Raw genomic sequence first — 122500 nt, 5'->3', positions numbered from 1 at the left:
TGTTTTGTTTTGCTGTTGTGTGTTTGTTTTTTATGTTGTGTGTTTGTTTTTGCTGTTGTGTGTTTGTTTTTTATGTTGTGTGTTTGTTTTTGCTGTTGTGTGTTTGTTTTTTATGTTGTGTGTTTGTTTTTGCTGTTGTGTGTTTGTTTTTTATGTTGTGTGTTTGTTTTTGCTGTTGTGTGTTTTGTTTTGCTGTTGTGTGTTTGTTTTTGCTGTTGTGTGTTTGTTTTTTATGTTGTGTGTTTGTTTTTTATGTTGTGTGTTTGTTTTTGCTGTTGTGTGTTTGCTTTTGCTGTTGTGTGTTTGTTTTTGCTGTTGTGTTTTTACTTTTGCTGTAATTGTTTTTTGTTTTGCTGTTGTGTGTTTGCTTTTGTTGTTGCATTGTCAGTTTGTTCATGTATTTTGCACTGAGGCCACTGTGTTACAGAAGAAAGACGTTGTGATCAGGGTTGAAAGCCTGGACAAAACCCCGCAGCAGCACATATCAGTTAGACAGGGACAATGTTTAGTGTTTCCATTGGGGGAAAATGACAGGACTGAAGTGAGGAAAAAAGGTGGGAATGCTCGTGAGCTCCTGCAGGAGAGGTGAAGCAGCCAAGCCTGACCAAATTAGATGGAGCAGCCCTCGGCTCAGTGGAAATTCATTTCCGCATCTGAACTGACGCTGAGGAAACCTGGAGAGCCTGAAGGTCAACCTCACACCCCCTCAGCAAACCGGACAGCTGCCTGAGAGCGAGAAAGAAAGAGAGAGGAAAAGGGAGATCTGATGAAGAAGAGAGGAAGGTAAAAGAGGGTTGGAGGGATCAGTGGGTCCACTTGACCCCCTCATTAGCCCAGCCTACTCTAATTAGCACTAAGCTAAGTGCCAGTAATTAGCCTTATTGTGTCACCTGCAAGAGGCTGTGCACAATCTTTGCAAGTTGCTATGGCTACCAAGAGAGAAGAATGGAGGGGAGGAGGAGTGAAAGAGAGAGTGATGAGAAACGACAAACAAAGCATCAAGGGATTGGACATGATGCTAAAAACAAGGTTGAATAATGTCTTAATTTTTAAACAAAAGTTTTAACAGTACAGAGAGACATTTGTTTTGACTGTTTATACTGTAGCTCTGTGAAATGTTCTAATACAACACTGTGACATAAACCTGCCATAAGCTCACACTATGACATGAACAGATGATGTGAAACAATAGCTGGGAGATTTTCATGATTATCAAAATTAATGTTGGCAATCAGAGCAAAACAGACTGAAATCTTTGTCGAGATCAAGCAAAAAAAATCTACAGAATCCTTCTACAATACTCATAACCTTGTAAAAACTCACAGTGTTTAAACAGTATCTTTACTGACAGAGCAGTGTCAGAGAACCTGGACATAAATTAAAGATTTCTACAAGTGTCCAAAAAACTATAGCACGTCAGTTCAGTCGACAAGTTTTCTTGAACTCATTTTTAATGACCACCGTCAGCTGATCCATTCATTCATTCATTCATTTCCGAACATCTTCATTTATTTATTCATTTATTTATCTCCGATTCATCTTATCCGAAATTCTCGGGCCACGGGGAGCCTGTGCCTATCTCAGGTGTCATCGGACATCGAGGCAGGATACACCCTGGATGGAGTGCCAACCCATCGCAGGGCACACACACTCTCATTCACTCACACTCACACACTCACACACGGACAATTTTCCAGAGATGCCAATCAACCTACCATGCATGTCTTTGGACCGGGGGAGGAAACTGGAGTACCCGGAGGAAACCCCCGAGGCACGTGGAAAACATGCAAACTCCACACACACAAGGCAGAGGCAGGAATCGAACTCCCAACCATGGGGGTGTGAGGAGAACGTGCTAACCACTAAGCCACCTTGCCCCCTACCACCGTCAGTTATATTACTGATATACCTTAACTCTTTTTTCCAGAGACCAAAAAATAGAATTTGTGCCTTTTTTGTTGTGTCAGATGTTCAGTATTAAATGCCTTTATTGTGTCCCACTCTACAGTTGTGTTTAATATGAAGCAGTTAGAATGAAACCTCCTTTATTTACTATTGTAGCTCCTTTATTTATTAGTCTCACAGCACCAGGGGCAAATTAAAAGGAGACGAACATTTCCAGACTGTGTAGCGAATTTGCGACCGTCTTCCAAGCTATAGAGCTGTACAAACTTTCACACTTCTGTAACACTTCTTAAGATTTAAAATAGCCTTTCAGATTCACAGTAAGAGCCGCAGGAGACTCTTTAACCTACACACTCCTTGTCAGACCACTTCAACATGGCTGGAAAACGTACACGTTGGTACATGCACAAACACACTCAACTACAGGTGTGACTGCTCCTCAGTTCCCCATCGGGCTGCTTTACTGCTTTTCCCTGCATAGTGAACACAGAAAGTGTGTCTGAGTTGTCAGGGATGCAGAATGTATGTGTGTGTGTGTGTGTGTGTGTGTGTGTGTGTGTGTGTGTGTGTGTGTGTGTGTGTGTGTGTGTGTGTGTGTGTGTGAGACGAGAAGCGACGAGGACTCCTCGTTGACACAGTGACACCCACTAGTCCCTGCTGAGGTTCTTTGAAACCCTTGTGTGTGTGTGTGTGTGTGTGTGTGTGTGTGTGTGTGTGTGTGTGTGTGTGTGTGTGTGTGTGTGTGTGTGTGTGTGTGTGTGTGTTTTTCTATGACAGAAAAAAAATAGCATGAAGGTACGAAGGTGCAAAGAAGTAAACATCTCTCTCGCTTCCCTCCACACTTCAACCCAACTCTTAACATCTAGTCTACTCGCTATTCCCTAATTTCTATCTAAATGAGTTTCACTTGTTTACGGAATGACACACACACATGCTGATACACACATCACACACTACACTGGTCTAGAAATGTTCACATGTAATAAAACAGAAATGTTAAAGAACATCGTAAACTAGATCGCTTTGAATTCTCAAATCCAATTGGCTGGCAGCTCAGGAAGCAGAGTTTCTGCTGTAATTCAAATACAGGTTTATTTATGCACTCGTTCTAACACTTTATAGTTTCTATGGTAACAACAAACACAGATTGTATGACAGAGCAGGTGCTCCAGATAAAGAGAGACTCTTTTTTAACTAATATTTTTAGAAGGGGTCTCCAGTATCAGTGCTTTGTGACAGCAGGTTTTCCAACATGGGAGAAAAAACAAATGTTTTTGGTTTTGTTTTGAGAGAAAAATGCGAGTCTTTTAAGTGATAAAAAGTATAAAGAGTTGTCATTTGTTCATTAAAAACAGTGTAATAGCTGGCATAATGTCCGTGGTGTAAGAGAAAAAAAAAAGATTTCAGGGCAGGCTGGTTTTCTGAAATAATCTAACAGGTGGTTGTTGATTATTTTTCTAGAACTGCAGACAACACAAGTGCTTTATTCTTATTCTTCTCATCGTATATCCTGCAGTGAGTATATAGGGTATATATCATGTACATACATGTACATACGCATGTGTAAAGTCATGGTTAAAATGATTAAGAGATTATTCTCAATATTTTTTGCAGTTAAATATTTCTTTGTATTTATTTTCCTATATAAATATTCTCTCTCTCTCTCTCTCTCTCTCTCTCTCTCTCTCTCTCTCTCTCTCTCTCTCTCTCTCTCTCTCGTTCACCCATCTATGAATGTAGACAGAGACAATACAAACACTAGTATTACATTTCATTATTTTCTTTCATTGCATGAATTTTTCTTCTCAGTTATTAAAAAAATTGTCATCAAGGATATTCCTTTGAATAAATAAACAGGAGCTGAGGGTTTAGCAGAAAAATATTCCCTGATCTTTAAACTTGTTTTTTTTTCTTCGAATCAGAAAAACAAATGGCTAATAATAATAATAATAATAATAATAATAATAATAATAATAACAATAATAATAATAATAATAATAATAATAATAATGCTGATGATGATGATGATGATGATGATGATGATGATGATGATGATGACAACAACAACAACAACAACAACAACAACAATAATAATAATAATAATAATAATAATAATAATAATAATAATAATAATAAAGAATTTATAATCTAAATGAACCATGTGGTGAGTTGAAGGTTAATTAATTACAGTGATTAAAGTTTTCTGCTGTAGTTCCTGATCTAACAAGGGCCCCTGGTGGTCACTCACAGCATGACGTGTAGGAAAAACCTGCCCCTTCAAACACAAACCTGAGGTCAACCGTTTCTGGCAAATTTCAGACATATGATGTGTTGCAGTAGTTGAAGTGCAACAGTCAAAAGAAAGAAAGACTTTTGTGATTATTAGTTCCCTGATAGCTTTCTCTTGAACTGTCATTCAGCCGTTTTCCCTGCAAGAATGACGCATGTATGACCAAGTAAAACAGGATGTTCAGGATTTTCTCGAACACTGTGGCATAACTGAATGATAACAGTTTGAGGTGTGGTGCCAGTTGGAAAAATGCCCAATATCCCTGTTTTATAGTGGGGATGAAAAAATATCTGAAAGCAAATCTGGGAAGTTTTTCTGGAAGTAAACAGAAAGCTTGAACGTGCAAAAAAGGACAGATTTATTTGTATCTTACAATAAATCGTTGATTAAACACTGTAATAGAAAGATTTGATAGATGTGATCTAACAAGAATAATCAGGTTTAAACAGATTTTTCAGGTCTATATAGTGGACATTCAAAACAGTGACTCCTAACCCTAAGGTTGTGGGTTCAAGTCTCAGGCCGGCAATACCACGACTGAGGTGCCCTTAAGCAAGGAAGGCACACTGTGTTCACTGCAGTGTGTGTGAATTTTGAGTGGGTTAAATGCAGAGAACGAATTCTGAGTATGGGTCACCATATTTAGCTGTATGTCACGTCAGGTCACGTCAAACAACTGTAACTGGAATTCATAAGTTATTGCTAATTATATCATTCGTAATAAGAAAAGTGTTAAATTCGAAAAGACAAAACTGACCTCTGGACCTTACTGTACAGATGATCGTATGTTTTTCACGTGATTAAGTGAATGATGGTGAAATCATTCTGTCTTTAGTGACTGAAACTAATAAATCATGTACAATATGTCAATAGACACGAGCTGACAACATTCTGTTGGCAGTTTTGACTCATTGGTGGTGTTTAAAACTGCTTGTTTTAATTAGTTGTTGTTGCCTGATGTACATAAAGAGACTTTATGAGAATAACAAACACTTTTTTTGCTGTTCACAAAGCTGTGGTGGAGGAAAGATGATAAAGTATCTTATGTTGCACCAGGGGCATGGTGATGAACACTATAATAAGCATGATGCGTCTTGTGGTGACTCACCTCTATAAAAAAAAGAATGAGAAAGCTGAGGAAACCCACACACACACACACACACACACACACACACATATACACACACACACACACACACACACACACACACACACACCTTGCTGAAATGGCCTGGCCTGTCTATGTTGTGTAACAGGGTCCATCCCCTGACGTCAGCCAGAAAGCCCTGCAGTCTGGGGGAGAGAGAGAGAGAGAGAGAGAGAGAGAGAGAGAGAGAGAGAGAGAGAGAGAGAGAGAGAGAGAGAGAGTGTAGGTGGAGCTGATGCAAGTCTTAGGCAAACCCTGGGATTCCCCAATCATCAGTGTTATTTGGGGTTCAGAAACTGAGCCATAAACACACACACACACACACACACACACACACACACACACACACACACACACACACACACACCTCTTCACTGCATACTGGGACTGCAACCTTAATGAGATTCAGCCACTGCAGAGCCTTATGCAACCAACCTGGACCACACACACACACACACACACACACACACACACACACACACACACACACACTCAGATGTGCACCTGACAAAATCATACACTCCATAAACTTCCAGACCCAACACACACATACAAACGGAAAACAATAAAACCATAACACCACAAACATTTTTTTACATCCTAAAATATTTATTCTCTTTGTTTTTAATGCAAATGATGAGCTCGATGAAAAGCGTCTCACGAGGAGCCTGCTTACTGAGTTTAGCTGATCAAAGCAACCAAAACAAAGTGGAAATAAAAAGTCAGCGGTTATTAGGCTTACTTTTCTGAACATCAAAATTGCTTTAAAGTTAATTACCATCCATGATGCCGGTCTATACGATACATAGATAGAGAAATATAGATTAGAAGCATCCATTGATAAATGAAGTTACTTTAATTACGTCCTGCATATATAATTAACTTCAAACCGATTAGCATCACTGCAACTTTTATATCGAACGCGGATGCGCTAGCACGCATATATAAATAATGAAGCTAGGAGTTCATTAGAGGTGATATTATACAGTATTATTATATAACGTGTTGCTAAAACTGTTTCGGGTTTAAAACCACTATTAGAAAACGCAATGTCATATAAAACTCTCCGAATATTACTTCATATTCAGCGACGCGAGAGCAAAACATGCACGTCAATATTGATTCATTTGATTCAACATAATTATCAGCGCTGATATAATGAGCGTCTCGTTGTTTGTTTGTCCATTAGACTGTTTTAATTGCTCCGGATAATGAAGGAACTCATTAAAGGGATATAATATGCACACTACAGAATTAGTTCAGGATTAGTCATCGCTCATAAACTTGGATAGCTGCACGCATGGGCGCTTTATGTTGGTGAAGAGCAGCACTCAGTGGTACAGCAGAGCATTGCGCTGGAGGAGTCGACAATGGAAACGCGCAGAAAGTCTTTAAGCATCGTCCCTGTAAGCTTTACTGTGTATACATTTATGGCATTTAGCAGACTCCTTTGTCCAGAGTGACTTACATTAATATTTCAATTTATACAATTAACAATTGAGCAATAAGGGCCTTGCTCAGGGGCTCAGCTGTGGCATCTTGGTGGACCTGGGATTTGAACTCATTACCTAACACTTTAACCACTAGGCTACCACAGTTTCAATACAGTTTGTTGTTGTTGTTGTTGTTGTTGTTGTTGTTCAGCAGACACACTTAGACATCATATGGTTTTGTTTGAATCAACTTTATTCAATTCAATTCATTTTTTTTTTCAAGTTTATTTGTATAGCGCTTTTTACAATTGACATTGTCTCAAAGCAGCTTTACAGAACATAAACATAGGACAAAAGGTTAATATAAAGAATACTATAAAGATTAACAGAATACAAAATTCAAGATTAATATTAGATAGATTTAGTTCACAATGTGTATGTATTTGTCCACAATGAGCAAGTCTGAGGTGACTCAGGCAGCAGTGGCAAGGAAAAACTCCCTTAGATGGTAAAGGAAGAAACCTTGAGAGGAACCAGACTCTAAGGGGAACCTCATCCTCACTGGAGGGTGTGATTCTAAATATACAGTCAAAAAAATGTTGTATAGATGCAAAAGATCACATGGAGTTCACGTCTCCTTTTTAGTATCGCAGAGTCTGACTGGAGCTGGTAGATCTCTAGATGCCTCAGGATTCACTGAGTCGGCCTCATCTCAGTGGAGGTCCACAATCTTCATCTCCCTTAGATGGAAGAGGAACCAGACTCAATAGGGAACCTCATCCTCCACAATGCCATGCAGCTCCTTACCATACATTCCTGTGTGACATCAATTAGGGTGTCTATTTTATTATATCAAAATGAAGGCAAATAGACAAAAAAAGTCAGTAAAAAATATACACCCACTTTGTTACTATTCGGTGGTACTGCCTTTAGAAATGCTTGAATATGAATAGAACGCTTGGGAAAAGTTTTTGTTATCTGATGCCTTCAGCTCCTTCACTGTGCTCTGTTGTTGGCTTGGGGTCTAGTTGAACCTTTTAGACTAAAGTTCCTGCATCCATTTGAGTTGGAATGCTGTGTCTGTGTGGTTTCAAGATTTTGTGTACTGGTTTTGGACTGGATTGTAATGATGTTTTTGATTTTTCAGCTATTTAAAAATTGTGGACATTTTTCTTGGCAGAGTTTTTTTCTGGCTTTTCCCATCATATCAAGAGCAATATGATCGTGTCAAAGATAAGCATTTACATCCATTTTTGGAAACTTGATTTACTGTAATTCAGATCTAATAAATTAAACCTGAAATAAATCTCTTTCGCTAAATCAGTTTTAAAATGTTCTCCAATATGAATAAAGTAGATGTCCTAAAAGTAGCATCCTCAGATGGATGCAAACATGCGGGCTTGACTGGGTCATTTGTCATTAAAAAATAAATCTTGGACATCATTGGAGGTTACTTTAATTAACATGCAGTTCACTCAGTCTGGACTTTTTCCTTTAAGTATAAATACAAAAGTATGTACTGTAAGTGAAACAATAAAATTATCTACATACAAGTTATCGCCGTTCTTTTAGTTTATATAATAAACTAAAACAAATAAAATATCTAATAATAATAATAATAATAATAATAATAATAATAATAATAAACTCAAAAGCTGTTAAGAAAAAAGCAACACAAGTGATTTAATTCTTTAAATCTTTTTATTTCAGTACAGAAAGCAGCAATTCTTTCACATGACCAATTCTGCCTCGTTCTTATTACAGTGGAGTATTTGACAATTGGCACAAACAATATATTAGTGCTGAATATTGTCTCACTATATAAAGTCCTATGCACAAGAATACTGATAGTGAACATTATGCAGGAAATATTCCCTTTAATAAAAACAAATTTGATTTGAATGTGAAATTAACTGGCATCACTCTCCCAATACCCGTAAAGACTAGGTTCAAATTTTACTCTCTAAAAGCAGAAAAGTTTAGTTTAAAATGAGAGAAGAAAGAATGTCAGAATACAAAGCTAATGCTTCGCTAATGCAGGGCTTCTCTGAACTGCATGGGAATTAAATAGCTGAATTTAAGTAAAAAGTAAAAAAAAAAAAATCCCAAGAAGCCACGAGTTACATATTGAGGATATACAGTACTTATTCTCAGAATAACGGATGCAAATTAAAAACCGTAACTCAATATTTACAGTACACACAAAGTCCTTTTTCTTTTTTAAACTTTTAATACGTTGAAAGCGAGAAATAATCAGAAATGATGAAAACAGGAAAAAGGGAAAAAAAGAACAGATTTAAAGAGCATATGGTGAGCAAGCTCGTTATATAAAGTCAAAGGTTTTCTAATATTTACATTTAAAAGGTTTCAGTAGACTGTCCAGCTGAGGCCCTAAATATGTAACTGCCCTCAGATGCATACAATACAGAATTGGAGCAAAGCTTTTGCAGTCCCTTTTAACTTTAAAATAAATTCCAGTGCAGATTTAAATAATATGCAAACTATCAAATATGTTCAGTAATACCCTGGCTATTGATTAAAGCATGAATATTTTTTATTTATTCCTAGAGATCAGTTTAGATTGAAAAGTGTTGACATTAAGTATAGTTTTAGCTTATGAGCCCAAACAAGTCAAAGCAGCTAATAATAAATGATTATAAATTATATTTCAGTGGAACGTTGGCGCCTGCTGTTGGCTCTCTGTCGAATCTGCACGCTCCGTTTAACTCAACTCAAAACCTAACCGATCCTGACATCACAGCTGGAGGCTGATCTAACAACTGATCTGAAATCAGTATCTACACCATCTGCTAAGAGGCAAAACAGATCCTCATCTACATTTAGGCATCAACTCTCAAGCCGAGTTGACAGAATCCTGCCTGTGGCGAATTTAGGTGCCATTTAAAATAGAGGAAATAAAACTCACTGTCAAAGGCTGTAGTGCACAAAACATATCAGTAGACAGACCTGGTTTCTTTTCTTTACTTCTAAGAATTAAGGGGGACTGTAGAAAGATACTCGAATATTAAAAGGAGACAACAAATTCGTTCCAATTCTTTAAACAGAGCCATAGATAACAGGAGAGACTGAGCTAGACTCCAGACTGAAATTTTTAGTTAGTCATCAGCAATGCTGTTTCCATTCCTAGCATTTAATCACCAAAATAATAATAATAATAAATCCCATCACACCCAAACACACAAATTATGGCATGCTGTAAACTGTCCTATATCTGATTAAAAACTGAACTCAATCGGGCTCAGGATTGAGTCACATACTGTCAAGATCACAGTTCTATTAAAATAAATAAACCAACTAAAAGTTCATAGATTAATATGCAAACACAAGCCTTTAACAGCAACTCAAATGTGCCAGTCTTTACCGATATGAAGATGAACCACACATCTTTAATCTCAGAAAAGTGTAGTACTGATCAATTACATCGTTTGATGAGTAGCTACGTGGATGTGGGAATGTTAAGTCTTGTTCCTTTGTCTGTATGTATGTGTCTTTGTCTGTGTACATCTGTCTGTAGGAGTATTTATGCATCTCTGTGTGTCTTCCCGAGTGTCTGGTCTGTGGTCTGTGTCTCCATCTTGGTCATGTGTCTCTCTCTGTGTCAGAGTTTCTGTAACCTCTATCTCTCTCTCCCACTCACTCACCCACAGTCTCTCTGTGTGTCTGTTTGTCCTTGTTTCTTTTATCAGTGTGACTCCGTCCCGGTGTCTCCATCTACGTGATAGTCATACTGCTGTGTTACCGTTCTTCTAACTTTTAACTCCAAGACTGAGACACAAAATGAGAACTATTGTCATTAGGTTGGAGAGAGAGAGAGAGAGAGAGAGAGAGAGAGAGAGAGAGGATGAGAGTTCAGAGCTCAGCATCAGATAAGTGAAGTGTTAATACTGAATTTCAAAAATCATATCGAAAATAAACATGGAACTGGGACATTCTCTGTCATGACATACTGTCATATTGCCTGTCCTAGTTCTGCATGTGTATTAGAATCCTTCATAAATTCTTATTATTATAACAGTAATATAAATCCAATGAGGTGGCTATTGTGTTAGCTATAATGAATTGGTGTGCGGTGAGAAGACAGACATGAAGTGAAGCCTGACTGTTTCCAGTAACAGTTCCAATAAAGCACTCATTAAGAGCAGGAGCTTTTTGGAGAAACAGACCCTCTCCCTAAGCATAAACCTTTCAGAGCCGATGGTGATTAATGTTCTGTGGTGAGGAGTGAAGACAGAGCTGTGCTTGCAGCCCTGAAATCCACCACTTTCAATCGACTCATTATGCTTGCATGCGAGTCTCCAAAAGCTAAGCCAAAAGGCTGTGAGTCCATCCTTCCATGTCTCACACTATTGTTTTTTTTTCCTGACTGCAAGTCCCACATGGTATGTCCTACATGCTTTAAAAAGGAACAGGAGACAGGAAGGCACAACGTCCTCAAAAATAAAGGAGCTGTGCGGAAGTGGATGAAGTTTGTAAGGATACTAGGAGGGACAGCGATAAGATTTAGGTCTACAGAGGATGTTATGAGTAGTGAGGAATCTGCACACATGCTTGCAGGCACATTTTACAGCATTTTAACCAATACAGAAGCTGGAAATCTATTAATAATAAGCAACAATGACTTTGCTGAGAGCAAGTGAGACTGTGTGTGTGGGGGGTCGGGTCATTTACCATATCCAAATGTATTAGTGTTTATGGTGTGTGTATGGGTGTGTGTACATGTGGCCTTGGCTGAGATCTCAAGGTGGCGTCTCAGCATTATTACTGGTTGCGGTGGTGCTCTTCTTCTTTGGCTGCTTCTTTATGGTCTTTATTGTCTGGAGGATAAACGTTATGGGAGGAAAGAGAACAAAAAGAAAAAAATTAGACATTAAAAAAAGGGTTAATAGCAACATAGACACAGACAACTTTTAAATGTTTAAATAGAGAGAGAGAGAGAGAGAGAGAGAGAGAGAGAGAGAGAGAGAGGGGTGACTCCACAGTTTTTTCCACTACAAAAGCCAAAAACCAGCCACAGCTTTCCATCATTTGTGTGTGTGTGTGTGCGCGCATGTTCAAGTCTGTCTATCTCCATATGTGTGTGTTCACTGATACCTCTGTCTTAGCAGTGGCTGGTTTCTTAGCTGCTCTCATGCTGGGTGTTCTCCTGGGCACTTTGTCAGCAGCGTCCTCATCCGAGTGCTCCATCCTGCTATCTGATTGGTCGACGTCAGCCCGGGTACTGATCTGTGGTTCACTATCTGTCGGTATGGATGTGGGCCGTACTGAACAGAACACACAACCACATAGATGCTCATTAGAACATTTCACTCCAATACTGGCACTTTCACTTGTCTAAATCTCAATGCAACATATCCTAATTACATTATACAGCTTTGTGTACTTTATAAATACATTAGCAATATTAACTGTGCAGTGCTACAGGTTAAGAACGACTCAATGTGATGACGATTACTTTAGCTTGTGAGTCATTTAAATTAACCCATTCAAACATGATGGCAAAATGAAATTTCCAAACATATTATCTGGTCTTAATGTGATGCATCAAAGACATAGAGCCCTGCAGTCTTCACTAGGACTGATAGAAACTAAGAATTTATGTCCTTTGGTAAGCATGACAAGGAATAGGGCAATGCTTCAATGCTTCTAACCCCAAACCCTAACCCTGGCAGGCACTGAGGCCACATTTCCTTTACTAGGCCCTAAGGTGACATCTTCACTACAAGTGACGGGCAATGAGGCCACACCTCCTTTACAACCCGACAGGCACTGAGCCCACACCTCCTTTACTACCCGACAGGCAATGAGGCCACACCTCCTTTACTACCCGACAGGCAATGAGGCCACACCTCCTTTACTACCCGACAGGCAATGTGGCCACACCTCCTTTACTACCCGACAGGCAATGTGGCCACACCTCCTTTACAACCCGACAGGCACTGAGCCCACACCTCCTTTACTACCCGACAGGCAATGAGGCCACACCTCCTTTACTACCCGACAGGCAATGAGGCCACACCTCCTTTACTACCCGACAGGCAATGAGGCCACACCTCCTTTACTACCCTACAGGCAATGTGGCCACACCTCCTTTACTACCCGACAGGCAATGAGGCCACACCTCCTTTACTACCCGACAGGCAATGAGGCCACACCTCCTTTACTACCCGACAGGCAATGTGGCCACACCTCCTTTACTACCCGACAGGCAATGTGGCCACACCTCCTTTACAACCCGACAGGCAATGTGGCCACACCTCCTTTACAACCCGACAGGCAATGTGGCCACACCTCCTTTACTACCCGACAGGCAATGAGGCCACACCTCCTTTACTACCCGACAGGCAATGAGGCCACACCTCCTTTACTACCCTACAGGCAATGTGGCCACACCTCCTTTACTACCCGACAGGCAATGAGGCCACACCTCCTTTACTACCCGACAGGCAATGAGGCCACACCTCCTTTACTACCCGACAGGCAATGTGGCCACACCTCCTTTACTACCCGACAGGCAATGTGGCCACACCTCCTTTACTACCCGACAGGCAATGTGGCCACACCTCCTTTACAACCCGACAGGCAATGTGGCCACACCTCCTTTACTACCCGACAGGCGATGTGGCCACACCTCCTTTACTACCCAACAGGCAATGAGGCCACGCCTCCTTTACTACCCGACAGGCAATGTGGCCACACCTCCTTTACTACCCAACAGGCAATGAGGCCACACCTCCTTTACTACCTGAAAGGCACTCAAGCCACACTCCCTTTACTACCCGACAGGCAATGAGGCCACACCTCCTTTACTACCCCATCCAACAGCTTCACAAAACAGCCATTAACTACATGTGACTGCGGTCTTGTCACTTTGTGATCCAGGCTAAACAGAATCATCATTGGTCTCATTACTGTAACAATAACCTCAAAGGTTAAAATCTTTTACATGCATGATTTGATTACAAGGCAAATATCACAGATTAATCTGGGTCATAAACTTTTGAAATGAGCCTGACTTCAACAGAACAATCCTTTTTTTCCTCTAAGCACACACAGAGCACATGACCGGCCCAACCTTTTGTCTGAGTCTCTTTCGCTCTCTAATCACATGCTGGTCACATCAGCAGCAGAATAAAGAGGACAAGCTTGGACAATGGCTGCCTTGCAGAGCTCCACTCAGTGAATCAGCAGGTCATACACATGCTGTAAATCATCCTCGCACTACACACACTACTCTGAGCAGGTTTAGCAAAACACTGATCCCTAAACTCAGACTAGAGAAAGCAGTCGATCTGTAAAAGCTCTTTTGTATAAAAAAGCTGATAAGATTTACATCTACATTGAATGTATTTAAATGTACAGTCAAACATTCAAATAAATACCCCTCAAAATCATCAGCAATGAAATACGTTCAATCACACAGGTTAAGAGCTTGAGCAAAGTTCGTATTGAACATCAGAATGTGGGAAAAATATGATGGTTGTTGGTGCAAGAGATGCTGGTTTGAGTATTTCAGAGAAGGCTGATCTGGCACCAACAACCATCACGTTTTTCCCGCAGTCACAGTAATTAGTGTTGCAATGTGTTAAACACAGCTTGAAAACAGTCAGAAGTAATGATTTAGTCTTAGTAAAGAAGACCAGGCCTACATGTAAACTGTGATACCGCAATTAAGTTAAATTTGTTCATTTGCTTGAAATAGAATTATTTATAGACTTGGGTGTGGGTGTGGAAATGTTTTACTTAAAAGTAATAAAAGTGTTAGCTTCTTTAGGATTCAAACTCGCAAATCCCTCTTCAAGGTGAGACTAAATATCAACAATACGTGTTTAAGTAGAGCATGGAGCAGTAGAGCATTTTAGCACATGCCAGTGTAGCAGCTGTATGTGTGTGTGTGTGTGTGTGTGTGTGTGTACACATTTTAGCACAGGCTAGTGTGGCAGCTCTGTGTGTGTGTGTGTGTGTGTGTGTGTGTGTGTGTATATATATATATATATATATATATATATATATATATATATATATATATATATATATATATATATATGCGTGTGTGTATACATGTACACGTTTTAGCAAAAGTTAGTGTAGCAGCTCTTTGTGTGTGTGTGTGTGTGTGTGTACCTGTACGTGTTTTAGCACGGGGCAGTGTGGCAGCAGTGTGTGTTTCATCATCCATTAGCTCCTCCTCGTTTTGAATGAGCGTCAGATCCTGCAGACTAAAACTGCGCAGCTTCTCCGACAGCACACCCTGACCCTGCACAACACACTTTGTTACACAACTACACACATCCTACAGACACATGCACACCACATACACACCTGTGCACACACGCACAAACCACACACAGAAACCACAGTGTGTTGTTCTTCACCTTGCTAGCTGCAGTGACTGCTGCTGTGGCTGCGATATTCAGCCCCCTCTTTCCAAAGCGCATCATCGTCTCGTAGCTACGATCCTTCGCCTGGGTGATATACTCATCAATCTCCTACAACACACGCACATAGCTTTTAGCAACCTGTATGTGCATAGCTAACGGATCAGATCAAATTGTAGGGAGTGAGACCTTTTCTTTGTTGGACAGCGTAGGGTGCACAAACTTGCGATACAGGACACTGGAGCCCTTTGTGTACGGTGACAGCAGCCAGATGACAAAAGCAATCTTCAGCTCAAAATAAAATGGAAACCTGAGGAAGTAAAACAAATACTTCATAGATGTATATGCCAGTACACTATGGAGTAGAACATGATTCATCACTGAGATAGCAGAATAAACTAAACAGATGTCTTCACTGCACTGAGAGACAATGCAAACATCCAATAAGTAATTCCTGGACATGTGTGTGTATAAAGGCCACTCACCAGGACAGAAGCATATCCGTAATTGTCTCTGCTGTGGTAAATAATGCAAACACTATCCAGTACATCATCCATTTGACCTGATGAATATGGACACACAAATACACAATGGTGCAAAGTGTTAAATATAAACACAGAGAAATCTGAGAATTTAGTGCCAGTTTAGTGCTAGGAAGTTTACTAGCTGTTCACCTTCTGGTGAATAAAGTGTTTTAAAATATGAGCAGTGTTTTGTAAACAGAAATAAAACTGAGGGTAGACTGAGATACATCTGTAATGTAAAAAACAAACCTGATACAGTACAGTAACATTGTTTGAAATATAAAAAACATTTTCTTCCGACGAAGAATAAAAAATATCACATTTTTTATCGATATCGATCACGCGTCTATCGTGATACGTATCATTATCGTTTTATCGCCTAGCCCTACCATTTGACTTAAAATCCTGGTGTGTTTTCTGTCTTGGTGCGATTTTGTGAAGGTGTGAACATATAAAACACGCAAGTGTGGACTACAACAACCGATCCAAGAGTGATTAACTCTAACTGAGCTGTGAGGTAAAAACTGAGGAAAGGACAGAGCTGCAGACCTGCAGAAATACCATGTCTTCTGGATCCATTTACATTTACAGCATTTGGCAGGCCCCCTTATCCAGAGCAACATGTTTTTAACAGGTGTTTAAGTCTCTATCGATGAATATATTAACACTGTTTTGTTAGGTTACAGACTACGGATACCTTCAACCTAAAAACTCTCTTCGGGTTTTTTTGTTTTGTTCTTGAGGAGTGTGAGGAGTGATTGTTGGAGGCATCATCGTTTTGAATCTAATGCAGCAATGGGGCGGTATGTGGGAACTTAGGCGTGTTGAAAAAAGTTGGACATCTGCATTTTGGATCATTTGCAGAGGACGGATTGCGTTTAGCCTGTGTGGACAAAAAAATCCAAACGCTAATGTGACGAGCTCATGGCGGTTTCTTCTCTACAACATCAGCGTTTGGATTTTTTTTTCCACACAGGCTAAACGCAATTCATCCTCTGCAAATGATCCAAAATGCAGATGTCCAACTTTTTTCAAGGTTGATTGTCCGTCGTTACCCCACGGTTGCAAGCTGTAACCTGAAGGGGAGATCAGATCGTTGTGTAAGGATATTGCAAGATCCTGACCTTGGGATGACACACCTGGGATGACAAGCATTTCAATTTTGCTCCAAGCAAATAACTTCACCAAGAGAAGGAGTATAGAGAGAGAAAAGGACAGGAACAAGTACCTAGCCCTGTGGGAAACCAGTGGAGAGACTGTGTGGAGCAGTCTTCACTCCCCACCATGTTACCTGATATGAACAACCTTACAGGAAGGAAGCAAACCATTCCCATGCTGATCCACCAATTCCAAGACTCCTGATTGTGGACAAGAAAGTCTTGTGGTTGACCGTAAGGTTGAACGCCTCTGAAAGCTCAAGGAGGACGAGGACAGATGACAGCTTGGCTGATCTAGCAGCATGTAGCTTCTAAGAGACAGTGAAAAGGGCAGTGTCTGTGGAATGTGCTGCTTTAATGCCAGACTGGTTATGATCTTAGAGGTTCTTCTGTGAGAGATAGACATTTGATCATACACAATGTGTTCAAGAATTTTTGTGAGAAAAGCGAGAAGTGATAACGGTCTGTAGTTACGGATGTCTGATAGATTCAGAGCAGGTTTCTTTAGGATGGGAATAATTCTTGCTATCTGGAACGCAGTTTTTATATGACCAGATGTTATGGATCTACTGATGATCATGGAGATGAAGGGCATAAAGTCTTGTAAGATGGTGGATCCAGTGGGCAGGTGGTAGGATTGCAAGACTAAATGGGATTTGTAAAATATTTTCTGCTGCTACAGTTGAGAAATGTGACAATGAAGGAGTAGGGAAATCTGCTGTTAAAGGTGCAGTTGGGGCAGAAGTGAAGGTCTGGCAGAAATGCCAGGTCTGGGAGGAGTGCCAGAAGCTACAGAAGAATGGGAGATAGAGTGGAGATAGAGTGGAGGTTATGATCGGTAAGGGAGAAATGATGAAACTTGGTTTTAGGTAGGATAGGGAGAGGGATACACAAAATGAGGATACCAGGTGATGATCAGAGACGTGAAGTGCGGTAGCCTTTGAGGAAGCCTGTAACTGGGGAAGGACTGAGAAAATAAAAGTCCTGCACATTTCCACCATTGTGTGTGGCGAGGCGGCTTTTGAATGCCAGGGAGAAGGAGTCCAGAAGAGTCAGGAGGGAAGAAGACTGACTTGTCAGTGGGGAGGTTGGAATCACGGAGCACTGTCTGAGGGGTGCTGTTGAAAGGGAAAGCACAGAGCAGTGTGTCCATTTTGTCCAGGAAGTCTCCTAGGGGACCAGGAGGACGGTAGATGACAATGATGAGGTTGATTGGAAAGAAAACTGAAACGGCATGAAATTCAAAAGAAAAGTTGGTTAAATGAGACAAGAGGAAAGGTGTGAAACACTATCTCCTTGACAACAGTAGACTTGTACCACCACCCCTGCCTGTTTCTGGTGGCAAGTGAGAGAAAGCATAGGAAGAGGATAGTTAGCACCAATAAATCTAAGGGGTAGTGGGAAAATAAAACCGAGATAAAATCAGCTTTCCTTATGGCAGACTGGCAATTCCAGAGCCCACCTACCACCACTGCTTGAGACACAGACAACAGACGAGGGTAGATGAGGTTACTGAAAATGTGACCCCTGCTCTGTGGAGGAGATCATACGTCTGTAATAGGTGACTACAGAGATGGGATTGAGCTACATGTCTGCAGGCAACCAAAAGTACGATTAAGATAGAATTTAGAAAAACAGAACCAGAACAGACCTAGACACTTATTTAAAATGTTTTAAAGGTCTCAGGGGCAATTACAAACCGCTACAGACACTAGTCTCTGCAGAAGAGAACCTTCGATATAAAAGAGTAAGCCCTGCCCACAATTCACACCTAAGGGGAGATCCACACACTAAAAACCATTTCCACTGATCATATTTCTGACCAGTAAGTGAAAGATTTTTACTAGAAAGAAGAGGAACGAAAAAGTTTGACCGTGATCAATTTTGCTCTGACGAGGACTTAACAAACGGATCTTAACACACATCTATTCATTAAACTGTCTCACTCACAGGAAATGATTATATTATGACCTACAAGCACACAGTATGTTGATCGTCACCACTGTAACAGACTTTCTCACACTCTTGCTTGTGACAATCACAGACATGCAGGACCACGGTGTCTGGGGAATCCATAATAATCTAACAAATAGATTTTTGTTTAACTTTCATCATATCACATGCCTTAAATAAGCACTACACTATAATTAAAATATAACCCATTGACCAGATGCCACAAAATAGCATCAGTGCCTGGGTTACCAAAAGGTTTCCATGGTAACTGACAGTGGTTCAAGCTGTATTTCATATCACAGGTTTACATTTATATTGTTGCTCTAATACATCCTTTAGCAAAGATACACGGATCCCCGAAGTTTCTGATATCGTAACAGGTTTCTGTATAAAGACGTGGATTATTGGAAGGAGTCTCCAGATTTAGCGCTTTGTAACAGTAAGATCTATAAAAATCTTTCAGACTGAGGACTTTGCACTCTCTGATTCTTATAAAGGTGACAAGCTGTGTTTTCATCTTACTCCTAGAGAGACAAAATACATTAATAGTCAAAAATTGTTAACAAATACATGTTTGTATTTTGCATTATTAATATTTCACATCAAATGTTTTTTGAAACCGTTTTCCTCATATCAGTGAGCATCATTTGCTTGTGTTACAGGTCACTAAACAAAAGATCTAAACAAACAGAAGGTCGATTGCTAGAATACTCACATATTCCTTGACATTTTTCGTCTTGACTGCCTTATAGGAAGAGTAGGCTGGGTAGAGGGTCCCGAAAGCCAGGCTGATGCGGAGAGAAACGTTTAATCGTTAGTTCGTGACAGAAACATTGTGTGTTCCAGTAAACATTCCAGCTCATCTTACATTCACCGCTAAATTAGACATCTTATATTTCAGCAACAAGCATCTGAAAGTAAAACAGAGTAACTTGAAGCACAACAGCTAATGAAAACATGATTAATATACAAGGGAGTATAAAGATTCCAGCTCTCCCAGTAAAGGAGGTGTGGCATCCGTGTCAGTCCAGTGGCAGTAAATTAGGTGTGACCCCTGTCCATTATTCCAAGTAAACCAGGTGTGGCCTTTGTGCTCATCAGTCCCAGTAAAGAAGGTCTGTCCTCTGTAAATATCATTCCCAGTAATGGAGGTGTGCCCTCTGTATCCATTACTAACAGTAAAGAAGTTATAGCCTCTGTGCCCATCAGTCCTATTAAAGGGGATGTGGCCTCTGTGCCGATCAGTACCAGTAAAAGTGTTATGGCCTATTTTCCAGTCAGTCCCAGTAAAGAAGGTGTGGACTCTTTGCCCATCAGTCCCAGTAAAATAAGTGTACATGTGTGTATTTCCCAGCATTTCATTCTTTATCCCAACTCAGACAAAGAATCAAAATCATCTTGACTTTCATATAACCTAAATATACTCACTCATTTTCTACCGCTTATATTAATATAAATATATAAAGTAATGTTAAAGAATATTATATTAGTAGAGCAAGAGCTGGGAACATGAAGGATCAGACACAAAGAAGCAGATTCCTAGTCGGTGAGCCACACATTCAGACGTGTGCGCTCGCTCTCGCTCAATCTTACACACACACACACACACACACACACACACACACACACACACACACACACGATTCTATTTTGTGCTGATGGGACAGGATCTAAAGCCTCGTGCCCCTTCAGAGACAAAAGCAAAGGTCACTGAAATACAGAACAGATCTTGCCTACTCACTGCAAACAAGCCCCACATCAGTTGGGTGTGTTGTGTGTGTCAGATTGTGTTCTTGTGTGTAGGCTGGCATGAGTGTTTCCCAGTAAATAAATCAAATAAAAAAAATAATAAATAAAAAAAAATCCACTGCAGTGAGACTGCTGTGGCTGAACACATGCTCACTGTCCTATATAGTCACACTCCCATGATGCTTTACTGCTCCTCACCAAGACTACAGCATCTCTAGTCGGAAGATATTGATCTCCTAAGCACAAGCAATGCAAGCCATATCTCCTTTCAGTGTTACTCTATAAAAAGGTCTATGGATCTATATTCAAAAGTAATGGCACCCAGCAGAGGATAATGTCTTTTCCACTATTCAGGATCCACTATTTAGGATGAGACGGTGTTCTGAAAACATTAAATCTGTTAAATCTAGCTATCTGTGTAAAGTGAAAACTTTAAGTCATATTTGATGGTTTGCATACTGTTTAAATGAATCACTGACCTTAACGATGTAAATTGTGGCCTGTGACAACTGAATTACTTTACTAGCAGGAAGGTAGCTGATAGGTGTGACCAATATGGCAAAATATAGTATCATATCACAATATTTGATGATAAAAAAACAAAATACTGGTTTGCTTTACACTAAAAAAATAAATACTCACAATACTAGTTTGGTTCTAGATTAAAAGGCAGACGCACTTATCCGGAGCGACTTACAGAAGTGTGTTGAAATCTCCAGCAATATGTACATTATGATATCAGATGTCAAAGTGTCCATGACTGTCCCATGTGAGGACTTGACCTCACCAAGAGATCAAATATAGAAGAGGACCAAGTATCGAGCCTTGTGGGACACCACTGGAGGCTCTGCCTGGACTAGATGCGGGTCCCTTCTATGTTACCTTATATGACCGACAATATGACATGTACTCGATTTATCTGGGATTGCAGTAGGAAGGAAGGGAATGGTTTCAAATTCTGTGTATTCTGTAAGTACTTTTCACTAATCAGGGTTGCAGTGGGCCAAGAGCCGGGGTATGGGGTATCAAGGGGTATGAGAGTTCATCACAGTGCACCAGGTACATTGGCATGTTTTTGAAATGTGGAAGTGATCTGTAGAACCCAGAGGAAGCCCACATAGTGCATAACAACTCGTATGTTCCCCACTGAAACATTTCAAATCCCTACATCAGTGTGGCTGCAACCAAGCGGGATTTCTGGTTCTGTGATCAAGCAGCGATACTTTAACCACAAGAATATGGTCCAGATCATCTCTGAGATGTTTGCAAGACACTTTCTCTCAAACATGGCACTGCAGAAGCCTGACTCGGGTTTAGTCCACTTAACCACTTACATCCAAAACACAACGTGAGAAGTAAATCGAAGTGAAAGTACAAAATGTGCCAGTCATCAGGAACAGTCTGTATCCACACCTCACACACCCAGCGTTCCCAGAATAAACTCCAAAACCAATTACCAAGATAAAGAAATTACTGAAAATTCATTCATTCATTCAATTAACATACAAAGAACACACACTATCCTCACACACTGTTTACTTAAAACATATACAATGTATATTCCAATTGAACATTTCAAACTTTTACATACAAATTGCCTATATTGTATGTCATTCTGATACACTGTGGAGCTTCTGTCACTATACCAAATTCATGTGAAAACATGCCTGGCAATAAAGCTCTTTCTGATTCTGATTCTGATTCTGATTCATTCATTATTACACAGGAAAAGAAACAGATTGTGTCAGATGTAGGCCTTCTTACTGATTTAAATAGACATCCAAGCTGATGTTTAATCCACATCTGAGTATATTTAGCCTGTATGTATGAAATGGATACATATGATCTGTATTGTATTTAAGGAAGATAGCCATATATAAGTAAAATAAATACGGATAAAATTCTATTAAATCAGGTCTAAAAATTAGAAGAAGAAAAAATTAAATTAAATTAATTAATTAATTAATAAAAATGTTGAAACCTCCACTGATCTAATGCATATGAAATTCATTTATTTTATTTATTTTTTTTTGCTAATGATACTGCCCTGTTCAAATACTTAGCATTTACATTTATCATTTTATTTAAAAAAAAATATTTATTATTTAATATTTTTTAATTTACAAAATATATCAAATTGGGTCCATTTACACGATGACAAGCAAAACAGATGTTTACCATTTATTAGCATTTAAGCTAATCGTTCTTAGGACGTAAACATCTACATTATACCGAAAGGATATTTGTTTTTAAATGTTTAGTATTTAGCATTTTTTGTGTGTGTATGAATATGTTTAACATGTAATTAAAGGCATTGAGAGGCAGGATGCAGGCGAGCAGACAAAAAAAAGAGCAATAACGTTTTACTCACACCACCATCCTGGAAATGATCCACGACACCATGATGAAATCCGCTTCTGGAGGTTTCACTTATCCCTGGAAATCACTAATCACCACCATTTCCACCACCAGAAATAACGACGATTTAACAAATCAATCACGGCTACCTTTTTTTTTTTTACATTACACCATCTCTCCTGCTCACTGAGATCTGATACACGGCATACAGAGCGGTTGTGTCCCAAATAACTAGCTGTGACCTACAGAAGTGCACTATATATGGTGTGAAATAACGGCTTGTGCGCGCTGAGTAGCGCACTATATATACAACAGGAAGTAATTTGAGACAGAATCTCTTTTTTAAAGGGGCAGTGACCGGTTAAATCCATTTTCCTTTCATATGAATGGACAGCAAGCAATATTAACAACATGGCTTTAACAGCTTGTTAGTCCACAGACATGCAAATGGTCAAAAAAATAAATATATGAGTAGAATATGATTGAATACCTTATTGCATAAATGAATGAGGGTTAAGATTTATTCTTTTATACCCTGCATGGGCAAAATTGTCTGGACACCTGACCATCACACCTATATGTTGTTCCACCCCAAAGCATGACAATGCACCTGTACACATAAAGACATGGCTTGAGAAAGTTAGAGTGGAAAAACATGATCGTCCATCACAGAGCCCTGAACTCAACCCCAGTGAAAACCTTTGGGATGAACTGGAACACAGACTACACCCCAGACCTCCTGACTTAACATTCATGCTAATTCTCTTCTGGATTATTGTGCACAAATCACCACAACTACACATGAAAATCCTGCATGAAAAGCCTTCCCAGAAGAGTGGGAAATGGGACTAAATCTGGAATGAGATGTTGAACAAGAACGTATGGGTGTGATGGACGGTTGACAATAAACTTTTGACTGTGTAGAACACCTTCTAAAACCCAGTATATTGTATATAACATTAAACAGGGATTTGCTTTGTATTGTAAACTATTTATTAACATTTATCAGCTCATTTATTCATCGTCAGTAAGTGGCAAGCAGTGGTGGTGATTGTGGATCTGGAGTCCATCCCAGTAGCACTGTGCATGAGGGGGGAATATATCCTAGTTCAGGTGTAAACAGAATTAGGAAACTGAAACAATGAGGTAGGAATGTTACGCTCTAAACTGTAATGATTCGTTTATCTTTATGGACTAATGTCTAGTTTTGCTGTACCAATGGTTTAAATGGGACTAGGAGCAAATAATTTAGACTTTGCACTTATGTTCAGATTACACATTAAAGGAATAAACCACTTCAACCTGATATCTACTATCTGAATACAACAGACAAAAGCTAAAGCCCATAAAATTTCCTCTCACTATTGTCTACAAGAATTTGGGTAAAGTCCGTAAAGAAAATAATTCCCACAAAACATGCATTGCATTGTGTCCTCAAAGCACAAAGCTCTGCAGTTTAATCCTGAGCTTACATTTCTGTCCATTCTCACATAACAACATGTGGACTGGTTATTCTGAACTGCCCCGTATTGTGAAGGTGTGCATGCATCCAGAATATTTTTTAAATATCCCTAACCTAAAGTCTGAACTGAATATAAATGTACAGAATACAAGGAAAATAAATCTTGACTAATTTATTCTGATATATATAAAATATTTATTTTATAGCATTATACAAATCAATTTAAGACTTTGTGTTAGTTTATTCGGGCAAGATTTGAGAATGCCAACAAGCTAAAACATTGTCAGAGGAAATAAATATAGACTAGAGTCTGTTTAAAGATAGCCAGATAATTTAATCCACTTAAGAGAAATATAGTCTGTCTTTGTTTCCCCATACACTAAGATGCTTTAAGTGGCTAAAATTAAAAGTTAATTTCACTAAACATATGTATATTTAGGCACCATAATGACTGTTTGATTTCTATTTTCCGTTTAAAATATTCAAGAACTGAGCACAAATTCCTATGCAATGGCATGGGCAATGTTTTGTTTTGTTTTTTTAAAACAGCTTGGTTTTTTTTTTTGTAAACTTTATTTTGAAAAATCATACACACAGCTAAGATCAATACATAATGATACATATTAATGACCAGTAATTCATAACTGGAATTCTTAATATTTCAACAAACATTTCTTAATGCCAGCCTAGCGTTCATCATCAGTGAGTCGAATTGCCGATAGGGCTATAAAAAAAAAGGAAATAAGACCAAGATGATTTCATTTTAGCTGAAATTATAAACTAAAAATACAAAACTTTGGTCTAGTTCCATTCAAAACTCATGTCCACCTCAACCAGAGTGTGGAAGGAATCTTTTTTGATTTTTTTAAAACATCCTTTCACTTCTTTTACATACAGAGCTGAAGAAAACAAACCAGTAAAGTTGGCTAAAAAGAAACCCAGTGCTCACATTTACGCAGGAGAAGCTGATCCGTTTTGAAGAAGATCTTTCGGCTTCTTAATAAACAGTCCGACAAACGGTCCACATTTAGAGAAACAGACAGACACATTTTTGTTACAGAAAAAAAATGAACAGTAATTTAAAAAAAAAAAAAAAAAAAAAAAAACTAAACGGTGTTTGTAACACTGATGAAGCACGTCCTTCATCCTAGACCGCTGAAACGGACACGTCTCAAACTCAGGAGTGTGTTCTGTGAACACACCGGCACTCAATCTTAATTTAAGTGCCCAACACCACCCAGTCTCTCTGCACCACAGACAAGCAGAACTACGATCGGGCCAGCTTTGCCTCGTGAGCTTTCAGCGTTCCCACAGCGTCTTTCACAGCGTGGTAGATGATGTTCTTCACCTGCCAAAGTCAGACAAAAAACATTGACTTGTTAAACAAAATCTTAACACGCCATCCACTGTTGTGAAGCTAAAATGCTAGAAAAAAAAAGTTTGTATTTTTCATTTAGGCTTTAGAAATCTCAGGAGCACACACACACACACACACACACACACACACACACACACACACACACACACACACACACACACACACACCTGTAGCTTGTCCTCGTGGTTAGTGTGTGTTGTGGAAAGATGCCGGAACTCCTGTGTCAGCCTGAAGCAGTGCTTCACGTGCTCAGGTGAGACGAAGTCCTCTGCTACCTTGATGCAGCTGTACAGATTGTGCACCTGAACACACACGCATCACAGTATAAGCTTCTGTACTGCTCAGAATTAAGGATGTTGTTAATCATAGTGTATCATCTAAAACTTTTATTCTACAGTTTTCCTTGTAATTTTTTCCCTTACTCTTCACTGTTCTAATTCCAGTTGTGTCTTTTGTGTCCTCTCCTTTAAATCTACTACAAACCCTTTGGCTCCGTAATCAGTTACTGATATAATCTGATATGTTTATCTGACAGTTATCTTTACTGCCACTCTCCATCATGTTCATAACACTTTCTACACAATGGCTTTCAAATACACTGAACAACATGGTATTGCTGACCAGAACTAAATGAAACAGCAGATGGATATATTTGGTTAAGCAGCCGTGAACGCTGCCACAATAATTAGATTAGGAGTTGTTATTTTCACAGTGTTCCCTTTCTTAGCATTCACATACTTTCAGCTAATATATAAATACATTTCAGCTATAATTACAAAGTGATAAATAGTGATCTAGACAAACTCCTGGTTATATAAAACTAGCTTGTCCTAAAAGATTGGCTAAAATGTTTGTCTTACAAATATAATAAGACTTTATTAAAAGTCTTCAAAAAAAAAAAGTGTCATACCTAACAACAGGGTTAAACCTCAACTCTGAGATCCTGAATCACTCTTAAGCTAAGATTCCTAGTTAGAAGTTTGAAGCTAAATTAGGAGCTCTCTGACATCATTCTTAGAATCATGATGAATACAGGACCTGTTATGAAAATTAATACTGATGATTCGAAATATTACTACACTGAAATGGTGAAAGATTGGAAATGATATTTTATAAGGCTGTGGGTTGCTTTCACTCGTCTTTTCGTTGATGTCAGATGCTCACCTGATGAGGTGCTCCAGCTGGAATAAACACGGCGTCTCCCAGGAACTGAATGATGGACCAACCCTGAACTCCATACTCTTCATACAGGCGGCGGCGCAGCACCTGGTCCAGATACCAGCTCTGGTCATGGATGGGGTCGTGATCTGGAGGGTTTTCCTGACCCTGCTCTTCTCCGACCTTAAACACAAAAGATCGTCAGTATAAGCTGAAGATCAATACAGACCAAGATACTGTATTATTGACCAGAGCGTCTTATAACCTAAGCCTCAAACATTGAGCCGCTCGTTCTCTCTATTATTATTTGCTTTGGATAAATATGAACAAATGGAAATGAATAATTAATGGAGAACAGAGGAATAAGCAGAAAGATGCATTTGGACCTGTCCATGGATTTTACTAGTCTGTCTTTTATGGTAAAAATAAGTCAGAAATCAATTTTACACAGGTGCCAATCATGCAAATAACCGGCAGCGTTTATCTGCATCACGTGTTACACCATAGCACCAGACAAATGATGATATCTGTAAAAGTTAGCGACAAAACCTATACAAACCAGATCATTTCAAGTAATAGTTTTTCGATCCATCTTTGTGTTATTTGTTATGTGTTAAACCGCCATTTCCTTCACTCCTGCGGCTTACCTTGCGCAGGAGCTCACGGATTTTCTCAGCGTCTTTGGCGGCATAGATGTGCCAGAGCGCGCCCGGCTTCTCCTTCCCCTCGTACACCCTCCTCTTCGTCATCTCGTCCACGTCCCCCTCCTCGATGGTAGTCGACACCTCTGCAAAAATGGAGAGGTCAGTGCACCAACAATGACCTGGATGTAAAACTGGATCAAATTTCCCCCTCACACCCAGACTTACTGCTTAACTAAATTACCCTAATGGTGATTTGATAATTGGGACCTTATTAATTCCAGGACAGGCTTAATCTGAGGCATGAGACCAGCATTAAATACAATCATGAACAGAAATGACTACTAGTAGAGACACATTCTGATCTACTGTCTCTTTAATGGAACCTATAATTCTGCTCAGTGGCTTCACAAACTGTTTCGGTTTCTTCAGTAATTGCATTATATTTTCTAAAAAACAAACACAAGCTGAAAAAAAAGAAAAGGAAAAAAGATGGAGTTAAAAAAAGAGCGTATTCATCCACCAGTCAAACAGTATGAAACATCCAAGACAGCACTGATTATTTCCCATCACAAACCTGCCCCACACCTGACTGAACACCGAGCAACAAAATAATAGAAGAGCTGAAAGGGCAAGACACCATTCACTCAGGAAAAAAAAAGTACCAGAGACCAGACGACCAGAGAGCAACATGTTGCTGACCTACTTTTTTCAGTCACACGATAATGACAGAAGAGACACAAAAGATTCTGTGCAAGAGAATGTCCTTGAACTTATTTTTTGCAGATTAAACTACAGCTGAATGGGGGGAAAAAAACAACAAAACACAAAACAGTCCTTGACAGCATGACTTTCCACCAGTTCCCAGTAAATACATGCTAATAAGACTTTACAGGAAGATCAGACATGAACTGGTGTTTCAGGGTTGTTGATTTTTTTTTTATATAGACATTGGTGGGGAAAGAAATAACTTTTTTAAAGAAAATTATAAACCATGTAATTATAAATACTGTAATGCTTGCACATCAGAAACAAGATAAAACAGGTGCGTTCAAGTGTGATTTTGTCTGGCTTTAACAATATAAAAATCTACCCTCTGTGATACAATACATTATTATGAGAGTATCTTAATTTTTTTTTTTAAACATTCCAATAATTTATTTCTTTACTTAAATGTTGTTGTTACACACGATAAACTTTGGACATGTTGCCTGCTACCACGGTCTTAAAAGCTACATCTTCAAACACCAGCAAGAGTATATTTTATCCAGGACACACCGCACCTCGTGGCACAGAAGGATTGCTGGTCGCGTTAAAAACGATGCACGTACAACACCTACGACTGTCCCTCCATCAACTGGCACAAGACACCATGTGATATTTGGAGCAATTGCAAACACCACACACATGCATATACACACACCATACGACATAAACTCAGGAAGTTATTGCTTCTCTTCTGCTCAAAAGACAAACAAACAAATAAATAAATAAATCTAAAAAAACATAAATCCTTGATCAGTTCTGGGGTTTTATTTATATGTCTTACATTTATATGTATGTGTGCGAGATCACAATATACTAGGCATGTTGTTTTAGGCGTACTATTTCTATCAGGTACTTTTTTTTTTATAGTCGTTAAACTGAACAGATCAGAGAGAGAGAGAGAGAGAGAGAGAGAGAGAGAGAGAGAGAGAGAGAGAGAGAGAGAGAGAGAGAAGTAAAAAAGGAGAAATGACAGGACGTTAGTCTGAAGTATCATGCCTCATGTGGGAAACAAATGTTTAAAAAAAAAAAATTGCACAGACCTTTGTATCCAGCAGGGTCTGCTTCTGTGAATGAGAAATGGTGCCACAGTCAAAAGAAGCAAGAGTCTGAGCACCTGAACTAAGAGCCACCAGGAGGTGACTACCAGGATGCTCTGATCTTCTACATGTCAATTAAACCTTAAAGAAATTCCAATAGCTAACTAATCTGTTGTTAGCAGCTAATCTGACTCCTGTAGAAGTGAATAATGATTGAACTAAATAAGCCATCAGAGGTTTTGCAGGAGAGCTAAACAACAGAGACCAGGGCCCTGTCCTTCGTACAAGAGTCAGGAAATTAAAAATGCATGACTTGTGTCATAATTAATATTCATAATTAGCTGAGCTAGAATGTTTTTTTTTGGAACCCACCCGATATTAAGGACGTAACTGTATGCTCCTGCTTTGCGTTGAAAGGGCAGAAGCAACAAATCAGCCACTGGCTAATGACAATGTACCAGAAGCCAGGAGTGACTATTACTATAAGTTTAGATTTGTCTTGCATACAATGCAGTAAGACATGCACAGCTTAATGTGGCTAGAATAAGGCAATTAAACTAAATGTGCATGATCACTATCACCATCATATCGCTCAAGTCTCTATATCGTGTCAAAGTAACATACTTAACCAAAACGGTAGGACACATTTTCACACAACATTATCTTGACTAAGCCGTGTGCGCGCATCATATATACTGTGTGTTTGTGTGAGAAGGAACGTATCGCAATTATATGATCTAATCCAAGTAACGTTCAAAAATAGTATTTAAAAAAAAAAAAAAAAAATCTAAAAATCACGTCAAATAGTCAACGATCTAATCCGGGTAATCCACGTACGAAGGTTGGGGCCCGGGACTGTAGTGCATAGTTCAGAAAGATACTAGATGGTGTACAGTTTAATAGTGGAGGGACAGCACAGGACTAAAGCTGGATTGAAGCAAAATTTAAAAAAAAATTTAAAAGAAATGTTGAAATAAATTAAACACATTCAGTCAAACAGTAAAAACAGGGTTGTTGCAGGAACAAAGGTGACAACGTGGTGTATTCTGGTGTTGAATCTCAAGTACACACTAAGTGAGATGGTTTAAAAAATTATTATATATATAAATAAACAAAACCGGCACAAAAATGAACCACACACACACACACACACACACACACACACACACACACACACACACACACAATAAGTGCTTACTGTTTTCATGATCGTTGTCTCCCTGGGGTACTCCGACATACACCATCACATTAACAGCATCGGACACGTCTAGATGCAGGTTTGTGGTGCCAACCTTTCTGTCTTCTGTTGATATCAAACCTAAATAAATAAAAAAACATTAAAAATAAGAAATCCTAATAAATACAATCCTAAAATACAAGAATAATGATCATACAGCACAATGAAAGAATATAAAATTTTGAACATCGAGTACACGTTTACAGACAACGCACAGACAACAAACAAGCCACAGATAATGTGATACAAATATCCTTTGACTTACCATAAGCATTGTACATCTTGGGCCCTAGATCCGGGCGCACAAAGAAGTTAGGAAGACGGGATGCTAGGTTTAGTCGTCCATCTCTCTTTGTATACTCGGGTAGAGGAAGGTTATCCATAAGGTCATCAAACCTGAGGGTCAAGGTCAATGTTTCAGTGTGTAAAAGTTAAAAAACCTCGCTAGCTTCTAGCTTTCAGAATCTCAAGCTTACCGTGTGGGCATCATGTCTCTGAAATCTTCTCCGGGTGGCCAGTCTTTGAGTTTCAGTACCATTGCCTGCCCATCAGCACCTTGCAACCGTTCTACAGAATACATACATACGTAGCTCAAAACTCAAGACAAAACTATTCTACAATAAATTAACAGTCTACACAAAGGTTAATGTCAAAGTTCTACATCTTCACACTCACCTGTTACACCAGAGCAAACTTGAATTAGAACTGTAAACATTTAACACCCAAAAGGCTGCTTTTAGGACATGCACTTACTGGAGATGACCTGGAAGCCGTCCCAGAAGTCACGGACCTTGACGTCGGAGATGATCGCGCAGTTCCTGCAGTTGACCAGGTCTACATCCTGATCCCCAAACTCTTCACTGAAAGCTTTCGGCAACCACAAACCAGTCTTCAGCTTCTTGTGGATACCTGAGACCAGCACCGGCTAAACACAAAGATAAAACACTAATTGTTATTCTTGAATACTAAGCTGCTCCTTGAATGTCACACTGCCTTCTAAAGTACCAAAAGCCCTTCTTTAGTGGGGAACGATGATCAAGTGTTGAAACCTTCAAGTACTGAACCCCTCCTGTAGTACCGAAAGCCCATCCACAAGTGTTGGATAAACTAAAAACACTTTCACATAGAACTGAAGCCCTGCTGAATGTCATCACCGAGTGACAAATAACGTCCTCAGGTGATTAATCCCCTAATCAAGAGCCGAACCCACTCATCTGATGCTGAAGCACTGCTGTTATACTGTACACCTGTAGTTGGAACACCACAAGTACTGGACCCAATACCAGATATTGAAGCCTATTCTCAGGTGCTCAACCATATTCTCAGCTTCAGAGATCTTCAAAAGGCACCTTATAGTATCATTCACAACAAAATCTCCTGCTTACCTGTCCCTGTTTCCAGCACTCACGGAAAATCTTCCAGTTGTTGCTGTTGCTGGGGTCCTGCAGGCAGAGGAGACGGCCATCACATAGCCACGTGTGGGAGGTGTGGGGTTCGAGCACGCTCAGGCCCATAACCCCATCTCTGCGTGTAACACTGCATGACTCGGTGCCCTCTGTCGGCCCAGAGACACGGCGACTTTCGGCTTTCTTGTTCTCCACCACAGAGGCGATGATGTGGTCCAGGATTGTAGGTAGACCTCCCTTTGCTTTATCAGCCTGTACCGGAAGGATCAAATGGAACTAATCAGTCTACCCCCCGAAAAAACTGTCATGCCGCAGAGAGTGAAAAGTGCTCCTGTTACAAAGCCAACCTGCCATATTTATTTTTTTAAAGCTGGCTGTTTAAATTATAAACTAATATGCACAAGTGTCAAGAGGAACATGGACTCACCCCTGCTGAAGAGGTGAATACTGAAGGAAAGGGGACTCCACCATCAGGAGCCTGGGGCAGTTTGCCTGGGCCGGAGTTGAGCAGGTCCCGCAGGCTGGTACCCTCGGCTTTAGGGTGGGTCGGCCCAGAGCCCAGCAGCAAGCTGTTGAAGAGCTTGGGAGGTGGGCCTGCTGGTTTGGATAGACTGCTGAATGCATCTAGACCGAAGGGAGCACGAGCGTCACGCCGCATCATGGCCCGTAGGGAGCTGGAGTCTTGAAGAACAGACCAGAAGTGTTTTAAAAATAAATACATAAAAAAAAGGCTACTATTAAAAGTACTTCTGCAATGTTTAATCTGTTTCAGCATATTATAAAAACGGCACCACATAGATCCCAGTAAATAAAAAAGGTTTCAGATGATTTTGTAGTTTAGACAACACAAAGCAGCTCACCCTTAGAATCGTCTTTTGCCTTCTGTGTGGCGAGGTCAGCCAGCCAGTGTAGAGCAGAGGTGTTACCCTTGGCATCTTTAGAACCAGGGGTAAGGGCAATGGCAGGCCCTGTTGTGCTGGTGTTCGCACTGCTGCTGCCAGATGTGTCAGCACTGTTTCCCTCTGCACCAGATTCTATTTTCACTGTTGCACCAGTCACAGGATCCCCGTCTGGACGGGGAGTTGACGAAGTAGACGCAGCCCCATTTCCTGTGCTAGAAGCCGTACCGGACTGCAAAATACAAGCAAAATATCTTAAGTAGGTCTGTCAAATTCTTTTTAATATTATATAATTTTACTGTGCGATACAGTGACGTCACGAACGAAGAGAGAGTTTTAATAGCTTTTTCAAACCATTTCCAATAACCATAATAGGCTCTATTTTTTTAATCGCAGACAAAAACAGTAATAATGTCTGTGCTGATAAATAAAAAAACATTTATAAACAAACACATTTTTGTAGCATAAAAATTCTGCTAAGAAAAGTCCTAATTTTGATACAAATGAAGGAGAATCTCAACATCCCAAATGTGAAGTGCTTTAAAGAAAGAAAGAAATCCAGCCATACTTGTGCAAGGCCGTTGGGCATGTTAGGCCGTGCCGCAGGTTTGTTGTGCCGACTGGTGCAGGGACAGTTGGCTTTAATTCCCCACTTGCCTCGTGCTGCATGTACCATGTCCCCTATATTATAGAGTGCTACCAGGAGGTAAAGGAAAAAGTTAACAAGTTAGTATAATACATTAGGCATGAGAAGAGCATTGTTTTAGGAAAAAAATACTGGCAAGAAGAATTCGCTACTCATATCGTGTATCCTGGCATTTTTGTTAATGTTCATTTTGAGTCTTATCTCTACATACGTTCTAGGTGACATCACTTGAGGTAGTAGCATATAGAGCATAAAGGACGCAAAAGAGGACTTACCCGAATCTAAGCATGCTTACTAAATCGATCAAGATGTTAAGACGAGGTCATCAGAAAGAAGTGTTTTGTGCACAAGACAAACGTGATGCTTTGTACCATTTGACTCATATGAACCCGATACTGAAATGTCCTGTAGCATATTACACGCTGCTGAACACGCTGTACAACCTTTTCTACAGTATCCAAAAATCTCAGGTGTAAACTCATGCACTCTGGTTTTTACTGGGGCAGGATTGATTAGTGCGTTAAATTCAACACCTGTGCTTCATTGATCCAAGTTACACTCATCCAAAAACAAGTCAAAATCCCAATGTGTTCTGTTTGCACAATTACAGTTCAAGTGGATGTCAGACATCAGGAGTTTCGAGGACTCAAATTTGTTACTTAAACTACTTACTTAAGACTTGAGAAATCTTTACACTGCCATTAAATAGATTTACGTCACTAGATATGTAATAAACGGAGAAAATGACACCAAACTGGAAGTTCTCACTGGACAGCGGTGCCTACCTGTGCCAGGAATAATCTGAGTGGGCATGAGGTTCTGGGGTTCATGAGGCTGTCCTTTTGCACACTTCAGCCATGAGAAGACTTCATCGTCTGAGTTTTCCTCCACATCTGCAACAGTAAAAAAACACAAACCATAATTATTTAAAAAGCACACAATGTCACTAGACTCACTTTTGTTCATTAGATACCATGTAGCTGTGCTCACCTTCATGTGGCTGGTTCTTTCGTAGCCGGTAACAATCTAAGCATACGCCAAAACCGCATTTGCGACAAACCCAGTGGATGTTGAAGAGCGTCGTCTCACACACGTCACACATCTCTCTCACACCCCTGACTGCCCGCTTCCATGCCACCTTTTCTGCTCAAACACAGACACGATGCATCAGCACATAATCTACAGCTACTGCAGTTGAGCTACTTTAAACTTTCATTTATAATATCTACAATATCTATCTATATATATAATATATAAACAATAACTTACGATGAGGTTCCACCATCATCATGGCCTCTTTCTCGGACATGACGAGTTGGCAGAATTGGTCGCCCACGTTGGCCAGAATGTACTTGGATGTGTCCAGGTCAAGGCCCTCGTGTGCGTTTGCGGCTGGCAGCCATAAGCCCATGGCCATGCTGTCACTCTGCTGCGGGGTCAGGAAGCCTTCCACACGAAGCACCCCTTTCTTTGTGAACGCTAGCCTGGGTAAAGGAAAGGAAAGTTTTAACAGGTTGAGCAGGCTTGAACAGGACTCTCTAGAGAAATGATGCATGCTATGGAGATATACTTTTATATAAACCAAACTGCACATATCCAGATCCCACACAGGTATACTGACCTACGGAAGTGGAAGAAGCGGCAGGCCACGTTGGGGTCATCGTCCTCCAAATCCTGCTCACGGGATTTCCGGTAGCGCTCAAGGCGACACTCTCTGCACTTGTGCAGGTGTGGAGCCACGTTTATGCATGAGCCGTCCTGCAGGAACGCTTCACCGGACTGCTTCAGACGTCGCACCTTATTCTGGTCCTTCAGTATGGACTGCCCAACTGCAACACAACAAACTTCACTCGTTGAGGCTACTCATGGTCTACAGTCTGGCTTAATAATCCTCAAAAAAAAAATCGTCTTGTTTGTTAAATTATTGTGTTCTTCACCTCCCTGAAACAAGACATACAAACTTTAGACAAAAGTATAACAAGTGGCAACAAAGTGGTTCCATAAAAACCATAGAAATATGATTTTTAAAAAAAAAACATGCAATAGAAAATCCCAGTAATTCACAAAGCATACCCTTAAATGGTTTGCTCCTTGGTCTGTTCTTAGCAGCCTGGGCTTTAGCCTTCTGCACATCAGTCCCATCCGGAGACGAGTGCATGCCAGGGTTTTGAGTTTGTTCGCTGGCATCTTCAGCCTCACTCAGGTCAGACAAGTCGCTGTTGGTGCTGGAGTCAGAGTCCCGTTTGCTTGACTGGCCACGATCATCCAGAGAGAACTTCTGCGACGCTTGGTCAAAGAGCATGGGTGCTGTCTGATCCTCTGATAACACGCTTTCAGTGTTGAAGGATGCAGTCCCATCATTAGCCTCTTTGTTATGTTTGAGCTCTTGATCTTCTTTGTGTTGGGGCATAAAAGATGCAGGAGGAGAGGAAGAAGAGCAGCTTGCAAACTGGGAAGAAAGAATTCCTTTAGGATGGTCATCCATTGTGAATAAATTTGATTGGCCATCAGTGGCTGGTGGATCTTGGCTAAGAATACCAGTGCCTCCTGCAGGCTGTGTAGGGGGCACTGACGAGGCCAGGTTTGGAGTGGACAACTTGCTAAATGGACTATTCGAGACTGCTCCAGTATAAGCAAGAAATGGATTAGCCTCTTTCGAGGCTGCCAGGAACAGGTTCTCATGAGGTTCTGAAGCCTTGCTGCCTGAAAGCAGACCAAATCCACTAGCAGGGCTAGCACTGGTAGTATTTCTCAGTCCAGCACCAGGACTGTTCAGTGCAGTGGAGCTCAGACCAAGAGAGGTCCCGAGCCCTAAAACAGGTTTAGAAATGTCCCCTGAACCCAAAACAGGGATGCTGCCTACAGCTGGTGGGAAACCGGGGGTTAATTTACCCAGTGTGTCTCCTCCTGCTCCAAAAGATTTGTTTATTAGAATACCATTACCTGTTGGCTTAACATCAGGCACTTTGGGCTGCTCTTGTACAGATGACAGGGCACTAGCTGGTGCAGAACCAAACAGTCCTGCAGATGCAGATGCAACAACGGCCTTTTTTAGGCCCTCGGAGGCAGCAGCAGGCTTGAAAAGGGTTGGTGGCTCCTTGCTGACGTTTTTCGCCAAGGCTGTGAAGTAGTTAGTGTCCTTTGCCTGACCTTGTGTGATACCTGAACTTGGAGTCTGCGTCTGGGACATACACTGAAAAAATAAGTTCTGTGATGGATTAGATGCCTGCTGCTGAGGTTCTTGTGGTTTAACAAAGTAAAAACCAAAGGGTTCCTTGTTATTTTGGGAAGCTCCATTAGTCTGTGCAGGAACATCACCGAACACAGCCCCACTGGTCTTCTTGGGCTGAGAAGGACTGATTCCCACAGCAGCAAGAGTGGTTGGCTTTGGAGTCTGAAACATAACATCATATAATTATCTGAAACGCTCAAATAAGCACCTAGATTTTTTTTTCATACAGGGCAGTTCAACTTAGGTTACAACTAGATACACAAGACACATACACATACCTAAAAGGAGTGTAAAAATTAACGTAAAAGCAACACCGGTGACGCTGACCAAAGCATCAGTACGGCATTTTGTTGCCATGCGTCTGTACTGTACTATGCAATAACAAAGTACCTCATGCATCTATCTATCAGCATGCTTACCTGGCTTGCTTCTGGAAGCGACCCCCAAACAGGTGCTTGCTGGTTGAGATCCGGGGTTGCAGAAAGAACCACGCTGGGAGAGTTGTCCTGGGAAGGTGAAGAGATGGTGACAGGACCTGGAGATATCAGAGGAGCAGATCTGGGAAAGGCTGAATGAACTCCATCATCCCTTTCGGGTGCCATGGCTGTGGAAGTAACCTTGGATGCAGGAGCTCCGGGCACCAAGCTAGGCATCTGACCCAAAGAGGGAAATATGGTGGAAAAGGCAGATGGAGCAGGCTTCAAAGGAGGCGGAGCTAAAATGGATGTAGGAATTGCAGTGGCTGCCAGAGAAGCCGTTTTGTCTTGGCTCAAATTGGTGTTGCCATTCTCCTTAATGACTCCGGTAGACCTGCTGATGGAATGGTCCTGAGGAAAAGTAGTGTTGTTAGCAATACTATTAGCTGAAACTTGGCTAGCAATGGTGTTCTCCCCCCCACTTCCTCCTACTACATCCCGTGCCTCCAACATAATCGCTGCAAGCGTCCCACTGCCCCTTATTACCGTCGATTCGCAGTCTGCTGTGACTGAACCACTGTCCGTCTGCCCGTTTGGCTCAACCTCCCCTGTTCCTTTGAATCGTTTCAGGGTCACATCCTCATCTCCTTCGGAAGCTGTCCGACGTCTACGCCCGCACTCACCCTTAGTGCTGTCTGCTTCCTTTCTTTGCTGATCCTGAATACACCAGAAACACAATTATAACAGCGGCCTTTGAATTGGCAGTGCCAAAAAAATCATATGTAGTAAAAGTGGTGTACCTCATCTGTTGACTCCACAGTAAGCGTTACATGAATTACTCGGGGATCAACTACCTGGGTCTCTTCTCTCTGAAATGTAAACTCTGAATGAGTAAAAAAAAAAAAAAAAAAAAAAATCTGTGCAATTTTTTTTTACCTAATAATGTGTGTCTTTCTTATTTAAAAAAATATAAACATTTTATTACAGTAATGGAATGGGTATTATAAAAATAGCACCAACCTGATCCATGGTAATCTCCATAATGTGCTTCACAGGATCATGCTGAGACACTAGTCCCTGCGCCCACGGTTCTTCAAACTCCGGCTGGTACACCTGCACCCTTCGGCCCTGGATTGTGTACGTTCCTATCAAAGCAAAACAACACGTGTGTTTTGTTAAATGGACATGTCTGTTTTGAGATAGGCTACATTAAAGTAGGGTGTCGTTTTATCGGACGATGCCGCTGACCTTTTCTCAGGATCTCCTGCAGCTCGGAGTCGCGATGCCAGGTGCTGATGGCAGCTTGAAGTGCTGGCTGCTCCTGCAGGAGTGGATGCCTCACATCCTTCTCAGCCTGTACAAGAACAAATCACATGACCTTGAACACCAGTGTGTGTTTTACATAGACTGAAGAGGATCTAGTACACATGATACCAGACCTGTGTTTAGACCAAACTCCCACTGTGATCACTGGAACATTTGTGGGGCTTAATTAAAATTAAAATCTTACCAAAATTGATTTCTGTTTTAACTACTATGTGACTGGCTGAACTACTCCTTCCATAAAGGAGGAAGCCATGTACTATTACTAGTTCATAGCCAACCTCAAATCTCTGAAGCGAACTTCCACTTGGGAGAAAATCCAGCTTTCTCGTTCCAAAGAACTCGACCGGAACGAGGGATCCTATTCCGACACGATCCACAAGTGGTTGAAACACCTGGAGGAACAGACCGGGTTGAACACACAAGCAGAAATTCTGCAAATGAGTTTTTCACAACACAAAGTAATAAAAATACTCAAAATACTGCTTTCCTTCCAATTAACTAATCGAATACAGCAGAGTGTAGAATATTCCCTGCGTTACTATGTGAACGCAAGTTAAAACGACGTACACGCTACAAATGCTCGTCACCATTACAACCATGAGGGTTTCTATACTTTGGCAACAACTGTGTTTAGAGATGAGAAGTCCACCAAGAATTCAACCAATAATACGATTAAGATCAATACGATCAAAACCTGACTGAGCAAGTGATGATGGGGAAAATAGTCAATGATGGGGAAGTGTAACGTGGCCCAACATAAAAGGTCAACATCACAGCAACAATGTTAAGGTTGTGAGTTCCCAAAATAACCACAAAATGTACTCTTGTCCTGAAATGTTTTGTTAAAAAAATTCATGATACACATCACTCTGGTTTCAAAATCTTTTATCTCAATGACTTCTACATCGTTTCTTAAAACTTTTCTCAGCAAGCATTTTAAAGCTTGACACAAAATACGACAGCGCTCCATCTTTCTGTGCACATTACTCACATCTGGAGTGACAACAGGCCGCTTCAACATACGGATTTGGAAAAGGAAATCCAACAGACTCGTGGCTATGCCTGTACACTCACCAGAGCAGGCCAGTGGCTGGGAGCCGCTCCTCCGACTGCGGAAATGGACGAGTCGCTTGCGGGAGCCCACACAATGATGTTTTCCATCAGAGCTGCTCGGACTTCTTCTCCGTACAGCTGCACCCAGGAGCGCTGCCTCCACGGTCTGTTCTCAAACTCCAAGAACACCTACAGAGCAAGTGTGAGATGTGTCTACATTGTAAATATGGAAAATGTTCAAACACCTTAAATACAAAACAGAAAGACGACTGGAAAAAAAAATCCTGTACTTGATTAGAAAAGCATGAGCTATATTTTCTTAAACGCTTTTATCATTCTATATACGGGATCCTATTCGATAAATCTATAAGAGGTCTGAAAACGGCTATAGGGGCTGAAACTGACCTGAAATACTGGATCAATAGGACAATGGGTTTAATATTTTCCCCAATCCAAACCAGATCGCACAAGTGAACAGAAAACTTGGCTTCCATCACACCTTTTATATAATTGGCGACCAAGAGGATGTCCTTATCAGCCAACATGGCAAGTAAGGAACAAGGTTCTTGGAGGAAAATAATCAACACCTGGGTGGAGCAATGGTGCCCTCCACCGTGAAGCTGATCATTCTCCTACAAGTGTGTCCCAATATTATTGATTCCTCTTATACCACAGCAATTTGTTAACAAATTTAGTTTTTCATTTATTAACGAATGCTGTCATACTTTATTTTTGTAACCGTTTCTAGTCATATGCAATGTTGTGGAATGTCAGTATAACAGGTTACTTCCTGGTAGACATTATAATGTTATACGTTCTTATGTTATAACCCTCTCGAAGTCAATTGGACTTTTATAGAAAAGAAAAACACGTCAAGAAAAACTGTAAAAACTTAAGTCTGATTGAGATTCGACGAATTTAACATTTTGTAGATTGTATCAGGCATCTGATTTACACGTTCCAGTGATTTCTTTTTAACAAAAGAAAACCAATAACGTATTAGCACGAGCATGCGCTGTGGTATAAAGACGTTAGATCAGACACAGAAAAAGTGTGACGGTTGAGTTCTTACCTGATACTGACATCCTCTTAACAGAAGCTTGTAGGGAACAGATTTGGTTAATAAGTTATGAGGAACATCACCTCGGGTTGTCTGGATTGTGTCAATCATGGCATAAAATACAATCAATGAATCAGATGGGAAAATACACGACATGGCCGAAAGTTTGCAGACACTAGACCATTAAACCCATATGTGCTTGTTGAACATCTCATTTCATATTTAATACCCTGTTGCTGTTATAACGAGCCCGACTCTTCTGAGAAGGAGCATGGTTATGGAGATGTGTTTGCGTTCGGTCATTAGTAAGGTCAGGGGGTGCAGACGGGACCTGGGGAACAGCCGATGTTCCAGTTCGTCCCAAATGTGTTCAGTGGGCTTAAAATCATGGTTCTGTGCACGACACACACGTTCTTCCACTTCAACCGTGGTTTTCTTCCCAAAGCACGGAGCTTGATTTGTGAGCAGGTGAACCGTCGTGCTGGATCACGTCTGACTCTTTTATTGAAGACCTACAGATGATGTGATGGTCAGAAGTCTGCAAACTTTGGGCTCTATGGTGTGTGTTCAAGCCAATCAGTTACAGATCCAGCATTTCAGGCCACTACAGACCCAAACACCGACTCTCAGGATCAGATTGGTGATTAACTTTACATTCAGTTATTTTTGTTGTTGCTGCTGTTTTGTGTAAAGCGAGCAAACGCTCTAGACTTTCATTGACATCCTAACTTTAAATCGGCGCACCAACAGATCGTCGCTCCTCCTTTCAGCGTCCGCACAAAGACACTTATTCTGACTAGCTTTCCTTCAGAAACTTAACACACATCCTGAATTAACTACCCACGTGTTTACACGTCTGTTCACACATTATTGACGTGTGTTTCACGTTTCTGCACTAATGTTTTCAGTAAGTTTCTGTGGCCTGTCGCTGGTCCTTTAAACTGTTAGCACCCCTAGCCTGTCTCTCACACACCTAGCATGTCTTACAGCTGCTAATGCTAAACATTCAGCATCTCATCAACGGGTTTGGTCTAAAATTAGCTCGGAATTAAACATTTAAATAGAGATAACGTGTGTATAGTTAATTTTTTTTGTATTTTAGTCTTTAATAAGCGTGTATTTTTTAACCCGAGCCCTGTCTTCTGTTGTTGTTGTTTGCGTCTGTAAATGGCCGTATCCCAAACGGCTAAGTGTTCCCTTCCTAGGCGCACTACACACCGAGACAAATAACAGCACTAGCAGCCTATCTAGGGGTCTAAAAATTAAATATGCAGCCATTTGGAAGTCGGTCGTTATTTCTTATTTCTTTTAGCTCTCGATTACAGACGCATATATTTTCATATATAGAAGTTTATAATTTCAGCTTTATTACTTCCACACTATTGTTTTAAGCTCATATGTTTGTTTAATGTTGTTTTCAGTGTCCTACCTCCACCCCCGGACTCGCCAGCCCGATAACACTGACCGCCCGGACGGTCCCCCGGATCCAGTCGGCCTGCAGAGCGCCTTGGTCGGCTGGAGCAGCAGCACAAGCCCCTCCATCGTTCAGGAGAAGAAGCAGTCTTTTCCCGATCAGACCCAGAGAGTCGCCCATATTCATAAAAACACCATGAAGACACAGTAAGAGGCCGCTTCTGTCCAGTGCTTCAGAAACACCCGTTAGCTGTTAGCTGTTAGCAGGAACGCTACAAGCCTCAACTCGCCTCAAAGCTGTAAAAACGGAGATTGGTCACTAACGTCGAGCTTCATGTGCACGAACACACCTTCTTTCAGGGGAATTCGGGGATTAATCTCGAAACACCTCACACCGTTTTTAGACACGGAACTAAAAATTTATTGTTCCAGTTACGGCTTCTTCTCCGCATCCGCCATTTAGACTCGCAGTTACCGAACGCACTCCTCGTACACTCTCTGATGTGAACTGCAACGCCGTCTGCTGGACAACTCGTGCAATGCATGAATAACTGCATTTACTTCAACGTCCGAAATGGGTCGGGGAAATAAAAAAAATATATATATACATAAGATCTTCCTAATAATAACATTATTTTTCTCACAAATGTGTTTTTTAACAAAACTAAATCCTTATGAGATTGTCAGTTAGGGATACGCAGTGGTTGCAATCCTTGAGAAAAGAATAAGGCTTATAATAACGGTGATAGTAATAATATTAATGGCCACTAGATGGCGCCAAAGATCTCATTATTATTATTATTATTATTATTATTATTATTATTATTATTATTATTATTATTATTATTATTATTATTATTATTATTATTATTATGTGGATGTCTTTTCTTATCACGACACTGCCAATGTTGCCAGATCCGTGGATTTCCCACATTATTGGTATACGTTTGAATTGAGGATTTACTTTTTACATTAATTAAATTAATGAAATTCTGCAATTCAGATAGCCCGATGACGCCTGAGACGCGTGACCCGAGAAGTTCAGATAAGTGGTAGAAGATGAATGAATGCAATTCATATAATTACCTACCTGATGTGTTATTGTTACCTCACTCACTATACTAACAATATATATTTCCTGTTATTATTTACCAGTCTTTTGATTATGTTATTATAACATTGTGCATATTTTATAGGATTTATCTATAGGAGCTGTTTGGGAAAACTGTGTTCTCTAATTGCCCCGCATTAATATTCAATGATCAGCTATAACATTAAAGCCACCTGCCTAATATTGTGTCGCTCTGACTCATTGAGCTGTGATGCACTGTGTTCTGACACCTTTCTCATAGCCAGCATCAAAGTTTGAAGTGATTTGTACTACAGTAGCTCTTCTGTGGGATCTGCCCTTCACTCCGTGTTCTCCCCGATCAGTGAGCCTTGGCCTCATGACCATGGCTCTGGTTCAACAGTATTGTGCAACTTTATAAATATTGTAGCATAGCATCGATGATCATGATGTTTTGGTTTTGTTTTGTTTGGTTTTGTTTTTAAATGTGATTGTTAGATATTTTGCATTTTAGATAAGGTTTGCTTTGACTAACCGTAGACGGAGACCTAACAACCTTTCCCCGATTCACATTGCAGTCAGCTTGGCAATGACATGAGGCAATGTCTGATCCTTCGAAATTACCAGTAATTATCAAACTGTCCAGACTTAAATCCCACACCTGCAGTAATCTTTACTGTAGCCACAAAGTAATTTTCTGAATAATATTCCTGAACCTTAATAACTGGATGGTAACTATAAGGAAACCTTTTAAGAGATCAAACAATAATTTCAGGTGTGTTATAAAACGGAAATTTTGATATTCTGAGTAAATGTGATCCATTTGGAGGGTAGAAAAGCAAACCACACAAAGAGTAGTATCCTTTTGGAGCTTGAGGCTTTAATTAGGCGTTAAAGACAGCTTGCTTAGTCTTGGAGTTAATGAATGGTTTTGTGTCCCTGGAAATCAAAGACCACAAGGGAGAGCTGTGTTGTTTAGACTAGTCCTCTAGCTGCAGATACTGATCTGGTGTCTCTGAAAGGCTTGGGTAAAGTCTTTATGTTTTCATGATCATGTTACACCGTGTGTGTGTGTGTGTGTGTGTGTGTGTGTGTGTGTGTGTGTGTGTGTGTGTGTGTGTGTGTGTGTGTGTTTGTGTGTTGAAGGTGTGGGAGGAGGGGCTCAGGGGTTGTACCTTAAGTCATGAGACTACAATATATAAGGAAATGTGATGTCTATTATAAAGCAAGACACCACGCATAGAAACAATTGTTATCTGCACACAACAGCGGCATAGTCAGAGTGTCAGAAAACATCGAAAAAGGCTTTAAGCTAGGCCATTAAATATAACATGTCATATATCTGCAGTCAATTGAAATCAATTTTATCTATTTCATAACCAAAAATCTGCACTACATGAAACATTCGTTCCTATTTCCAAATATGTAGATTATTGTTGAATTTAAAATTTTTATACTAACAAATAGCATCAGAGAACAGATTCCAACCCGTTGTTCATTTATTGAGTGTAAAGATTTTAGGTTTCAGTGTCCAAATTTATCCATATTTATTAATACAAAGGTTTGGATTTTTAAAAACACATGCAATTATTTGGAAAAGTTCCAAAAGAAAAAATAATTGTTTAAATATTAGCAAAGATCATGAGCAAAGATTAATGATGCTATCTATTATTTAACAAAATTTCCTGTAGTGTCTATTGTACTGTTGAAGCACTCGTGTTTATTTTTTGTTCCTGGTGGTCTTGCGGTTAGAATCTCCTGCTCCTGCCCCTGCACCACCATGGCCTGGGTTTGATTCCTGAGCCCGGCCTGATTCGTGATTCATGAGAAGTGAAGGCCAGGGTGTACTGGGAGGTTTCCATCAGGAAGGGCATTTACCAAACAGTAAAACCTGTTCCAAATCAAATATGTGTTCAGAGTATCTGCTGAGATGATGCAGCCAAAACAAAAACCTGATGCAAACCTGAAAGACAGAACTGTTAATCCTTAAAGAGAGAAAGTGTGCTCACCAGCAAGAGGTGAAATCATACTTTCAGCACAAGCACATTGTTATTCCTGCCAATCCGTTTCATTTCAATTTTCCTTTTTTTTTTAAACGAGGCAAAGGTAATAAAGCACAGCGTTACACCTGGAGCTGCTGCTTATCCATTCAGCAGAGGAAATTTCCTTCCAGTGCTACTAAAATTTATAAGCAACAAAAGGTTTGATGGCAAAAACATGACACTCACAGGAATGACATTCGCATATCTGTGTTCGTGCATCCTCACTTCAGGAAAATCACTTTAATCCAATGAACATGTCACAGGCAATTGTTATCTTTAGTGAGCGTGTTACTACATTTATAGCTTTAAATTTACAGTTTGTAAAAGTGCGGTTTGTAACAAATATCTATATATTAAATTTAAAGGTGCGGTTTGTACTTTTAAGACATTTCTAAAGAGTTTCCAATTTTTTCTACATATAGTAGAAAAATTGTGATTCATAAAAGACTATAATGGATCTGGGGTTTTTTTTGTTTTTTGTTTTTCATTCTACGCATTTTTTTTATTATTATTTTCTGGCCCAGAAATAAACCCCACCCCTATCAGATGATCAACTCTGCCCCTTTTCCTTAAAAGGCAATGCACAATGTAGATATCGTTGTAACCGGATTGTTTGAAGGGCACCGTTAGGTAGAGGTGTAAGTTCAGACTGTGCTTTAAAAAATGACAAATGGCTTCTTTAAACTAATAAATATTTCAACAGCAATTGCTGATTCAATGTAACTGCTGTTTTAATTGCTGTTTATTTATTTAAACAAATGATTTTTTTAAAGTAATTCTGCTGTAAGTTTGTTAGCAAACATATACCATGATGCCTCATATAAAAACGTCTCTTTAAGGTAAAAATCTACCTTTAAACTTCTCTTTACACAAACATGTCAGCTGTAATGAATCCGGTTACTCAAACAGTCCTCACTTTAAGGAAACAACTCCACATTTATTAAAAGGAGAAAACGATTAAATACATCATATATACATCTTTTCAAAGGTGGTGAGGGGAACAAAACAACAATTATATAAGATTATTAGCCTAATGATGTTAAGGAGCTCATCCTAATTGGCCCAGTATAAGAGTTCAGTCTTAGTGGGCTTATTTAAAGTGTACTAGTGGAGGGCACTGTTGGTCAATTCATTCCACAACTGAAGTACTTTTGTCTCAGTGCTGTTGTGAAATGTAGATAATAATAATAATAATAATAATAATAATAATAATAATAATAATAATAATAATAATAACAGTAATAAAAGAAAATGTCGATAACATTTGACGTGTTCAAAAATCGACTATGAAAAATGATGTCTGCAAAAAAGTATGTGATTATTTGTCGATACACTATAAAAATGTGTTTTCAAAAAGTGTCTTTGTATAAGCTGAATGCAGGAACTGCAGAATATTCCTGCAGAACTGGTGCGTTAGATCACCACTCGCTGTGACCTTTGACATCTTCTTTAGGTATTATATAGGACATGGCCTTGCAAATTGGCTCTGTGTGTAAACGAGCATCACTGCTGCACCAGGCAGTTGTGTGGCGTGCACTCAGACTGTTCCTCCAGCTCGGGGCAGGGGGTGCCGCTGTTAGCAGGTTTCAAGAGGATGTAGCGGGTACGATGGCGGACTCCTCCTCTGGAGCATGGCCCCAAACACAGGCCCCAGGACGACCACATGGAGACTTCGCAGTCCAGCGGCGTCTCTGTAACGGCACACAGTGGGCAGTGTCACAAAGCAGCTTTACAGGAAACATAGATTTAGATCCCTAATGAGCAAGCCAGATGCAAAAAAAGGAAAACTCCCTGAGCTGACATGAGGAAAAAACCTAGAGAGGAAGCAGGGATCCATGGGAAGGGATCCAAAAAGGGATCCATTCACTTCTAGGTACAGTGAGATTATTAATCATTACTCTTCTACAAAGTGTATGTTGTAAAGTATTGAAATATTCCGTACGAGCATCACAGCCTTAATGATTACAGCAGCAGGTAGGTACAAGTCTACAGCATCCAGGTGAGATTATTTACTGAAGCAAGGGTTTAAACTGTAAACAGGCAGGGAATGTAAGACTCTGGCATAAAAAAAAGCCCTATTGGAAAATGCCAGCTGGTCTGTATTACAGTAGCTACATCAGCATATTTTGCTTAAACTAATTCAAATTAACTTAATGGATTGAAACAAGATTCTAAACAACAGGGTTCTAAACAAGCATCAGGACAATTTTGTTTGTGCTGACTCTGCGACTCGTCCAAACCTTAAAACTAATTCCAAATGTTTGCTGTTGATTCTCTACACAACCACAATTGGAGGGGTAATTTTACACAATTGTCCATTTACCATAAATGTAGTTAAAGGTATTCGGGTGTATAAATACTACACGTTTTGCACTGGAGTTGAGAGTATGAGATAAATATCACTAAAGAGTAACAGCCCAGAAAAAAAATCTTTTCTGTGATAAATTAAGTAGCGTAACTGGTGGCTGTGTTATGTTGTGGATGCCATTATTTGCCAAGAGCAAAGAAATACAAAGTTTATCTAATGAAATGATTCTCTCCTGATGAGAGTGGGCTCTTTGATGATGACTAAGCCACAGGGCAAGAGGGGCACGGGCAAGACTGTGGGTCATTACTGAAGAAGTGGATAAGGTTTGAAGTAAAGGTGTAATTAATTTATGATTTATGAATTGACACATTGATATAAAAAGGCAACTATTAAATGAAATGAGCCAAATCAATTACTGTCCAAAAACGACAGTAAACTTACAGAAATCTGGTGTTTAAAAATAATTTTTTTTAAAACTATTGTGCCAGCAAGGTGATTTGTCCAGAACTTTGATATTTAAAATTGTCCTCATCATTTGTGCATTAAAGGAAGGCTGAACCCAGATTTTAAAAAAAGATGGTCAAATCATACTATATCGTAGCAGGTTCATATCATATCATAGTGGTTGTTTACGTATCATATCATAGCGGTTGTCTTCGTATCGTATCATAGTGGTTGTCTATGTATCATATCATAGCGCTTGTCCTTGTATCATATCATAGCGGTTGTCATCGTATCGTAACGGCGTTAGTGTCAAGTATCACACAGTTGCTGTATTATATCGAGGGAAAGCCTGAGGGTTCCCATCTCTAGATTGAAGCTATATTGCCCTTGAAAATATATTGCCCTTGAAAATGACTAAAAAATATTAAACACAGAGTATAGATTATGTTCAATGTTTTACTAGAACCAAAACAAATATGTTGAAAAAGGGTTGTGTGGGTATGTGTTCTATTAAATTATTTTTAATTGAATTCAGTTTATTTGTATAGCACTTTTAACAATTCCCATTGTCTCAAGGCAGCTTTACAGACGTACAGTATGGAAACAGAAGAGAGAGAAATAAATAAACAAACAAACAAACAAACAAATAAATAGATAGATAGATAGCTAGATAGATAGATAGATAGATAGATAGATAGATAGATAGATAGATAGATAGATAGATAGATAGATAGATAGATAGATAGATAGATAGATAGATAAAGTAGAAGAAAAATAAGAAGAAAAATAAATAAATAAATGAATATATACAATTAAAGTTTAAAATTAATTAAAAATATATTCATTTAAGGTCGCATGAAAACTCCCTGAGAGGATATGAGGAAGAAAACTTGAGAGGAACCAGACTCAGAAGGAAACCAAGCCTCATTTGGGTGACACTCTACAGTAAATAATGGAAATGTAAATAATGTTATTTAACCGAGAGCTCCTGAGGAACTAATGGGTCACCACAAACTCCGAGTTCAGTACAGTCCTGATTGCTGATAAAGACCAGACCATACAACTGACTGACAAAACATAGGTTCAAAGAAGGCATGATGGTGTTCCGACCTGCAAATTGTGGGGTTTTGCTGAGTTGAGGCAGGATATGATTGGACACGTGGTTGTGTTGACGGATGGATGATCGAGGCTGTTTTTTTAGCCAGATGGTGGCTAGCGGCGGAAGCTCAGACAGCCGGGGGTAGTAGAAAGAGTTTGCAGGATGATTCGGCTTCTGAGATGTGATCTGTAGGTTGAAAAGAAGCAACAAAGAATGTTTTCAACAGTTTTTTGTATCATACCTTCATTACCTACCTAATCTATCACAGGACATTTTGGACAGAAATATTCACATTTTAGAGTCACAATTTAGAGTCGCTAATTCACCTACAGTTCTATTGGGAGGTTAAAAAAAATAAGTTCAGAATATTAAAGACATATTCTCTGATATTAAAGACAAGCTAAACTCAAAAATACCAGAGATGGTGGGGACAGAGCACCGACATCTACAACTATGTGTAGTACATGTTCATTTCCGTTCCCTGTATTCTTATTTAACACTTTTTAGAGATTCCTACAAGTGTATGATGTAATGATTTATAATCCCTGAAGAGGACAGGTCCCTAAGACTGCTTCCTGTCAATGAGGTGTTTCTTTGCTTTAGTAGCCTCTATCTTATGATAAATCTGGAGCATCATCAGTGGCCAGTGGATCTGTTGCAACCCTTGATGATTGTGGATCTGGTATATAGTAAACATATTGTAATATCAGTTTTGGAAAAGGAAATGTATATGATCTATAGTGCTGACTCCAGTACCTTGACTCGGAGACTGTAAAGCACTGGCCTAGACTTATACCAAGGTGTTATTTACAAAGATGTCTTGGGTAATTACATACTGTATACTGTATCTGTGTAAAAACATACTGAATATTAAGGTCTCACCATTGTGATATTCTCAGGGGGAACTGTGGGAAAATTGGGCGAAGAGAAAGTGAAACCGCTGTCCGTCCCGGCATCAAATGGATGCAGGTCGAAAGTCACTTCCTCTTTCCATTGGCCAGCTTCACACAGGCTTAAGCTGTCCACCCCAACAAACCAATCAGGGCTGGGAATCACTTTCACCATCAAGGAGAGCTGTGTGAGAGAGGGTTCATAATCAGAGACACGCATACACACACACACACACACACACACACACACACACACACACACACACACACACACACACACACACACACACACACACACACACACACACACACACACACACACACACACACACACACAATCTGACAGCCTTCCTTCTGGCAATATACTTTTCTGTCCTGAATATGCCCTACAATGTTAGAGCAATTGACTTCATAGTTCACATCTGAAATGTCTCTTTAAGGCCATTCCCAATAGTTTCCAGTCGTTCCTGTGTTTGTTAGGCTGCTGATTTTTTTTTCTTTAAATGGTGATGAATGTTTCCTGTTGGGTTATGACCTAATGCAGGAAAAGCCCTCGGTCAGAACAGATGCACACACTCTTTATATCGCTTACTCACACACAGTCCTAAGGGACAGGTCTATTTGAAGATTAGAGCGAAAGTTATTATATAGCCAAAGTTCTTGAGCGCATACAGTAGATTGCAACCAAATGGATAGACGTTACTGTGTAATACTGGCACCGGTACTGAAATCAAAGCATTATTTACTCATGAGGTAGCTGAGGTTACTCCAAGGCAATGATCAGGCATCAAGTCAAAACCCATAATCTCTGTTATTATTCAAATTTGGTCTTAAATACCTATTAGATTACTGACATTAGAAAAGGCATTAGTATGAAACCGATCTTTCATTTGGCGGTTGTTAATGACGCACACAACAGAGCACAGTTTCAACTTTTTTGATCGATGAATCTCAGCTACGGAACAGTCCGTCTGGAGTCAGACTTGTTTTACACTTCCTTTTCTCTCTCTCTCTCTCTGTCTCTCTCTCTCTCTCTCTTCTGTCCTCCGCCTCCTCTTTTTCTAGCGCTGTGGCTTTTCCAGGAATGCATCCTGCTATAACAGTTTGGCTGGCACGTAAAGCCAGTGTGGTTACATCTGTCTGCAGCCTAGTTCAGCTGATGGACATCAGTCTGAGGCTTTGAGATGTGTGTGCACACACAAATACACACACAAGCGCATGCAATCATAAATCCATGATACGCACTTGATGTTCTTCCTCTTTTCTCAACGTGCTTAAAGTGTCAGAAACCACTGAAGCAACCTTTAATTCACCATCACTGAGTATCACTGAATTTTCACATTACCTCTGAAATAATATTACCATTTACTTTCCTTTTGCATGACACACAATTCCTGCATATAAATATTTACCAGCTGAGATTTTTTTAATGCGCCCATTCATCTTAAGTGTTTATATAATTGTGGTTCATGGGGCTCTCTAAACTAAATCCATCAATTTATATTCCAGCCCTTACTCTGCCATTATGTGGTTGGCCAAGTGAAAGTCAGTCCTGTCATAGATGATGGTCTAATATGAGCTTTGCACCAGTACTGGAGTACTGTACTTCCCTCTGGAGACAGTGATACTGAGTGAGAAGGTTAGGTAAGACAGCAGGGTCACCTGATATAAATGAGCTAGCAGGGATAAGTCTTTCTATGATAAAAATACATCAATATTAGCTTTCATTTTTCACCTGCACATGTTTTGGATTCTTGTGAAATCAAATCACACCATGACTGGGAGGAAAAATAGACAGAATGATAAAGAAACAGGTCTAAGCCTGATTTCTTTCTATCCCAGGCTGTAGAGTCCCACAGATTATCAGTGTCTTTATGGCAGGTGATTGCACAGATTGACGAGCTTGCTAGATTTAATATTTCTTTGGACTGAGAATTTTTTATTGGTTTGTGGACCAGAATCAGAAATCGAAAATTATAGGAATTCCTTAGACAAGAATGGATTATACACTAAAAACAAATGCAACAAAACTGTAGTACAAACAAAAAATGTATACAAAGATAATCTGGATGAATATAACCAAATTATAATATTGCATGTGGGAAACCGAGTAGCAGTAACAGAGGAATATTGCACTACAACTATTGCACATTTTTTGCACTATAACTATTATAAGTCTTCTTTTGTCTGATATGTCTGAACTAAACCAGACAGTTATTGAAGTGAACAGAACAAATTCAATAATGGAAGAATAAGAATTGTATCTGAAGCTCAGTTGGCAGAGGACGTTCGTTTTCACTATAGACTTAATGTAGGTCTGGCACCTCAGGTCTTGTGGGATTGTAGAACCCAGGAACCTCAATGACTCCACGTCTAACACTGTGCAGTTCATTATGGTGTGCGTGTGTAAGAGGTGTCTACTGAAGTCTACTGTCAACTCTACTATTTTGAGCAGGTTCAGTTCCAGTTTGTTTTGACTGCACCAGACAGCCAACTATTCGACCTCGGGCCTATTAGTCTCCGTAAGCAAACTCATGACCATCCTGGATAACGCAAATGATTGTGCTGTCATCTGCAAGCTTCGGGAATTTGACAGGAGGCTCTGTAGTCATGCTGTCATTATTGGGAAGCACCAGTGTTGAGTGTGCATGAGCTGAATGTGAATTTTTTCAGATTTACCTGCTGCAGGAAGCTGTTGATCCTCTCACAGTTGGAGGTAGGCACAGTGAGCTGGATCAATTTAAACTCTAGGAGGTGTCTTAAATGCCTAGCTGAAGTCTAGGAGAAGGATCCTTGTATAGGCCCATGTATGGTCAAGGATAGTCCGATGTTGCTCTTCATCCAGCATCCATTGACAAGCTTGTCTAATTAAAAAAGACAAGCAAGGGGCCATGGATGTCCTTCAGGTGTATCAGCAACAAGCTCTCAGCTGTTAAGGAGACTGGTCTGCAGTCTTTTAGCCCTGTGCTCCTGGGTTTTTCTTTTGGGATGGGGATGACTGTGGAGAATTTGAAGCAGGAGAGTACTTCACATTGCTCTGGCAATCTGCTGTGAAGATGGCGACTGCTGATAACAGGATATCAGACAAGTGATTGAAGAAAAGAGATGTTAGACAAGAGATTAAAACACATTCTGGGTCTGGTGCTTTTCTGCACTTATGTTTCAGGAAGACCTGATCATACTCACAGATCCTAAATGCAGTTAAAGTGGATATTGGTGGGTATGTGGAGAGATTATTGTAGTAGGTATGGAGGATAGGGCTGGTAGTGTCACATCTACAACAGAGCATGTTCTGTCCACAGAGTGGGGGAAAGATGGTGGCCTCCAGCTGGCAAGATCTTTAAGGCTTTTCCACACCGTCGCAGAGTCGTTAGCTCTTACAAGCAACTTAAATCTCATTTGTTAATGTCTCTCTGGCCTGATTATACAGGATTTGTCCCTGTGTCTGTGGGTTTCTTCTTTGGCTTTAGACAAAGGTGTTTGAGTTTTCCAGTTATCGATGGTTTGTCATTGCACCATGTTAAGCAGATGTTCGTCGGTACACACATATCATAACAAAAACTGATGTATGATGTTATACAGTCATTGTCAGTTAGTATTTTGAGGTTGGTAAATGCAGATTCTTTTGAGGTTGGCTTAGCAGATTTTAGTTTGTAACACGTCATAAGCAGTGATTGAGAAGGAGGAGCATGTGAAATATAATTGTGGGTGTAATGAATGTAAATGAGGCTGATTATTTACTTTATCATTGCTTTTTTCCCCGAAATGACTTAAAAGGAGAAAGTTAAAATCAGTAGAGCATTACGTTCTTGAAACACTTAAAAAATTGAGATCAGCTGTAAGCTTTAAGTATGTCTGCGTGCGTGCGTGCGTGTGTGTGTGTGTGTGTGCGCGCGCGCGTGTGTGTGTGTATCAAATTGCTCCACATGGTTCCTATGATCCACATTGTCGAGAAGTTAATAGATTAGATTTTAGCCTCCCATCTAATATTATGACCACATCACAATATCACAGTATTCATACTTATGGTCAGTTTCTGCACTTATCTGACTGCAATGTCCTCAGTGACCTGGTCATTTGATTAACTGGAAGTATAAAGCAAAAGGGAGTTACGATCTTCTGTGATCTCTGTAAGAGACTTTGAAGTGCCAAATTCTTAGTGTGTCGAATGACACGTTCCTGCATGCTGCGTATATAATATTGCTGAGCTGAGAGCCGGGTAGACAAAGACGTGCATTCAACAGGTGTCCAAGACTTTGTTAGTTTCTACTCATGTGTCTCCATTATAGTTTCCCAGCATGCACACATAAACACAGATACACACACACACAGATGGTTCTTCCACCTTCAGGGCCACCCTAACCTTCCTGGCAGGTCTAAAAGCAGCAGCCATCCCGACGTCGGGTCATGTGACCTGTCGCTGTCATTTAAAACCCACTAGAAATGACAGGCATGTGCCCAAGAGAAATAGTATCCCTTTTTTCGGTGCTCCTCTGTGCTATTTAGAAATGATGCCCAAGTAATAAAGATATTTAGGTCACCATTTCCAGTCACGCTTGTTTTAGTCCCTGCATCCAAACATCCTTTCGAGTAATAAACTTGTCAGGAGCCGTGAGTCACAGGAAAGCCAGACTCGAATGAAAATAAACAACAGACAAAAGATCTGAAGAAATAATCAAGAAATCATTCTCCAGTTTTAAAAGAGGTCAAAAAGATTGCACTGGAATGAAGGAGGCAAGGGAAAGGTTGTGGTTTGGAGGTGCTATAAACCAACGCTGGTTCTCAGAGTCATTACTGCAGCTATAAAGACATGATATAGGTTTTGGCCCTTAGTAGGGGCAAGTTTGTGTGTTCTTGAGTTTAGCTGATGGTTGAAACAATACAGTATTTTGAAACACTTTCTTAGAAAAAGGGTTCCTCTAGCACCCAACGTTCTACTTGGAACCTTTTCTGAATGTGCAATCCTCTCTTGTTAGTCTACATACTGTAGAAACCTCTCCCAAACCCCAAAAAGCCATAAAGGAGCATTTAGGGAACTAACTGGGACCTTTGTTTAGTTGGTGCTGAACCAGATGTTTTAAATAAAGTGTGATGCCCTTAAGCACCAACAAAGTGTGAAATTCCTGTTATATTCTACTAGGTGTAAAGTTGCGAGAAATCCTAGCAGTGTTAAGTTGCCACTGTTGGGTCCTGAAGTGAGACCCTTAACACTAAACGTCTACACAGATGGCCTTTGTTTCATAGTGGAATATGCAAAACATAGCATTTTATTAAGCTGTATCAATCCAAACCACTGATTAAAAACTCTTTGGGGGAAGCCTTTAAGTTCTATGTACTTTTAAACAGGAAAACCTTGGAGTCTTTGGATTTGATTTGAATGGTACTATTGTACAATTAACTATGAATTGTGACCAAAAAGTGTTAAGCAATTCAAAACTTAAGTCTGTTAGATGGTTCAAAGTGGCCTCGATGACAGTTTTGTACACTCTTGGCCTCCTCGTGGAGGTTTAACGATGTAGCCATCTAGAGTGCTTTTCCACCAGTATTGAAGTTCCCACATGTTCAACACTTATTAGAGTTTTAAGATTTTTTTTATTATTAATTAAAAATAAATTAATGTTTGTCTAAGAAATCTAGAATAAGTCTTTGGATCAAAATGTCTTTAAAATCTTAACTGGCTGTGTCCAACTTTTGGCTCAGTTCATAGGCCTTATACAGTATCTTCATTTATGACAACAAACTGTACATGATATGGTTAAGACTTTTTATAAGTTTGAGACAGTTTTTGAGTTTTTGTTCTTTCTTGTCCATTCAGTATTGGTATTAAATGAATTCTCCAGTGTTTTTCTTTTTTTAACCTATGTACATTACCTCTGAAGAGTATGATTCATGCATGATTCCCACAAACAAGAATGTCATCAGATATTTCTGTACTGAGAAATGAAAGGAAAAATTATTTACCAGGAACTCTCACACACTCACTTTTAGGGCAGTTGTTAAAAAACATGTACATCATTTTCAGGAGTGTTGATATTATTTTTCAGCTGTGATTCAGCGTAGCTCTACACTGTAAGTAATCACAGCTGTGCTGATAGTCAGGATAACCGTACAGCTGTGGGTATGATAATGCTTCCATAGAGCACTGCTAAAAACACATAATTAACACCGAGTAAGAAGCACACAATTTGCCCAAATGTTCCTGTTAGCAAAAATAGATTCTGAAGAATCCACACTCACTTTATAGCACAATTAGACATACATTATAGACGTAGAAGATGATAAAGTATTTCTTTAAGATCAGTATTAAGGAAATGTTAGGTACCAGTGGGTTCCTGGGCTGCAGAACGAGTTCAGTGGAGCTGTGGCCGACTCCAGTTGGGATCCCTGCTGTGCGGTACATGGACCCCACTACCCTCCGCTTCCTTGCTTCTTTTGCCCCCTTTACCAGCTCAACCGTGACACCGAGCTCAGCAAAACTCTTCACACCAGGGCTTGCCATCGCTCCTTCCTGCCACAACTGGTACCGCTCATTATGGGTGACAGCTGTAGAGAGAAAGAGAGGACACATGGGATCATTTTTTAATCTGAGAGACGTGTTACAGAAATCCGGTTGGATTTTTAAACCGAAAGAGATTTCTAATAAAATTCAGTAAACCAGACAACTATTAATATTTACATGCTGGACACAAATCAGCAGGTTTCACCACTCTACAGCTTCCACATACTTACCCGTACATACCAGATATGATTCTTCTTCTCAGCCACCTTATGTAGAAAAGAGGGTGGCTAAAACATGTATAGAGTTATTCAAAAATAGTCCTTGCGACCATAAAAGCACGTAAAAGCTCAGAGTTGATTAGAGTGTGTATTTAAAAAAAGAAGTAAAAACATACTAAAATGTGAACATAAACACAATCTACATTACATGTGGATTTTTTCCGTACTTCAGTCTAAACTCTCACCTGGATCCATGACCAACATTAGCACGCTTCACCTCCTAAAATAAGCTATTTTCCAGAAGCCTGTATGATTCCATTTTTTTCCTTATACACTTGAAAAAAACCATTTGGTAGGTTTAAGGTCTCCAGGAAGCAAGTAAAATCTATCCTGTTTAATAAACCACAAAACTGCACTAACAAAACAGACCCATAAGCTCTATGGCTTTTTATTACAATCTTTTGAGGGAGCAATGTGCAGAGGTTATGGTGGCTTTAAAAGTCATTAGGCATATCCTTTATGTCCCACTGCGTGTTATGTAGCTACAAGCCGTCATGGCAGATATTCAAAGTGAGGTGAGGAAGGGCAGGGAGAGAGAAAGTGAAAGAGTGTCAGCAGTGATGACATGGTTCATCCGTCCACATGCAGCGTCTGACCGGTTTGGCATGAACATGACTAGTCAGAGCCAAGCATCGCAACCTCAGACAACTCAACCACAAACCCACAGCAATCCCCCATTCTCTCGTTACCATCTCTGTCTTTATCTCTAAGCCATCGTGCATGACTATTCAACTTTAATATGACTATAATTGCAAACCGAACGATTATAACATGCGATATGGAGACCCAGACTGTTGGAGGAGAAACTCCAGTAACCTGGTGTTAGTCTTGCAGACGGTCGCGCTCCATCCTCTGGCTATAAATGGTTTAAATGTCTTGGCCGGATCCATCAGGCTCTGCATCCTCTCCTGACCTGGGAGCTGGCAAAGCTCAGATGCCCTGCACACAGATTCTTATTATATGTGTGCCAGGGAGCACTTGTCATTAAAGCAAATGGCCATTGCAGACCTCTGGGCTAAGGATGTCATATATATGCAATATGTTTATCTAAAAGGGTGTAAAAGGTCAGCCTCTCCAGTCCTCTTTTTCTTTTTTTTCTCTGGACATCTTTCCTAAACCTCCACTTTGGATACATGGAACCTATGGGGTAACGTGCGTCATCTGGTAGTACTTATTTGCCCCCCCCCCCCTTCTGCTTTCCTCATTATGCTGTCTTACTCCCATATGGAGGAGGTGCTGAGGGAGATGTGTGTCACTGGGATGGGTTAACAGGCCAGATGCGAGGCTTCAGCATCCTGACTCATCATGGCATGAGGCAGTTTCTACCCTAAACCAAATACTCTGTTTCCCTTCATGACACTTAAAGGCTCACAGAAAGGTTTCACAGGTTCCATCTTCTCCTTGAACTTACCTACAAGTTTGGACCACTGCGCAGGAGGTCGGAATAAAGGGTACTGTTTTGGGAACATCTGCGGGCTCCACTGACCAGTGAATACTAGGATGTAAGAGGCGGGTCCTCGGGCGGTGCACGCCGTCCCATTGGTAACTTTTAGAGGGGATGCACAGGAGAGGCTCAGCTTCAGGAGCACAACAAGCAGGTGCTGCAGCCACCCGGGGACGAGGAGCTCAGAGGGCATCATCATCATCTGCAAGAGAGAGAAAAGAGAATTTTTTTTCAAAATAGCGTTTTCCCTGATTTAATTTACTACATTATTGTACCACAGCGCCAATAACATCCAGAAAAATATGACATCTTTTCACATGAAAATTTCTTGAATATATTCAAATGTATTGAGTATTTCTAATTTCTAATAAATATATGATTACAGACATTTCTTCTTCGTTTCACAATATATTCGAGAAAAAAAACTCACTTCTTTCTTAAAACAGATGTTTTAAGATTAGCCAGATTATCTGCAAACAATGAGCTGAACTATCCAAAATTGGGTGTAGTAATCTAATTTACTGTTTACTGTCATTTTATAATGGAAAATACCAGATACATGTGACTTTAGTGAAGATATTTTTCAGATTTAGTGTTACTATTTCTATAGCAACAGCTCATTCACAGGGACTTGTATGGCAGATGCAAACACTAATAGCTGATTTAAAAAATAAAAAAAAGTAAAAAATTTTATTTAACCATGGTAAAAAGATTATTGGAGGTGTGGGGGTGGGGGTGTGTTTGTAAGATAGTTACTGTTTAAGGTTAATCTTTGGATAAAGAAGGGTTATATTTAGGTTTGGTGCAAAAATTTGGAATACTGCTTTACTGGATGAACTAAAGCTCAGAGGCTTCTCTCATAATCAACAAGATTTCAAAATGCAGATCAAGTATCTGAACGCAGTAAGACTCCAAATAAGCTGCTCTCTAATTCAGAATCGAATTCTATTTTTAAAAAAAATCAGCAGCTCGTTGCATAACTTCACACCAAGTATCCGATTGGCAGAAATGCCTTTCAAATCCTGTGTGATTAAAAGCTGAAGACTGCGTGTGTAATATGCAGTTTATTTTGGCCACTTGTTAAGCACTCAGGTACGAGTACACTGGCTGGATTTATTTGTGTCTTGTTTGTCATCTCGAGCCTAAAATGACCATAAAGAGTCGAGGTATGTGGAGGATTTTGTTATGTCGCGTTTGATCATGCCCCTGTTTTAGTGCTGCATGTGTGAAGATTAGCCAAGTCACGTTCCATAATGTGCTTGGCTGCACTTGTCGTTTAAGACAAATTCATCCCGTTTAATAATGCCAGAGCTTTTTTATAAAGAGTGAGCTTTGGTTCATGATCCATCCTGGAAAACAAGTCTAAGCTGCAGAAGGCCAGATGAGGATCTCACTGACTAAGCAGGACAGATGTAGACAGTAGTAGATAGTAGAAAGTGTTTCTCTGTCTGTAGTGGCTCATAAATCAGACAGTTTGCCACCCCGGCAAGCTCTCTGTCATCTCTCCTGCACAAAACGTTCTCACATGTACACACACGTCCTGATTTACTGCCTGACTGAATTTAAATAGCAGCATAAGAGCAAACCTAACATGACTGAGCTATTTTCATACTGCATATGTGCGTCTGCGTGCGTCTTCTGGTGTGCATGAAGCAAAAAACAAAAGCTGAAGGGTTCAGGACACGTGCCTTGTCTGTCAGTGCCACTTTATAAAGAGGTAATGCCACAAAGGGCACCGGGTCACTAGCACAGACCCAGACACCTGCCCACGCCTGACACCAACCGTCTGATTCCTCATACTAACTAATCAGCGTCAAAGGCTGTGCCCCTTATTCGCCTCCACAGATTTTCCATTTTTATGTTCTGCTTTTAAGCCTTGAGATCATATAAGTTTAAGTGATGAAGCATAGATGGCATTTTCGCTAACATTTATAGCCTAGAGGGACTGGGACAGTAATCCAGCTTGATTTAGGAAACAGTCTGATGTAGCCCAGGGTGCTGAAGGGTACAAGTGACCAGAACAGAAATAAGACACACTAAACTAAGAGGCGATATCGAGTCATCTGGAATGACTCAAACATCCCACTTTTAGGGTACGTCTGGCATTCTTCATCTTTTAAGAGAAGATTTAACCACAAGCATGACTTCTCAGAAGTGCACTTCCATAAATACCACGGACATTGCATTTACGTGTGGAACACGTGTGAAGAATCTGCTCCAGATATTTGCGGAAATTTAAGCACACGGCAATTTTCAAGAACTAAACAGTGATGTTTACACGACACCACCTTTCCCAAGCCTCCTCATTTTCTCTTCACCAGGTGTAATCCTAAATACTTCTTTCTATCCCAGGCTTGTGCATTAAACCATGCAACTATCAATGAGTTGATTAATAGAGACAATGTGCACATCAGTATCACTAGATTTAATATCCAAAGTCCAGATGGTGCTTCATGCTGTTCTGAGATTCAAAACCTTGTTGCAGAGCTGCATGGAATTGAAGAGGTTTGATCCAACCACCTAGTGTATATTATCTGTCTGTATCTGTATTCAATTGAATTCAATTCTGTTTTGTTTGTATAGCACTTTTAACGGGGAAATTGTCTCAAAGCAGCTTCACAGGAATATAGAAATTCAGAATAAAAATGACAAAGTTTTCAATCTAAATTTATATTCATCCCTAATTAGTAAATCAGTAGCAATGGTGGTGAGAAAAAACTACCTGAGGTGAAGGTAAAATTGAACCCAGCCTCATCTGGACCAAACTAGACCAAGAACAGTAACTTGCATTCAGTTTGGTAGTGAAGTGAATTCCGGCCCTCACATTTCTGCAACCTCACGTCCATCACTCCAGTTCATAATTGGTCTCAACTTCAGATGCATGGATCCCACAGTTATTTTCTTTGTACATATGACTTGACTCGAGTCAGACTTAAGTCGCGAATTTGAGACTTGAGACTTGCTTGACAAATATTAAAAAAAGACTCGACTTGACTTTGATTTGACATTCATGACTTGAGACTTGACTCTGACTTGAGTTAAATGACTCAGAGATGGGGACTCGACTTGACTCGAGTCAGACTTAAGTCACAAATTTGAGACTTGAGACTTGCTTGACAAATATTAAAAAAAGACTCGACTTGACTTTGATTTGACATTCATGACTTGAGACTTGACTCTGACTTGAGTTAAATGACTCAGAGATGGGGACTCGACTTGACTCGAGTCAGACTTAAGTCACAAATTTGAGACTTGAGACTTGCTTGACAAATATTAAAAAAAGACTCGACATGACTTTGACTTGACATTCATGACTTGAGACTTGACTCTGACTTGAGTTAAATGACTCAGAGATGGGGACTCGACTTGACTCGAGTCAGACTTAAGTCACAAATTTGAGACTTGAGACTTGCTTGACAAATATTAAAAAAAGACTCGACATGACTTTGACTTGACATTCATGACTTGAGACTTGACTCTGACTTGAGTTAAATGACTCAGAGATGGGGACTCGACTTGACTCGAGTCAGACTTAAGTCACAAATTTGAGACTTGAGACTTGCTTGACAAATATTAAAAAAAGACTCGACATGACTTTGACTTGACATTCATGACTTGAGACTTGACTCTGACTTGAGTTAAATGACTCAGAGATGGGGACTCGACTTGACTCGAGTCAGACTTAAGTCACAAATTTGAGACTTGAAACTTGCTTGACAAATATTAAAAAAAGACTCGATTTGACTTTGACTTGACATTCATGACTTGAGACTTACTTGTGACTTGCACATGTGTGACTTACTCCCACCTCTGATATTAACAAATGTCTTTGTCCCTCAAGATTCAAACCTCACCACACGTTCATGCCATCATGAAAGTAAAACGTTTACTTTTACAAATATATAATATATAATATATATTTAGGGCAGAAAACTGGTGAAAATGTATCTTTTATAATAAAGATTTTGTAATAATCACACTTTTTTCCACATTTGTTATTGCTTGGTGGCAAAAAAAAAAACCTTCAGTTAATTTTGTTAACATTACAGAGTGATAAAGAAATGAATCACTTTCTCAAACTCATTTTTTTGGCTTGGGGTTTCGGAACATTTCTTTCTGGTGTACTGACCATCACCAGGACCGTATTAAGAGCAAGAAGACAGTGTACCATTTAAGGTTAATTATGGGATTGAGGACGGATTAGATTTAAACTAAGTGTAACGTTCCAGTTCTTCCTGATTTCTATTCCTAAAACGGAGTACTAAACTAAGAGGTTTCAGAAAGATCGGCAAGATTTCAGAATGCAGATCAACCATCAGAAGGAAGTAAGCCTCCGAATACGCAGCGCTCTTTTGTGAATAATAAATAAATAATACAACAGTAATTATATAAATAAAAAAAATCAGGGTGGTGTGTAACATCACACCAAGTGTCTGATTTGCAGAAATGCCTTTTAAAGCCTGTAGTATCAAAAGCTGAAGACAGGGATTTGAATAATCTTGTACACATTACAGTGATTGAGCTAGAACAATATTACAATATTACTTATCTTGTTTACAAAGAAATATATCTAATCTATATCTATATCTATATATATATATATATATATATATATATATATATATATATATATATATATATATATATATATATATATAAAAAGTTATATAAAAGTAATAAAAGTTATAATATAAATAAGTTATATTTAGTTAGTTATATGGCATTTATTATTTGCCATACATAAATGCATTGAGTCTGTATGTGTGAAGTGTGTTGGGATGATAGATAAGAGATGAATTTGCTCACACTCATTTTGTATGGATTGGGTTTGGAAAACCTTTTTCTTGTGCACTGACCAGCTCATCGGGCCTGCATGCAAAGCAAGAAGTTGAATTAAGATCCGCAGATATTTACTGCTCTGCATGTCAGTCCAAAGAAACTCTACTTTGCTTACAACTTAAAAGCTGTTAAAAAAACTCCACTCAAATCTAATATTTTTTAACTCCTAGTGACACTGAATACACCTGATCATGCTGAATAAAGGCTTACAGATAGGATCAGGTGTGTTGGGAACAGGACCTGGAACTGAGATACCATGTTGTAAATCGATGGCAGATGCATTAATAAAAACTACTAATTATAGATCTGCAGCAACACAACATATGTTGCAATTATCAGGCGTTTTTATTTAACGTGTTAAAAATTGAGATTTGTAGGCAGGCATTAGATAATGGTGTTCTTCTCAGCTCTGGGAAAATTGCACCTTTAATGCAGTAAAACCTTGGCACTGAATTTTATTTCGTTCTGTGTAAATTCGGGACTTGGCAAGGTGGCTGGGTGAAAAAATGTCAGCCTTTAGCAATTACCTGATTATTATTACCTGATTATTATCAGTCAGACATTAGTTTAAACAATCACGGCCATCCACAGATAAAGTATACAAACCTCTAAAATAAAGACTTCGTAAAAAAAAAAAAAAGAGGCTAATTTGAGTCAGATGTTCTTCAGCTCAGGTGTCTGGACCCTCATCTGTGTATAGGAGAACACCCACAGCTTCGGTTACCTGATCGTCACAACAGAATTCTGAAATCTGGACGTGGGAAGAAATGGCTTGAAGAAACGTTACTGGAGCTTATAAGACAGGAAAGGGCTACAAAGGGATCTCTAAAAGCGTGGGCCCCCCATCAGTCCCCAGTCAGGCAAAAGAGTTTACAATCCAGCACTGTTGTTACTCTCCCCAGGCTATGGATGTCCTACAACCATCAGGCAATAAAATCCATCAATGTGGGAGCTCTAGGGTGACAAACAAGGGACCTGTAGGCAGATCCTGACCTCTATAACCTTGGTCTAGAGGGGAAAAATGTGGAACATGTGGGATTTCCAAAAAGGAAATATCCCTTTAAACTTAACACTGACGTCTGTGTCAAATTCAAATTGTTGTTGTGTGGATCATAAGCAAAATGCCAGTGCATCTGTCTGTGATCAAAAACACAAACGACGCCAAGTTATGCGACATGATGCAAAGAGGAACTAAAACAGGAATAAATCAATCACAAACTAGGTCACATGGTAGACAATTCATATTGTAGAATATAAAACCTTGGCCCAATCTGAGTCTTGTCCTCATATGAACTGAAAGTATGATCTGAAACAGGCCGTCCGAGCAGGTCGTCCTACAATCCACGTGCGATTTTGTAAATACTTCTTGTTTTACGCACCATACTGATCTGTAGCTACATAAAGAGAACGCATGACTGAAGGTTATTACCCATTAAAGTGCTTCCAATTGTTACTAAATAAAAAGGTTCACCAACCTTTACTAAAAGTGACCGTGATTGTTTTAACACATTTGTTCAGTTTATTTTAAATAATTATTTTTTTTCCTTACTGTTGACAGTTTAAGAAGAATTCGACCAAAAATGCGGACGATTCACAAACTTTTTCACACTGACCTAAAGCAAACCAACCGTTATTTGCCCTCCTGAGAAGACACACATACAACCTCAAACATCATCTCTGTCTCTCATGCTCTCTTCACCAGGCACGAACCAGACGCAATAAAACCAGGAGAGGAGGAGAAGCGCCAAAGAAAAGTGCTTGCGGGTTCTTAGTTAGCACGTAAAGTAAAAAGGCATGGAGTTGGAGACAGTGCAATTAGCAAACCACATGCAGTGCAGCACATGTATCTAAGCTACAGGTAAAGGAACATGCATTTCAACATCAGAATTACATGCAAACACAGATAATGATGTCATGGCCAAAACACGGAAAAGAGATAAAGAGAGAAAGAGGAAGGAGGAAAGGGAGTGTGTAAACGGTCAAGGAGAAAGCATGTGTTAAGTTACTCAGGAAGACGGCAGTGGACTTCAAAGAGAGAGAGAGAGAGAGAGAGAGAGAGAGAGAGAGAGAGAGAGAGAGAGAGAGAGAGAGAGAGAGAGAGAGAGAGAAGGAAGGAAGGAAGGAAGGAAGGAAGGAAGGAGGGAAGGCAGGAAGGAAGGAAGGAAGGACAGAGGAGACACAGAGAAGAAAAGCCGGCTTTCACAGACAGCATGAGTGCGAGAGACAGACAGACACACACGCACACACGCACACACACACACACACACACTCACTCTCATGTGCATTTACAGATGCCTGTGTGCTCGTGCTCACCTGGTCCAGAAGAGGATACAGCAGCACCAAGTTGGAGATGTGCAGCACAGAGCAGGACTCTCACTCTTCTCTACTTTGTCTCTCTCTTTGTCTCACTCTCCCCTCCTCTCCCTCTCTCTCTCCCTCTCTCCTTCTCTCTCTCCCTCTCTCTCTCTCTTCCCTCCCCTTCTACACCCCCACCCTTCACCTCTCCTTGTATGGATGCACACACACACACACGCGCACACACACTCACACACACACACACACACACACACACACACACACACACACACACACACACACACACACACAAACTTGTTTTTTTATGTCTCTCTTTCCATTTTCAGCCCACCTCTTCACTATTAAATGCAAACTCCCTCACCTCCAGCATTTAATAACCCACTAGGTGGATTCCTCATGATGAGGCTGAAAAGATGATTGTGCATCATTATGGTTTTCCATAAAACACATGCCATAATCCAAAAAATGTTGAGAAGCAGGTCAAAGAATGGTATTAAATGTTTACCATCTTAGACAGATGGATTAACCCTTTAAACACCAAGTTTCTATTCATTTTGTTGATTTCAAATACTGACAATTAAGGTAAATAAAAATACGCAAAGAAAAATATCAAAGAATAATCATCTTAAAACAAAGCCTTTTTCCTCAAACCGGGAAAATACAGTAAAAATTTTGTGGTAAATCTTAAAAATGTTTTTAAAAAAATCATTTTAAACATTAAAACTTAGCTGCATTTGTTCTTAAATTAGTAGTAGAACTGAGTTATTAATTATTCAGCAAAGAATGAAGAAACAAAATATACTAACTCTCACACGCAATGGTTTACATCAAATGGTTTATTTTATATTAATATTTTACTTCTAATCTATAATTCAGATAATATATCTGTACTTTCAAAGTCATCTTCAGTCAGTATCACAATCTCACTAAAAATGAAAAAAAGCAGAATTAAAGTATGTTCTTGATCTTCAGGAAATTCAGTTTATTTGGACGGCTCTTGCCGATCATGTGACTTGTGGACTATTCCAAATATTTCATAAGGGTGAATGAGTTCAGGTAACAGGCTTGCGTGAATGCTGTGGGACACGAAAATGAGCACTTTTTTAAACCTATAATGGATGATTCACGGGAAAAAAAATTTAAAGCAAGAGATGGTCAATGAATTGATATAAGAATGCAAAAATAAGTTTCATTTTTATACTTTTTAATTATAAGGTACATATCAAGTTGAGGTTTAGCTCATTAAAAGCAAACATCGGTCTTAACCTCTGTCAATCTTTTATTATCTTTAAGTTTATTGACAAATTTCATTTGACAAACTTCATCGACAGATTTCATCGACTTTCCTTAGACGTCTATTACATTTTCTTATCCAAGAGACTCAGTCTGTTAAAAACTTCATACGTTCCCCCTGAGGAGAACAAACATGTACTGTACATCGACTACACAGTAAACTTTCTAACTTTGTCACATCAAGAGAGAGATCCACTATAAAAATAAGAAGTCTTCTGAAGAAATTCTTCAAAATTCTGAAGTCTTCGTGTTGGTGACACCACAGAATACATCATCCAAAATTTACCAAAATGTGAGTGATGGAGGCCAAAGCGTCTAGGCCAAAGCCTTGACGTATATACATGGCTTCAGACCATGGAAAATAACTTTTACAAGGATGCCCTAGTTGGCATTTGAGAGCACCATATGAAAAATGTCTAGTCACAAACTTATTTTTATGCTTTTGGAAATTTTTCTTAAAAAAAAAGAGCTAAAAACTGCATCATTACAGAATTTGAGGGGAAAAAAGGTCATTGTTCCCAGTAGATGTGGTGTGGATGAAACTCACTCAAAACTGTGCTCAAAGTATAAGTGACTTACTCACAAATTAATAAAAGCTAACAAAAAAGCCCTTACAACATTTTATTGGCCTTTTTAATTTGTATTATAAATCACTGCTGTGTAAGTACCGTGCGGGAAAACAACATACTGACACACAGCTGGGAACTTGTAACCTGATCTTTAAAGTGTATTTCACATTTAGTCGCAGTCATCATGAGAAAGGCTTAGCGGAGGTTGGTTTGCTTTGACGCAAATATGTCCGCACCGAGCAGCTTTATGACAGAAGTGCAAACTGAAGGGTAGGTGTACGGCCTCTCTGACCTCAGCCTGAACTTTACTGGACAAAAGCTCTGACTGAAGAGGTCACGTCTGCTGAGCACGTAAAGTAAAGACAACAAGGACAGAAATGGCTAACGTGCAAACGGCATTATGTGGTTTTTGTTTTTTTTATTATTAATTGTGCTGATGTACAAACAAATAAACTGGCGACTGACGACTGTTATTGGACCGGGAAAATAAATGATTACATAACACTGCAGGAGTGAATAGCCAGTTGATGTAATAATAAAAAAAATTATTTTTTAAAAAACCTGGATGAATGAATGCTCACAATTTCTAAACAAACACATTGGATCTCGTCTGCAAAATGAGATCATTTACGTCTGACTCTTTTATGTCAAAGGCATATTTTCACCTCAGCTGGTTCTCCAGTGCACCAGAGCGTCCCTTACACCATAACTTAAAAAAAACCCATGTCAGTTCAGCTCCCTTACCAAACTAAATCATGGATGGAAAAAATTACATCACTGTCTGGGATTAAGTTCAGATGCATTGAAGTAAAGAGAAACAACAGAAACGGGCTGCCCATCTTCTTCCAAACATTTATATGGGGATCAAGCACCACATAAACAGTTGCTCTTTGTTGACTGACTTGCATAAATAGTGTAGTTTGGTTTTACAGCTTTGTCTCAGCAAGACGCTTTCAGCCATAATATGTACGGTCACTCGATTTTTTTTCTTCAAAAGGTAGAATTCATTATACACATGGACCACACCTGCTAAACCGCTAAGTAGCAGTTAAAGTGAGTGTTTAGCCGGGTGCGAGGTGAGTGGTGAAATGTTCAGCTGTTACTGCTGCATTCAGAAAATTACAGCAAAAAAAATTCAATTTGACACCTGGTTCTTTTTCCACATCAAGAATCTATCAAATAAAAAGCACAAGCAAATATCTAGAAAACTAATCTAAATGGTAGTTGCCAACCTATACTCGATCTCTATTTGGCCTAATGTGACATGACAAAAATATTACTCGGTTTAGTTCAGCAACACCATAAACCTGTTGAAACGATCCTGCATTTCATCAACATGTTGCACAATCCCATGCACAGAATTGAAGACACAGTCATCATAAAACACTTCTTCAAAACACGTTTCACAACAACTTGCCTACTGAATAAAACCAGAACACAAGGACAACTTTTTTAAATAGTAGTTTATAATATCAGTCTTCATCTTCTCATAACCCTATATTTTTAAAAGTGGATGACTACATATAATGAAACATTATCAGCTACTGAAAACTGGCTAGATATAAAATCTCATCCAGAAGCTCAATTATTAAAACATGTGGCATAATATTTTCATATAACAATAGATAATCAGGTTTGAAAGCTGGTAGAAACAAGTAAAACAGTCGCAGAAATATCCAAAGCACAGTATGAGGTGTCCGAGTCCACCGGGTGACCCTCACTGGTGCTGGGGCTGATGAAGCAGATCTGTGGGTGGTGCTATGGGGCTGTATGAGGACCGTAGCTTCCAGTATTCTCCATTGCCTCATTCCAAAGTGTAGCAAAGGGACAGCGGGGTGCCATCTGGTCTTGGCGCAGCAATGCAGCCCACCACTTTCCAATTGTGTGGTACACCATGTCTAAAACCTGCTCTAACACTTTGCATGGCCCCACCCAGTGGTTACTAAATTTAGGCAACAGGTTTTTCTTATAAGTAAGCCAGTCCACACACACACGACCTGGAAACAGCAATGGGTGTCACAGGCTCTTCTAACAGTCACGAGCATCTGCCAACTCAAACCACAGACTCATGCACTCAAGCGCTCACAAGTGGTAAAATAACCTCATATCAGACTTTCCTGACATTTCTGGCTCCTGAAGGACACTGCTTAGGAGCTGAGGGCAACCTTGGTTGAAGTTGGTTTTAGAACATAGAACAGCTGGTATATACTGGTGGACTGCATGTGGCAGTGAAAGTACCAGTGGAGTTGGTTTAGTAGGAAGAACTTTGGGTAGGCAGCGTCCAGTTCAGTAAATCAGTTTCAATCTGAGCAGTATTTTTTCCTTTGGTACAAGTGTTGCCAATACCGGTAAGTTAAGGCTAAGTCACAGTTCTTCCTCAACTCCACTTTGTTTAATGGTCCCTTCCTGTGAGGTCATGCAGAGGGCTGGTAAAGTGATTTACAGGCCTTGCTGTATAATATGAAGCCAAACCAAATCTGGGGAAACATTGGGGAAGTTTGGGGAACAATTATTGACAGCTTCCACATTCTCTGAATTAGAGGCCACACCACTGGTGCTAACTACATGGCCAAAAGTGCCATTTTGCAACAAATCAGACTACATTTGTTGGGATTAACATTAAGGCTGGCATGGCAGTAGCTAGTAGTCCCAGTGAGAATATGCTGAATGAACCAATATCAAGATACACTACATACAGCTCATAAATGAAAATTTTAGATGAAGGTGAACCCAGTTACTGGCAACGGTCTCATATACACTCAAATATTAGCTGATTCTTATGGTTATTTAATGTAGTCAACTGAAAATAATCTAGATAACCTTTCCCAAAGGCTTTAACAAACAACCAAACATTTCACACTGAACATTCATACATACAAGTGCTCTTCTACACACTGCCCATGAACTATTCCTGATTAGAAAAACAAGGTTCAGGAACCCAGCACTAAATGTGTGTGAAATGTAGGGTGCAGGAGAGGTGGCTCATAAAGGTCCATTTGGGAACCATTTGAGTTGGCAGGCAAGGCAGTGTGTGTGTGCAAGCCCTGTAGCTCTAATAAATCTGATTTCACTGTATCACCACCCAATGCCAGGGGGGACGAGCAGATACAGACATCGTAAACACGAGCCACGGGACTCCTTGCTAAACAAGCATTATCACTGAACTTACCTTAAATCGCCTTCCAGTCCCATACGGACCCACAAAGCTCAGAATGTTTAGACATTTTCGTTCATTTCACATAATGCACAAAACACCAATATACACACGTTTCTGTGAAACCCATTAGCACGAAGAGACAAGCGGATAATCTTTAGGATTTTATTAAAATACCTTGTGGAATTTACCATCAGAGGTTACCATCACAAACATGATTGTTTTCTAATATAAAAAAGAAAACAAAAGCAAAAGTAAAGCTTAAGAGCCTAGTTACAAGAGGGGGTTTTTTTCCTAATTTTTGTAGTTTTTGCTGTCTGGTGTTGGGAAGGGGGTCAATTTACAAAGAAAAGAAAGGTGGTGAAAGAAAGGAATAAAAAGTTCACATGTTGTAAAAATACATTTCCCAAGTTCAATGTTACACACAGTTCAATTAAAACATTCATTCTTTCATTGTTAGATGTCAGTGCGAGTAATATGCAACAGAAAATGGGTGGAAAAAAGGACAAAGATTAGCTTGAAGAGACTGTCAGGTGTATGATCTGTTCTGAAATGATCTTGATGCATGAGTTTCAAGAGAGGATTGACCTACAGACTGCTTAAGGATGTGTGTGTGTGCATTTTGAACCCTGAGAGAGAAAGTGACTGCTCCAGACCCAATGTATCAATCTATTTGTGGACTGGCTTTAAGTGATAACTCCAGGTTTCACACCTCGAAATCAAAACCAGTCAGGTTCTCTGTAAAATACACGTCTAACAGACAGAGCTGTGAACTTTTAACTCAGATTGGCTAAAAAGTAGAATGTCTCCTCTTCATCGAAAACACAGGTTGGGGATGGTGGTGGGAGAACAAGTCCACCATAATGTATGAATTTAAGGCTACTACAGTCATAGAGTGAAAGAAAACCTGGAACCTAGGGCCCTTTGGACGAGCTGGAGAAAGGACCTTAAAAGTGAGTGCTGGGAAGAAAAGGTATTTTTGAAATGTTTCCATACAACATGTAGAGCACACAAAAATACACTTTAAAAAAAAAAAATACCCCACACTGCTGATGTTCAAGCCTGAAGAAAATCATAACGTTCAGAAATATTACATACAAAGAGAAAAATTGAAGATATATTTTTTTTAAAAGGACCGACATTAGGGGACACCAAATTACCAAAAAAAAAAACAAAAAAACATGACGTCTTGGTTCAAGCTCACACGACAGACACTATTCCATGAGAATAATCAGTCCATCAAGGGCCAATTAGATAGAAAACCATAACCAAAATGCAGAATTTGCACGGTAACAGACATTTCATGCACAAAACCTAGTTTAATTCTGATTGTTGGATTTTTCAAGACAATGCATGAAAAACAGCAATTTCACCTCAGGATTAGAGAAAATCTTCACCACAGCGAACATCTCTCTCAAATGTTCTTATACCATTCTGTTAGAGTTTTTCACCCACGTACTATCACCTAGCTTATTTGAGACTCCGAATCCATCTTACACCTCACTGGTACATATACACTCCCTACAATAATGCAGTGATGCAAATTTGTGCTCATTCATGACGAATCAAATACAGGAAAAGCTCTCATATTCCAACTCTAAACTACCGGATGCTAGCATATGCTAATGAAAAAGCATTCTATTGAGGGGCATATTCTTGTTAGATGTGTTAAATAAAGCGCATACACATCCCACAATGGCTTCCAAAGTACAATCTAAAAAGAAGCTGTACAAAGAAAAAGAACAAGTTGATCATACATTCAATATCTGTTACTGAGGTACTAGAAACGGGTTTCCCTTGACGCAGAACACTTTCCATGCAAGAGACTCATCTTGAGGGGATGACCGTACCCCTACTGGTTTGTCAGCAAACTGGCTCCATCCAAACGCTCACCCCAAACCACACTACATTACTTGTGTTGAGTACAAAGTTGGGTTGACGAATACAAGAGAAAGCAAAAAAATATACAGAAACGGCTAACGTCGATATGTTTGCACTTCTTACTGATAAAGGGATACATGTGCCTGACTGCTCCTTTCTGAATCTTTTGAAGTCAGCCACATTGCCTTAATTGACAAAAAGCACTGATCGAGGATGACTGCATGGCTGAAGTGCAGCAGGTACAATGAAATGCTGAGACAGGGCTGGCCTCAGAAATACACTGTCACTGACCCCTAATGGCCATATCGTTTTACTACAGAAATCAGTGTTCAAAAGATAAAAGGGGAAAAAAAATCACCCAAGATGTTTGCATGTCTGCAAACCCATTGCTGAACAGGAGCCATTCAAGACGACAGCAATAGATGAGTATATGCAAGCTTGTGCACGTGTGTGTGACTGTGTGTATGAGACCGATCATCACTGGCAGGGTGTGAGCAGCCCGACTCCTTACTTACAGTGATGTCATGGGAAAAGGAGGACCAGAAAGAAGGACTAACGGGAGATAAACACAAAGATGAACCATAGATCATTGTGAAAAAGCTGAAACACCCAGGGAGGCACATCCAGGAAGAATGGAAAGATAAGAAAAAATAAAGGAGCTAGGCATATCAAGGTGAAGGTTGTCTATATTTTAGAAGAGAACAGGAGTCCCAAAGTAATAATAATAATTAAAAAAAAAATATCCCACCAGAAAAAGAAAAGAGACAAAGGATCATGACAGTTAAAGTAATGCGAAAACCTACAAGTGGAACACTGCCTTTTCAGACACCTGAAAATGTGCTTCCATATCTTTCCCCCAGTTTGTATAAAAATAACAATGAAAGTAAAGTGTAAAGACACAGCTTAGTGAATATTCCCAATCACATGGTCTTTATAAGAGAATCATAAATCATTGTGAAGTTCAGAGATGCACACACACAAAATAGAGATTTCATACTTCTACATGAATAAAGTCTAGGGGGATTTCACTCTGTGGTTGTGGAAAAGCGATCAGACTTCAGTAAAAAGCTGTACACAAATGTCATATTTATGATGCTCTTGCAGAGACCTATATGTCATTTAGCCATACATTACTGATATAGTGAAGCAGATGACTGAACAGATACCCGACAAGTTTACAGATAATGAGTGCGTTCCCTCAGCCATGTTTCAGACAGAGAGGGTAAAACACAATGCACATGATGTCCTCAACATGAAGGGAGAAGTGGAACCCAAAGTGTCCGAGATCACCACGGAGTTACTCTCAGGCACAGACAGACGACACATTGTTTCTCTTATCGTTCGAATCCGGTTCGGTGAAAAGTGTGGCTACTGTTAGCTGTCCATTGGAATTATGGTAATAAAAAAAAAAGAAAAGAAAAATAAATTCAATGACTTAAGCCAGCTTTTCCACTTTGCTTCAAGGGTGAACACGATACCATAAAAAAGGGAGGGGGGAGGGGGGGGGGTCACAAATGCATGTTTGGGAGGGTGAAATAAAAGAACGGTTCAGGTATTTTTTTTACTATACTGCTAAATTAGCTGGACAAAGAACGCAAGTAGTAACACACTACTCAAAAACAAACTCCTAGTCCAGATTAAAAAAAAGGCATAAAAATAAAAAGGGGTTTTCTAATACTAACAAAAACAACTCAATTACTGAATCCTTGAGAAAAAGAGTTATTGCTTGCTGCACAGGTGGAAAAAGAAACAGATACAACAACAAAGGAAGGGAAGGAGAGAAGTTGGGGGAAATGTTTTTGAGTGGGTCAGGTCTGGACTTGTGTGTTCTGTTTGACTGGGTTGACCCGGGTGTTACGTCAAAAAATCAGGGCATCGGCATGGATTAAGCCCTAGAAAAAGGGAAAAGGGCATCGCTGGGGCAACGATGGAATGTGTTGGGATGCTATTGGTCAGAAGGGACATCTCTGTCAGCCTCTGCCTTGGTTGGCTGCCCAGGTGAGGGGGTGTGTGGTGGGTGTGAGACTGGGGCGAGGGGATGGGCTAGGGGCAGCGTGCCCGCCACCATGGCCTCTACTCCTGCCCCCGCACCAGGAAGAGCTCCCGGGGTTACACCAATCAGACCCGCCGGAAACCTGGAAATGACAGATGAACAAAAATAAAACAATTGGGTATGAGAAAATAGAAACATGAGTAAGGAACGAGTTGTCTGGTGCAGTTCTTACCTGTATCCTGCTCCGTTGAGTTCAGAGTGAACAGAGGCAGACTCCATAGACGGCCACTGGGAAGCTGGCATCAGATACTCCTTATTCACACAGTTCTTTAGACTGTCAGGAATACGACCTGCAAAAAGACGCAAAAACATAAGGCTTACAACCAATAATCCACCACAAGAGAAGATGGTGTGTGAGCGAGAGAAGCGTTATAACCTGTGATGGCTCTGCGTACTTCCCGCGCTGCCTCCTCCCTCGCCTCGATGGAGGCCTGCTCACTGTACCAGGATGTGTGGGGCGTGCAGATCAGATTAGGTGCATCCTTTAGAGGCCCCTGTGAGAAGCTGGGGAATCACATGCAAAAGTGATTTGTATGATCACATGCTGTCTTCTGACACACATTTAGATTTACACACCAATCTGCAATGTACTCAATGTCCTTTAAAACGTTCAGTGGTTAGAATTAATGCTGCATTCAAATAGAATCCATGGTTTATTCTCCAGTTTGTAGCCGAAATGCACAGATGCTGAAAGAAGTCTCAAATCACCCCAATTTTAATGCAGCATAGACAGGGATTTTTTTGGTTGCAGTGGCAGATAAAACAACATACGTAGTTCTATTTACTATTGAGTTCAATTGTTATTAGGAAGAATGGGTTTAAATCAAAACTAAAGACAAACAAATTATAAATCACAAGACCTAATGGGGCTTTTTACACCTGATCACTTCACTTCTGTGAACAAATAGCTATCCGATCGTAAAAAGACCAGGTCTAAATGCCCTCCGAAACGTTTTTGAGACGGATATAAATCTGATCATTCAAACCTCTTCAGGAGGAGGTCTGGGACACATTTCAGATGAAACTGGACAGGTGTAAATGAATGTGGATGTTCAAGCCACATACGTCAGCGCTATACTCCTCCCAAACAGAAGTACTTTACTCGCGAGTGTCTCGTTGGGTCTTAAAATGCACTGCTGCCGCCAGCGAAAATGCAGCAAACAGTAAAAGCTGTTTTTTTTTAGCATAACCGTCGTAACAAGTTTTTCGGCTTCTTTTTGATTGCCTTCTGAAAACCGCATACACGAAAGTGTGTTCCGTTTCAATTGCCCCAGAAATGAGGTAAAATATTTTGGGCGGGAGTAGAAAGATCGGATTAATATCCAATTCGCCAAGACGCATTTATGTGGCCTAATGTAAATGGAACAGTTTTAACAAATCAGATAGCTATCGGATCAGAGAAAACACATGAAGTGGCCAGGCGTAAAAAGGCCCTGTGTGTTCTGGAATATAGTACACATTTAAACAAGGAGTCTAATATTTGTACGGCTTATGTTCTCTGATTTTACAATTGAAGGCTGCAAAAAAAGGTTTGAGAAACCCTGTTTTTAGATGATCACTTATTAAAAGATGACAAAATAATCAACAGTAACTTTGTTTAATGAACCTCAAACTCACCAATCAGAACTGGACAGTGGGCATCAATTAGACAGATTTTAGAAAATGAAAATTTTACACATACTTTAAAAAGACCTTCCAAACTTACCTAAATGGCTCCGCCTCGTGAACGTCGAGAGCTGCACCACGTATTCTGCCTTCTTTCAGTGCCTGAGCCAGAGCTTTCTCGTCCACCAATCCCCCTCGTGCAGTGTTCACCAGGAACGCACCCTGACGCATCTAATAAAAAGATTACGAGATGGTATCAGAGGGCAATCCTGTGTTTTTATAAATGTCTACTTCTTTGATGAGCGCACACACACACACCAATGGAATGGTAAAGCATAGGATTACAAGTTTCTTGCGAGATGGTAAACTATGTATTCAGCAAAGCACATGGGTTACATGCTTGATAATAACCTTAATGGGTTAGCTAGGCTGTAAGTCAGTGTGTGTGTGTGTGTGTGTGTTACCTGTTTGATAGTGAAGTCATTGATGAGGTGGTGGTTGTGTTCATTCAGGCTGCAGTGCAGGGACACACAGTCTGAATGAATGAGCAGATCCTGCAGCGTGGCCATGCGCTGGAGCCCCAGAGATTTTTCTACTCCTTCAGGGAGGTAAGGGTCGTAGAAAATCACCCCAAAACCAAATGCCTTTGCCCTCAAAGCCACTGCTTGGCCAACACGTCCTAAAACAAAGGCAAGTGTCAGAGATTAAGAAGCTATGCAGAATTCTAATAGGTTGACATTTAAAATCTTTACATTATTTGAATTTGAGTACATAATAAGCAAATTAAAGTAAAAGGTGATTACATCCTATTTGTCTTATGGTTATCCTCTAGAGGTATTATACAAGGTTACTCTGCTTTTCAATTCTGTTATACAGAGCTTACAAACACAAACCATTTCAACCCCAGAATATTCGAATCGTGTGGACATTGACGATAAGTGATTTAAAGGCTCACCAAGACCAATGATGCCTAGCGTCTCCCCTCGGATGCGAGCAGCTCCTCCAGCCACCTCTCTGATTTGCTCAACGCTGGAGGCCCTAGTGCCCTCACGCAAGGCCTGATGCATCCAGGTGACCCGGCGGTAGAGGTTCAGGATCAAGCACATGGAAGTGTCCGCTGTCTCTTCCACAGATGCAGCTGGCACATTACACACTGCGATACCTGAGAGTAGAATAAAAATGGAGTACAACCATATATAGATATTTATTTTAATATCCAACACTGATCGTCCAGTACATACTACGTTATAATGATGGACAGAGGGTAAAGCAGCCAATCAAATCAAAATCAGGAGTTACTCAAGGGTCGTCAGTTAGCAGAAAGGCAATGTGCTAAACTCACCGAGCTCTGCTGCAGCTTTAATGTCCACGTTGTCGAATCCGCTGCCAATTCTCACAATAACACGAAGCCCTTTAAACTTGTCGAGGTCGTCTCGTGACAGTGAGATGGTGTGATACAGTAATGCAGCTACAGCCTCGTTAAGAACCTGGATGAACATCAGAGATGTTTTGAAAAGGTCTGCAAACCCAAGAAGTGTTATTGGCAGTGTATTATATGTACCTTTTCATGGATCTCCTGAGTAGACTGAGCATCACAAAAGGCCACAGTGGCCACGTCCTTCAGGATGGGCATCTCCACCGTGCAGTCCCGGCCATCCAGGAGCGCCACCAGCGGACGAGGGTGCATGGGCCCGTTTAAGATGGGTGGGCGAATGCCTGCAGGACAGAGATGGGGCACATTTCATTGGCACTCCAGCTGAGTGAGGAACACATGGCACTTCTGCTTAGGATTTGTAGTGCTAGGTCACACATTGACTCATTCATTATCCTACAGATTAAAATATTCACAGCATGCCTAATACCCCTTTGCTTGGAAAATTATGCATCTAATAAAACAACAAATATATATGACATTTTTAAATAAAACAAACAGGCCAAGTTTAATGAGAACATTCAAACTGAAAGCAAACCCCATGATTTATTTATCAGACAGTTTAATGCACTGGGAAAGGGAGATGATATATCAGATACTGGAACATCCCTGTGTGGGACCATAGCCCCTTTGCATTATTGTTGCTTTTGGCACTTTCAAATATAGCATTTCATTAAGCTATTTATTTAAAAAAAAAAAAAAAAAAAAAAAGCTCCTTAAAAAAAAAAAAAAATACTTAACTGATCCAATTGTAATTTGCATTTAAAAAGGTTTCTATTTCATCCCACAACGCATGTTCCTCTAATTTTGCATTTTCTTGCTCTTAATTTTCCCACATGGCAACCTGGAAGCTAACCCAGTCTTTCAGTTGGCTCAAATCTCCTCCAATTTCAGCAGAATTTATGCTAAATATCACGCCTACATTCGCACTGTCAAGCTCATGTAACTCCAAGGGCATGGAAGAAGTGCAGCTGCATGTAGACAGACAAAAGCATATCCTGTTTCAGCCCACACATGGGCGTAACGAGAATCACATCATCGCTGGCCCCTGTCCATTTCCAGACCCCCACAGCAGGATAAACAGATGAAGGGGTCGAGGAAGAAGTAGACAGAAGAAGCAGGAGGAATGGGGGGCATTTGGGCTGAGAGTGGGGGCAGGGAGCCTTGATATGACTCATGATGACCTAAATCCAGCAGGGTATATGCAGGCCAAACGCTCTTTACAGCACACCTCTGTAAACTATGCATTCATGTGCGCCTCGAGCTCATTTACCCGTTTTGCAGTTCTAACATACAATGGGCTGTGTACACTCTCGTACACCTTTAATACAAAGCGGTAAGCAGTGAGAACAAACACCTGCACAGAGAAAGCTGATCCTAGATTTGCTTGTGGCCAGTTCAAAATGCTCACATTTGTATATTTGCATCCTGGGACTGGATTCTCTAAGAAATAATTAATGTTTTAGACAAAAAAAGGTACCTGAAAGTAGATAATCACAAAATAAACATGTTCATAAAATGATTTTCTTAAGTAACAAAAATAGCAGCATTTCGGTTGCAACAAACGGCTTTCACACCATTGAGAGACTCGTCCTCTATAATAATAAAGCTAATGGCAGCATAAATTATGCATTAATACCAACAAATTGCATTCACAATTATCTTTTAGGGCCACAAAATGTTCTCTGAATGCAAACATAAGCTTTCACAGCAGTAAAACTGAACAGCAGTGCCCTTTTGCCCCACTGACAGGTGGCCACTCGGCTGCCTGCTGGAGACCTCTGGAGAGCAGAAGCTGTTAACCCAAGAACACTCATCTCCATTTCACTCTCGCTAAAACCTGAAGCGGCTGACTGACGAGTGTAAAACTAGGAGGCTTACAACACAAATATTTGTTCAATTCTTATCAATTCATGTCAGGTCTTTCTTTCTCTCACACACACACGGATGATGAAACATGGCTGCAAAGATATGAGAGAACAACCAAGGCCCAGTTTAAACAAAGTGTAAGGGGGAAAAATTCTGGGAGGGAAAACTCTGAAAATGTTAATCATAAAGCCCTTGCACGAACAATGCGACCGCTTATTCCGCCGAGGTCACGGAGGGAGCGTCGCGCGTTGCCGAGCACAGATGCTGTGAGCTGAGGTTGAGCCAGTGGGTATGAAAAAGTGCGAGCAGCAGAGGAGGCATGGCCAAGCAAACAATGCCATTCATTCACAGCCCGGTCCTACTCCTCCTCCTCCTCTCCTCCACCCCCCTCTCGCCCCAAACCTCCTTGTCTTCTGCCCCTCCACCTCACTTTCTTACACCATTGCTCTAGCTTGTGCACGCGAGCACACACACAAAAAGAGGGGGGTGGGGTGGAAGGATAATACATTAGCACCACACCCAACCTCCTGTCTGCCAGGCGCAAATACATGTACGCTTGCTCAACCACACCGATGCGTTTATTCATACCATCAAAAAAAGGAAAATTACCACTCGAGATACCGCACCCACAATACACCCAACCCCTCAAGCCTTTGCTTCACATCCCACAACACACACACAAAACATCCTAACCTTGCATCATGAAGTAAGCACGCCTGTCTTCTCTCTCTCTCTCTCTCTCTCTCTCTCTCTCTCTCCCCTCTACCGCTCTATCACTCTCTCTCCACCCTTCACAATCAGTGTCAGGCTGTTTTTGCCTGGCAGGCACCCAGCTGTCATCCACACCCAGCTCCTCCCCCACAGATCCCAACCAATCACGAGGCACAAGCATTGAGCGCCAACCAACCAGCACTAACCTCATTAGCATAGGAGAGCCACTCTAGGAGCAGTCAGACAGTTATTGTTTTTTTTAAAGAGACAGCAGCTCTATTCTTGTGCACAACCGCACACATCTACCCTCGAGGTTAAAAACACACGCTGGTGGAAAAACGTCAAGATTGATACGTTTTAACTTGAGGTCTTCCGTTCTTCACTTCCCTGAATACAAACTCACATTTGATCGTATTCACACAATATTTTTTTAGTTTTTGACTATTGTGCAATAATTACTCAGACACAGATGAACAAAACTTCAGGATCAGCCATCAATCTCAGCACAAATGGCTCACTCAGGCTGCTTTACCGACGTCGTGGGCATCGACGCTCCAGAGGAACGCAGGATAAACATGCAAGGCATCTTCGTGTATGAAAGTCACCATACAAACACAGCCCTAAAAAAGTAATGAACTTAAAATAAGTCCATGAAAATAAGTGCAAAACTCAGACTTCCCAGGCAAGCACTCTAAAAAAGAAAATGCTTTTAGGTGAAAGGACAGTTTTGTTGTTTTTTTTGACAAATTGTTCAACAAGTCAGGGCAGTACACTTGCCAAATTCGAGTTAACCCATGTCCTATTTTTAGTTCCAGCCCTAATTCAACATCTCTCGATCTTCCTAACATTTAGTTAGTTCTGATTAACTAAATGAGAGCTATTGAGCAGTGATCAAATACCTTTAAATTTTAAAAAGATATAGTGAACTACCAGGTAGGGAAGAAGACAGAGGGCAAGGCAGCTGGAATTTGTTTCTAATTGGCTGACGTGTGGCGCGAGAAGCCCGGGTTAGGACACGCGAATGAGGAGCAAAACTTTATAGGTTGGATATTTTAAATGTGTGGCTAATAACACAAGCTACAAAAACGCAATCTTGTAACTCACGAAGACATGAAATTAAAAGAACATAATATATTTACAAAGCAATTTGAGATGCTGCCTTGAATTAGCACTGGACCGAAAAATATAGGTGCGTTAACAGCCTGTTCGTAATCTTATTTCTCTTTACGACTGTGTGTGATAATACATTGCCATTATGCAAACTGTCCATCATCAGCTGCTATTTCCTGAGCAGGACTACAGATCAAATGTCACGCACAATGCAATTTTTTCAACATATTGTACACCGTGTCCCTGTTATGTCTTCAACCACACAGATTCCTTGAACTGCTCAGATTCCTATACACGGCATATAATTCAGTCTACAAGCAGAACACATAAATGCAGAAATTCAGCCTGCTGTTAAGGAATGCTGTGCTGAGTGCTCCAGAAATAGCTGAAGCACTACATTTAGGCCCTCATTGTTCCTGTGGTCTACAGCACTATAGCAGCGCAGAGCAAGAGCCCCTCTAAGAGCCGTCTGCTCCGCCTCTGCAGCCCACAGGAAGGAGCACAGATAAAGAAAAGGGCTCTGCATCTGCCCTAGTCTGCACAAACGCTCCATCTACACACACACAGACAGACAACTACACGTTCAAACAATCAGATCTAACACACATTACATATACACTTTGGATTGATGCACTTTGGAGTTACGACCACTTCGTGCATAGATATTTCTGTGTATGATTCAACAGTTTAACAAACCACACAGATACCAATATTGGTACCAGTTATCTATCTGAATCATTCTTATTTTCACATACTCATTACAAATAATTAAAATCCCCAAAGATCTGGTACTAGGTGATACTAAGTGACTTATTTACGCCGTCACACAACAAATGACAAAACGACAGTCACATGAACATATTTCATGACTGTGCTGCAAACTCTGTGCTGAGAAAATACTGAGGATGAACTACAGCATCTTCCTGCAAAGTAATCTGAAAAGACATCTTAAACTCAGCACTAGGCATTCAGAAACAAACTGACTTCAGCAAATTCTAGCCAGGAGAGGCAGAGGGGGTGGACAGATCTTACCCAATATGATGTTCTTGAAGATCAGCAACTAGCGGTTGATAAACACAAGGAATCATGGCACAGCAAAAAAACATGCAATTTAAACCCGATAAACTCGCTCTTCACTGTAACACTACTCGATCCAAAGTAACCAATAGAGCTAGCTAATCAACTCGCTAATGTTTCAGAACATGAGCCTAGAAGCCTTGGTGCATGAATGAATGAACACACACACACACGATAAAACAATTCATCACATCCCTGACTGATCAATACCAAGTACTAGGATTGGAATACCTGCTGATATGGTATTGATATTGTGATCAATTATGCCACGATAAACTTTGACATTTAATTAGCCACATGATACAAGTAGTAAGTAAATGTAAAAGTATATTAATTATTGTTCTTTATATTGCTATTAAATCTACATATTGTGATACATAGAAGGCCACAGAGTTCTATAACACAGAATATAAGTGTTTGGTTACCATTACCCAGTCCTACTACCAAAAAATAAATAAATCCCTAAAAAATAACCATGTGACCAGATATGCTGTGATTACTAAGATTTGTCAGTACATATGATATTCATAAGCATGTCTACTATCAGTAATACAGACCGCCACCCGCCGTGAAAATGACATCTAAATTGACATCAGTTTTATTTATCCACATAATTAAAAATGCTGTTTTCAGACACTTTCTTGTTAGCATCGACAGCAGCACAAAGATCTTGACTTAAATTAAAACACTATATTTACTTATAAAACCTGTAATTACGAGTCTGTGAAACTACACAAAGGCAGCCAGAGACATTCCCACACACTTTTATATAAACATGTTTGATCGGATTTTAATACAAAGTTTTTTTAATATAAATAATGAAAACAGGGGAATAAGGCGTGAAGTGTACTGTCCAACACTGTTCAGTGTGTTATGAATACACATTAATAAATACGCTACAGCAGTTTTCACGCATGGAAAAGAATCTGCCTTAAGACCACATGGTCAGGTTGAGTACAAAACCCCCAGGGCAATCTGAACGCAATCTTCTGCTAAACACTACAACTGAAACAGAAGGATTCACCCTTCTAATTCTGATTAAGCTTACATAATTCATCCTATGTTGATTACAATATTTTGATTCCCTAGGTAATTCAACATGATGACAAAACGTTGATATTGAGAAAAATCACAATTGTGATTAGGTTACAATACACATTAATAATTGCAAACAGACTGGAAATGAGGAGTTAATTTTTTCCTCCTCTTATGTGTGATAAATATCAGGATACTATCATTTTGCTGTCTGTTTCTGAGCATGTGTGTCTCTGTATACACACACACACGCATGATGCAGCAAAGAACTATCACTATTGATGATATTGTTATATCACCTCTATTGGGAATATGTACACTACATGCTTCCAACATTGTGTCAGTTTGGAGTAGGGGAGGACAAAACAAAAAAAAAAACAACCAACGTGTGTGTTATAGTCTAGATGCACAAACTTTTGGCCATACAATGCATGATGTATTAATTGCCGTAAATCTACAAGCTGCTTGTTCGCATGTTTTTAGTTTGACTGAACAAACATTGAGTGCTTTGATCATTTTCTGGTCAATGAGGCAGCAATCCAAGGCAACTTAAAATAACTGCCCCATCATTCCTGGAAAAATGTGATTATTGAGCAAAACAATTCTGTCAAATTCTGTCCGTCTCTTCCAAATCGTCATGTAAACTTAAACGTAATCAAGCATGTTTGTTGAACAATTTAAACTCACCTTCGCAGATGCGATCCAGTCTCTGCCGCTTGACTTTGTGTTTGTCCATCAGAGCCATCGACTGGTGGTTCTTTACAAGGACCAGCTACAGCCACAACAAAAGAAACAAGAAGGGAAAAAAAAAATGCAGAACTGAGTCCGGGTCCGTCCACAACAGGAGAAAAATCGCTCCGAAATATAACCACCTGCAATCACATCCAGGAAAAAAAAGAAATGAACACGTATGTACTTGTGTGAATTTTCCTTTAACTTCTGCTTATCGACCTAAAATTTCGATTAACAACATTAACTCAAAAATAAGTAACAATAATATTCATTCCTAAAAACACGACGCAAAGTGAGAAATCCTATTTACCTGATGCACAAGTCAATCAACCTTGAAAAAGCACCTATGTGGGGAAAAAAAAACTTGTTAACACCATGGACTTTGACAAAACAAGATGGTGCATGCAGTTACAGATAAATGATCAACGACAGGACGCGGGGACGAGGGCCCTGCAGCGAGCAGGGTCAATTATTTTGAGTCAAATGAATTCCTGTACTTTTAAACATGTGATCACAATGGGAGAAAAAAAGAAATAAAAAAAACAGAGTTACTAAAGTTACTAAGGATCCTCAAGAAACATTTATTTGCCACGTTTAATGTAAAGGGGTCTGGGCTTTAAATTATTCTGCTAGCATTTAACAAAATTTTCCCAAGCAAGAAAGTCTTCCTGATGGTTTATTATGAATAGACCATGAACTAACTGCCAAATTGCTGTGGTATAAGTGTAATAAAACACTCCAGATTGTGCCCCATCACGGATCATCATCATCATCTAACTGCACGGTCTGTCGTATGATAAACTTATTTAACAACTAAACGCTATTCAACAGGTGAAAATAACCCTTTAAACGAGGTGTAACTATAAAAACGACAAGGTTTTAGTTCGAGCGCACGGATATAAACCTGTGATTTGCACTGAGCTACATTCAGAGTTGCAGTTATAGAAAATTAATCAACCTTTCAGAACCAAAAAAATTGTAGAACTCGATCTGTGTGCTGTGTGTAACGCTTAGTAACGTGTAGACACCGATTACAGGTCTGTGTAAGTGAACAACACGAACTTTAGAGCTACAGTCTGCTCAGCTAAAGCTAAGTCAGCTCAATAGGCTGGATCGCTAGCTGTGTTCAACCTGCTAACGTTCCCACCGCCGTCCGTTGGGTTCTTTTATTAAACCCCCAGCAACACTTTAAAGACGATGTATGAAATTTATGCCATTTCTACACACTGTAATTTACACCCTGTGATGCCTGGCAGGGTTTTGTCGTGACAGTTTGAAGCATTAAGGGCGAAACAGAGTCGGAAAAAAATATCCACAAATTTCCAAGCTGGCTAACGCCAAACTTCTTAGCAACTTGCTGGCTAGCTAGCAGAGCTAAACACAGCTAAAGCGGCTAGCAACTATTCAAACGCGCATAAACTTCACAAAATGGAGCCTGAAATAACGAGATACACAGCAGAAATATTAAGTTTTATACTTTTAGTATTCGTAATTAAATACTAAAAGACTTCCTGGAGTGCTTGGTGCTTTGCTAAACAGTTTTTAAAGCGCTGTTGAAAGCTTGCTAATGCTAATGCTAATGTGTGGATACAAACAGCTCTCTCTCTCTCTCTCTCTCTCTCTCTCTCTCTCATCATATCCGTTTCTCCAATAAGCACCGAAATGGAGTTTTTTTTACACTCAATTAAACACTTAATCGTTAACAGTCGTTACGAAAGTAGAGAGGAAGAAATGAAAGTCACAGCAAATATCTCACCGTCTCTAAAGTGGGTTAAGCTACGGGTTCAGTATGGCCAAAGTGGGCGAAACACAACTCTTCCCCCGCTATCTACCGCTCTCCGCCATCAAACCCTGTAATAAAAGGAAGTCTACAGAGTTCAGGCCCTGAATCAATCCGAAACCGCTCCCTAGTCACTATCCCTACGTCCTACGTAGTGCGCGTGACATTAAGGACACTGTGCCCTACGTAGTGCACTTCGTATCCGATGGGACGCCATTTTGCGACGGCTGGGAACAACGTGCCTTACAAAAAAAAAGGCAGAACCAGCAGATAAAACACTGTAAAGACAGAACAGCACAGCGCCATCTAGAGGTGGACTCGGTAAGGACACCGTAACTTAAATAAGTATGATTATTTATTTAATTCTACTTGAGGAATTCTCACAAAGAAGCTTTATAGAAACATGGATGTTGATTTATTTTTCAGATCTCTAATGAACAAGCCAGAGGAATGAAATAGCACGAGGAAGAAACCTAGAGAAGAACAAGATTCAAAAGGAAAACCATGTTCCAGGTGAAACAGTGCTATCAGAGCATATTGTGAATAAGAGTCTTTGGATGAACACAAGATTACAGCAGCAGCTCTAAGATATATATCTATAATATCCAGGTGAGACTATCTACAAAAGTCATGAGCATAATTCAACAAAAGTGCCTGAACGTGTGCGCATTGTCCAGGGATAGATACCAGATTTAACTGCAAGCCTGATCAGGATAAAGTGTACATTCTGCAGACCACCCACTAGACAGTCATATTACATGTCCACAGTATTATGTATGAACATTTCATACACATTGTTTTTTTGGGGGGATTTTTTTTTGGCTTAAACAGAACCTTGCTGATGTCTTTAATTATAATTATGGAGATTTTAAAAAATGTGCCATGAGGCTAAGAACCTGTTTGGAGTTTGCATGATGAAGTCACACATGTAGAATAGAATTTTCTGGTTTGTTGAGACCGAAATTAAATTTCAATCTTGGCACACAGTAGGTGTTGGCCGAGACACGACTGCTCATTAATCTGAGAACACCACCCTCAAAGTGAAGCATGATAGTGGTTGCACCAGAATGCTTGTAGAACCAGCAAATGTATTCCTTTTTATTTACTTAACCGTTGTTTCACACACACGTGATCTTTCATTTGTTGTGTAAATCATATGGTAAACATCCCAAAATTCAGAATGTCATGATATAAAATGTGGAAAGGTATTTGATTATATTCAATAGTTTTAGAATAAGGATGAGAAACAAACACAGACATGAATAAAAATCATTTAAGATTGTTAAAGTGTTTAAGATACATTTAATAATTATTCTTCCATGTTTTTAGCCAACATATTTAACTAATTTTATGCAATTTTTTTTGCACTTTATGTATCGCTATAGTTATCAACATTTCATATTCACATAATAATAAACAAAGTTTGAACATTTTCACTCAGAATGATGACAGAGATTGAGAGGATATCATTAACAATGTCTTGCCATGCCATGTGGATTGATGTAAATCATTTGACTGCTTTTTTTCATAACCTGGTACTCCTCCCTCTCTCTCACTCTCTGATCTCTTGATTAAGCCCTCTGTCCCATTTCAAAAAAAACAAACAAAACAAACAAAAAAAAAAAAGCATGAATCTTTAATAATAATTTAACACTGCAGAAAAAAGCACAAATAATAAATAAAGCTTTTTTTGAAGCTGATAGTGTGGTCACTTTTCTGTGAGTGACAGCTGTATTATCCTTTCCAGCTCCTCCTCTTCTTCTCTTCTTTTCCTGTTGCAGAACAAATCACTGGTCAGTATAAACACTCGAGCAGTTTGACCTGTCATTTCTACAGTCACTCCTTCCTCACCTGTCCAGCTCCTCCTGCTCTCTGCATGAAAGCTCCATTGCCAGACGCAGCTGCTCATCAAAGCTTGTTGCCACTGCAAATGCCCCGGTTACCCGTGGATCAGCCAATGAGTTGTAGGAAGGTGGGGAGTTGAGGGCAGTCTCAGGTGAGGAACCTGGTGGAGACTGAGCAGGAGCTTCCCCACTTTCTCCTCCAGCCAATGAAAGAGACAGGGACTCCTGGATTGCACTGTCCGAGAAACACAGGTATTGTTACACCTACAGACAGTAGAATAAGTCACTGGAGAATGAAATATAGCCAAATTCAATCTAGAGATGCTTTTGATGCAATACACACACACACCGCTCGAGCTGGGAGTCCTCCTCATAAAGCGGAGGCTGAGAAGACATTGGACGAGTGTTAGTCAAAGCCTCCCATATTGTTACCTGAGGAAAAAAAACACATGTTCATCATCCAAAAGGACAAAGACTCTAAGCTACTGCCAAGGCTACACCAGAGCAATAGAACGGCCCAGTCAAAGCCCTCAAACAGCCTCCATCTAATCTGATGGAGATGGACATAACATCATCCACACACAAAAGCATGGTGGTGGGAGCATCATGTTTTAGTGATGCTTTTCAAAAGCAGGGGCTACGAATTTGGCCAGGTTTGAGGGCAAACAGATGATCAGATGATACACGTGGATTTTTTTTGTTTGCTTTTTCATCATTTCAGATTCAGTTTGAAGCTGAACTCAAATCAAATAAGAAGTGCATCAAAAATTTTTGAGTAATAGCAAGAAGAGCAGATTTTTGTTAGCATGTGATGTGTTGTTAACATAGATGTTTTTGATAATTTAATCATAACAAGTTGATGGTTAAGGAGGACGACGTGGCAGCTGAAAGTAAATCAATAGTCGACATCATATTTTCAGAAACACTTTAAAGTATGTGGTTATATATAAAAAAAAATATATGGTTGAATACGAGTGTGTCTGAGAAAAAAAATCTGACGTGTTGACGCAAACAGAAAAAAGGGTTCTTCATGGGTTCAAAAGAAAAGCCTTTGCTGCCCACATTATTCAATTATTATTGCTCACATTATACTCACTTTTATTATGACATCGGTATACATTTGAAGAAAAGGCTTTCAGATGTATTGCCCTCAGGCTTGTGTACTACAGCTGAGTTGTGGAGTGTAACTCACACCATGAATCTACATACCTTTGTTTACATGCTACCGATAAATCAGCCTAAAGGGTTAAAGGACAATGAGACAGAGACTAGTGGTTACCTGATCACTTTCTGTCCCTGCATCCAGCAAACTCTGCTGAATAGCAAACTGCAGCAGGTTATCATCCTCATCTCTCAGCGGCTCGTTGCGTCCCGGGCCGAGCATTGTGTAATCTGCCGGAGGCTCGAACACAGATGGATCCACCTCACAGTGCAATGGGTGAGGGCTCTGACCTGAATGCACAGTCATACCATAGAAAAACCAATCGTAGTCTCAAAAATATACACAATAATAAAGGCTTCTTCTTCTTCATCCAACTAGACAAGACTTATCAAAATATACAGTGAACAACATTCAATAACTACTGTAAATATTTACTTAAATCATGATAACAGTTAAAGTGGGGACTGATAGCGCTTCTCCACTGAACAGCATGGCAACAGATCCAAATCCAGACTGTATACTGGCCAAATGCAAGGTCATCTCATTTTTATGGGACTACAGTAGTAAGCATGGGAAACAGTGAGTTTGATTTAATGCAATGTAATAAAATGCACTGCAAACATTTCATTTATTTACATTTAAAATACTTTAGTAAACATACTGTTGAACAATTAACAACCGCACCCAAGCGTGCCAATACTTTTGCAGTGCAAACCATACCAAAAAAAAAAGAAAAAAAAGCCCATGGGGGCATCTGGATCCTAACCGTCTTTCTACACTATGTGTGAGTGCACTAGGGTGGGGCAGTTTGACTTCACATCCGATACAGAGTGCAAAAAAAGAATGAACAGGAAAGCATTTGTAAATTCGTCCTAACTAGAATCTGGTACATTTTACTTGGAACAAGGGGAAGAAAGATGAAGCTAAATACTAAGAAGTTTTGGTGTGCGAGGAGCAGTACAGAAGTCACATACTAAATGAGACACCAGGGGTATTAGTTATAAATATGCATTTAATTTCTCTTAGGGTTTATTTAGGATTATTTAAGCCATTTAAATTTACTTAGGATACAAGGGAACCCAGAGGAAACCCAGGTGTGGTGCATGAGGAGAACATTCACGGGAACTCAACACAGAATGTAACATGGGCTAATAAAAAAAAAAGACGCTGATGGCTTTGGAGCTGTGAGGCAGCAACGCAACCAGGAAGCCATATAATATATCAAATCTATGAACGTTAAAGTGCTGTTTAAAACTGATATTACTCAGCAAGAAAAATACTGAGTTTTTAAATGGGTGAGAATCTGGCACAGAAATTACACTCGCTTGAGTCAGAGACATTAATCAGGACTTCTTGGTGACTATTTGATTAATCGGTGGTCTGCATTATTTTTAGTTCATTCGTGGTTCACATGGTATTTGGCCAAGAAAGGTGACTAAATTTAGCAAGCCTAGAATGGCTCATGTGACGGTGGAAATAGAGTTAATACTGAGGGTTATGTTGAAAAAAATAATAATGCTACTAGGCTCAGGAATCAGGGCTGCTTGAGACACTATTAACTATAAACCTGTAAATCATGTGTTAATATTTTACTCCAGCCTCCAAGGGGTTGAGTTTAATCTCCCAATGTACTGCTTTTGACTTGGTGGCTATTGGTAAAATTGGTGAACGTTGATATAGAGTGTAGAGTGGTTCGGACGATGATCGTAAATGGTTCGTACCTGCATCAGTGGCTCCTTGTGGCGAGTGCACAGTAACGGAGCTGACTGGCTCATCGCAGCCACACAGGTTACTGAAGGTCACCCGTGCATTCAGTACATGGAAGAGAGGGATCTCTGGGTGACATAAAGAGTGAGACAAATTTAGCTGAATTTAGAATTTAGCAAATTTAGTCTAGGAAGCTGGAATAACCTGGAATAACCTTGTTTATTCATGTACCAATCACTGCATATGTAATTTATCATGATATCAAACATTAACTCAGCATTACTACTGGGCATTATTCATATCATTTGCACTTTTTCCTCACATTAAGATCATCAAATTTCTGAATCTAGTGTCAGTAGATCACACCACAGCAGATGAAAGGAGTTTTTGTGTTACTGTCTCTCACCTATCTTCACAGGGAAGCCAGGGGGCAGACGCAGGGCGATAAAGTCTCGCAGTTTAGCAAAGTGAGCATTAGAAATAGCCATGAGATCAATAATTGGTGTCACCTGCTCTGCCAGAGAAAGAGGGTGGGCTTCACTTAACCACAACGTGGCCTTAAACCTGAAAGAAAGAACATAAAGAGGCTAAAAATGCACTGAGTGTTAGATAGTAGAGAAAACTGAGTGCCTGCTGGTTTTCAGTACCTCTGAACCTTGCTGGTGAGCTCGATGGGTCTGCCGATGTCCCTGCCGTTCAGATTAAACTCGGGGTCGAAGTATTCCTCGGCTGTGATGTCTGTCGGGTTATGAGGACTGGCACACTGAGATACCTGGCTCTGGAAAAAAACAAGCGTTTGGTGCAGTTAATCCATAAGATCTATAAACAACTTCCATTGTAAATAAATTATATATGGGGAAAAAGTGTAGATGTTTTTGATAAGTGAAGCATGAAAATGCAAAATGAATATGCATGAAAACTCTTGGATAACTGAGCACCAATGTGAATAAGGGCCTCATGCCAGTCATTGCATAGACAAGCAAAGAAAAACAGCAAAAATCAAGTAACATCCAGCAAAGACAGATAATTCCAAAACAACCTAATGACAAATGCTATATTGAATACTTGGGTGTCCTATTATTATATATCATTATATACTGTTGTGGATAACGTCATCTTTTCTAATGTAGTGCAACAAACCGTACTTTTCCACTCGTGGTATTAACGTAATTATTCTCGACTAATACACGTTTTTGTCCTGTATAGAGACTGAGAGAATATTGGGAGATTGAGTTACCACACACTACACACTAAAAGCAATGATATGTTAGCTAATTGCAGAGGTCAAAACTGCAAGCAACTCATACATTAATATTCCTAACGCTCATCTCTAATGCACTTTCAGCCATACTACAGAGCCTCAACGATTTCTGCAGTGCCATTTTTCCTTAAGATGAATGCACTCTACACCCGAGCTCCCAAACCACAGCAATGCGTCAGTGAAGAAAGTAGGATTTCCCCCAGAGGATGTATAAAAAAAAAACTGTTTAACAAATATATCTGTAAAGCTTTTATGAGAAACAAGTTTTCTAGGTGACCAACACACACTCTCCATATCTGTAAATACATGGTTTCTTTTTCAGCAAAATGAACTGGATAAAGAGGAATATGAAGCATGTACACAACAGCATCTTCCTTACCCCGTTGTTCGACACATGCTGCTCTGCAATTCCAAGGAAAGACTGAAGAGGAGTTCGGGATCCTGGAGACCGAGAAGAGACATAGAAAGATTCAGCTATTTATATAGTGGTAAGTGGTGGTGAATATTTTACTTCTTGTGTGTATGTGCATATATATTATTCTGTATGTGTATATGGGGGTTTGTCTCTGTGTGTGTATGTGTATGTGTATGTGTGTGTGTGTGTGTGTGTGTGTGTGTGTGTGTACACCTTTGCATCTGGACTTGTCCTGATCAGAGAGGTGTTCTGTTCGAGAGCGTGTCACCAGCTCCACGTTACTGGCACTATACACCTTCATTAAAACACACACACACACACACACACACACACACACACACACACACACACACACACACACACACACACACACACACACTTGGACAAAAGCACTAGAACTAATGACTAGTATTTGTTTTTGTTTTAGTAACTTGTTTTTATGCAATATATATATATATATATATATATATATATATATATATATATATATATATATATATATATATATAATAGTAAAAGGAATTTATCAGCCTTTTATAAATAATGGTAAATTTATATGTTGTAATATGGAATAATATTTATTCGAGCATCATGCATCATGCGTAAGGTTTTAACATTAAGGTAAACTGCTGTATTATTGAGACAACTAGTCTTAAAGAAATCTCTTCATTCTAGATTATTTGGAAAAGCAATTTAAGAAAAACCATGTTGTGTGTCTAATTAACAGCAGCATATAAATCAGTCTCACCTTTGCCTCATATCCGCTGACCACCTCGGTTTTTTCTGAGCGCCAGCCCCAAATTCCAGACTTGTTCCTGAAAACATCACAAGTCTCACATCAGACTTTAGTTTAAAGAGAAATGCATTACTAAATAAAATTCTGAAAGACCATTCTGATCCAAAGGTGTTGATTAATTTATTTTTTAACAGTAGCTCTGACAATAGTGTAATTTATATCACAGGTTAATATGAATGAGCTCTTTATTATATGCTATAGAAAGCTGTGCATTTTCGAGAGAGAGGAAAAAATTCTGTGGAAGGAATGACCGTTCTTATAGTGTTTAGTGCAATTCTTATAGTGTTTTGTGGATGTTTCACAATGTTTAATGTAGCTGTAGGAGGATAAAACGTATGAAAAAAAAAGAAAAAATTATCATTGGTAAATTTATGTGGTAGACTGGGTATAAAAAACGGGATTATTGGAACATCTGTACCTCTCAAAAGCGATGTTGCGTGTGTTAAGGTGTGTGGAGACGATCGGGGAGGTGAGCCTCTGGGCTGTGTTCTCTTGTGATGGCAGCATGGCAGCAAGGAGGGACGGGGCATCACGTGGAGACAGAGACAGCGGTTCTGTATACACAACCTGCTTCTCATGGTCCACCTCCATCACCATAGCCCCACCGTCTAGATCTCACACACACACAAACACAGACACCATGATATGTATTTTTTACATTCAGTTTTTACCTTTAAAAAAATTAAATAAACAAACAAACAAACAAACAAACAAATAAATAGTCATTTTTTGTTTACTGTTTACACTTAGCAGTTAAGAGACTTGTGGAAATGTCAAACTGAAGAAACTTGCTACTTGCACATAATTTTGCACTTGATACAACACAGCTCATTAAAATTCAATAGAAATGTAAATCAAGCGAGTATTTTTTGTGTATATGGAACATGGAAATAAAAATAGGCTCTATTTAAATGTTTTTGGCATCAGAAATGTGTAACATGTAACTGTGTTTGCTGTCATTGCATTATTATTATTTCTGGTCATTTCATGTTTCATAAAAAAACAAAAAACAAAAAAAAAACAATAAAGCTTCCGGGCATTAAGACCTAATGAATGAGTTTAAGCAACTATACTAATACTGGCCCTTCAGTTGTGACCAACTTCTGTGACCAACTTCTGTGACCAACTTCTGTGACCAACTTACCTCCACCCTTAAAGATGTAGCTGCGGCGGCCCTTAAGCCACGTCATGTGCTCAAAACCCAGTAATGTGGTGTCCACTCGCAAACATGAGCCACTCTTCCACACACGGTACACGTCGCTCGGACACACTTTCGAAACCAAAGGCACTGTGACAGAAAGCAGAAGAAAATCTTTCGTCAGAGGAGCTGTCCAGAGCTTGGGGTGCTGAAACGGTTAACATCAACAACCCAAGGCCAAGAGAAATACAGAGGCCCATTGTGTGTGCTATGTATCTGTGTAATCATCACTGCTGTGGAGAGTCAAGTGCTGGTACAGGACTTACCCCAGCTCGTAAACTCCCACTTCATCTCCACGTAGAAATCCCGAGCCTGCGATATGCAACAAATAAAATGATGATGGCATCCAGTGATGAGCCTCGATCTGAGAATCTGAGTGAATTTTACCTGTCTCAGTTTGCTGAGAAGCTCAGGAATACCAGCTAGTCTCTCTGTAGCTCGTCTGAAATCCCTGTACTGGAGGACCAACTGCACCAGCTCCGGGTCTCCTGTACTTACTGCTTCCTGTAACACTACACATGACATGAAAGCAAACTTTGCAATTTCCGTACCACAAATGGTATCCTTTGGGAGATTATGTGCTGTTATACAAAAACAATCAATGACAAGGTTGTGTGATGCAGCCTGATGGCTTTAAAGATAGTCCAAAACCAATAATGTCCACATTAATGGCAGAGCTGTCATTCTTGAAATAAGCTTTGCAACACTAGATCTGCCCCTATTCTTAGCATGAAGCAAGACATTCTCCTTAATCAACCTTGTCCTTCCTAAATCATTCCAAATCTTAGTGTCCACTCGCCACCTTGTTAGCGAGTCGAGTGTGTCTCACCTGTCCATCCTCGTGCACTGCAGTGTGTAGGATCTGCATTGTGCCTCAGCAGTACACGCATGGACTCCACATGGCCGAGGCACACTGCCAATTCAAGCGGTGTACGTCCACGTGGATCTACACACTCCATGTCCTGCTAAATATAACCACACACATTTGGGTGAAAAAATGGAGAAATATCCTGTCATCCAAGAGTGCCTGTAGGAATTTTGTCCAGTTGAATCCCTCCACCTTCTTTCCCCTTAATGGCACACTTGTACCAATTCTGGAGGATTGGTTGACAGAAATACACTATATGGCCAACAGTTTGCAAACACCTAACCATCACACCTATGTGTGGGCCTTTCCCAATCTGTTGCCACAAATTTGCATGCAATGGAGATGAAACGAGAAATGAGTTGATCCATTTTTAGCGAAACCCAACCTGAAACACAATGCACATTACTCACCTCTGCATTGATTTACCTGTTTTTTCTTCAGCTCTTTGTCGAGTTCCAAGTACCGATTGTTCCAGACCAGATAATGCAAAGGAAACACCTCCTGAGCCATTTTTAGTTCAATCCAATGAAACCGGTATCAAGTCCAATTTTTTCCTCCTATTCGCCTGTGCAGTGGAATGTGTCTGAAAAATGGTTTGCAGCATTAAAAGCTGTTGGCAACCTTACAAATAAATCCCTCTTCCTTCCTCAGGATCTGATTGAAACGCCAAACTCCATCAGTACCATTCATTCTACTGGAAATCCAGTCGATACTGCTTCCTGTCCTCCATGAATACTAAATAATACATATATTCAGTGTTATATTTAGGTTTATCAGGGATATTTAGAACTTACAACTTAGCTAGATATCCGGTTAGGTCAAATTCGAGATATAAATAAACATCAGTCATGAAAACAAGCGTGTTTTATACTAATTAGCTGTTTATAGTAACATTTGACAGTCAAAGAACCGTTAGCTAGCCGTTACCGTTAACTAGCCGTTACCGTTAGCAGCTAGCTAGCAGTTAGCTACTTCTAAACGCGTTAAATTTCCACCGTGTTACTGGTCAAATTGTGTTTAAAAAATCTATATTTACTGTTTAGCTTTCGCAAGCTAGTTAGAATCAGCACGGACAGCCAGCTAACTCGGCTAATGTTGTTAAAATACATTCGCGTTTGTATATAAAAAAAATTTAATTCGAATTAAAAAACTCAACCTATTGATTCGAGTCGCTCTGCTGTAAATTTGGGGCAAAATGGTAAAAAGAAAATAAGGAATAAAAAACAAAAACAAGCAAGTAGCGGCCTAGTTTCCGTCAGCATCCAGGTGAAGCAGGACAGATGTGTGTTTTCCCCTCGGAGCTCACAGGAGCATCCTGCCGTCCAGCCGAGACGCAGCACCGGGCGCAGCCTCCGGACTGCATCCCCGAGTCAAGACGCGCTGAATGAAGAGAACATGGAGCTTTACACACACGCGCGCGCGCGCGCGCACTCGCTCGCTCGCTCACTCACTCTCTCACACACACCGAAAATAAACTACTTATTTAATTATTGATCACACGTCGCGTTCACTTCATGCGTGTTGATTCGCATCAATGCTGCACCTCTTACTGTTCATTCATACTGCAGTGTAAAATGGCAGGATAAATGTCTCTAGTATTTACACTCATATTCACATCAATCTCTAATACCTATTGTACACACACAAATTTTATATATATATATATATATATATATATATATATATATATATATATATATATATATATATATATATTTAAAGACTGTACATAAAACCGTACATTTTAATTCAGTTTTACTTTGCATACACCAAGGTCACTTTTTGAACAGACTGCATCCTTTGCTGTAAGAATAATCTCCATTCTTCAGGGAAGACTTTTCCCGGGTGTCCACAAACTTTTGGCCAGATCATGTAGCAGCTATAAACAGCCATTCCCTCACCGGTCACACAAATAAAAAACATTATACTGCTGTATAGTGCGGACATTGGAGACAGCTTCTGTATATAATATTGACACCCTCTTATGAGTACATGCTTTGACTTCAAAATTTACCCCTACATTTATATATACACATTATACATATATCACTCAGATTTAAAAATTCAAGAGCACTGTGGGGTAAAGTTGTTAAACATTAAAAACTGATAGTTCTGTAAGAATCATGAAATGGCGGTGTTCCCTTCTCAAAATCCACTCGTGCGAGAGTAATAAAACAATACATGCACAAGATATTAGCTTATTTCTTTCTTTATTTTATTTTATTTTTTTTGAAAAACAACCAAAGTGAAAAAAAAAATCCAAAAATAATTACAACGCTACAGACTCTTCTTCTGGCATACTATAGGAGAGGAATACATTTACACAAGGGTGTGTATATATATTTTTATATTTATATATATCTGTACTCTGTAACTAGAGAGAATGGAATTAAGAACTGAAAAGTATTCCTCTTGAAAAATAAATTCAGAGGTTAAGCACAGGAGTGAAACCAAACGCGACACCCTTACGCTGCTACAAACAACAGAAGCGTTGGAGTAAAGAAGACAGAAGTTAGAAAGAGTGGAAAAGGAGGGGATGGGATCAGGAGAGGCATGCAATTTACAGACCTGCCCTGGAATAGAAAAGAGGCTGTTGAGGAATAGCACCTGTTTAAAACTCTTAAATGGAAGAGCCCATGAGAATTCTCAGGCCTGTAACACCATGATTGCCAACTGCTGAACTTGAGTGTATGCAGACCAAAAGAAAATGAGTTAAGTACAAATTGGGGGCAGCCGTCGCTGAGTCTTGTTTTCATAAAGCCCCTTCCAGATGCCTTGGGCTCAGCCATCATGACGTTCTGTACATGAATTGCAGTCAAAAAGAGCAATCATGCTGACCGTCCTACACATACACACACTGCAATATTCTCTCTCTCTCTCTCTCTCACACACACACACACAAACACACACACAACTCTGCCACCACCCAGCCAACCCAAACAGTCTGTCTCTCTCAGAAAAAAGTAGGCTCTAGGATATTCTCTGGATAAGTTTATCGTCCGATAGGCAGTAGAGAGCATTGACTGACAGCTCAGAGATGAATTTCTCGCAGGCTTGTCGGGAGATTCCTTTACAGCTGCGCAGGTCCAGCACAGAGAGACAGGACAAACGTTGCAGGTACACTAGACAGTGGTCTGTCAGACGGCTACAACCTGAGAGAGAGAGAGAGAGAGAGAGAGAGAGAGAGAGAGAGAGAGAGAGAGATGGAGGGGGGAAGAGGTCTGAGTTCCACTGTAATCTAAGCCCATAGGCAGGAAATATGTATGGACTTGTCAGTAAAGTAGTAATTCCCATACGCTCGTCTGTCAGTGTATACTTAGACACATTACTGACAGCAGCCAACAAGAACATGCATTTTACCTTGCAGCGTAACAGCAGAGATTTTATTACTACCCTAAAATCTCAGTACCATTACCACAGAAGAGGAATAATACAAAGTCTTCCATTAATCACTGACCGGTCATTGTGTCCAATGCTTTATGTGGATGAACAGACAGATTTTTAATTATACAGTAGCTTAAAATTTATTTATTCATTCATCTTCATTAAACACTTGGTCACACTTATGGTGGATCTGGTGTTGATCATAGGAAGACTAGGTGCAAAACAGGACTGCCATCAGTTTTAACATACACACACATTCACTCACGTTCACATTTGGGGCAATTTACTTTAGTTGGTCCATCTATAAGCAAGTAAGATATAGTCATATTTTCCTAAGTAGAAAAATAGAAAATGTCCAAATTAAATATCCATCTATCCAGCTGAGTATTATGTAAGTCAGCATTAGACAGCTTTTACAGAATAGTTCAACAAGCTGTCGTTAACTGGTCAAAAGAAGCATGGTTTATCTTTCGTTTTTCACTAGGAGCTAACATCAGGAACACAAAACTATACATCAAGCTGCATTCAGTTGCTAAATCATTTTAAACAGTGTCAAATATTACTCATGTAGTTTGCATCAACTGCTGGCTCCCTTTTTCTTAGTAATGCTAGTGTTCTATTGTGTAGTTTAAGTGTTCTATTCCCTACTTCCTACAAGGCACAAAGTGCAAAGCATTAAGTGTGTATTCAGGTACCTGCTAGGTTGAGGTGTGTGAGTGTGTTGCGTGTGGATGAGCCCACAGCAGTAAGGAGGTTGAGAGCGTTGTCGGTCAGAGGGCAGTGTGAGAGCTCCAGCCTCGTCAGCTGGGGCATGTGCCTGAGGATCAGCCTCAGTGTGGCTTCGGTCACCTCCAGACCACATAGCCTCAAGCACTGCATGTTTCTCAGCTGTGAACGGTTATTACTTCCTGCGCACACACAAATAACTTGTGTCTAAAACTTTACTGCAATAAATGTAAACCACTTCTTAGGTTCGTCCTGAAATTTAGTTTTCCCAGAAAGGACTGTGTGAGTGTGTGTTACCTGGTGGGCTGAGAAGCTCTCTGATCTGTGCATCTTTGACTCCATCTGCCCAGCGCAGGTCTAGTGAACGCAGTAAAGGACAGCTGGGAGAGCTCAGAGCGGAGACGGATGTCCAGTTACACCCTGAAAGCACCAAATCTTTTAACCCTAAAAATAAGGGGAAGAGGGTAAGTAAAGGGGTGGACCTGGCCTTTGAAAGCAAACCTATAAGAGACGGTTTGTCTCTTGTGTCAATGTGTGCACCTGGTAAACGGTTGATGAGCCAAGTAAGCTGTTTCTTGGATATCTTGGCCCAGGACATGTCCAGTGTAACCGGCTGGCGCTTGATGATGCCGGAAAGGGCCTGTGGGCTAATGGACTGGCAGCGGCTCAAACTGATGTGTGTCCACAAGCGCTTATCACACCCCCTGTTACAACACAAAGTGTCACTGTAATACACTCAGAATGCCCCTCACTCTTTTTGCCATTTCTAGCAAAAACTAGTTAAAATGCAAATTAGTATTTCATTCGAGTTAAACCATTTTATGCAATTATAATGATTGCTTTATATTACATATTTTGGTACATTTATGCATCATGTACTCACCATTTGTACCAGCTCTTGCACACAGCCATGCAGACACACAGCTCAGTTCGAGTCAGGTAGCGGAAGACAGACACCCACACCAGCCTGCCCCAGCCTGGTTCACTTGTGCCATTCTGCTCAGGTGATGTGAAAGAAGTTGTGGCAGGAGGCTTCCCTCTTTCCGGTCGCACGTTCTTCCCATTTCTCTCTCGTGTCGTGTTGTGATGGGACTCTCTGGAGCTAGAGCTTAAACTCTGACTGACATTAGCGTGTTTGGAAGCGCCCCTGGTAAGGGTGGGGGATTGGAGTTGTGACCTGGTCACATGCGAGTTTGAGTGGGATTGAGTTTTATCAACACGGCGCGAATCACCTCGAAGCGGTGGGCGTAGCAAGGACTTGCCCTGGAAGTCGTTGTTGCTTTGGGTGTGGCTTACGGATGATACATTCGCTTCTAGCTTGGGGACAATAGTGCTGGGGTCCCGTCTGCCTCGTGAAGGCTGCAAAGTCACGGTCACACATGACCTCTGATCTCTGGTCTCATCGCCGGGCACCGCAGAGTCTGAGCGAGTCTGCTCTCCGTCCTCCTCCGCCTCGGTTTCCCGCTCTTCGTTCTGTTGAGCTTCCCTGTTCTCCTCTTCCGTCGGCCTTCCTCCATATCTCTGTGGCCGATTCTCTTTACCTCCCAGCCCGTTCTCTCTTCTTTCAGTCTTAACATTCTCTTCCTCCTTGTCATGGTCATCGCCATCCTCTTCTCTCTCCGTCCTTCCCCTCAGAGCCCCGCCACTTGCTTCGCTTCTTAACCGTACTTCTCTTCCCTGATAAGATGGCACGACTCTCCTGCGGGACATGCCCCTTCCGAGTCCTGCCCTGATCATGCTCCCTCTCTGCAAGCTCCGCTGGCGCAAAAGCTTTGGAGAAACGGAGACAGACGGCCGTGTCTGAGAGACAGAACGGCGGAAAAGGGAACAAAAGAACGAGACAGAAGCAAGGAAAGCAAAGGAGCAGAAAGCGAAAGCGACAGAGAAGGTGAGCACAATGAGCGCGTTTTTCACAAGGACAATTTGGGTACAGTATGTGTCGCAAAACAATGTGATTTGGACAACAAAATATACCAAGAATAACAGATCAAAAAATATGCCCATCACCCACAACTACTATAGCTAACTTTTCATATAGTCCCAACATGCTTTCCTTAAAATTAAGTTGCACTCAAATGACAACAGTTAAATGTGGAGCTCTGGCCATTAGCAGAACAGCCTCTCCATTTTGTTTCATCAAATATTTGTACAAAATGAGCTTTGTGCATGTTTGTTGACACACTTTTCTTAATGAAAACATGGGCACAGGATAGCATTCTGCATCTACAGATACCAAAATGTCCTTGTCAGTATAGACCAGTCAGACTAATGGGAAAAAAAAGTTTCAGGAGGCTGAAGCGGAGTATACACTTTGTTCGAGCATCATAAGGACGTAAGACTTACAGACTGGAAGAGTTTGTTTCTCTCTAATTTGACCTGCATTTAAAAAAAAAAAAAAAAGAAAATTTTTGAGTAAAGAATAAAAAGCGCTGTGTATTGTGTGCATTAGTGTGTAAGCCTGTGTACATGTTTATCTTTACCCTCTTCCGGTGCTGTCGCTCCAGTGCCCCAGCTCTTTTGCGACTCTGTTGGTGCTGCAGCAGGATTCTCTGAGAGGGTGGAGGTTGGCGCCGGGAGCGAGTCAGAGGCAGGGAAGAGGGTGACGGGGAAGGCTGACCCCTGCGCCCCAAACGCAGAGCACTCACCCCAATGCCTTCTCTGTACGCCCGCTTAGCAGGAGGACCGGAGGTTGGCGAGCTAGTTGTAACAGTGCTTTTATATTCTTCTTCTGAGTTGCTGCTGGAAGACTAACACACAATACAAAAAATAATGATGCTTCAACCCACGTGAGCAATAAAAATGATTAGATGTTACATTTAGACATCCCATCAAAGTGATGTTACATTTATACATCCCATCAGTTAAAACTTCATTAAGAAGTATGAAAGTATGTTAAAAAACATTTTTTTTGGTCAGTTCTGAGGGTAGACCTTCCTGTTCCCAGTGCTGACAGATCTTTTTGCTGCACAGCCTTGTGCCTTGTCATTAACATGAGCTGTGTCGTTTAGCCTATTGCAAAAAAAGAAAACTGTTTTTGAGCAGCAATGGTGTGGTGTAAAAGAACACCACCATCCTACCTCTGTATTCTTATCCTGGACACATTTGGGACACTCCCAGCAACTGGGAAGATCATTATTGATCACACCCTCCCCTGGGACCTTAAAAACATAAAAAAAATAACAATCAGCTTATTTATCATCATAATGAATCATCCGAACAATTCAAAGAGTGTTCATGCTTCTGTTTACCGTTATACATTCTCGGTGTGTAATTTGACCACATTCAGAGCACTCCATGAGTGTTTGAGTGGTTTGGGTGCCTTCGGAGTCTTCCTGGCTCCCTTCTTTGCATATGGCACAGACGGCAGTCAGAGGCAGCGCCGGCTATAGATAGCATTGGAGTTAGAGTTGTAATGTAATAAATGGTGAAGACAGACCCAGAAATCAGAATAAGTACTCACAGCCAGGCACTGTCTGAGAATGCAGGACTTTTTAAGTCGACCCGGGCCGCCGAACTTCTTCATGTCCCTGCAGTAGGGGCAATCTCCACACTCGGAGCGTCTGCAGGCCTTGCAGCGCTTACAACGCACACGCCGCTTCCTCAGAGCAGAGATAGAAGATGCAGGCTTAGTTGGCCGTGGCACCGGAGCTATTGTGGGGGCCGAACCTGAAGCGCGTGGTCGATACATTGCAGATGGGGGGGGAGGGAGTGGCATATACCACGAGGGCTGCAAAAAAAAGGAAGAAAAAATTAATTTAGGTGTTTGAACAGACTAGATATTTAGATATAACAGGTTTTATCAGTCACGTATTTGGGGTGAAACTTCACTAGGAATTTTACCATGTTGAAAACATCTGTCATCTTCATTTATTTTCGCCAAAATAAAAAAAGTCAGAGTGTGACACTGACCCTATTAACATTGCTGATGCCTTTAAAGCAGTATTTTGTCACTTACTATATCAGATAAGTAACCAAGAACATTGCTATGAACAGCACAGTCTCTATGCTGGTTTTATAAATAGTGTCACTGGGTAGTATAACAATGACGGTCACTTGTATTGTATTCGTGCAACCATTTCAGTTCCGACTACAAGGAGTGAAGAGTAAAAATCACACCTTACCCTTTTAGGCCATGTGACAATGGGTTTTCCAGTGTAAGACAATTTTGGATCATCGTTGGCATGTTCTTCTAGCAGAGTCTGCAGACACAATATAAAATTAGTTAGATTAAATACAAAGAAGTATAAAAAAAGCCTCCGTGCAGATGTCAAAGAAATAACTGTCAGACAAAAACCTAAAAGCGGTTATTAATTAGTGAAGTAGTTTACGCACACGAATGTCACAGAGAAGTGCTGGAGCATTTCTGATCCCTGCAGGTACACACTTCTTGTGGGTGGGCAACTCCTCCAGTTTGTGCAGCAGCTGCCAAAGTCCCTCCAACTCAAATGGGGTCAGGTGAACCTTCACTCCAGGTCGGGCCGGAGGAGAGAGTTGTTCTTCTTCCTCCTCGTCACCTTCTTTAACCTCCAATTTTTCATCGCCATCCTCGTTATTCGGTTTAGCAAAGTCATCTTTTTTCAGCCCTGCATACATGAGAATAAATAGAGTGTGCTTATAATACAAACTGTGCCAATTAATACAGAAACGTCAGTGTAGATGTGCGTGTCTGTACTAACCGATGCCCAGTGAGTGTCTTTGAAACTCTGGTGTTAGATGAGATATGTTGGTCAGACAGTACAGGTAACGCTCCAACACATACCAACACATCTCGTAATAGAACGGGTAACGAAACTTAGCTGGGACCTGGAGATGAAAACAAAAATCTGTTATGAAAAATAAATAAATGAATATTAATTGTGTACGTCTGACAACAGTTTTCCCACTTGTTCCTAATATTTGCACCACCTTTTAGCTGCAAAGTCAAAAAAACTGCTGGAACTATGTAAAGTCTCTCAATGCTCATCAGAATAAAAAAAAAGTAATAATAAATATATATAGCTTTGTAAAGGCAAGAAAAATGCTCTCCATGCAAGATATAATTTCTCAGTAATAAAACATTTAAATGCAGATCTTGAGTTTTACTGTGCATCAGGTGCAAAAACATGCAACAGTGCAATATAATCTACATTAGCAAAATTTTCCCAAAGAGAACTTTCTTGCAAAACTGGATCTATATACTGTGGACTAATATCTGAACCAACCCTTGTGCGGTCCTCAACACTGTAGATGTTCAGCTGCATCGGAATGTTAAAACTGTGCAGGAAATTCCCTCCAAACACCAGAGTATCCTCAGGAGTGTATACTGCATGGATCCAACCTACACACACACCAGTTTGGACGGTTTTCTTTCACTCAAACTGATGATGTAACCCTCAACATTACATGAAACATTCCTGGATTTCAATATAAGCAAGCTATTGATCTGTCTCCACACACCTGAGGGGATCATAAAAGTGTAACCCTGTTTTAGTTCAATGCGCTGACAGGCTGTGGCTTTGTCCCCGAGGAAGATGTCACCCTGTTTTCCCGACAACACCCAGTTCTCATAGAGCTCCAGGTTGTGTGGTGTGGGTGGGATCAGCCAGAACACCTAAGGATTAACCAGGAGCACAAGACATAGTGAATAACAAACAACTGGGACATTTACGACATTCAAAGATAAGCCCTGTGCAAGAGAGGTGAATATAAGACTCTTGCACAGGATTCTATTTCCAAATAAATTCCATCATTAACAATATCTTCAGAAAATATAAAAAGTCTGTATTCACCAATCCACCATTAGTATCAAACATCGGTTAGCATGAAATTTCCCCAAAGAGCCCCAAATGGCTTCTTGTCTTTACAGATTTTGTTCAACTGCATCAAGTGAATCCATATACAAACTGCAGGTTACACTTGGATAGAATGTAGTGTGCTTTGGGGCTATTTGATATACAAAAATTCAAAACACTGATAAACAACTTATGTTTATTTGTAAAATCCAGCTTCAGAGACCGCTTAATGCGCTCTCAGTAACAGAAGAAAACAAGTGTGTACTGTTCTCACCTTGCGGCCCCTCAGGATGTGATACCAGACTGATGTGCCACCAAAGTCAACATGGAAGTCTGTAAAGCAGCCCTTCACACTCATCAGACAGTACCTAGAGAGATAAACATGCTTTACCATCACAGCCAAATAAACTATGCTAGTGTGTGTCTAACAAGAAGCAGATTTTGCAGCTGAGCTTTCTGTTAAATCACCACAGGCTGAATAAGCCATAAACACTACGAATCTGTCACTCACTTTTGTACTTTGGGATACTGCATGTCAGTGATCACGTTGGTGGAGTCTCTTTGTCTCTCCTTCAGGTGCCGTGGCCACATGTTATCCACCCAGTCAATCAGATCAACCTGAAAGCCACAAGGAAATGGTCAGGGATTTCCCATGGAGCAAGTCGAGTTTATGTGAGTGTGTGCATGAAAAAAATGCCCTACTGAGGCAGGTCTCTTGACAAGATGCTCCAGTTTCGTATGGCTGAACTCAAGACTGATGACGTTGTACAGTTTCTCCCTTTCTGAGGCTGGAGTTTCATAATACCTCCTCCACTGGCTCATGGACATCTCCATCGCCCTTTGAGTGCTTACATCCATCACGTCAATCATCCTTCGACTGCCTATCAGAGAGATGGAGGGAGCATGTTGGAGAGTAAGCAAGTAGAAGCAAAATAGCCATAATGTTTGCATGTTGTTCTGTGTTAACATGTAGATATAAATAAAAGAAATAAAATCAGAAAAGAAAATGCTTACCAACAAACAATTTCACGTCACTCACACTGAAGTCTGAATCGGGCATCCTGAGAATGCAAAGAAACTTGGTTTCAAAAAAGCCGAGTTTGTGTAAAAGCAACAGCAGGGAGAGAGACGGATAAAAAAAATAACATACTGAATGCCAAGGCCGTCTGCTTTAGTAAAGATTATGGGGTCCCGGAGGCCCTCCCGCTGGATGTACTCAAAAGTAAAGTCTGCAGGAAAGAGACCACAAACAAACACATGATGCACAGACTGGAACGCAGACTGTAATATTCAGCACAATATGTTTAAACCAACCTTTTCCATCCATGATTTTGACCAAATCTGAATTAAAGTAGCTGCTTTCAAGCTTTTCATCCAAGTCAAAAGTCGTCTTCCCCTCGATCTCATCATCCGAGATGCCATCGTCCTGGTAGCGCCTACGTGTTCCTGTCCGCTAAACACACAGTGGAGAAGCTGAGTGAACAGTAAGGCTTGAACTAATCTGAATTAACCAGGACTATCATGGCCTTAAATGCACTCATACTTGCACAATAGTGTCAGACGCTCCCACCCTAGATAATTAATCATGAAATAACTTAGTTTTAAATAACTTAAATTTTGTTTCCCTATTCGAAACAAAGGTATTTCTTGGTGGTACAGTTCTTGTATGAATCTGAAAATGCTTATGATGATTGTTTTCTAATACTTAGTTGTTTCTTCTTCTTAATTGAAATACTATAACCCTGCCAATTTAAAGAATTAATGACTGAACACAAACGTTGCGATACTTAATATGCTTTATAGTTATCTACTTTTTAAACGATTTTTCTATAGTTCACATTCTGATCTGAGAAACATACACGTTAAGCGACATGCCCATTGCATCCGTATATCGTTCATCTCTGAACTGTTGCCACAAAGTCCGAGGGAAAAAATCGTATAGGATGTCGTTGTATACAGCAGCGTTATGATTTCCCTTCACTAAGAGTCACTTCATGCATTTTCGGTGATCAGATAGCTATCCGATCATAAAAAGACCAGACCTAAATGCCTTCCGAAACGTTTTTGAGACGGATATAAATCCAGTCGTTCAAACCACTTCAGGAGGTGGTCTGGGACGCATTTCAGATGAAACTGGACAGGTGTAAATGAATGTGGTTCTTCAAGCCACATACGTCAGCGCTATACTCCTCCCAAACGGAAATACGTTCACCCAGGTGTCTCGCTGGGTCTTAAAATGCACTGCTGCCGCCAGCGAAAATGCAGCAAACAGTAAATGCTGTTTTTTGTAGCGTAACCGCCGTAACAAGTTTTATCGTCTTCTTTTTGATTGCACTCTGAAAACCGCATACACCAAAACGTGTTCCATTTCAATTACCCCAGAAATGAGGTAAAATATATTTGCATTTTGGGCAGAAGTAGAAAGATCAAATTGATATCCGATTGGCCAAGACGCATTTATGTGGCCTAATGTAAATGGAACAGTTTTAACAAATCAGATAGCTATCGGATCAGAGAAAACACATTAAGTGACCAGGTGTAAAAAGGCCCTAAGAGAACTAGGAGTCACAAAGCTGTTCCGATTTCAACACATGAGCTGGAACACTGTTTGCACCTAAGATCTCCATCAGTACCAAACCTCAATAATACTCCACAGACACGCTTCAAAATATCCCAGAAGAGACTCAATCTGAGATTTGATGCGATGATCAGGTGTCCACAAACCCTTAGCCATATATAAAAGGTATTTATATACTTTATTGAGAATTATACACTCAGGATTGCTTTCATATCGAATAGAGAGTAGAAAATGAACTTACCAGGCGTTTGCTGTAGCGGGTTTCCTCCATTGCCTGAAAAAAAGGAACACACAAGATTCAGTTTGGTATTGAGAACCTTACGCGTGACATATCGTGTGGTTTAAAGCAAAACGAGCAACAAACAATTAAAAACTAAACGTCAATCAACAGACTACAGACAAATCGATCACTAACCTATCGTGTGTGATTTAAAAATAGACAGATTTGCTTTAGTGGCCCTTTAAAACCATAATAATCCGCACACAATGCGTTTCCAGGATATAAAGACGAGTGAACTGATGATGATAAAATCAAAAGGACACTAAAGTTACTTGTGAAAAGTAGAAACAAAAGACTAATACAGGATTATCATCAGCTGTGTGGCTCTGACTGGGGAATCGGTGTGCATTTTACACGTTTTTATTATTAAGCGCGATTTAAGCAAGACTAATCGAACCGGTTTTATTTTTAACTCCGTTTCTTTACGTTACATTTTAAACTCATAAAAAACCGTTGATATCCGTGACAGGAAAAAAAACGTTAGCATCCGAAGCTAACGGTGTTAGCCGAACACTCCACCTGCCGCTTTAACACCCCCTGAGTTTGTCACGTAGCGTTTAACAAACATCAGAATGTATTATTATTATATTAAGACGAGTGTAATACTATAACGCAGGTAGGGAAGTCGACAGTTATATAAAAGCCGAAATACTAAACAATGCTAGCGGCTAATCTAAAACTAGCCAGTTAGCATTTCACTAACACCCAGCTAGCGTTAGCAAAACACAATGTTAGCAGCCTGGAAACAAAACAAGCTAGCAAAGCTACCTTTAACCATACCTAAGGTGAAGCTTACAGGAATAATGCTGTATTTCAGTTTAATGCGATGAAACACTGGATATTTCCCTAACTGTAGCTGAAATTCATCCTGTCGCAATCTCGCTCTTAATACGTTTATTATTGTATAGGATAAAGTTAAAGGAGTCCGCTTCAATCCGCCATCTTCAAGATTGTCATTACACACATACACACGGCGTGCACAATTTATTTACGCCCCGCCCTCTGTATCAGCTAGACCAATCAAACGTCAGACATGTAGATTTACGTCGTGATGGTTGGCCGACACCCACGTCATTCACGTGTATAGGTCTGGGATTAACCACGCGTCGGGTATATTTTTTATTATTAGAGACAGCGGGCTTTAATGTGTGAAGTTTAATATTGAAATATTAAAGACGAAATTAAATTCAAGATTCAGCAAAGAGACGAAATTTCGTTTGGGATAAATAACATTACCTATGAAGAAATTGTGGTTTAGGATTAAATTGGTTTTGTTATTAGAGTCACTGTAAATAATAAAGTGTTTTTATTGAGTGGGATTATTAATTATCACCAAAAGCTCATGAATGCTTCTAAAGAGGGTCTGTTAAATGTTTCTAATAAACAGGTTTAAGTTTTACATTAACATCGAAGGAGATAAAAAATAAATTGAGTGGACCATGGGTGGGGTTGGTTGTATCATCTGTTTTATCATCATCTTTTGGTGATAAATAAATAAACATGATACATAAGTCATATGAATAACAGTTATAAGTTTTTCCACAAAGGAAGCCACCTTTTAAGTAAGAGAAACCATATAGTGACACCGTTATAACCAACTCCACACTGATCTTAAAATTGACCTATTTACATTCACTAACTAAGGTTTGCCATGCAAACCTTCAATCACACTAACTGACAGTCACACAAATAGTAATCATTTTCATACAAAATACCAAATGTTCACCCAATGAGAAAAAAATGACTGTCCACAAATTCTGTCATTTGATGAATTATTTAGTGCTGTGAGTTGATGTGCTTTTGCAGGCAGGTAGAGGATGCTACTGAGCATGTGCAGTGATGTTGCATCCAACTCAACCTCGCAACTCAGGATTTCAAACCACCGACTAGAAAAAAACAAAAGTCTCCTAAATATTTCCTACTCAGAAACTCTGAATGGTCTTGTTATCCCATAGATTAGCACTTGATGTCAAACCAGAATTGCTGATCACAGCATCAACAGTAAACAAGGTAGCGTTTATTTATCTTAAATTAATTATTCGTTATAATTACTCTAGTTTAATATTGCTGAAACAGATAACAGTAGAGAATATGCATTAATCTCATAGTTATCTATAACTATAATGTTTACATTATAGTTATAATTATATATTTTTATATATTTTTATTTGTATAATTATAGTTATACATTACATAACTATAATGTTTACATTATAGTTATCTATAACGTTTACATTTACAGCATTTAGCAGACATGCTTATTCAGAGTGACTTATATTTTATATCAGTTTTATACAACTGAGGGCCTTGCACAGGGGCCCAGCAGTGCAGGTTGGTGGACCTGGGATTTGAACTCATGGCTTTCCGATCAGTAGTCTAACACCTTAACCACTATGCTACCACATCTCTTAAAGGTGGGGCCTCTGTTGTTTGAAAGCCAATGTTGACATTTGAAATCACCAAAACAAACACGCCCCTAACCCAAATGGGTCCCACCCCTGTATTGATAGCTCCGCCCATACATACATATGTAACCCAGGCAACAAATGGAAAGAAATGTGTCTTTATCATAGCTGAAGGGAAGAACAATACTCACTCTCACTCACTCACTCACTCACTCACTCACTCACTCACTCACTCACTCATTTTCTACCGCTTATCCGAGGAAGAACAATATGATTGCAGATAAACAAACAAGCAAAAATGACACACAAGCATAATCATGCAAAGGACGGCATATATTAATTCTGTGAAACAAAGCAAAACCAACGTTACTCACCTATCCAGAAGGAAAAAAGCAACATCGGCGTCCCATCGCTGTCCTTCCCGCTCCTTCAGTTCTCTCCAGCGCTGGAAAGCTGATCCTATATTAACATGGGTCCTACTTCTTGCCTTATCGTAAGCCTTTCTTCGCTTTCTTTCTTTGTTTTTATCCACCATGTCAATGTTAAAACCGCTCTCTGCTAATGTCACACATGCTCACTGAACACTCTCTCCACCCATATTGACAAGACACGCCCTTTTCTGCTCATTTGCTACACGTTTGTTTTGTTTTGTTTGCCGGCCCAACGCTTTCTGAAGCATCTCTCAAACAACGGAGACCCCACCTTTAATGTTGCTAACACAGAGGTGCCACATCCCTGAATGTTGCTAACACCAACAACACTTGTAGTTTGAATGCATGGTGGTTGAAAAGAGCACAATCCTAAATATTATCATGAACTAATTGCTGATCGGGGTGGTCGATTGTTTTACAGTTTACCCCACTATCCCCTACCGAGTAGGAAGACAATGCATTACTGAGTTTGTATTCATGTAAATTTAATAGATTATTACATCATGCACAGAAACGGATAGCACACACACACCAACAATATGGCAACCACCTTTTATGAAAGAACTTCTATATCGGAATAGTACTATACATACAAAACATGAATACAGACAAACATACAAACTACCACAAATATTTCATTAGAGAAATTTTTTTTTCTCTGTTAAATTTATTCTGGCTGTGCATTCAAATGAGTCAAAGGAATATCCCAAATATCATGTTGATTATTTTAACTGACAGACAGGTTTGATGATGATGATGAAGATGATGATGATGATGATGATGATGATGATGATGATAACATTTTATACACAGAAAGCCCAAAGTAATAGAGTAAAGTAGGAGAAAACAAGGAAAACTACATGTATCTGACAGTAGTTCGGTGTGAAACTTTTAATCCTGGGGGGAAAAAAAACAACAATGTGTGAATTATTGAATTACTTTTGTATAATTTGTTGTCAATTCAACAGTATTAATGAAATCATCAAAAAACAAAGAAAGTTGTGGTAAAAGAAAATTATATGCAATGTAAATATAATCTGTGAAGCGAATATAAATTTGACAGACATTGGGTAGGATAATACCATATTATAATTTCGAATCCCTATAAAAGATGACACATTGTTATGAACCTTCATAATTAGCAATTCATAGCCTTTTTTTTACCTGATCACAACTTTATGAGAAGAAGCTGTAGAGACAGGAAAAGACAACTATCCCCAGGATGACACAACACAACATGATCATCATTTTCTTCTACAAAAGGAAAAGCAGATGATTGGACAGACAAAGAGAACACACAGACAGACAAGCAGGTCTAAAATAAGAATAAATAATTACATGTACATGAAATGTAAAAAAGTTCTATTCGTTTTTATTTTTGGATTATTTTTTATATTATGGAGGGTCGGGGGTGGATATTACTGTGGGCAAGGAATAAAATAGGAAGGATGTGTAGGTGCTTAAAAAGGAACGAATGCTAAAGATCCACAACACATCCAGTCTTTTTAAATTTGTTAATAAGTTTGATGACGTCGTGTGATGTGTTTTCCACGTTTCCTGTTAAAGCCCATCGCAACCTTGTGACAGCTTCCCTATCCTGTCTTGACGATTTCAATATGTTTTTCTTTTGTCAATGGCACTATTAAAAATCTGATGACATAAATTATAAATTTTGCTAACAAGTGTTCATTACCTCAAATGAACAGGCTTTTGGGATACATTGGAATCAAACATGCGTGTGTGAATGTTTCAGGACATCAGGTGTGTGTGTCAGCGGCGTCATCATGCAGACCACACGCTTTGTGCACAGAGCTAGAACACAGCTGCATTGGCTTGATAGCCTGATAACCTTTTGAAATCTGAGTTACAGAAAAAAATACAGTGGTTTGGATCACCAGGCCTGGAGTTATGAGCTGTGTATCACAACAATGTGCTTTTTAGATGAGCGTGAGAGGAGAAAACTCAAAATGGGTTACTTCTTGCTTAAAAATCATTACTCATGCAATTCTGAATGCTGTGTACTTTGCAGCCAGGTTTTTTTTCTTTCTTTCTTTTTTTAAGAAGTTTTTACATTCCTTACTACTCAATTCCATCTTTCTTTGGGTTGGACAGTTTTTCAACACTATTAACATCATGTGACGATTCAAACCCAGGATGAGCAATTAAAATATATTTTGTGGAAATCCATTACATTTACACTAAGGCCTATAGCTTTTACGTGTTCAGGTCACTTGTAATACTTTATTTCACTAAAGAGCGTAACTAAAATTCCAACCTCTGACGGGAAAATCCCAAAAACACTCGGAATTCCTACCAGAGATTCTCCGAGCTTCTTACCTTCAAATATTTTCTAATTCTAATCTAATACGTTTGTTACATCTATAACTACACAGCTTGCAGAAAATATATCTTACTCATTACATTTATCTAGCTAGCTTATTGTTAACAACCAGCTACAGTTATTACTGCTAATCCTTTATTTTTAATATATTTATTAAAATCTTTTTTTTAAACTTACATCTTTAAAATATTTACATATTTAATATTAATTTAAATATTTAAAAATAGAAACAAATATCATTATAGTATTAATCAAATATTACAATCGTTTAATTAGTTAATGAATAATGTGAATATATATTTTATATATAGTTTGTTTTTATATATATATTTTTAAATTATTTATAAAAAGGTCCAATTTTACCATTTTCATTATGATCACAGAACAAATGGAAAAATGTCAGATGGTTTTGTGCTTGTAGTGCATTATAACTGCACTCATTCACTCGCTCACTCACTCACTGCACCTCCACCAGCAGTTAAAAATATAAAATCATTTATTCCTCAAGTGACATAAATTTTTTTTTTTTTTTTACAGGAAAGTGATTTAAATACACAACTTAATTCCACTTTTTCCTTCCTAGGTGTGGTTGTATGTTCCATAATAATAATATACGTATTATTATTATTATTATCTAAAAATATTATTATTATTATTATTATTATTATTATTATTTTATAATAATAACTTACAAGCACACATATGATGTGCTTGTAAGTTCCATAACAATAATATAATAATAATAATAATAATAATAATAATAATAATAATAATAATAATAATAATAATAATAATTATTATTATTATTATTATTATTATTATTATTATTATTATTCCAGTGAAATGAAACATTCAAGATTGAGTGCAAATTCCTACACATCAACCCATCTGGACTGAGATCTAAACACTGGACCTTATGAAAGAAATATCATGTGATGGATGTGTTGCCAAAACTCTAAAAACACAACATCACTGAGTGTTTTGTGAAACGTAAATCCGACTGAAATTACAGAGTATCTCCCATGTGTGTATTTGCATTCAGCAAGTGAGACTCAGCATGTGAGACTTAGTTCCACAGAGGTATATGAAACGGCACACACGATGTGACGTGACATGAAGTGACATGACGTTCTGGTGGATGAAGGCATAAAAGTATTTCGTAATAAGAAATAACAAAATTCAGTACATTTAGGATCCGTGTATGATTAAGTCAAGTCTTTGGTGTAGAGCACACCATTAAAAATGTTAAAGTAGGAAAAGTGGAGGTCTATTTCTCTGTACAGTCCATACTTCAACAAAATAGTCCTGTCCGTTTACGCAAAACAGGTTCGCTTTTCACGATCGACCCCAGGAGTCAAAGTGCTTTAAATGAAAGCACAATTTCATACAGCCAAGGTGAGGAATCGTCAGTGAGGACATGAGGACACAGTGACAGATGAGAAGGGTGTTTATCTTTTGTCTTCCCTCTCGAAGCAGGGATGATGGAGGAAACGGGGACCGGAATAACTGACTAGAGTGGGAGGAGTCACAAAAATGGGTGTGGTCTCAAAGTGTCTGTGTGAGGATGATGATAACGATGATGACCAAAACCACAGCACAGATCACACCCAAGATGATAATTTTCTACCAGAGAGAAGAAGAAAGTACAGTCAGATTCAACAACAATAATAAATTACAAAACAGCAAATAAAGCTAAATAAAACCCATCAAAGCCATAGGAAAGGAAAATAAGACACTAATGCAGTACATGAAACAGGCTTGGATAACCATGCATTTCTAGAATAGGAATATTTTAAAACAGGAACCACAAAACAGGAGCCATGTTTTACATTAAAACCTCTTTTAGGCTGCTATAATGAAGAAAGGAAAAAAAGGCGCTATTATCTAGTTTTTCCACTAGGGGGAGCAATTAACTCAGGGCCATAGAGTCTGCTAATTTTACATAACATTTAAAAAATTTAAGAAGCTAAATATTTGCATATAATCCAAATTAAGGACGTTTCCCAATAAAGTCCATGAAATTCCAAATCTATTTCAGTTGTAGGATTTTACCACTATACAAGGTATAAAAGAACAAGAGGGTGACAAGTACAGTAAACCTTTCATGTTTATGGTTAAGTTTTAGTTAATTTTTGCATTCAGAATATTAGTTTTAAAGTTTGCCAAATAAACACATGTAAGCGTAATGTTTTGATGTTGATGTTGTAATGGAACTGGGCCACAATTCCCATGTACGTGAACGCAATATTTAACACTTGTACATTAATCAGGCCCCATTCAAGTTAACAGTATACAATTATCTACACACAAACACACACTTGAGTAGCAGATTGCAGATAATGTATTAACTCATGGTGTGTGTGAGTGTTGAGTGAGTGAGTGAGTGAGTGAACAGTTACCCAAGCCTAGATTCAACCCACTTTCAGAAAGCAAGGAGGCAGGAAGTTGTTTGGAAATCTAACACCAATCACCTAAATCCTTAACCTAAGCTAGTGCATTAACACCCTTAAACCCTTCACACACACACACACACACACACACACACACACACACACACACACACACACACACACACACACACACACACACACACACACACACACACACACACACACTGCATCATATCCCAAACCCTCACCACACCCCCATTTTTTATCTCTCTCCCTGACACACACACATGCACACACAAACTCACGCACCCACACACCCACACACACCCCTTTCCTATAACTACTCACCAGCAACAGTGACTTATTTCTTAAGTCCTACTGACAGCCCTATTATGAGCGCAATGATGGCCAGAAGGACCAATACAACACACACTATAATCACCACTTTCTGTGAAAACACACACACAGTAGACATTAGTTTCAGATCCTCAGTACTACAACAACTGGTCTCTAATCAACCACAAAAATACACGTTACTGAAACTTGAACAAAAGCAGTATGTTCAGAATGTGTACAGAGCACGCACACAAACAACGGTGAGTCGTAAAGAACAATTTTACACAAATATACACACAAATGTCGGAATCTGTAGTAGAGAGAAACATGGAAAGAGAGGAATGAATCAGAGCATAAATAAGAAATAAGAAAACAAGTGTAGAGGTTTCCATTTAATTAATAATTCATTTTCATGAATTTATTAAAATAGCCTGTCATTGTATATAAACTGTAAAGCAAAGTTAACAATATTAACAGGTGTATTAATAAATGAATGTTGGATTAATTGCTAATTAAATAATGAACAGCTACAACACATGTTTATTTCATCTCTGACTATGCACTAATTAGCATATTTCTGGCATATATGGCAGGAATATTTGGTAGTGTAAGTGTTTATGATACTGCAGTTAACGTTTAAACGTACATCGCTTCTTTTATTAACATTCTGTCTGCCGTATTACCGTAGAAGTATAAAGAAACGTGAAATGTACTAACACACTCGCACTGCATTACTTTTCAGCAGTAATACGGTGTAAACGTTACACGCTGAAATGATTTGACTTTTTTCGAAAGAATTATATGCAACCGCTGTCCGTTCACAGGCCCTGAGCTGTACTCACAAAAAGGCTGTTCACATCAAGTTTTTGCAAACCTGGGCCAGAGAAGTATAGAGGAGCAAAAAAGCAATGCGGTGGCATGGACGTGTTCATTTACATGTTTAATTATTAAAATTAAAAATTAAAAATAAAAAACCGTGACGCAATGCGGTGGAGTGCAATGCTGCTTTTCAGTTTGCATAAATAATAAGCAATACTGCTTACTCACCAATGAAAGCATCTATCTGAATCTTTCCCAATACATGGGGTGTTAATATTAATCATGCCGGAGATAAGAGAGAAATTTGGTAGCTATTTGTAATTTGTGCTGCGTCAGGCAAATCAAAATCAATAAACATGCAGAAAGAACTAAAGGCTGCATCCCAAACCACATCCTGCACATTTAATAAAACGGGTGGGTTACATTCAGAAAATAAACCTGTACTGAGTGGGTCAGTGAACATGCCTGGCCACAAAGTGTTTAGTAATGTGTGCCATAAATGATAGATGCTTTTTTCTTGTGGAGCGGTTGGAGGTTTTCACCACAGGAAGGCGTTTTCCTCTCACTGAACCCACGGTGTGTATTACATTTCTATAGCAACGGCACTCCAAATGTAGTAACAGGTTTGTGTGGCTCTGGATAGAAGGAAAGGGTGGAGGAATGTGAGCTTCATTTTAAAAAGATGTTACAATGCAAGGCTCGGTTCTAAGGCAATATGACTAATGTGAATTATTTACAAAACACGTATGTAGAGAAGGGATAAGTTTAAGGAACAGCCAGGGCAGAGGGGGCGTGGTCGGATATTTCTCAGCCACTCACGCGCCGCGCCTCCTGCTGAAATTTGGCGGCTTTTTTAGTGTCTGCGACTGCCCGCTCCACGAAGCCCACCGATTGGTCCATGTTGCTCTCAATCCTGTCAATTATTCCACCCTGACAGGTGACCAGCCAAAAATAGAGGGGGACAAAAAGAGAGAGAGAGAGACAGAGAGAGAGAAGAAAAGAAAAAGGAGACAGACAGCAGGAGTAGTCATGTTATTGTGTTATGAGGGTGTGTGTGTGTGTTCATACCTTCCGCGCTTTGCTCTGATACCTGACTGCTTTCTTTGTTTCAACCTTTGCTACTGCAACATGATCCACTGCTTTTGACACATTCACTTCTATGTTATCAATAATGTCACCCTGAAATACAAACACACAATCAGAGAGAAGCGTGCACATACACAAATACACTTGGTTTACTTGGTTTACTTTGTTCACCTTTTACTGTCACCATGTTTCTACCCAGTGACTGAAAGACATTAACAAGGACGTATTTAGCCCCACCAGCCCTAAACACCGTTTCGGTTTTCCACAGTCTTTGACTTGTTGCCCGAGTGTGATCACCTGCTTTGTGCTTAATTCTCCTTAGTTTGTCTATTTATACTCAGTTGTGCCAATGTCTTGTGGTGAAGCCTTATTTGTTCTAGTTTCTTTGTATGCTTGTACTCTGGTAATGCTCCCTATGTGGCCCATAACATAGATCACACCAGGCTTACACACTTGCGTAGGGGCTGTTATGTGCTGTATTGATGACTCAGCTGCTTTACTGCCTTCATTACATTATTATAGTTATGTAAAATAAACAAAGTTCCCAAAGTCCCTGTAGTTCTAATTTAAGCCTTGGTTTTAAATGTGCAATAGAAAAAACTCTGTTAGATACTTTCACATATTTGATATTAACAAACAGGATATCGCACAAATCAAAAATGCAACCACGTACCTTTCAGATTTTTGCCCCTCAGACAGCATTAACAAGCAAAATAAACCTTGAACAACACTAATTTACTGTGCACAAGATTGTATAGATATATAAAAATATACAAAAAGAAATATTCAAATGAAAGCTAATTGTGATTCAATATTAAGCTCTGAGTGGTGGGAATGCATACACGGTAAGAATGGAAAGAAAAGAAAATGAGAAAAAAAGATCATGCGAAAAGGAGCCGGTATGGAAAACTCACATTTAAGCGTCCAAAATCACAGCGAGGAACCAGAGTGAAATGGAAAACGGGGACAAAATAAAGACAGGAAGTAGATAAAATGCCTGAGAAGAAGAAAGAGAGGAAAAGTCAAGGAGATAGAATATGAAGAAGTGATATAAAGACTTTCTGAGGTGGCTGATGAAAAGAAAGTGTGCACGAGTAATGAGTGAAAACACAGAGGGAGTGATGGAGTGATGGACGGAGGAATGTACCTGACTCTCTACAAGCATGGCGATGTCCACGAACATGTCGTGTAGTTCTTTTATGCTGCTCTCCAGCCGTACGATGTCTTTGTGACGAGACTCGATCTCGTTTAGCGCCTGCTTGGAGATTCCCGAATCTACGATCTACAACACACATATACACACACACACACGCACGCACACACACACCAAACCTCAGTCTTAGTTACAATCTAGCATTATAAAGCTGAGAAAGCTGAAAATATCTTTCTACTTGGAAATATTTTAAATATCTAATATTTCTCACCACAATGAAACAAACTATATAAAAATTCAAAAATGAATTTAAAAAAATGTTCAATTGTTACGAGACTAACATTTGTTACACCTTCTTATACCAATGATCAAATCTGATTGGTCAGGAGGCGTTAGATTTTACACAACAGCGGCACTAGTTCTTTTTAATCACAGGATTATATTAACTAGTGTCATTTATGGAGTGCCGTCTCTGTGTTCTACACATATATATCTCTAAATATATAATCGCAGGATTATATATTTAGTGTCATTTATTGAGTGCCGTCTCTGTGTTCTACATGTTTGCCTGATTTATTGGATTTCTCTGTACACTTGGTTTACCTGGTGACTAAAAGACTTTAACAAGGACGTATTCAGCGCTAAACTCTATACGTTTAATCATATGTAGAGACAAGAAACCAGAGGAAAGGAAAGAATCAAATTTTGATGAATATGTCTAGGTCCCTTAAACAGACTTCAGACTGGAGGAGCTTGAGTCACACAAGATGACATTTAAACACAAAAACACACAGTTTACCCCGGCGGTGAAAACTGCTGTATTGCCCCCCTCCAACATTTCCTCCAGCTCCTCATCAGTAGTGACTTTACCAGCTAAAGAGGAAAAAACAGCACAGTGTTATGCCTGAAATCAAAAAGGACGCTTGTGCTACATTTACTAATTTAAACAGGTTTTAATAAATGTAATAAAAAAAACAAATATGAACTGTATGGAGTAGCACTATAATGGCAGCTTCAGTGTGTGGAGGTAAGAAGAAGAGGAAAAAAGAGAGACTGTCAGTTTGACACTTTGAAACCACAGAGACTGAGAGAGGAAGCAGTTAAAGGTTGTGTAGAAAGCAGTCACTGAAACAGAAAGACAAATCTCAATTACATCTCAGCAAATATATTCAAATTGCTTTAGTATGCTAATATATTTCAATAATCCACAGCCTATAATTTCACACACTTATACGCTGATTTATAAGGTCATAATTCTAATTCGAGGACTTTATACGACTCAGAATTGTACAGAATTATGTAAATGAGTTCACGTTTCTGATATTAACACTGAATTAAGCCTGGATGGCAAACCTAGATTCTGTGGAAGCCCCGCCCCCTTTTCCCACCTTACAATAGTAACCTAGCAACATTTTTGCCTGCGATCATGGTGCGTAAAGTTAACAGAGATCACCGATATCTATGACGTGGGCTTCGAGGTTAAAGTTTAGAGTTTGTCTGAGAGAGGAAATAACAACGACAACGTAAACTTTAATTATTATTCCGAAACACCTCGGTTGAAAATACGTGTAAAGAGTAATGACTGACTGGACGACTGAAATTCCATTCCAACCCCTTTTTTTTTCCTACAAGTGATTTCTACAAGTCAAAGGTTTACTGTATAGATCTCAACACTTGTGTTAGTAAAACAATGGTCTTAAACATTACATGTGACTTGTCACCTCAACGAACAGACAATGCATAAAATAACGATTTTAACAGTTTTTGAAGAGAGAAATAAATGACACGTCTAGCTCTGTGTGTGTAGGTGTGTGGAAGAACGTGGAAGTGTTTATAAGTGTGTGTGTGTGTGTCTCTCTCACTGATTTCTAACTGTCTCTGAATGCGTCCTTTGCTCTTGTCTCTGAAGTCCACCTGAGCTTCGTTGTATTTTGTCATCACGTCCACAAACTTCCTTGACAGAACTGCATGCTGTAGGAAAAAAGACAAGCGATCTTATTTAGCTATGTGTGTGTGTGTGTGTGTGTGTGTGTGTGTGTGTGTGTGTGTGTGTGTGTGTGTGTGTATGTGTGTTTATATATGTTTATTGATAAGTGTGCATATTTTGTGTTGAAGACTTTTCCTAACCTGTGATTTGCGTATTCTCATATCAGCGGACACTCTCTCCTCTTCCCCAGTCTCAAGTTCCCTCTCAATGGCTGACACACACACACACACACACACACACACACACACACACACACACACACACACACACAAACATGCTATTTATTAACATTTTGCTCCAAGGTACAGCAGCAGTTCTTTAATACTGTTGTCAGTGTTTCTGAATCTCTATATTTACAGACCAGGTGATTTCATATATATTAATTTGTGACATTCGTCCTGACAAAAGTTCTCTTCATCCTACATCGTCACAGTGCAGACTTACTCTTCAGCTTGTTGCGTGCGTTGTTGGCCATCTTCTTAATGTCATTGGTAATGGCCTCCAGGTCATCTTGTGTTTCTGAAATTAAATGAGATCAAATTAAAAGACTGAAACGCGCAGGTGACCGTTCAGGTGAGGAGGAAGAGCGAAATATGCTTAGCGCTGGACAAAGAGGTAAAACTTGACCCGGAAAACATTTTGCTGAAGTTTCTTCCTCACTAAGCCCGAGTTACCAAGGAAACTGTAATGGAAAAATCTTGTTTAAAAAACCCATTGTTAATTTATTTTGTGCAAATTATAACAAGACACTGATATTCTCATACCTGAACATATTGGCATGATGTAATATCCTGCGCAAATACTACATGCATTGTAGACACTAGTCTAACAAACGTTGCTGAGATGAGACGGAAACTTTAAACCCTTTCTTTATGTTCGAAACTATGAGCAAAGGCATTACGTACCATGACAGGGTGTGCTGTTATGGGAAAACAATCAACAACACGGTGATGCCAAGCTCAAATAGGCACACAGCCAGGAGCATTAGTCTTCTTCTTTTATTCTTTACAATAACGTCATGCGTTTATGCTTTTCTGCTCGGGGAACGTCCAGGAATGACATTAGTACCTGTTTTCCTCAATGTTACAGCTGTTATATAGTTAATAAAGTAGACTAAAATGTAATTCATTAAGATTCATTGTTTTAATTGTTATCCAGTTTATGTTTCTAACCACACACATACACGATAGGCTCATACACGATGAATCAAAGAAGCAGTGAAACAAATTTAGGAATGTAGGTCACTGAGAGAGCAGAAGCTATCAGATTTCTAAGCCATTATAAACTTCCAGGAACTGATAATAGTGAATGTGAGAAACCGAAAAAAAAGACTGAACCCATATCTGAAAAGTCATGTGTCTGTTAAAAAAAACTACAAAAACAGACAAAAACCAACAAACCAACTCTGACCGGTGGCCTGAGGTTCTCACACTTACACACATGATTAGTGATGCTTGCTATTCAATTTTATTAGCATCCATGTTACTATTATTACACCAAGTTATACTTCGGTGCCTAGTATTGTATTATTCATAGTCTGACTGACTGCATCATCAAATGAGCGAGATGTTCAGTTCTCGGTGTGTTGGTGGTGTTTGGACTGTAAACACCAGCACGACTGAACAAATCTAATGTTAATGGTCTGACAACGATTATAAACTGTTATAAACACCGGAGAGTGTTATTACGAAGAATGTCCTTCCTACAGTCAGATACAGTCTGGTGATTGTGTATTGATGAGGAGGTTGTTGTCGTCAAAGACCACATGGAGTTTGTATCTCCAACTATTGCACATACACACACATACACACACACACAATTTAGAGAGACCAATCAGCCTATTAGGCATGTCTTTGGATTAAGGAAACCCTTAACACACACACACACACACACACACACACACACACACACACACACACACACACACACGAAATGTTTAGACCTAATAACATTTCTTTAGAGCGGTTTGCAGAGGATATGTTGTGTGTT

The 122500-nt window shown here is 39.7% G+C and overlaps 7 protein-coding genes across 30 annotated transcripts in view; all 7 read right to left on the bottom strand.

Annotated features, from left to right (window-relative positions):
- Positions 1-8457: 8457 nt before the first annotated feature.
- On the bottom strand, positions 8458-23170 carry reep2 (receptor accessory protein 2). The gene is made up of 9 exons (XM_047802551.1): positions 22926-23170; positions 19521-19593; positions 15657-15733; positions 15361-15481; positions 15169-15282; positions 14918-15050; positions 11888-12057; positions 11513-11610; positions 8458-10561 (listed from the first exon to the last, which is right to left on the bottom strand). The coding sequence occupies exons 1-8, from the start codon at positions 22955-22957 to the stop codon at positions 11533-11535; spliced, it is 798 nt and encodes a 265-aa protein (XP_047658507.1). The 5' UTR covers positions 22958-23170; the 3' UTR covers positions 8458-10561; positions 11513-11532.
- A 1515-nt stretch (positions 23171-24685) lies between these two features.
- Positions 24686-42551, bottom strand: kdm3b (lysine (K)-specific demethylase 3B). Of its 4 annotated transcripts, XM_047802275.1 has the most exons (27): positions 42061-42551; positions 40644-40670; positions 39593-39760; positions 38797-38910; positions 38441-38546; positions 38213-38337; positions 37993-38061; positions 37739-37909; positions 37196-37603; positions 35618-36938; positions 35166-35373; positions 34814-35028; positions 34535-34687; positions 34330-34437; positions 33467-33594; positions 32860-33130; positions 32427-32680; positions 31979-32251; positions 31347-31518; positions 31070-31160; positions 30859-30989; positions 30555-30674; positions 29360-29383; positions 27558-27697; positions 26917-27093; positions 25920-26054; positions 24687-25722 (listed from the first exon to the last, which is right to left on the bottom strand). In XM_047802275.1, exons 1-27 carry the CDS (start codon positions 42229-42231, stop codon positions 25642-25644), a joined length of 5361 nt encoding a protein of 1786 aa, XP_047658231.1. In that variant the 5' UTR covers positions 42232-42551; the 3' UTR covers positions 24687-25641. The 4 variants fall into 4 exon arrangements, with proteins under 4 accessions (XP_047658232.1, XP_027010417.2, XP_047658231.1 ...); XM_047802276.1 differs by lacking the exon at positions 29360-29383 and having other exon boundaries at positions 24686-25722; XM_027154617.2 differs by lacking the exon at positions 40644-40670 and having other exon boundaries at positions 24688-25722.
- A 3483-nt stretch (positions 42552-46034) lies between these two features.
- Positions 46035-65401, bottom strand: spon2a (spondin 2a, extracellular matrix protein). 2 transcript variants are annotated; one of them, XM_047802030.1, is made up of 6 exons: positions 62924-62944; positions 58085-58319; positions 56219-56439; positions 49889-50080; positions 49018-49192; positions 46035-46846 (listed from the first exon to the last, which is right to left on the bottom strand). In XM_047802030.1, exons 1-6 carry the CDS (start codon positions 62927-62929, stop codon positions 46659-46661), a joined length of 1017 nt encoding a protein of 338 aa, XP_047657986.1. In that variant the 5' UTR covers positions 62930-62944; the 3' UTR covers positions 46035-46658. The 2 variants fall into 2 exon arrangements, with proteins under 2 accessions (XP_047657986.1, XP_027010320.1); XM_027154519.2 differs by lacking the exon at positions 62924-62944 and adding an exon at positions 65270-65401 and having other exon boundaries at positions 46038-46846.
- A 5038-nt stretch (positions 65402-70439) lies between these two features.
- On the bottom strand, positions 70440-85682 carry LOC113647728 (C-terminal binding protein 1). Of its 3 annotated transcripts, none has more exons than XM_027154613.2 (11): positions 85550-85682; positions 84104-84137; positions 83749-83933; positions 77389-77543; positions 77170-77314; positions 76783-76989; positions 76292-76506; positions 75928-76058; positions 74599-74726; positions 74395-74512; positions 70440-74304 (listed from the first exon to the last, which is right to left on the bottom strand). In XM_027154613.2, exons 3-11 carry the CDS (start codon positions 83804-83806, stop codon positions 74115-74117), a joined length of 1347 nt encoding a protein of 448 aa, XP_027010414.1. In that variant the 5' UTR covers positions 83807-83933; positions 84104-84137; positions 85550-85682; the 3' UTR covers positions 70440-74114. The 3 variants fall into 3 exon arrangements, with proteins under 3 accessions (XP_027010414.1, XP_027010415.1, XP_027010416.2); XM_027154614.2 differs by having other exon boundaries at positions 83749-83833; positions 85550-85675; XM_027154615.2 differs by lacking the exons at positions 83749-83933; positions 84104-84137; positions 85550-85682 and adding an exon at positions 79822-80035.
- Positions 85683-86855: 1173 nt separating this feature from the next.
- On the bottom strand, positions 86856-96296 carry ankrd13d (ankyrin repeat domain 13 family, member D). Of its 12 annotated transcripts, XM_027154604.2 has the most exons (18): positions 95981-96292; positions 95508-95559; positions 95251-95407; positions 94786-94921; positions 94344-94468; positions 94223-94268; positions 93903-94046; positions 93177-93372; positions 92711-92777; positions 92176-92257; positions 91927-91988; positions 90934-91064; positions 90693-90850; positions 90301-90414; positions 88697-88869; positions 87761-87849; positions 87425-87652; positions 86856-87345 (listed from the first exon to the last, which is right to left on the bottom strand). In XM_027154604.2, exons 3-18 carry the CDS (start codon positions 95332-95334, stop codon positions 87282-87284), a joined length of 1899 nt encoding a protein of 632 aa, XP_027010405.1. In that variant the 5' UTR covers positions 95335-95407; positions 95508-95559; positions 95981-96292; the 3' UTR covers positions 86856-87281. The 12 variants fall into 12 exon arrangements, 11 of the variants coding, with proteins under 11 accessions (XP_027010405.1, XP_027010409.1, XP_027010408.1 ...); XR_003441731.2 differs by lacking the exon at positions 95508-95559 and having other exon boundaries at positions 87425-87681; positions 87767-87849; XM_027154608.2 differs by lacking the exon at positions 95508-95559 and having other exon boundaries at positions 93177-93366; positions 94786-94918; positions 95981-96296.
- A 721-nt stretch (positions 96297-97017) lies between these two features.
- On the bottom strand, positions 97018-108533 carry kdm2ab (lysine (K)-specific demethylase 2Ab). Of its 5 annotated transcripts, none has more exons than XM_047802365.1 (23): positions 108344-108533; positions 107525-107557; positions 106020-106158; positions 105856-105934; positions 105720-105766; positions 105408-105586; positions 105217-105323; positions 104980-105073; positions 104371-104524; positions 104136-104251; positions 103611-103737; positions 103267-103517; positions 103056-103133; positions 102395-102661; positions 102183-102317; positions 102012-102092; positions 101415-101681; positions 101278-101310; positions 99818-100734; positions 99475-99638; positions 99232-99378; positions 98904-99116; positions 97018-97976 (listed from the first exon to the last, which is right to left on the bottom strand). In XM_047802365.1, the coding sequence occupies exons 2-23, from the start codon at positions 107552-107554 to the stop codon at positions 97795-97797; spliced, it is 3807 nt and encodes a 1268-aa protein (XP_047658321.1). In that variant the 5' UTR covers positions 107555-107557; positions 108344-108533; the 3' UTR covers positions 97018-97794. The 5 variants fall into 5 exon arrangements, with proteins under 5 accessions (XP_047658321.1, XP_027010456.1, XP_047658323.1 ...); XM_027154655.2 differs by having other exon boundaries at positions 108360-108533; XM_047802367.1 differs by having other exon boundaries at positions 99818-100704; positions 108344-108532.
- A 2404-nt stretch (positions 108534-110937) lies between these two features.
- The window catches only part of stx3b (syntaxin 3b), a 21122-nt gene continuing 9559 nt past the window's right edge, over positions 110938-122500 (bottom strand). The window contains exons 4-11 of one of the 3 annotated variants that reach the window (XM_047802522.1): positions 120956-121030; positions 120652-120722; positions 120387-120495; positions 119324-119397; positions 118519-118653; positions 117354-117464; positions 115479-115578; positions 113219-114363 (exon numbers count right to left, since the gene is read on the bottom strand). In XM_047802522.1, the coding sequence (XP_047658478.1) occupies positions 115492-115578; positions 117354-117464; positions 118519-118653; positions 119324-119397; positions 120387-120495; positions 120652-120722; positions 120956-121030 (662 nt within the window). In that variant the 3' untranslated portion in view covers positions 113219-114363; positions 115479-115491. Of the gene's footprint in view, positions 111654-113218; positions 114364-115478; positions 115579-117104; positions 117216-117353; positions 117465-118518; positions 118654-119323; positions 119398-120386; positions 120496-120651; positions 120723-120955; positions 121031-122500 lie in introns of those variants that run through there. The other 2 variants (XM_047802523.1, XM_027154691.2) reach the window with 2 other exon arrangements.

This window comes from Tachysurus fulvidraco, chromosome 17 (assembly GCF_022655615.1).
Source record: "Tachysurus fulvidraco isolate hzauxx_2018 chromosome 17, HZAU_PFXX_2.0, whole genome shotgun sequence".
Taxonomy (NCBI): Eukaryota; Metazoa; Chordata; class Actinopteri; order Siluriformes; family Bagridae; genus Tachysurus; species Tachysurus fulvidraco.
This window is presented reverse-complemented; position numbering and strand designations above follow the sequence as displayed.

Bases quoted from the DNA above. Each gene is read 5' to 3' on its own strand.
- spon2a (XM_047802030.1), bottom strand. The intron at 56,440-58,084 runs GTAAGTTCAAGG...TTCTCTCTACAG, and splicing joins GCAGTGGTCCAAACTTGTAG to CTGTCACCCATAATGAGCGG. The intron at 46,847-49,017 runs GTCGGAACACCA...GTGCCGTTACAG, and splicing joins CAAAACCCCACAATTTGCAG to AGACGCCGCTGGACTGCGAA.
- reep2 (XM_047802551.1), bottom strand. From the start codon at position 22,957: ATGGTGTCGTGGATCATTTCCAGGATGGTGGT. The intron at 15,482-15,656 runs GTGAGTGGCCTT...TTACTTCCTCAG, and splicing joins ACGGATATGCTTCTGTCCTG to GTTTCCATTTTATTTTGAGC. The intron at 11,611-11,887 runs GTATCAGTGAAC...TTTATCCTCCAG, and splicing joins CAGCCACTGCTAAGACAGAG to ACAATAAAGACCATAAAGAA.
- ankrd13d (XM_027154603.2), bottom strand. From the start codon at position 95,334: ATGGCTCAGGAGGTGTTTCCTTTGCATTATCTGGTCTGGAACAATCGG. The intron at 92,258-92,710 runs GTGAGACTGATT...GTTTTAATGAAG, and splicing joins TCAGCGGATATGAGGCAAAG to GTGTATAGTGCCAGTAACGT. The intron at 88,870-90,300 runs GTACGAACCATT...CTGTGCATTCAG, and splicing joins ACAAGGAGCCACTGATGCAG to GTCAGAGCCCTCACCCATTG.
- LOC113647728 (XM_027154615.2), bottom strand. From the start codon at position 80,020: ATGCTTGTGCCTCGTGATTGGTTGGGATCTGTGGGGGAGGAGCTGGGT. The intron at 77,544-79,821 runs GTTAGGATGTTT...TCTGTCCTGCAG, and splicing joins TGCTTACTTCATGATGCAAG to GCATTCGCCCACCCATCTTA. The intron at 74,727-75,927 runs GTAAGTTTGGAA...GTGATTCCCCAG, and splicing joins CACGAGGCGGAGCCATTTAG to CTTCTCACAGGGGCCTCTAA.
- kdm2ab (XM_047802365.1), bottom strand. From the start codon at position 107,554: ATGGAGGAAACCCGCTACAGCAAACGCCTG. The intron at 103,738-104,135 runs GTTGGTTCAGAT...TTTCATCTCCAG, and splicing joins GTGTTGAGGACCGCACAAGG to GTCCCAGCTAAGTTTCGTTA. The intron at 100,735-101,277 runs GTAAGTCTTACG...TCTGTCTCTCAG, and splicing joins GAAACAAACTCTTCCAGTCT to ACACGGCCGTCTGTCTCCGT.
- kdm3b (XM_027154616.2), bottom strand. From the start codon at position 42,231: ATGAATATGGGCGACTCTCTGGGTCTGATCGGGAAAAGACTGCTTCTT. The intron at 39,761-42,060 runs GTAGGACACTGA...CTTGCTCTGTAG, and splicing joins TGGCGAGTCCGGGGGTGGAG to GTGTTCTTGGAGTTTGAGAA. The intron at 35,374-35,617 runs GTATGCTTTGTG...GTTGTGTTGCAG, and splicing joins AAGGAGCAAACCATTTAAGG to TTGGGCAGTCCATACTGAAG.